Source organism: Xenopus laevis, chromosome 4L (assembly GCF_017654675.1).
Source record: "Xenopus laevis strain J_2021 chromosome 4L, Xenopus_laevis_v10.1, whole genome shotgun sequence".
NCBI lineage: Eukaryota > Metazoa > Chordata > Amphibia > Anura > Pipidae > Xenopus > Xenopus laevis.
Window position 1 is genome coordinate 140,899,928 of NC_054377.1, and position 144,179 is coordinate 141,044,106.

Sequence of the window (144,179 nt, forward strand, 5' to 3'; positions counted from 1 at the left end):
CACACTGGATTTTAAATATGGCGTCCAAATTCTCACGAGATAAATGACAAATATATACGTTTTTACAGCGTATTAGGCCAGTGATGTAATTACATTTCGCATTGACGATCATTCCTGCTCCATTTTGCACGTAATCTGCTCTTCTATTTCTAAATAGCTTTTCTGTTTTTTATTTCCAGCCAGCAGAATTATGGGGAACGAGAACAATGAGAGAAGTGCATGTTGGGAAAAGAAACCTACGTGCTGAAAAACGCATGTTAACAGTCGCGTGTTTTTTACACCCGACGGAACTTTTTTTTAAAAAATGCAACGTAAAAACTCCAAGGCTACACAATGTATGACAACCCTGTACAGACAACGGGAGGCCTATGGCACACACAGAGCAATTTTGGGCATTTCGAGGGCCCATAGTTTTCCCTCTATCCGAAACCATGATGTTATAAATAACATTGTTTCCAATTGGACTGGTCAATTTTCACGAGATTCTTACCTGAAACAAGCGCAAGCACCCGTACCGCTGTTCTCATACCAGTCACGTTATCGGCAATGGTAAGGCATTTTAAATGGTGGGAAATAAAATTAAAAAAGAAATTGGCAAGCAAAATGGCAGACATTCTAAATGTCCCACAGGCCCAAAACACATTGCACAGTCTCTTGTGATTAATAGCTTGTACAGTGTTGGGTATTCTAGAGAAACAGGTTTGTTATCGCTCAGGAAAGCACTTGCCTCATGTTTGCTGGAACAGCAGCCAAAACACATCAGGAAACAACTTTGCAACGTTCCTGCCCCTCCCCAACACTGAATTTTTATCAAAAAGCAATGGAAAAAGTGAATTATCTCCTAAAGCTATTCAGAGCTATGGATATTATGGATATTGTCTCTGTTCCAACCACAGGTTGTGGCCGCCCCATTTACTGTTTTGGGTCTCCCTACAGTGGAAAGCCCATATATAGGGAATGTGGGGGTAGGGGCACTCCAAACAAACATAACTTAAGCTTTTTGAAAAGTAAATATAATTTCAAGCAACTTTGCAATATACATCAATTAAAAAATATGGAGACTTTTCATGATTTTTAATGGTTTGGACCAGTTCCCTGAGCCCAGCCCCCTGCTCTCCTGCTGATCTGTCTGACTACTTTGCTGAGCTGGCTGACTACTGTTACTTTGTATCAACAGCATCTGTCCTCAGCCTGCATCCTCCAAAACCCAAAATTCCCTGCACATGTGATTTCAATAAGGAAAGGAACATCCTAGTGCAATGCATTGTGGGTTATATAGTTCCTGCATGCTGTCTGTAAGCTGTAGAGAAGTTGTTACAATTTGTAACATCAGTGTTTAGTCCCTCATTCCCTGCCAGGATATCAAATGATGCAGAAAGAGAAGAACTGTTAAACAGCTGGATTTCAGCATAGAAAATGGCATTTATTCATACTTTTTGAAGAAACAGGTAACTGTGATGGGTATATCAGGAGTTTCTGTGTTATGTGGGCCTCTTTATCAAATTTTGGTTTGGAAGGTGGAGTTTGCCTTTGATCTTGCAGTTGTCAGGGATGTGGAGAACTGCAGTCAAACAAGATGAAAAGGTTGCAAGATTATCACCCCTGGTCTGCAAAGGAACACTAAGGGGGCATATTTATTATGCTGTGTAAAAAACAGTGGGATAATACTCCACACATCGTCGTATAAAAAATGACGTAACGTTTTTATGTGTCTTTCTTCCTCCGGAAGCAATGTAAAATAATGGCGGCAAATCTGGCGTTCGCATGGTGTAAAATTACACACACATCTTGAATAATGCGCCATTTATTTTAGACATTTTATTGGCAAATTTCGTTTTACACAGCATAATAAATAAGCCCCTGGGTGTAGAAGCTTGTCCTGCACTTATGCAGATAGGGAGACTAACGGCACCTAGATATATGGAAGCTTCTCATTTTTTTGCTAACATAAAGGGGCACATTTACAAAGCTCGAGTGAAGGATTCGAATTAAAAAAACTTCGAATTTCGAAGTGTTTTTTTGGCTACTTCGACCATCGAATGGGCTACTTCGACCTTCGACTACGAATCGAAGGATTCGAACTAAAAATCGTTCGACTATTCGACCATTCGATAATCGAAGTACTGTCTCTTTAAGAAAAACTTCGACCCCCTAGTTCGGCAGCTAAAAGCTACCGAACTCAATGTTAGCCTATGGGGAAGGTCCCCATAGGCTTGCCTGTGTTTTTTTGATCGAAGGATATTCCTTCGATCGTTGGATTAAAATCCTTCGAATCGTTCGATTCGAAGGATTTAATCGTTCGATCGAACGAATAATCCTTCGATCGTAGGATTAGCGCTAAATTGTTCGACTTCGATATTCGAAGTCGAACGATTTTAGTTCCTAGTCGAATATCGAGGGTTAATTAACCCTCGATATTCGACCCTTAGTAAATCTGCCCCTAAATATTATAATATTCTGTATTTAACATGATTAGAATCAGTTGGAAAGTCAGAATGTGTTATACAGCTATGTACACAATGTCACAATGTATTTTACATTATAATGTTCGGTTTTGATGTCACAATGTACTATACAGCTGGGCCGCAGTTTTTTTTCCTGTTGCCATAATGCAGAAACAGCAACGGTTAAACTGTCCATTCAACTTGTCACTATGTTACTATGTGGATTATTTGATTAAAATTACTTCTGTTGGAGAAAGCCTTCCGGTAATTCAGAGCTTTCTGGATAATGGATCGTATTACCAGTACAGGTCTGGATCCGTTATCAGGAAACCCGTTATCCAGAAAATTCTGAATTACGGAAAGGCCATCTCTCATAGACTCCATTTTATCCAAAATTTAAAAAAAAAAATGATTTCCTTTTTCTCTATAATAATAAAACAGTAGCTTGGACTTGATCCCAACTAAGATATAATTAATCCTTATTGGAAGCAAAACCAGCCTAGATAACAGGTCCCATACCTGTATAGGATCTATAATCCAGAAACCCTGAACAAAATTACGTTTTCTCAATTTATCAATTTCTCAGATTTATCAAGGGTCGAAGTGAATTTGAGGGAATTTTCGAAGTAAAAAAATTCAAAATTCAAAGTCATTTTTTGGATACTTCGACCATCGAATAGGATACTACGACTTTGAATTTACTTTAACTTCGATTCGAAGTAAAAATCGTTTGAATATTCGACCATTCGATAATCGAAGCACTGTCTCTTTAAAAAAAACTTCGACTTCATTACTTCGCCAAATTAAACCTGCCGAAGTGCTATGCTAGCCTATGGGTACCTTCTACAACATTTTTCTAAGTCTTTATACATCGAATAAAAATCCTTCGATCGTACGCTAAAAACGTTCGATCCAAGAAGGATTTTTATTCGACCGCAGGATTGACAAATTTGCTGAAAAAAAACTTCGAATTCGATATTCCAATTCGAAGTTTTTTAATTTGATGGTTGAATTTCGAAATTTTTTGTACTTCGAAATCCGACCCTTGATAAATCGTTCGATCCAAGAACGATTTTTATTCGACCACAGGATTGGCAAATTTGCTGAAAAAACGTCGAATTCGATTTCGAAGTTTTTTAATTCGGTGGTTGAATTTCGAAGTTTTTTGTACTTCGAAATTCGACCCTTGATAAATCTGCCCCTAAATGGACTATTTAAAGGACTCCCCCAAACATTATGAGGGATTAGGATTCACTGAAACCCTTGACTTGTGCAATATATGTCATCTAGTGCCTGTAAAGTTAATGCAGGGTGCACACATCATTGGTGTAGATGGCGACTGGGAGTTATCAGCCTATAAACTACCGTATGATTAAGTGAAAATAATTTCAGCCCCCATAGAGGAGATGCCTTACCAATAGGATATTTTCCTGAGCAAACTGTTCACATTTGCTATGAAGTCCTGGTGCTCAGCACTCCACAAGCCTCTCAAAGCTAAAGTCCACTGTAGTACAAACTAGATTAACTCTTTGGTGAGCCAGAAAAGGCCACATAAATGTTTAGGGAAGGACTTCTTAAACCTGTGTGAGGCTTTGTGCGGCCCACAAAATAATCTGCTCTTGAGTCTTTGTATTACCTTGGCACAGTTGATGGCTTTGTATCTTTATGATCAATAAAATCCTGAGATTTGTTCACTTATACTGAGCAAAGCTCTGATTGGTTGCTATAGGTGGCTGCTTTGGTGCAGTTTACCACCCACGCAAGCAAGTTAGCTCCCCAGTGTGCCATGATTGCTATTACTCTGTCAAGGAGTATACACTGGTTATCAGCTCAAACCCAACACAAGTTACAGGTTCAAATACCCCACAAAATGACACCAGGGTTCTCCTGTGAAAATGCAAAAAGAGACGCTGCTTATGTTATTCCTTCTTGGGTGATTTGACTAAACACTTCTATTTTCTTCTTTATAGCTCATGATTTTTTGTTTTCCAGGTGAATCTTTGGATTCAGAAACTCCCATGTCTTATCCTGCTAGATAAAATGATAGCCTACTATAAGGATATCCTTTATCATGATTCAGCTTCATAGTCCAAACAACTCCGGTCTGGCTCTAAACCATCAACTCTTGTGGATCAAGTTATAGTCGTTGTGGCCAACGCCATTTTTCCGAGGCTCTTGTGAGTGCAAATAGGCTCATTGAGACACGTGGCGTATTTCTGATACTCCATTAGAAAATGTTTATAGTTGTGCCAATGAAGGCAAAGGAATGATGTCATACATGGGATCTTATGTGGACAACAACACGTCTCTCGTACATCATCTTCATGGTCTTTTCAATCTGCTTGAGAAACACCTGGGGGATCCGGCCACACAAAGTATGAACGCTCTCTAGGAACTTCGACTGAAGGGGGAAATACATTGACTGGAAGAGATTGTCGTCAAAAGGGTACTGCAATGGGAGAAAAGCAATGTGTTAGGATCAGTGTCGGACTCGCCCACAGGGATACCAGGAAAACTCCCGGTGGGCCCAGGTGTCAGTGGGCCCTCCTGCTTCTAAACATTTGGTCTATTTCATGGCCATTACTTATTTATATGAGAACAAAGAGGCTAAATAGATGGAATAATAGATTATAGTATGTAAAGAAACGAGACTAGAAGAATAGAGGTTGAGTGAGGAGAGGAAAAAAATAGTACTGAGAGTGGGCCCTTGGTGTCCCAGTCTGACACTGGTTAGGATTTCCAGCAATACACTAGTGAATGGTACTAATTGACTATGAGAAATTATTTGTCAACCCATTTCTGACCTTAACCCGCCCAGAGCCAATCCACATCTGATACGGCCCACCATATAAATCGTATATACCCATGCCAGCCTTCCATTGACTTCATCGAAGTGGGCAACACTAGAGGTGGTACTTATAGGCAACTGTGTTCATAAATAAGCCCTAATAACCCATTCATATAAGTCCCTGCCTTTGATTTATAGATCGCCGACACTTCTACAGAAAGGAAAAGCCACTTACATCACGTATGACTTCATAGAAAGCCTTGAAGGCAGGCTGCTTTTCATCACGGTATACTCCCCTATTGCCGTGAAGAATGGACACTCCCTCTTCCTCTGCTGCTTTACAGTTACTGCCGTACATACAGTGATCTGGTCTGTAATTCCAGTGGCAGGGAAAAACATACAGCATCTCTGAAATGACAATAATAAATACATGCTCAGGTTGTATGGTCTAATTGTATTAACTACAATATGGTGCAATGTAGCACTCAGAATATTAATTCATTCATGGTTTATGAAAATATAAGTACAGAGGCTGTCTTTAGTTGTGGGCCCTGGACCAACCAAAACACTGCATAATTCTCTGCATAAGGAGAATTGGGGTTAGCATCGGGGCCCAAAAGTAAAGTTGCTTTGCAAGTCCCCCTATACTCAGGGCTCTGGACAGTCTCCTCATTTTTAGCCCTGCACACAGCTCTGAATATGGACCTCATAGATAAAACTAGGAGCTTCTTCTTTATTTCAAACCACAATCAAACCTCTGACAGACCTATGCCAAAAGATATCACTTCACTCCAATACACCCACTCTTTTCACAGACCTAAGGTCAGCGTACACTAGGGTGGGTATCACTGGGGAAAAATCTCTGAAATGTAGATCAGTTTGAAATGATTACATTATTATTTGTATTTTGTTAACATTGTACATTTATATTCCCCAGGTTGAGGATAAAAGCAGTCAATAATGAAATATTTTGTCTTTCTAGATCCTCCCCCCAGCCCCTGCACAGCTAAAGGTTAGAACCCCCTATTCTACACCACTTGGTACACTCCATAAAATAACAGAAGACTGTATAAATATGAAAGAGTTTGGGAACCCTTCTTAATTCTTTGCAGTTTTGTTTGTCATTGGCTGAGCTTTCAAAGTAGCAACTTCCTTTTAATATATATAACATGCTTTATGGAAACAGTAGTATTTCAGCAGTGACATAAAGTTTATTGGATTAACAGAAAATATGCAATATGCATCATAACAAAATTAGACAGGTGCATAAATTTGGGCACCCCAACAGAGATATTACATCAATACTTAGTTGAACTCCTTTTGCAAATGTAACAGCCTCTAGACGCCTCCTATAGCCTTTGGTGAGTGTCTGGATTCTGGATGGTGGTATTTTTGACCATTCGTCCATACAGAATCTCTCCAGTTCAGTTAAATTTGATGGCTGCCGAGCATGGACAGTCTGCTTCACATCATCCCATAGATTTTCCATGATATTCAAGTCGGGGGACTGTGACGGCCATTCCTGAATATTGTACTTCTCCCTCTGTATAAATGTCTTTGTAGATTTCCAAGTGTGTTTAGGGTCATTGTCTTGTTGGAATATCCAACCCCTGCGTAACTTCAACTTTGTGACTGATGCTTGAACATTATCCTGAAGAATTTGATGATATTGGGTTCAATTCATCGGACTTTAACAAGGGCCCCAGTCCCTGAACTTGCCACACAGCCCCACAGCATGATGGAACCTCCAGCAAATTTGACAGTAGGTAGCAGGTGTTTTTCTTGGAATGCGGTGTTTTTCTTCTGCCATGCAAAACACTTTTTGTTATGACTGAATAACTCCATTTTTGCCTCCAAAATGACTGTGGCTTGTCTAAATGAGCTTTTGCATACAACAAGCGACTGTTAGTGGCGCGAGTGCAAAAAGGGCTTCTTTCTTATCACCCTGCCATAAAGATGTTCTTTGCAAATTGCACTGAATTGTAGAACGATGTACAGATACACCATCTGAATCAAGATGTTCTTGCAGGTCTTTGGAGGTGATCTTTGGGTTGTCTGTAACCATTCTCACAATCCTTTGCATATGCCGCTCCTGTATTTTTCTTGGCCTGCCAGACCTGGGTTTTACAGCAACTGTGCCTGTGGCCTTCCTTTCCTGATTACATTCCTTACAGTTTAAACCTCTGAGATAACTATTTGTAGCCTTCCCATAAACCATGATACTGAACAATCTTTGTTTTCAGATCTTTTGAGGATCCCATGCTGTCACTCTTCAGAGGAGAGTCAAACAGAAGCACAACTTGCAATTGGCCACCTTAAATACGGTTTCTCATGATTGGACACACCGGCTTAACAATCTAATACAACCAATTTGGTGTTGCCAGTAATCAGTATTGAGCAGTTGCATGCAGTCAATTTAGCAAAATTACAAGGGTACCCACATTTTTGCACAGCCGTTTTTCACATTTGATTTTGTTTCATACAACTGAATACTGCTTCACTAAAAATCTCTGTTCAGAAAACACCCAGTACTCAGAAGTTCCTGGGAAATGAAAGACATACCACTGTTATCTTTTTTGTCAAAGGTGGCGTTAAATTATTATGAAGGCTGGAAGGGGTTCCCAAACTTTTTCATACGACTGTATCTCCCCAATTGCCATAGCTCACCATCCATAGCCAAGCTTTCTGATGTTTCTCTTATTTTTTTTTTGTATTTTAAATAATGGTGTTTCTTACCTGGGTTAAAGTAAAAAATGATGTTCAATAAATCCTGATCGCCCCATGTGATATAGTTCTTATATTTCTGATATAAAGGATGAAGCATTTCTTCCCAAGTCAGTCCACCTGGGATCATGTTATTCTGGAACAAGAGCAAAATAAAAAAAAAATTGATGAATGGCAAAGTAAACAAAAAAATTCTCTTTTCTTTTTTTTAAAAAAAAGCCTTCAATTGTCATCCACATGCTGGGGTTAAGAACCAGGGAGCAGAAGGTATAACTGCATTGAGGCCTCATCCCTGGCTGGAACTGTTGGGAAGTCCACATCTCTGCAGCAGAAAGCCTGCCACAGCCCCAGGTGGAAAGTTTTTGGAAAAGCTGGCTCATATCCCTCCTTGTACACCCCTGGAAGCACACATTTTATTGGTTGCTATTGGTTACTAGAGCCGGTACTTTACAAACATTCACATGTATTACATGACCCCGTATGTTACTGCAGAAATGTCAAACTTTACTAGTAGGGATGAGTGAATTTGACCCGTTTCGTTAAAAATTCGCTGCGGGTGAAATGTCGCCGAAGCCCATTAAAGTCTATGGGCGCCAAAAGAGTTTTTTTGACGCGCATCTTTTTTTTTGTAGCGCAACGCTGTGGGCGTCATTCACCCGTCCCCATTTACTAGTATTTCTTTTGTAATTCTCATCCCCCTTACTTTTCTGGCAAGAAACAACATCTGAGGTAGTGATGTAACCCTGACCCGCACCCGCCCTGCTAATACCCGCGCCCGCCCGCACCCGCTTCCGGGGGTCCCTTTATAGACCCGCCCCACCGATGACATCACAAAAAAGGCGGGGCGAGCAGATTCGACACTATAAAACCGGAACGGGGAAGTCGGAAGCAGGCATTTGCGGGTATTTGATCATAACAAAAAGAGCTTTGCATGGCGGAAGAAGAACACCGCATTCCAAGAAAAACACCTGCTACCTACTGACAAATTTGCTGGAGGTTCCATCATGCTGTGGGGCTGAGTGGCTAGTTCAGGGACTGGGGCCCTTGTTACATGACCCCATATGTTACTGCAGAAATGTCAAACTTTACTAGTAGGGATGAGCGAATTTGACCCGTTGGCGAAATGTCGCCTACGCTCATTAAAGTCTATGGGCATCAAAAGAATTTTTTTTACATGCGTCTTTTTTTTTGTTGCGCAACGCGATACAAGACTATGGGCGTAATTTCTGCAGCGAAACAAGACGAAAAAATTCGCCCATCCCCATTTACTAGTATTACTTTTGTAATTCTCATCCCCTTACTTTTCTGGCAAGAAACAACATCTGAGGTAGTGATGTGCGGGTCAGTGTTTCCCTGACCCGCACCCAACTCGAACCCACCCTGCTAATACCTGCGCCCGAACGCACCCGCTTCCGGGAGTCCTTTTATAGACGCGACGCCCCACCGATGACATCACAAAAGGGGCGGGATGAGCAGATTCAACACTATAAAAGCCAAATGCGGAAGTCGGATGCCGGCATTTGAAGGTGGCCACCCGCGAGGAGCACTGCGAGGTCGACCCGAACCCACCCGACCCGCGGGTATCGGGTTGGCCCGCACATCACTAATCTGAGGGTCAAAGGCCCAGCCCTTTCTTTAACCCAAAATTACACAGAATAACCTTCATGTTTGTTGGACCCTGGGCAAATCTCTCTAAATCGACATCTGTTATTTCTTATCAAGGCTGTAGCTCTGCAGCTGGTACTAACTAACAACTTACTTTCTGAGGAGGCTGGGATTGGTAGAACTGTTACAAACGTATCTAAGTGCACCTGCCATTCTGGGCTCTCTGCCAAAAGTCTCAGTTTTAGAAACTTTGTATCTTTTTCTAGCTGTTCAGTGCAGGAGATCAAAAAGAAAGTCGGGACTTTTCACTAACAATCCGGGACTGCGGCTTGAGCTGTAAAAATCGGGGAAAAAGCTGCAAATAATAATAACAAGGTAACTAACAACCCCCCCCCCTCCTCCAGGGACTATTGTTTCAGGCGATATTTAAGGATAAAGGGCCAATCACGCACTCAGGGCAAAGCTAAGTAAAAACGTGCGCTCGTCGTTCAGTTATTCATTGCTTATGGCTAAAATGTACCCTGGTAAGAGCGTCCCAAGGAAAGATTTGTAGAATTGAGAGCGAGCAGCGTGAGATATGATTTGTTACACACGGGTGAGCCACGGAGCCAGGGGATATTACTGAACAAATAAGGTATTTCATTTTCATCAGCCTCAGTAATGCAGCACTGCAGTGAGGTTATGGCCAAACGCCGGCCCTGGATGCTGTTAATATTACATGTGCTTGTACAGATACCAGGTTATTGCACCTCACTTCATCTCAAATCCTCATCTTCATCCAATTTTATACTCCAGTTTGATCCCGTAAAGAGATACTGTCACCCCAATTTCTAACTCATTCATATTTTATTTGGTTCTCTCTTCTGATTTTCAAGCTGGTCACACACAGAGTGAGTTGGCTGAATAATTCAGTCAGCTTTGGGATCAGCTGGGAGATTGTTGTTCTGTGTGTTGGGGACTATTTTCAACAGCCATCAGGCAATACAGTGAAAAGGCAGCTCACTGGGGTAAACTCCTCTCATGGAAAACAGGAAGTGACATGGATCTCACCTCCTTCCTGTTTCCTGCAAAATCAATTACTTGTGGAACAGTTACTACAGAGAAATAGGCGTACAAATTTAAAGGAGAAGGAAAGGCTAAAAGTAAATAAGCCTTATCAGAAAGGTCTATATAAATACACCAGTAAACCCTCAAAGTAATGCTGCTCTGAGTCCTCTGTCAAAAGAAACACAGCATTTCTTTCCTTCTATTGTGTACTCATGGGCTTCTGTATCAGACTTCCTGTTTTCAGCATAAACCTCCAGGGCTAGGGCTTGAGCATGCTCAGTTTGCTCCTCTCCCTCTCCCATCCCTCCTCCCCTCCCTGCTGTAATCTGAGCCCAGAGCTATGAGTGAGCACGGAGAGACTCAGGCAGGAAGTAATGTCACAACAAGCTAATATGGCTGCTGCTATCCTAAACAAACAGAGAGCTTCTAGAGCTGTTTACTCAGGTATGGTAAAGCATTCTGCAGAATAAATATAATGTTATAGCTTGCATTATTCTGGCTAATCTTTCATCAATAAACTGATTCGGTTGCTTTCCTTCTCTATACATACTAAGAGAAGGGTTTTCTCAACTATTCAACTTTTCAATTGTCCTTCATTTTTTCTTTTTGAAACATTTGCCTTCCTCTTCTGACTGTTTTCAGCTTTCAAATGAAGGGAGGAGGAGGTCACTGACCCCATCTAAAAAATAAATGGCCCATAAGCCTACAAATGTAGTTATTGCTCCCCTCTATTCAAATTCCAATCTCTTATTCAAATAAATGTAAGGTTGCTAGGGTAATTTGGTCCCTAGCGACCAGATTGCTGAAATTGCAAACCGGAGAGCTGCTGAATAAAAAGCTAAATAACTCCTAAACCATAAATAATAAAAAAACAATGGCCAATTGCTTCAGAATATCACTCTCTACATCATACTAAAAGTTAATCTAAAAGTAAACAGCCCCTTTTAACTCTGCAATAGATCAAATCAGTTTGATCGTATAACAATTTTGTTTTCTCCCAAAATGCTTAAAAAGTCTTCCAATGACCAGGACCCTCTTTACCTTCTGTAGCAGTCAGGATTTGTATGTCTGATGCATGTACCCTTCTGCTGTACAGCACTGCTGAATATGTTGGTATGGAATGGAATGGAACCTGTTATCCAGAATGCTTAGGATCTGGGGTTTTTCCCGGAAAACGGATTGTTCAGTAATTTGCATCTTCATACCTTAAGTCTACTAGAAAATCATGTAAACATTAAATAAACCCAATAGGCTGGTTTTGCTTCCAATGAGGATTAATTATATCTTAGTTGGGATCAAAGCACAAGCTGCTGTTTTATTATTACAGAGAAAAAGGTAATCATTTTTAAAAATTTGGATTATTTGGATAAAATGGAGTTCATGGGAGACATCAGCCATTCCGTAATTTGGAGCTTTCTGGATAAAGGGTTTCCGGATAATGGGTGATGTCGGAAAACTAAGCGATCCCAGTGCCATCCCGCTGGTAATTTCGATTCTAGCTATCGGGCAGGCAGTTCGGGGACATTAGTCGCCCAAAGAAGAGGCGATTTCTCGTCGTGTGACTAATCTCCCCAAATCTTCTCATCTGTCTCTGCCCTAAAAGCTTTATTCTGGTATTTAACAAAAAAAAGCACTTAACCTATAATGGAACAAGGAGAGACACCATAAGAGATAACAGGCACGTGCCTCGGGTTTTAATCACAACTCACTGAAACGCTGCTTAAACGGCTGCTAAGATAATGGGCCAAACTTTAAAAGAAAAGCTTTTCCTATTACAGGAATAGGTAATAAAATAATAAGTATCACTCCAAGCAAACTGGCCCATCGCATTGATTTACAATTATTCACATCACAGTATTTTTACTTTCAAGGCAGAGTTCATTACTGAAGTGCGTTCTTTTATCGTTTAATACCATTATTCTGTGCAGAAAAGCTTTCAAGTTTTTCAACTTTCACCCAGAAAGGTGGCTATACACATGCAGATAAAAGCCAACGATATTGGCTGGTTCTAATATTGGGCAGAATTTGCAGATTGTGATATGGGCTGATCCAGGTGCATCTTAGCCCAGCCAGTCCCATCCTCGACTCTGCCCCAGCCCCATACCAATTGTGCCTTGTCCCCTGCTGAACTACCTGCTGCACTGCTTTAAGCAGATATTGGAGGATTTCAGGTGGAAATTCTATGCTTTTCAGATAATGCATATTTCTGACCGCTGATGATGTACCTTTTATTGATCAGGTGAGGGGGCAAACATCAGGGCAATTCCCAAAAAAATACAGGTGAGTTAACATGTCTGCAAATTAGGCCCTACTGTTGGTGCACCCATTTATGCCCTGACACACCCCTGATCCACCAATATCCACAAGGCCCCCTACCTTTTTTGCTGGGGATGCATTGAATCCACTATTTTAGATTCAGCCGAACCCCCGAATACTTCTCGAAAGATTCGGCCGAATACCGAACCAAATCCTAATTTGCATATGTAAATTAGGGGTGGGAAAGGGAAAACACTTTTTACTTCGTTTTGTGACAAAAAGTCACGCAATTTCCCTCCCGCCCCTAATTTGCATATGCAAAATAGGATTCGGTTCGGCCAGGCAGAAGGATTCGGCCGAATCCTGCTGAAAAAGGCAGAATCCTGGCTGAATCCCGAACCGAATCCTGGATTCGGTGCATCCGTACTTTTTGCATCCATGATTTGGGACTGCGCTGTTAATGGGGTGGTTCACATTCACGTTAACTTTTAGCACGTTATAGAATGGCCAGTTCTACGCAATTTTTCAATTGGTCTTCATTATTTATTTTCTACATCATTTTTTTAATTATTTCTTACAGCTTTCAAATGGAGGTCACTGACAAATGCTCTGTAAGGCTACACATGTATTGTAACTGCTACTTTTGATAATTCATCTTTCTATTCAGGCCTCTCCTATTCCAGTCTCTTATTCATATCAATGTTTGGTTGCTAGGGTAATCTGGACAAATAAAAGTTAACCCCCTTTACATCCCCTTTACCGTTTCCAACTCCGGCTGCAGGGACAAAGATCATGGAACCAGATTTAAACAGATAAACTGGGATTCTATTTGGAGGATTATTTTGCTGCAGCCACTGGTTCTACAGAGTTGGAGAAAGTTTGTATTAAACAATATAAAAACTATAAAAACTATAAAATCCACATTAGATTACATGACAACACAGGAGCCAGTGCAGTCTGTATATTCTGATTATTAATCAGTCTTGTTGTATCGGCTTCTGGCAGATATTATTTGACTTGTGCTGTTTTGATAATTTATGATGATCCCTAAGCAACCCAGACCTCACTGAGCATGTGCACAGTCTTGGTCTTGCAACGATATATAACAAAGTTACAAGATTGTGACCCCCTGTGTCCAACTTTGAAAGCATAAATCGTTTGTTTGATTAGGCTTGTGGTGCAGTAAGTTCATGTTTATTTTTAGTATACAAAATACAGCATTTCTAGCCTTATTCTATTATAGGCTTTACTTCCCCTTTAAAACTAAATGAAGTTTTATTACATGACAAACATAAAATACTCTTAAAAAAAATTACCTTGAACTGTTGGTTGCGAATACGAGTAAGGTTCATAAGCATCACTCCAGAGTTGACCCCAGCCGTCCCATAAAACGGGTGCCGGGCAAAACGACTGTACCAGCCGATCTTTGATATCTCGTGCTCTGGTGCCATGGCTGCCAGCTGGGTGTCATTAAAGCGTCTCAGAAAAGCCCAGATGTGGTCCAGGGGCCTCAGGAACAGAACATCCGTATCCACATACAGCAGGGAATCCACGTATCGCAAAAGCATCTGCACGTTGTAAAACATTAGGAAATGTAAATCAGAAGGCAAAAACGCCAGCAAGTTCTCTGTATCATTGGTTACTAAGGGATTACCCTCGGAACGGAACGTTTCCCATATTCACATTACACATGTCACCTCCAAATGTAACATAATATCTTAAGAGCCTAATAAATAAAATCTGCATCGTTATAAATATACTCCGAGGGATTTCGTAGGGAAACGCTCGCATCGCTGCCGTATTATTGCCTCCTTCCATACACTTTCATGAGCGGCACTGGTGAGAAATAAAACAGGAGCAATAACTAGTTATTAGAGAGTGATATCACTTCTTCCCCTTTCTGCTTTATAATGATGGGACCTATAGGCAACATCCATCTCAGAACTCCGCTCTCCTGCCTCGGGTAATGGCGTGCCCCTCGCTAGAGCGGCGGCAATTTACAGCATGTGCTTAACGACATGCGGATTATACGAGCTGCAGATGCGGTGACGGTTATTATTTATTGAAAGGAACTAGTACAACCGTAACAAGGAACGGCCCAGAAAATAGGGGTTTATTCTGCAAATGTGCCTCTGCTTAATTTGTTAATTAAATAACATACTGGCAGCTTTGTGTTATAGGTCAGTGAGGGTATCGGTGAGGAGCATCAGTTTGTAAATAAAATCAGTTTGTAAATAAAAAAAACCCTGTTTTCAGAAATACATGCACTTGAATACATACTAAGGGAGTTATTTACTAAAATCTGAATTTATTTCATAATATTGATAAAAAAAAAAACACAACCAAAATCCCATGCCCGATTTGACCTTATTTATTCATTTAAAAACTCAAATTAATTGGGGAAAAAAACCCGATAAAATTGACGACAACCCAAATCGTCCAGTTTTTTCTGACTTTTTTCAACAAATTGCTCAATTTTTTGGGGTTTTTGCCAGAAAACCCAGAATTTTTCAGAATTTCAGGATAAACCAAGCGCAAACCACGATAACAGGTCTGAGATGACGGATTTTCAGATTCAGGCGTTTTGCAGCATTGGGGTATAATAGATCTCAAAAGAACTCGCGTTTTTTTCCCACAAAAAAAAGCTTGATCAGAAAAATTTGAGATTTAGTAAATAACCCCCCAAATGACTAGTGAAACAGGGGACCAGGGAATGTGCATTGATCAAACCCACATGCAAGGAAACTTTGTGCTCACCACTAATTTTTAAAACCATTAGGCGGGGTTGCAATGAGACTGTGAACACAAAATACATATAGTCAAATACAAGAGTCCTCTGCACTCAACCCATTATCAATATATTTAAGACATTGAGACATTTTGTGCATACAGCTACTGAAAAATGCCTTACCCTTTAAACAAAACAGGGATTGTTTGTCCATATATTGCAATATATTTAAACTGGCCAACTACGTCAAAGTCATCCCATATCTGGCCAGTCCTATGCTCAATTTTCATCTGATTTATTAAGAATTCTATTGTTTCATTATACATTTTACAAAGGGACTAAGTTTTACCTGCAACTTACTTGCTGCTTTCAAAGTAAAACTCCCAAACTTGGCTGCCCTTTTATTGGCCACCAGTGGGATCACCTGACTATAGCTGGGAAGGGTGGGAGCTACAACATGGAGCTGGTCACTGCTCCTGTATAACTATAACAAACACGGAAAAGTTGTGCTCACCACTAATTTATATATATATATATATATATATATATATATATATATATATATATATATATATATATATATATATATATATATATATATATATATATATATATATATATAAATTTTCCTGGTAGACAGCACCACATGTCAGGTAAGCCTCTTAATGGCTGCCCCTGTGCACGGAATAAATTAGTATACAATTCGGACAAAGAAAACCAGCACCAAGGGACTTGAAGTGAGCAAAAACTGTATTAAAGCATATGCTTTAATACAGTTTTTGCTCACTTCAAGTCCCTTGGTGCTGGTTTTCTTTGTCCGAATTATATATATATATATATATATATATATATATATATATATATATATATATATATATATATACACAGCTACTGAAAAATGTCTTTGCCTTTAAACAAAACAGGGATTGTTTGTCCATATATTGCAATATTTGAGTCTTTATATAATGGAAATAATGCCAGAAGAGAAGCTTGGCCAAGCCTTAATAGGTATTTAATAGGGGTGCACCCAATCCAGGTTTCTGCCTTTTTCAGCAGTATTTGGATTTGGCCAAATCCTTGTCCCTGGCCGAACCAAATCTTAATTTGCATATGTAAATTTGGGATCAGAAGGGAAATCACATAACTTTAAATCACAGTTCCACTCAAAAATAGAGTGCTCTACCAGGTGCAAAAACAGTATAGTGACCCAGACCTGCCTAGGGTCAAAATTAAATCCAAGCACCGTAGTCACTGTAGCACACTCGAATCTGGTAATTTTGCTCAAAAAATTGATTTATTGGCTCAAAGTAGACATATCAAGCAGTGTAAAAGAAACACATACATATGTGTTAACATTTCTTCTCTTTTTTTTCCAAGGATACTGAATCAGTGGAGTCTCTGAGTGCGGGCACCAATTTCTGCAATTTTGGAAAATCAGAAAATGAAGGTACCCTCTAGCGTCTCAGATTTCACTGAAGGTATCATATTGTTTTCTCTTACACTGCTTGATAATATTTGTTTTGGGTTGGGACAGCAGTACACAATTTCTTATCAATGAACACGGGACTCAAATAATGAAACTATAAGGGCTCTTACTGACGAGCGATTGAAGCGGAGATCCCCTGCGTTCCGTTTTTCTGTGTTCAGCCGCAGGGGAGCGCAGGAATAGACGCATTTAACTTTTTTCAATGGGGCTGTACTCAGGCGCAGGCGCGTGTAGGCGCCGAACGCAGGAAAAATGCAGCATGTTGCGTCTCAACCTGCGTTTGGCTCTTACACGCGCCTGTGTGGGTACAGCCCCATTGGAAAAAATGTAATGCGTCTATTCCTGCGCTCCCCTGCGGCTGAACGCAGAAAAACGGAATGCAGGGGAGCGCAGCTTCAACCACTCGTCAGTAAGAGCCCTTAGGAAGGATTGAAACTCATGGAGACAATAAATTACTTTTTGAGCAAAATTACCAGATTCCAGTGTGCTACAATGACTACGGTGCTATGACTTTTCATCACAAACATCCCACTTTTTCCTTTCCCACCCAGCTATGCAAATTAGGATTTGGTATGCAGCCGAATCTTTCACGAAGGATTCAGAGATTCAACTGAATCCCAAATAGTGCATGTGGTGCATCCCTAGTATTAAATTTGATGTCAAGTTTTACACATTTTTGGGGCATACAATGAAATGCATAAAGCTATAAACATGCCCCTCTGTGCTAATGGGAAGTTCCAAGTAATAGGGAAAAAAAATTAGAACACTCAGCAAGGAAAGTTTTCAGTGAATTAAACCTACTTATCTAATTTAGTAAATGAACCAATCTGGTTCATTAGAAGACGTTAATCGGTCATTTTATGGATATGACCCAAATCCGTTCTAGATATTGCCTATACTTAGAGCGGCTATACCTTTGCACAGATGTTTCTGTATTGATATTCTCCTGTCTAAACCTGGGATAAATAATTAGCAAGGGATGCCATTAACATACAGTAATATTGTTACATCATTAACCCAGCTCATAAATTAAGTGTTTTCTAATTATGTTAATTTCAGGTACTTAACACCTTGAAAAGTGCAAATGTGCCATATACCGCTCTCTATTTCTCTCTCTCACGCTCACTTAATAATAAGAGTAAAATATCACTGCAAATTAGTCCTACAAAATCTGCAATTGGCCTGTGTGCCTTAAACCTCAGGGCTGCCATGTTTAGCAAAACAATTTAATGTAATACATAATTATGTGTAATCTGATTACCAAACAGCTCTGATATACCAACTAGCCCAGCACCAGCAATTCCACTTAGCGCTTCATTATTCCCAAAGGACGCAGATTTTCCACTTTCCTTGAATTTGTTCTTTTGCTCGTAAGCTGTTTTCGTTTTATTCCTAATGAGTAACCAGAGTACCAAGTGCTCTGTTTGTAATGGCCAAAGCAATTTGAAATTCAGCTAATTAACATTAAAAAGCTTAAAGGGGTAGTACACTTTTACATTAACTTTTAGTATGTTATAGAATGGCTAATTGTAAGCAACTTTTCAATTGGCTATTCTTTTTTATAGTTTTTTATTTATTTGCCTTCTTCTTCTGACCCCATCTCCAAAACAAATGCTCTGTAAGGCTACACATTCATTGTTGTTGCTACTTTTTATTTCTCATCTTTCTATTCAGGCCTCTCCTATTCATATCCCAGTCTCTTATTCAAATCAATGCATGGTTGCTAGGGTAATTTGGACCTTAGCAACCAGACTGCCGATATTGCAAACTGGAGAGCTGCTGAATAAGAAGCAAAATAACTCAACAACCACAATTAATGAAAAATTGCAAATTGTCTCAGAATATCACTACATCATACTAAAAGTTAATGCAAAGGTTATAAAGGGGTTGCTCGCCTTTAAGTTAACTTCTAGTATAATGTAGACAATGGTTCTAAGACAATTTGCAGTTGGTTTTCATTTTTTATTATTTGTGTTTTTTGAGTTATTTAGATTTTAATTCAGCAGCTCTACAATTGCAATGTCTGTAATCCGGTCTCTATGGTCCAAATTACCCTAGCAACCACATATTGAGTTGAATAAGAGACTGGAATATAAATAGAAGGCCAGATTAGAAAGATGAACAATAAAAAAATAGTAATAATTATGAAAGTGTAACCTTACAGAGCATTTAGCTTTTACATGGGGTCAGTGACCCCCATTTGAAAGCTACAGAGTCAAAAGAAAAAGGCAAATGCTTAAAAAAAGCTATAACAAGTAAAGAAGACCAATTGAAAATTTGCCTAGAATAGGCCATTCTGTAACTAAAAGTGAATTTAAGGTGAGCCACCTTTTTAATCCAATTGTTTGGGGAATGAGATGTTGGACAGCAGATGTCCCGATACTTTTGGCCATATAGTGTATGAGTAGCATTTACACTTTTACAGTCTACATATGGGAACAAAAAGTGAAAGGCTGTAGGTTGGGTAAGTCCAATGAGCAATTAGATCAGGCGGCAAACATAAGGAGAAGTTTATTGCAACAATAGGGTTAACAACATCGCCTTACGCGTTTCGGCAAACACTCCCTTAATCATATGCATTGGGTAGGTTGGGTATTAGTCTTCCTTAAACCTGTTACAGGTATAGGATCCCTTATCCGGAAACACGATATCCAGAAAGCTCCGAATTACGGAAAAGTCTCCCATAGACTCCATTTTTCCAAATAATCCAAATTTTTAAAAATTATTTCCTTTTTCTCTGTAGTAATAAAACAGTAGCTTGTACTTGATCCCAAATAAGATATAATTAATCCTTATTAGAAGCAAAACCAGCCTATTGGGTTTATTTAATGTTTAAATGAATTTCTAGTAGACTTACGGCATGAAGACCCAAAATTACGGAAAGATCCGTTATCTGGAAAACCCCAGGTCCCGAGCATTCTGGATAACAGGTCCCATACCTGTATATGTAATGGGAGGCCCCAGTTTGTGCAAATCCCAACGGGCATGCCCCTATCTGCACCCAATGAAAATACATGTAAGGCCATATTTCTCTCCAAAGTACAGAATAATGATTATTATAAATTCATATCTCTCAGTTGCAAAACCAAGGGGAAAAAAGAAGGAAAGAAAATCCAAATGTGGTCCTAAACAGATTGAAAGATACATTCCTAGCTGGGGGAACTCAAGCCTTGTGCAAAATGAGCAATTCCACAGATCAAAGCACCCGATTTCCACATATTTAATATGATCAGATCTTGGCAAAGACGTGAGAAACAAATGGGAACCACATGGAATCTTACCGGGAGGAAGAGACGCTGAGCTGCACACGGCTTGAACAGTTTCTTCCACTCCTGGGCGTTTCCTACTGGGAATGTAATGGGGTAAATCTTGTATTCGATCTTTCTGGAGATCTGCCGGGGCCATTTCTCAAGCTGCAGGTGATGAAAGAGGGAGTTTATATGATGAGCCACTGTAGTGTCATGTTATGTTTTAACTTGGCAAAGGGGCGACAATCCCCACAGCTACTAAATGTACAATCTCTCCCTACTATACCTGTATCCCACAGTCACACTCCCTTCCCAGAGACTATTATCCCACTGTTACTATAGGCACCATCTCTCCCTACTATACCTGTATCCCACAGTCACACTCCCTTCCCAGAGACTATTATCCACTGTTACTATAGGCACCATCTCTCCCTACTATACCAGTATCCCACAGTCACACTCCCTTCCCAGAGACTATTATCCACTGTTACTATAGGCACCATCTCTCCCTACTATACCTGCTATCCCACAGTCACACTCCCTTCCCAGAGACTATTATCCACTGTTACTATAGGCACCATCTCTCCCTACTATACCTGCTATCCCACAGCCACAATCCCTTCCCAGAGACTATTTTCCACTGTTACTATAGGCACCATCTCTCCCTACTATACCTGCTATCCCACAGTCACACTCCCTTCCCAGAGACTATAATCCCAGTTACTATAGGCACCATCTCTCCCTACTATACCTGCTATCCCACAGTCACACTCCCTTCCCAGAGACTATTATCCCACTGTTACTATAGACACCATCTCTCCCTACTATACCTGCTATCCCACAGTCACACTCCCTTCCCAGAGACTATTATCCACTGTTACTATAGGCACCATCTCTCCCTACTATACCTGCTATCCCACAGTCACACTCCCTTCCCAGAGACTATTATCCCACTGTTACTATAGGCACCATCTCTCCCTACTATACCTGCTATCCCACAGTCACACTCCCTTCCCAGAGACTATTATCCACTGTTACTATAGGCACCATCTCTCCCTACTATACCTGCTATCCCACAGCCGCAGTCAAAAAATACATTGACAAGCCCGTCACTTACCTTCTTTTGAAAATCTGATTTCAAAGAATCCTCTGCAAAGATGTGGAACTTTATTTTTTTAAAGCTAAAAAGCACCGCCGATTTCAACATGGTTACGGTTTCCTCCACGCGATCCCCACAGGCAACAACAGCGAGATGCATCCATTCCTCAGGCGTGGGGGTTTTTGGCTTTTGCTGGGGAGCTCTGCAGAGGGAATAATAAAATATATTATTGGTGTGTATGAACTCAGAATCTTCCAGGGCAAGAATTACAGTATAATCATGCAATTCAATGGTGTGTTAATGTTGTTTTCCATCTCATAAGAGCCTCAGATTGCATAATAATTGCAGGCCTTTGTGGTTTTATAAGTTTACTTTCATTCAGTGAATAATGGAAACTATCTGTACAAAACTTAAACAACAACCTATTAAACAACCACAAAGGCATTTGGATTTCATGTTAGCCAGAGCTGAGTGTCCACTGGCATTCCATGTAACGGCCCTGGCAATTGGCATGGTTTCCAAAGAGGCGAGCTGGAGAACAAGCTGCTCCTTTTCCCACCCCAATCCTTCATTTAAAGAGAAAAACAAAAACATATTTTCCCAGAGCTCCAGAGGACGAAAGAAAGGAAATGCACAATGCAAGAAATATCCAATAAGTCTGATTCAAGGGCAACTAAAATTGTCTGCTATTTTGTGATTCGCCCTAGAGCTACTGTATGTCATCCCTTAAACAGCAGCATTATACAAATAATCCTCTGCCCAACTGATTCAGCACATTTCTCCAGCTCCGTCTCCCACTGTTTTAATTGATTTGCAGACTGTATGCAACTGTCCTCATGAACTGCACCTACCATCCACCCGCCTGCTAGTACCACTGCATACGGTAACTTTTACTGATTTGCGGACCTGAAAGTGGGGTGTAGTTTACACAGAAGTAGGGGGTTGGCAGTGTGTCAGAACACTACAATTACTTTTTTCCTATGGCATATGTACAAATATGTTCTGAGGAATGAGCACTTTGTAATGGGGTATAGCGCTCACTAGTGATGTGCGGGCCGACCCGATACTGACGGGTTTCGTGTCGACCCCGCACTGCTGCTCGTGGTTGGCGGGTGGGTGCGGGTTGAGCACTTATCCTGGTCTCCCCACCCGCCACCTTCAAATGCCGGCTTCCAACTTCAGGTTTTATAGTCTCGCCTCTGCTCGCTCCAACCCTTTTGTGACATCATCGGCGGGGCGGGTTGGCGCGGGTCTATAAAAGGCCCCCGGAAGCATGGGTGCGGGCTGGAGCAGGGAGGGTTAGGGTCGGGTGCGGGTCAGGAAAACCCTGACCCGCACAACACTAGCGCTCACCAACAACATTGCTTCACTTATATAATCCCCAAATACGCTCATTTCACAAAATATTTTTTTTGCCAGTCAGTTTCCCATGGTTACACGTGCAGATTTAAAAAACGGAGGGGTCTGTTCTCGCACACATCCGGAAAACACTCTCCCCAACAAGTACTTCTTACCTTCTTACCCCAGCCTCAACACACAGGGTCTAAGCAAATTAAACCAAAGGTAGTGCATACTACATAACCTTATGCCGTTACACTGGCAGGGACCCGCCTGGGCTCTAACATCTCAACAGTCCTTGCTGGAACCAAAACTGCACTAGTTACCCTACCCCATATTCCCAGAGAGAGCTATAAAAAAGCTAACATGTTTTCCTTTATGTGGTCATTAAAATGCACCGAGCCAGTTCTATGAACCCTCAACGCTATTTATACCCAATGGTGACATGGGGTATGGTACTGAAATTCTGTGTATGCAGATTCCCCCCATGAGCCCTGATAAATTGGATGGATTCTGTTAAACTAGCCTTGGTCAATAACACCCTGGCCTTGAGGCAGAGCCACCTGTTTGTCTGTAAGAGCAGTTCTTTGTTTTTCTGCGCTTTGTACTTGAGAACTCCTTGCCTTGAATGCCTGCTTGACCTTGCACTGGTAGTAGGTTGCTGTTTACAGATATCCAACAAGCAAAAATCTGAAGTTGAACTTTAAGGGGAAGTAAGCTCGGAAAAATGTAAAGCAACAGAGAACATAAAAAACAGGAAACATTCTTTATCAAGGCTACAAGGGTTAAACCAATCCCCCTACCACTGTTTCGATAAAAGATTTAAAAGCTCAGATCTTAATTAAATTCCAGCTTCTGTGGCGTAGCCATAATGAATGTGCTCATTTATGCGAATTAGTATTTACATCCTGGCTTCTAAGTATAATACGCTGAATTATTGAATGGAGCTGTTCTCATGCTAAAATCCATATTCTTCCCTGCCGGCTTGTCTATTCTTTTTAGATAATAAGAAACAAAGTAAAAAGTGGAGAGTCCTCCATTATCCCGGATGTTTTATGGGCATAATAACCCCGCTCTTATGTTTAAAGGGTAAGTGTCCACCCAAAAGCAGGTTTTTTTTGCGGCTTTCCAATGTACATTCATGACACTTTGTTAAGGGTTATTTGCAAATATAATTGCTATTGAAAATAATATCTGTCTTGTACCATGTGAAGAAGACCATGTGGGGGGGGGTCTTCATTTTGGGGCCCCTATATGCAGGGCCGCTCCGGCCATGAGGCAAGGTGAGAATCTTGCCTCAGGCAGCACGGAGCGGCCAGTTACCAGGGGCGGCAAAAAGCCACCTCTGGTAACTTTAAGAGCTGAATTTCCGTTTTTTAAAACGGAAATTCGGCTCTTCTAGCGCAGCGAGCGCAATAGCGCTCACTGCACTAGCGATGTGGCCCCTCCTCCACCCGCTCCGACGCTGGTAGTTAGAAGAGCGGAGCAGGAGGAGGGGCGGCATTGGGGCTGCTGCCTCAGGCGGCAGCAGCCCCTGAAACGTGCCTGCCTATATGCCACGTGCTTAGGTAAACCTTTACATATTGGACATAAAACTGTTCAGCGGACCCCAGTAGTTGATATTTCGGGTGTTTTATTTTGGTACCTAATATGCTACAAGGTGGAAGCTTTGAGGTGATTTTCGGAAATGTCACCAAAATCACCAAATTTAGGAAAGGTTTGTGGCTTGGTGCTTTGGAGTAGAAAGACATACCCACTTTAAATTGGGAGCTGATGGTCACACAAAGGCAGGGAGTAGAACCCCACATGGCTCAGCAGTCTAATACATGCGACCGCATATAAGCCGCAGACTCCCCGCATCTCGGCGGGCGCAGAAGTGGCCGCTTATCCATTGCAAGTGAATGTGATTGATGAGGTCACGTCGGACGCTCTACCTGCAGAGGAAGAAGGAGTTCTCCCGGCAAAAAAAGATCTATAATCCCCTCCAATTTCGTGCGGCGTTCTTTTATCCTAACCATTACCAAGCGGGAATAAGAAAATCAAAAAGCACATTTGTATCCATTTTCCCTGTGGCAGTTCAATCAATTACTGTTATAGAAAGCGTTTTTTCTCTGGGCTCACGTCTGCTCAGACAGGCTGTTTATCAAGTGTCATCCACGGGAGAGAAGAGAATTCCGCTTCAGGAGCCGACTATTATTTTATATACGCTTTTATACACCTTATATTCATCTCAATTTATTGTATAGGGCTTAGGTGGAATCTCTCACCCCCACATCTTCCTTTTATTATAGTTATTCTTTCTTTTTTTTTAACAAAAGAGTAAAATAGAAAACTAAAAGCACACACTAGTGGAAACCGTTTTATTTCGACAATATATCAGAAGATTACTGTATAATTCCATATGAAGCACAGTGGGACCCACTAAAGCTTATGGGCCCTAATGTCACTGTATTGAAAAAGCTCTGCCCCCCGAGGTGCATGTTGGCCATGTAGTTGTCTTGTGAGATAGGTATGTGATCCATTATCCGGAAACCTGTTATCCAGAAAGCTCTGAATTACGGAAAAGCTATCTCCCATGGACTCCAAATAATCCTTTTTCATTGTAATATTGATGGGTGAATTTGTCCTGTTTTGCTTTGCCGAAAAATTTGTGAATTTCCCCTCGTGAAATTCGCAAAAGCGAATTTTGACACCCTTGACGATTCTCAATACTAGTGATGTGTAAAACCCGACCTGCACCCGAACCTGCACGCTCTCCACCCGCACGCCTTCCCCCTTGCTTTTATAGACCCGCGCCGACCTGCCCCACCGATGTCAGAAAAGAGGGAGGGCGAACAGGCGCGCGTCTGTAAAAGCGGAAGCCGGAAGTCTGAAGCCGGCAGTGTAAGGTCGCGACCCAAAAATGGGGGTGCGAGGTTGGCCCGAACCTGCCCGACCCATGGGTATCGGCGACACGCACATCACTACTCCATACATAGACACACAGATCCGATTTGTACGATTTTCGTATTGTGTGTGGCGTGTGCCAACATCTTTCGTCCGGCGGAGATCGGTCGTTTGGTCGATCGTTCCGGTTTGATTTTGACCCGACCGATCCCGCCGGAGCCCATGGCACATCGTAATCTGATCGTTCGGCCATACGGCCGAACAATCAGATTACCACCGATATAGCCATGCCTGTTAATATCATATTGGGGAAAGATCTGCTCGTTTGGCAACATCGCCAAACGAGCGGATCTTTGCATCTATGGCCACCTTTAGGGTTACCTGTAGTCCTACAGATGTTGAAAATATTAAAGAGGTGGTTCATCTTTAAGTTAATTTTAGTCAGATATAGACTGGCCAATTCTAAGTAACTTTTCAATTGCATGATCTTCATTATTAATTGTTTTTTTTAGAGTTTTTTTAATAATCTGTTGTCTTCTTCTTCCAGCTTTCAAATGGGGGTCACTGATCCCATCTAAAAGCTGTGTAAGGCTATAGATGTATTGTTATTGTTACTTGTATTACTCATCTTTCTATTCAGGCCTCTCCTATTCATATTCCAGTCTCTTATTCAAATCAATGCATGGTTGCTAGGGGAATTTGGACCCTAGCAACCAGATTGCTGAAATTGCAAACTGGAGAGCTGCTGAATAAGAAGCTAAAAAACTTAAAAAAAAACACAAATTATAAAAAATTAAAACCAATTGCAAATTGTATCGGAATATCACTCTCTACATCATACAAAACGTTAATTTAAAGGTAATCAACCCCTTAAATGGTGCAGTACAAAGTCTGCTTCTGGTTTAGTAATCCATAGCAACCAATCAGCATGTAGCATTTATGGTAAGGTCTTTGAGAACATTTCACAAATTGGTTAATAGAACTGGGCAAACTTTGCACCGTTTATTACATATATACGGCCACTTTGTACAACCAACTCATCTTCATACTAAAAGTTAACTCAAAGGTAAACAATTTCAGCAGGATTCGGCCGAATCCTTGTGCCTGGCCGAACCGAATCTGAATCCTAATTTGCATTTGTAAATTAGGGGTGGGTAGGGAAAACATGTGACTTTACATCACAAAAGAATTTTTTCCACTTTTTCTTTTCCTGCCCCTAATTTGCTTATGCAAATTAGGATTCAGATTCAGTTCGGTATTCGGCCGAATCTTTCACCAAGGATTCGGCCAAATCCCAAATAGCGGATTCGTTGCATCTCTAGTTTTTCCGCGGTGTCCCGTCAGGCCAGTCCGACCCTGGCTCCGAGTGTCATCCCACCGGCGATTTAGAATGTAGCCTGTGGGAGGCAGTTTGGGGAGATTAGTCGCCCTGAAAAAGATGTGCGTGTGTCTCTGTCCTAAAAGTTAAACTCAAAGTGAACAACCCCTTTAAATCCCACTTTTAAATCAGGGTTCCTTTCCCTTTAATACAAGTGTCAGTATTTCAGCTCTTTGCAGGAATCTCCTAGGGCAGATGTGACAGTTGTTAGAGGAGGCAGCGGCTGCTGCAGAACCCCTGGAGGGGGCGAGAGCTGTCACTTATTCAAGTTATACAGAGTTGATATAATGGTGATTTTTTTTTTTTGGAAGGTTGCTACAGCTTAAGGGGGATGCTGGGAGTTGTAGTTTCTGATAACATTCGTTTGGCAGCTGATGACAAACACTAGTGGAATTCCCTTACCTGACTTTTGTCCAGTTCTCCTCCTCCTTCTTCTTGTCCCTGCGGCGGGTCATGTGATCGTGCAGCGCCCTGAAGTAGCCGGCGGCGGGGGAGCCGCTAATATTTGGGGTGATAATAAGTGGGGGGCTTCCCTGGCTGGAGGTGGAGCCCGGGGGAGGCTGCGCGGTGCTGAGGAGCCGGTAGAGAAGAAGCAGCAGCCCCGAGAGACACAGGAGACTCCCGAGGAGCTTCCAGCGGAACCGCATTGTGTCGCCTCTTCCCGAGTCCCAGGCTCATCCCGGCCTCCCTCCTCCGGGCGCACTTTCAGCTCCAGCAGCGGCGGCTCCACGTATCCAATTGTCAGAGCTGGGGGGAGGGGCCGTAACGTGAGCTGTGAGACCCCTCAATAGTCAGTGATCTCAACAACCTGACACTCTCTCCAGCGGTTACACAACTACACCTCCCACAATCCTCCCCGGGACAAAGAGACTGCAGCCTGTAGTTGTACAACCGTGATGCCTCCTGCTGTGTGTCATTTATTTCCCACTCACTCTCACAAACAGGGTTGCCAAGTTTACATTTCAAAACCAGCCGAAGAACTATAAAAAAAAAAAAATCTAGCCAAAAGCTATTTTAAGACAAATCTACTTTTCTTTAGGGCGACTAATCTTCCCGAACTGCCTTCCCGCGGGCTTGTATTAAAATTGCCGGCAGGATGGCACTCAGAGCGATTCGTTTTCCGAAGTTGCCTCGTAGTGTTGCCACCCGGCCGGTATTTTACCGGCCTAGCCGGTAAAACACCGGCCGGGGCCGGTATTACAAATTTACCGGCAATGTAGCTGCCGGTAAATTTGTAATACACGTAAAAAAAGCCCGTGGCCTGCCCCCAGCCTGCTCCAAACTTACTTTTTTTCCTGTGCTTCTTCCCAAATTCGCGCGTTTGGCTCTGCCCCCTTTGACATCATGATCCAGTCAGCCAATGGCGCGTTCCGGCCCGCCCCCTTTGACGTCACGGCCCCACCCCTTTAAGACCTCCCCTCCACCTGCCGGTAAAGTTTATTTTAAAAGGTGGCAACCCTATTGCCTCGCGAGGAAACTTCGGGCGACTTCGGAAAACAAATTCCTCTGAGTGCCATCCTGCCAGCGATTTACATTTTAGCCAGTGGGGAGGCAGTTCGGGGAGATTAGTCGTCCCGAAGAAGAGGAGATTTGTCACCAGGGGACTAATCTGCCTGAATCTGCTTGTGTGCCCTGACCCCAGAGCAGCCATTCGAAATCATGGGGCCCTGTACAACAAAATTTTCGGGGCCCCCTGAGCCCCGCCCACTCAAGCCCCACCCCAGCCCCTGTTCACTTCACACCACATTTAAAAGACCACACAGACAGCAGCCCTTCAGGACTTAAATTTCAGCTGCTTTCGGGACTTTGGGTCTTTTCGCCACTTCAGGACTTCAATTTTGGCTGTTTTTGTGACTTTGGGTCCTTTCGCCACTTAAGGACTTCAACTCCGCCTCCTTTCGAGACTTCAGGTCTTTTCACCACTTCGGGACTTCAAGTTCGGCTCTTTTCGTGACTTCGGGTCATTTCGCGGCTTCGGGAATTCAAGTTCAGCTGTTTTAGTGACTTTGGGTCTTTTCGTTGCATCAGGAGTTCAATTTCAGCTTTTTGACGGTTCTGGACTTTGGAAGGGCTACACGCTGTCAAGGGGGGCCCAGCTCTTTCAAAAAGTGCAGCACAGCTGGGCGCCCCTTCAGGCCCGGGCCCAGTAAAATTGTACCCCCTGTGCCCCCTGATGGCAGCCCTGCCTGACCCTAAAAGTAGCCAAAAAATAGCCCAATCTGTACACTGAAAAATCTTAATAAAGTAAAACAATAAGGCTATCAAATCAACGAACTGTCAGAAATTTTCCAGTATCTTTTCTTACATTAAAGGGGGATATTATTAAATTTTCCTGGTTGGGACAGATTTTTCACCGGGGTGTGACCAGGCAAAAGCGACGGTGGGGTGTTACAATAGAAAGGAGTGAAATCTGGACCGAGAAACTGCTCAGCAGCTTCAGCTAGCAGGGTTGCCAGGTCTAATGTTCAAAATCAGCTACGAAACCAGCCAAGAGGCACTTCAAAAGTAGCCCAAAAATAGCACAATATGTGCAGGGGTAAAAAAAAGTCTAAAAAAAATTAATTAATATATGTGAAAATACGCCTTTTTCAAATTTTCACTCACTGTTTCGCAAATTATTCCATGAAGTAAAATGTGACGGATTCACCCATCACCAGGGGTGTAACTACAGAGAGGGGGCCCAAGAGGTATAGGGACCCCATAAGGCCATAATACATATACAATTTCAATAAATATTGGTAAAATAGCTCAAAATCTAGACATTTTTATGGCCAACAGATTTTCGCCACCCCAAAATTGTCTGAAATGGAGAAAACAGGTGAAATATGCGTTTGGCGCTTACATGCGTCTGTGTGAGTACAGCCCCCTTGACAATAATTAAGTGCATTTACTGCACTCCCCTGCGGCTGAACGGAAGAAAGCGGAATGCGGTGGAGCGCAACAATAAACACCAAGCCAAGCACATATGGGATCCACAGCCTGCATGGCTAATTAGCAATTCACTGCGTCTGCATCCGACAGTCATGTCGCGTCAGATCAATGCTGCGACACCATCCGACAATTGTATATCTTACTTTACTTCTATCGTATCCAACTTGATGCCTGCATTTCTACACAGCGCGTCGGATCGCACAGAAAACGCTCGTTTAGTCCTACCCTAATGGCTGCAGACAACTGATTTATGGGCAGCCATGCATCATAATGAATTGCTAAATAGCCACGCAGGCTGTGGATTCCATACGTGTTTGGTTTTAAAGGGGTCAGGTGGCAACCCTAGACAGGAGACTGGGGTACAGAGCCCAAAATCTGGTAACTCCCGACTTCTACGCAAGTCAGTCCCATTGCATGCTGGGTATAGTAGTCTTGCATTAAAGGACCAGTAACATCAAAACATTTTTTTACAAAATTCGTTAGTATACATTGAAAAAAAACCACCAACACAAATTAAACTTTAAAATAGCAAAGCCTTTATTAAGAAATAACTTACCGAAACTCCACTTCCGGTCCTCTTCAGAAAAGGCGACACGGCGACCATCCATCCTGCGGCGCTTGATTTCTTCTCCTGGCTATTGTAGTGACAGTATGTGAAGGAGTCCGATTTACAGCTTTGCTGGCCGAACTGGTGCTTTTTGACTCAATGGACGCGCTGCCCTCCTCTCCCTTGCTACACATCATGCGGACTCGGGCAGGCGAATCGCTTCTCCCCGGTGTGGGTTTGCAGGATCCTCTGCAGCTCGTCCCAGTGTGTGAATCTGTTGCCCGCAGAAAAGCCAGTTGCAGACATGGGCCGCTTCCCGGTGTAGCAGCGCAGGTGCACTTTTAGATGCGACTGAAGTGTCCCAATCCTGCAGCACTATAGTCCGTATCCCAAGGCTGCTGGGACAGCCACAAAGCGCTAAGAATGGGTTTATTTCTTAATAAAGGCTTTGCTATTTTAAAGTTTAATTTGTGTTGGTCTTTTTTTTTTGATGTATACTAACGAATTTTGTAAAAAAAAATTTTGATGTTACTGGTCCTTTAAACTTGACAGTGGGCAAATTGTTAAACAAAACGACATTACCCAACATGCATTGGGAGACAGACTTGGCACATTAGGGTAAGAAAAACATTGGCTGGTTTCCAAAGTACAAACCAGCCAAAGGCCCAAAAAGTAGCCCAAATCTGTACCTTGTCTTATGACTATTTTGTACTTTCAAAACCTGCCTAGGCTTTCAATTAGTATGGAAAACCGCCAACCTGGCAACCCTGGTGTGCTTGCCACCTGCTGCCAGGGAATCTGCAACAACCTAAGTAGCCCAAATTCGTACCTTGGCTATTTTGTACTTTTAAAACCCCCCTGGGCTTTAAATTAGTAGCCCAATTTGTCTGGAAAACAGCCAACCTAGCCATCATGGTGTGCTCGCCACCTGCTGCCAGGGAATCTGCAACAACCTAAGACTCTGCAGCTGTTACAGAACTACAGCTCCCACAATCCTCCCGGGGACAAGAGACTGCAGTTTGTATGAACCATGATGCCGCCTGTTGTATGTGTTCCATTTCCAACTCACGCTTCCAACTACAAGACAAAGCCCTTTGGTCAGACCCGGACTGGCAATCTGTGGGTTCTGGCAAATGCCAGAGGGGCTGCTATAAGGTGCCATAGAAAGTCACTATTTAGTGGCTGGTGGGGGCTGTTTGGGCCTTTGTGTAGGCTGATTGGGCCTCTATGTACCTGAAATGCCAGGGCTTATTTTACTTCTCAGTCCGGACCTGCCTTTGGTTGTATCGAATTCACGTTCCAAGGGAGTGTTTCCAAACCAGGGCAGATCGACTTCAACTGGCCATATACCATACGATCTACTGGCCTGGCAATCTCACCAAAAAGGGGTGCTTCACCTTTAAACAAACTTTTAGTATGTTATACAATGATACATTATAAGCAACTTTTCAGTTGGCACTCATTTTTTTTTATTTTGCATAGTTTTTGAATTATTTGTCTTTTTCTTCTGAATCTTTTCAGCTTTCAATTGGGGGTCTGCATGTAAAAAGCAAATCATACATTATACTAAAAGTTAATTTAAAGGTGAACAACCCCTGTAATAATATCTTAGAGCTTGCATTTGTGTTCCTCGCTGGATGACTGGAATAGACTATGGATTGTAAACTCTGTGGAACCTTTAAATTAACTTTTAGTATGATGTAGAGAGGGATATTCTGACATAATTTGCAATTGGTTTTCATTTTTTATTATTTGTGGTTTGTGAGTTATTTAGCTTTTTATTCAGCAGCTTTCCAGTTTGCAATTTTCAGCCATCTGGTTGTTAGGGTCCAAATTACCCTAGCAACCATGCATTGATTTGAAGAGACTGGGATATGAATAGGAGAGGCCTGAATAGAAAGATGAGTTGTGACCCACATTTGAAAGCTGGAAAAATTCAGAAGAAGAAGGCAAATAATTAAATATGGACACACATACTTTTTACCACAGCGGTTTTGCCGCAGTTCGCACAGCGGTTTTTAAAAAAGCCAATCGCTACGTAGCGGTTTCAAGTTTAGGCAATGGCACTTTTGCTAGAGTATTTACGCAGAGGTCAGTGGCGGTAAAACATGTGTGTGTCCATAACCTAAAAGTTAACTTAAAGGTGAACCACCCTTTTTAAGGTGAACCACCCCTTTAAGCTCTAATTGCAAAAGACAAATATAAAGAGCCCAAAACTAGGGCTGCCTTTAGGAAAGACAGGGCTCCATACTACTATTTAGGGCCCCAGGCACGGACTGGTAATCTGTGAGTTCTGGCAAATGCCAGAGGGGCTGCCCTAAGATGCCTTAGTCACTATTTATTGGGCTGGTGGGGGGCTGTTTTGGCGTCTGTGTATCTGAATGCCATGGCTTATTTTTAATGCCAGTCCAGACCTACCTGTGCATCTCAGCAGAAGGCCCTGCCAACTTGTGGGTTATTTGCCCCAACCCCGCCAAGCCTGACAACTAGGGTTGCCACCTGTCCGGTTTTGACAGCCCGGTATTTTGAGGGGCTGCCCGGGTCTATATTTCCTGCCCGGTTTTCCAAATAAGGAAAACCGGGCAGGGTTCCCTTGATTGACTTGGCCAATCGCTGATCGCCGCGTCATAGCCCCGTCCACTGATGTCACGGGTCTGCCCACTGACGTCATAGCCCACCCACTGACGTCACGGGGTCGCCCACTGATGTCACAGACACGACCACTGACGTCACGGACACACCCCCGCCCGGTCTCAGCCAGACATAAAGGTGGCAACCCTACTGACAACAATCACAATCCCCTTGTTCTTGAAGATCATGTGAGTAGTGGAAGGCTTGGGGTTGACATGGGGCACCTTCCATATGCGGGACTAGTGCTGGCAATAATTGTCATAGTGACACATGCCTTTAAAATTGGAATGTCGCTGTCCCTTTAAATCCAACCATTTTACCCTTGGAAAATTACACTTTAATTCAGATACAAACAAGATAGTATTCTACACTTCTGATGTTAATGTGGCCACCGGCGGGCACCTTTTATGCCATGATAGCCCTCATCCATACAAATGAGACCCTAGTATAGAATAATCTATGGCAGCACGTCTTCTTAAAATAAACTGAATGTAAATCCCATGCCTCCCCTTTAGGTGAAATGGAGAATAACGTAATGCAATAATATGTTGGAATCACAGAACTTCAGAAAACAATGGATTGGTCCCTAATAGGCAATAGGAATATAGTTTGGCCGGGCAGGTGTCCAAGCCAGCACACGGCAGTAAGTAAATAATTCAGAATTTCAACACTGTGCTGCAGCCAAACATTGTCAGCCCCATACATACCTTCATTAAGGGGAGAATACATGCTGAACTGGAAACCTTCAACTCGCTGCAGATAATATAACTTTGTTGTTTTTTACTGGTACAACATATGGCTGCAATTACAGGATTGTGTCATTGTGTTTCTCTTTATTAAGGAACAAGCAGCCGTGTGCTGTGACTTCCTGTGCTATGCCATTTCTTCAATCTGCTGCCAATGGAATTTTCCTTGCACGGAAATAAAAGGACAAAGAGTTATCTTTTTCTTTAAATGAAGGCCATATATATCCAAACTGGGTGCTGGGTGCAAAGCAGTGGATAGGATGGGGGGGGGGTCTCCATGTGGATTTATGGAAAAACAGAATGAGCAATTTCAGGTGTATTGGCGGATGTGCCTTTTAGCTTTACGGAGGTTCCACACTTTCTCTATGGGGCAGATTTACTAAAGAGCGAAGTGGCTAGCAACTTTTCGCCACTGTTGCCACCCGCAGAGACATCGGTAATTTACTAACAGGTGCAGGTGCCAATTCGCTAGCGGAACAGACCATCGCTAATGGTCATTCACACTCTATCGCCAGGCGACTTTTCGCTCTGGAGAACGGACGTTACTCTGCAAATTTTACTGAACTCTTTCGCCAGAGTTGCCTTCACCATCTCAGACCAGGCGAAGTGCATTAAAGCAGCCAGATCTTCCTCAATCTTCTGTCACTTACATCATATCCTATGAGCTGAAAATGCATCAAAGTTCAAAAAATGCTGGTGACTTTTCCTTTTTTCAGTGTGATTGCCTGCAAAAGTCCTAACAAACTTTTTTTGATGAACCAGTTTTTACCAGACATTTCCCAACATATGGAACATTCATTTTAGGGATGCACCGAATCCAGGATTTGTTTCGGGATTCGGCCAGAATTCGGCCGAATCCTTCTGCCCGGCTGAACCGAATCCAAACCCTAATTTGCATATGCAAATTAGGGGCGGGAGGAAAATCTCATGACTTTTTGTCACAAAACAAGGAAGTAAATTTTCCCCCCTTCCCACCCTTAATTTGCATATGCAAATTAGGGTTCGGTTCTGTCAAATCTTTCACAAAGGATTCGGGGGTTCGGGCGAATCCAAAATAGTGGATTCAATGCATCCCTAATTCATTTTACAGTGGGCTCAATGTGTTGGGCATTATAATAACTCTGTTGTCTTTATTAAGGTTCCCTGGACATGTTTTAAAAAGTGTAATTTGTAAGTATATGGACCAACATTTATAATAAAGACATCCATACAACTTTTCATTTCCCGTCAAATGCAAATTGACCTGAGCATAAGATCACTAGTGAATTTACGCTACGCAGAAATGAATGCTAGCGCATCTTCACTTTGAAATGCTCGCACTGCCGAAGTAATGTTAGGGAAAAGTCCCAAGCTTTCGGCACCCAGGATGAAACTCCTGATATTAGTGAATTGGCATAGTCTGAGTGCATTTGCACCTGGCAAGGTGTTGCGATGGGTGCGAAACGGACGTTGGCGAAAAGCCCCTATGTGCCAATGCCTTGAAAGTAGACATCCACTTTGGTTCCCAAACTGAGAAGTGTAGGGTAACTTTGCCTGAGGACCAGTTATCAGTGTTAAACTGGGCTGGCAGGATTCTCAGGAAGAAACTCAGTGGACCCTGGCCTTCGTGAGCCCTACTGACCCAGGCCTAGTGCCTCGCTGTGTGGTGTGGGGTTTCCATAGACCAACAAAACATTATGTATTTACTTTCTCAAGGTGAAAGCAATGTGTTTAGGGAGGTATGTTTAGGGGGTTGTGGATGCACACCTGAGGCCAATTTCAAAAAGTATAAAGCCCTGTCTAAGTAATTCAAGTAAATATGCCAGTGCATGTAATTTTGAAACAGGGTTTTTTTTTGTTACAAAGTTATGATCATAATATTGATAAGCCACCATACCACGTCAAGGTAAAACCCCACATGGTGGTCCCTAACTTATTTATCTTTATGTGCAACTGCACATATCACTCTACTTTGTTTTTAATTACAACACCTGACTTCTACTTTTCTAAAATGGGCGTTGGTTAAGGCAGTCTCTCCCTCTTAAAAGCCGCTCAGCAGTTGGCGGGGGAGGATTTAGTACAGAGTTTGAAACCAAAGCACAGGAGATGTTTATATAAAGAATTGTTACTACAGAGAGGTAATGTACCTTTTTTACTATGACTAAAGATAAATAAGTTAGGGACCACCATGTGGGGTTTTACCTTGACGTGGTATGGTGGCTTATCAATATTATGATCATAACTTTGTAACAAAAAAAACCCTGTTTCAAAATTACATGCACTGGCATATTTACTTGAATTACTTAGACAGGGCTTTATACTTTTTGAAATTGGCCTCAGGTGTGCATCCACAACCCCCCCATATTTGTGTTTAGGGAGGTACCATTTACTTCCTGTTCTACAGGAAGCTGCTGTCATCTCAAAACAAGAAGTTGTTCTGACTTCCTGTTCTTTTGACTTCCTGTTTTGTAAAGTTATTGTAAACTAGAGCTCAGCAGAACATGACTTGACTTAGGGAAGTCACCATATTGTATCTTACAGAGGCCCAAATCATGCAGTCATGGGATTCTGGGAGTTGCAGCTCAGAGACTAAAGTTTTTATTATAGTGTGTTCTCCACAGAGTGGGTACATCCATCCATCCCTCTAACTATAGATACAGACATATATAGAATATAGGCAACATTTTTATTGCTGCTATGAATTATGCAGGACATGTCCCTTACATGAACCATGAAATATGAAACAAGCTCATAAAATGGGAACGATAAAACCCTGGCGGAAAGGCCATGTTGGCTCTAGAGGAGAAATATGAATCTCCCAAACATCTGGTTTGCTTAAAGTTCCTTGGAAAGATCCCTAGTGCACCGACCATCTTGAGCGTGGAGTGAGGCAGGCAGCAAGCAGCAGCTGTCACAGAACACATCATGTTTTATGGGGTCTCGGGATGAGGGTGCTCAGGGCAATGCAGGGAAACCAGGGCCTCCAGCTTGAAATCTGTCAATTCTTTACTGATCTACTGCAATCACAGGTCTTTTGGCGACAAGTGGATAATGTTGATCTGCTCATCCTGCAGCTTCAGTCACTTCTGGGTCAGGGAATGACCTTCCATACTCTTGACAGATGGGATTTATTGTCCTGAAACACAAACTGCAAAATTATAGTTTAAAGCCACTTTTCACCCTTTCAATGGGACATAGCAGGTATAGTAAGGAGAGATGGTGCCTATAGTAGCAGTGGGATAATAGTCTCTGGGAAGGGAGTGTGTCTGTGGGATAGCAGGTATAGTAGGGAGAGATGGTGCCTATAGTAACAGTGGATAATAGTCTCTGGGAAGGGAGTGTGACTGTGGTATAGCAGGTATAGTAGGGAGGGATAGTGCCTATAGTAACAGTGGATAATAGTCGCTGGGAAGGGAGTGTGTCTGTGGGATAGCAGGTATAGTAGGGAGAGATGGTGTCTATAGTAACAGTGGCATAATAGTCTCTGGGAAGGGAGTGTGACTGTGGTATAGCAGGTATAGTAGGGAGGGATAGTGCCTATAGTAACAGTGGATAATAGTCGCTGGGAAGGGAGTGTGACTGTGGGATAGCAGGTATAGTAGGGAGAGATGGTGCCTATAGTAGCAGTGGCATAATAGTCTCTGGGAAGGGAGTGTGACTGTGGTATAGCAGGTATAGTAGGGAGGGATAGTGCCTATAGTAACAGTGGATAATAGTCGCTGGGAAGGGAGTGTGACTGTGGGATAGCAGGTATAGTAGGGAGAGATGATGCCTATAGTAACAGTGGGATAATAGTCTCTGGGAAGGGAGTGTGACTGTGGGATAGCAGGTATAGTAGGGAGGGATGATGCCTATAGTAACAGTGGATAATAGTCTCTGGGAAGGGAGTGTGACTGTGGGATAGCAGGTATAGTAGGGAGAGATGATGCCTATAGTAACAGTGGGATAATAGTCTCTGGGAAGGGAGTGTGACTGTGGGATAGCAGGTATAGTAGGGAGGGATGATGCCTATAGTAACAGTGGATAATAGTATCTGGGTAGGGAGTGTGACTGTGGGATAGCAGGTATAGTAGGGAGAGATGATGCCTATAGTAACAGTGGGATAATAGTCTCTGGGAAGGGAGTGTGACTGTGGGATAGCAGGTATAGTAGGGAGAGATGGTGTCTATAGTAACAGTGGGATAATAGTCTCTGGGAAGGGAGTGTGACTGTGGGATAGCAGGTATAGTAGGGAGAGATGGTGCCTATAGTAACAGTGGAAAATAGTCTCTGGGAAGGGATTGTGGCTGTGGGATAGCAGGTATAGTAGGAAGAGATGGTGCCTATAGTAACAGTGGATAATAGTCTCTGGGAAGGGAGTGTGACTGTGGGATAGCAGGTAGTAGGGAGAGATGGTGCCTATAGTGGAATAATAGTCTCTGGGAAGGGAGTGTGAACCGGTATAAAAGATGCCAATGATACGGCAGAAAGATATAAATACAGGAAGGCTGGTAATTTCCCAATATCTATAAGATGTTGCAAATACTGTTTTACCCAAGGCAGATCTTTTACTAAAGTTTACAATGTTGGACAATGGTGGGACCCTGTATTTTAATACTGACCTGGACACTAACAATCGTACATGAGGACTGTAGGCTTATTGTTGCTGTGTTTATTGTTGTCACTACAAGTTACAAATGTTTTCCTGGCTAGTTAAATACCGAGTATAAATTACACTGGGAACACAGGGCAGAGGATGAAATACAGTTGTGACATTTCCAGGTTTGTAAACGGACCTACCCTGGCGTGAACCAGAGCGCAGTTTCCCCATCTTCCTTTTAAACCGATTTATTGCTGCAGACACAGTCATTTTATTTTATAAATCCATTTGTTGGGTATGAAATAAATCTCCAGAGCTGGGAGGTTGAAACCAACAGAAAGGTTCCTCGGGATTAAATATCTCATTTTAATCTCATTGCTTCTTGGCATTTTCAGTGGGAAGCCTTCTGCCTGCACTTTTTTATACAAGGTTGTACAGCCTCTGGCCCTCGCCAAGAACTGCAGCACCCAGAATCCCCTGCCAGACAAGTTCTGAGAATTGTAGTTCAGCAACAGCAGCAGGAGGTTAGACATTTATGTTTTGATTTGGGATTCTAGAAGGGCATTTGGCTACTGGAATTACAGTGTAGCTGGAAGCACATTTGAAATATCCAAGGGCAGACAAATATTTTGTTCTCTCTAAACTATAACTCCCAGAATGCTTAACCAGCAATTTTCAAGTGCTACAGTTTAGGTATGTCCAGGGCATTTGCCTATTAAAATTAGTGTAGCTTTTGGAAGCACATTTGTATGAACACATTTATTTTACAGAGCAGCAAAATATGTTGGAGCACTAAAAATACATGTTAATAATAATAACTAAGGGCAGCATAATATTTGGTTCTTGCTAAACTACAACTCCCAAATAGCCAGCAATTTTCAAGTGCATTAATAGAATCTGCCATCACAAGATCCCCCAGCAGGGCATTCCCCAACCTCACTGTCCTCACCATGATGAACCCCATTGGCTGCCTCAAATGAAAGTTTCTCACGTCTAAAGGGGTGGCCCTTTGATTATTTCTAAGTACATTAGTACATTTCTAATGTACTAGTAAATTATTAAAGTAAACGATAATCAAGTCCTCTTGCAAGTGCCCTTTTTTCAGAGAAAACAAATCCAACCTTTAGGGCAGAGACGCACGCTCAGATTCGGGGAGATTTAGTTGCCCAGCGATAAATCGGCTCTTCTTTGAGGCGACTAATCTCCCCAAACTGCCTCCCGTTGGCTAGAATACAAATCCCAGGCGGGATTCATTTTCCAAAGTCGCCCAAAGTTTCCTTGTGAGGCAACTTCGGAGGGCGACTTCGGAAAACGAATTGCACAGATTGCCATCCCACCGACGATTTACGTTCTAGCCAGCAGGAGGCAGTTCGGGGGGATTAGCCCCGAAGAAGAGGAGATTTGTCACTTGGCGACTAATCTCCCCGAATCTGAGCGTGTCTCTGCCCTTACAGTCTTTGCTCATAGTTTAAATCCTTTATTAGCTACTGAATGACACTGCCTAGAGTTACATGGATTACTATAGAGTGTATAACTCACATTTATATTATTTCTACCAATGTTCACAACCTTGCACTTATCAACATTGAACCTCACCTGCCACTTAGCTGCCCGGCTTTCCAGTTTAGTCAAATCAAAGGCAACATTCTGAATGGAAATTATAGTTACAGAATGTATTATCATAAACAAAACAAAAATAACAGTATTTCCAATGCACAGCTCATTAATAAACAAATTAAAAAGCAAAGGGGAAAGGCAGACCCCTGCTGTACCCCATTAACAACGCTGCTCCAATTGGAAAATGTTCCATTTACCACCACTCTTTATCTGTCCTTGAGCCAGTTCTCTACCCAATTACAACTAAGTTCCAGGCCAAATTACTTCACTTACTTAGTAACCATTTGTGGTACTTTATCAAATACTCAAGTTAGGTGAAAGTAGATCACATCCACTGCCAACCCAGAGTCTAGGTTCCAGCTCACCTCCTCATAGAAGGCAATTAGATAGGACTAGCAAGATCCATTACAAAAAAAATGCTGGCACAATTTATAGTATTGTGATTTGCAATGTATTCAAGTATCTTATCCCTTACAACCCCTTCCATAAACTTTCCTACCACTGATATCAGACTAACAATTCTATAGCTCTCAGGCTGAGATCGACATCATGCCAGACGTCAAAGAATCCTGAAAAATAAAGAAAAGAATAAAGAGGTTTGGCAATCATACAGCTAAGCTCTTTTAGTACACTGCGCAGGAGGAGGGATCTGAGTCCTTACTGGATCACCTTCACTTGCAGTGCCCATAGTTACTAATGATACTTATAGATACTGATAGTTTTGTCACTGTGGCCATGTTGTTTGATAATCAGTTAGATAATCAGCTTGCTTGCAGATTGAAACCTTGAAACTATTGCACTCAGAGTAGGACTGTCACACTCATCGGTGGACGGATACGGTAAACTGTTGCCTACAGCCTCCTACTGCCAGTACCAGATATAACCATATTCTTTGTCTAGCAATCAGAAGCAATAGCTTCTTTGTCCCATCCTCTCCTGTCCTGAATTCTCCTTTGCAGACAGTCTCTGGTGCCCTTCAGATGGGTTTTTATATTAGCCGTATGATATGGGGAGTCAGAACACTACAAGACAATTTGTGGTTTTAGGAATAGTGTTATTTAAAGGGACACTAAAGATTCCCATTTCCCGTGGTGTGTAACATCAATGTATTATGATTATATGGAGTTGTACAAGGTAAGACATGACAGACTAGTGGCTGTTGTGGTTATGGGGTCCCACCTAACTCCCCCCCTAAACTATACATTTACACCCTCATTCGCAATGCTGAAATATGTATATTTCAGCTCAAAATCACTTACTATTCATTTCATTGGCCTGCAAGTGCACCACGGAAGATATTTGGTAATATTGGCTGGCTAGTTGGCCACGCCTGTAATTTATCATTGTCTCTCAAACCACTTTCTGAGCGCTAGGGTTGGACTAATTCCCTCATCTGCCACCGCTTGAGTGAGATTTCACTCTCTTCTTACCTGGCAACAGTCATGTGTGTGATTAGGTGGGATGGGGTGGCCCCTGACATCAGTTCTGTAGCAGACCCCAAGCACCCCAGTCCTACACTGCTAAGGAGACCCAAAATAAATCAGTGAAACTGCCTTTTAACCCCTAGAACATGTTTAAAACCAGTTCCACATATTTTCTTTTCCAAGAACATGTAACGGTTTTTGGAGATCAGATCCTCTCTATTGAGAATGGGACCCATTTTTAAAGGTCTGGCCACACGGGCAGATTCGGGGGGATTAGTCGCCAGGCGACAAATCTCCTCTTCTTCTCGGCGACTAATCTCCCCGATCTGCCTCCCGGCGGCTAAAATGAAAATCGTCTGGGGGCATGCACGCGGAGCACTTCATTTTACAAAGTTGCCCGGAATTGCATCACGAGGAAACTTCGGGCGGGACTTTGGAAAACGAAGCATTCCGTGTGCCTGCCCCCAGGCAACTTTCATTTTAGCCGGCAGAAGGCAGGGGGAGGCAGATCGGGGAGATAAATCGCCACGAAGAAGAGATTTGTAGATTAACTAATCTCCCTTGAATCTGCCCGTGTGGTCAGATCCTTAGTCCCACTTTATTAAACAGGTGGTTCACCTTTAAGTTAACTTTTAGCACTTTATAGAATTCAAAGCAACTTTTCATTTCGTCTTTATTTATTTTTTTTTTTCAATCTTTGAATTATTTGCCTTTTTCTTCGGACTCTTTCCAGTTTTCAAATGGGGGTCACTGACCCCCATCTAAAAAGCACTACACATTTATAGTTATTGCTACTTTTTATTACTCATCTTTCTGTACAGCAGGCATCCCCAACCTTTTGAACACGTGAGCAACATTCAGAAGTAAAAGGAGTTGGGGAGCAACACTAGCATGAAAAATGTTCTTGGGGTGCCAAATAAGGACTGTGATTGGCTATTTGGTAGCCCCTATGTGGATTGTCAACCTAGATTAAGACTTTTGTTTGACAGTACAACTGGTTTATATGCAATTAAAACTTGCCTCCAAGTCAGGAATTCAAAAATAAGCACCTGCTTTGAGGTCATTGGGAGCAACATCCAATGGGTTGGAGAGCAACATGTTGCTCACGAGCTACTGGTTGGGGATCACTGCTGTACAGGTTTCTCCTATTCACATTCCAGACTCATTCACATCAATGTGCTGCGCTATATGTTAATAATAATAATCAATGCATGGTTGCTAGGGTAATTTGGACCATAGCAACCAGATGGCTGAAATTGCAACTGGGGAGCTGCTAAATAAAAAGCTAAATAACTCAAAAAACACAAATAATAAAACATTAAAACTAAGTGCAAATTGTCTCAGAATATCACTCTCTACATCATACTACAAATTAATTTAAAGGTGAACAACCCCACTGACATACAATCATTGGAGAAGTGATATACAGCCTTTATAATAACCTACGAAACAACAGCTGCAACTCCCAAAGGATTATGATTCTAGGGTCCAGGCTGCACATAGTTATACGAGCGCCGCCGCAGCCTCTCACAATACTGCAGATCTGCGCTCACCAGCATGGCAACACTATCTCCCCGCCTCCTTCGGTTTCCTGACCAATCACAAATAAAGTGACGTAATCCCCACATTCCTTTCACGACGCCGCTTCCGCGCCAAGAACGAGTTAGCCGAAAAGCAGATTTTGATTGGTCAAAGGGAGGTCCCGCTTGAATCTCAGCGCCAATTAGAAAGCTCGTATTTTACTGTTTGGAACACGTGCAGACCCGGAAGTAGGAAGAAACCAGCGTGCTGAAAAAGAAGCGCTGATCGCAGGTGAGAAGGGCTAGCTTTGAATTGGTAGTCGGTAGAGGTGTTACTCCTGTGTTTTTTGTGAATAGAACTCACATAGGTCCAGTGCGTGAATTGGGGAGGAGAGGAGGGAGAAGAAGGCAGACATGTTCGTCACTGAGGAGTTATTTTTGAGGGAGGTGGAGGAATAGTATGAGACAGCTCAGAGCTTGCTTTTGTGGCAGAGTAAGGGGGTGGGTGCATCGTAGAACTGACTTTACACATAAATATCCTAATATTGACACTGTACACACTACTAATCTGCATTGCCCAGCCCTGTCTTCAGCAATAATCTTACTGACATGTCTGTGGTTAATGCTGATTATCCATTTACTACAGTGACGTCTGGCATGTCTGGGGTAAATGCTAATTATCCGTTTTCTAAAGTGATTATTGGTATTTCTGGGGTTAATGCCAATTATTGATTTTCTACAGTTACTACAGCTATGGGACATATAGGACCTGGGGTTTTCCGGATAAGGGATCTTTTGTAATTTGAATCTTCATACCTTAAAGGGATACCTCTCATGGGAAATTTTTTTTTTTCAAAATGAATCAGTTAATAGTGCTGCTCCAACAGAATTATGCACTGAAATCCATTTCTCAAAAGAGCAAACAGATTTTTTATATTCAATTTTGAAATCTGACATGGGGCTAGACATATTGTCAATTCCCAGCTGCCTCAAGTCATGTGACTTGTGCTCTGATAAACTTCAATCACTCTTTACTGCTGTACTGCAAGTAAAGCTGGCCATAGACGCAAAGATCCGATCGTACGAATCAACGTACGATCGGACTTTCCCATCTCCCGACCCTCCACTAACCATTCAGATTAAAGTCCTTACCATTCTGATCAAATAAGAACAGATCACCCAATGTTCTGCCCCTGACAGCAATCGTACGATACTTATGTCTGACAACACTAGTGACAGTCTCCCTCTGAAAATCGTACGATTGGCAATACACACAGAGATATTATCGGCAGGCGACAGAAATTTTCTAACCTGTCCGATCGACCAAACGACCGATCTCCGACGGACGAAAAATGTCGGGACTCTCCACACACGGTCCGAAAATCGTACGAATCCACGATTCGTACGATCGGATCTTTGCGTCTATGGCCAGCTTTAGAGTGATATCACCCCCTCCCTTTTCCCCCCCAGCAGCCAAACAAAAGAACAATGGGAAGGTAACCAGATAACAGCTCCCTAACACAAGATAACAGCTGCCTGGTAGATCTAAGAACAGCATTCAATTGTAAAAATCCATGTCCCACTAAGACACATTCAGTTACATTGAGAAGGAAAAAGAGCAGCCTCCCAGAAAGCATTTCTCTCCTAAAGTGCAGGCACAAGTCACATGACCAGGGGCAGCTGGGAAATTGACAAAATGTCTAGCCCCATGTCAGATTTCAAAATTAAATATAAAATCTGTTTGCTCTTTTGAGAAATGGATTTCAGTGCAGAATTCTGCTGGAGTAGCACTATTACCGTATATACTCGAGTATAAGCCGAGTTTTTCAGCATCCAAAATGTGCTGAAAAAGTCTACCTCGGCTTATACTCGGGTCAGCGGGCAGTAGCCGAGATTGCAGTCACTTTTAATCATTCCTATACCAACAGTACACTTGGGGAGAGACTGCAATATCCCACAATGCCCTCTGTTGGTTTTATGAAAGAATAACAGTGCGCCCTCTGTTGGTTATATCAAAGAATAACAGTGACTGCAATATCACACAGCGCCATCTGTTGGTTGTATCAAAGAATAACAGTGACTGCAATATCACACAGCGCCATCTGTTGGTTGTATCAAAGAATAACAGTGACTGCAATATCACACAGCGCCATCTGTTGGTTGTATCAAAGAATAACAGTGACTGCAATATCACACAGCACCATCTGTTGGTTGTATGAAAGAATAACAGTGACTGCAATATCACACAGCGCCATCTGTTGGTTATATCAAAGAATAACAGTGACTGCAATATCACACAGCGCCATCTGTTGGTTGTATCAAAGAATAACAGTGACTGCAATATCACACAGCACCATCTGTTGGTTGTATGAAAGAATAACAGTGACTGCAATATCACACAGCGCCATCTGTTGGTTATATCAAAGAATAACAGTAACTGCAATATCACACAGCGCCATCTGTTGGTTGAATAAAGGATTAACAGTGATGGCAATATCACACAACGCCATCGGTTGGTTATACGAAAGATCAGTGATGGTTTTATGACACACAGCACTCTCTGCACAATTCTCTTTCACCATCAACTTTGCAAAGAAGTCCGGTCGATCGCTGGGGGAGTCTCTTTGGCGGAAGGTGCGCTGCTGGGAGACAGGGCTGTAGTTGTGTCTAGGCTTATACTAGAGTCAATAAGTTTTCCCAGTTTTCGTAGGTAAAATTAGGTACCTCGGCTTATACTCGGATCGGCTTATACTCGAGTATATACGGTAACTGATGCGTTTTGAAAAAAACATGTTTTCCGATGAAAGGATCCCTTTAAGTCTAGAAAATCATGTGAACATTTTAATAACCCCAATAGGTTGTTCTTGGCTTCAAATAAAGATTAATTATGTCTTATTCTGGATCAAGTACAAGCTACTGTTTTATTATTACAGAGATTTTTTTAAAAAAAAATAAAATAAAAATGGAGTCTATGGCCTTCCCATAATTTGAAGCTTTTTGGGTAGCGGTTCCCATACCCATAGTAGCATAGTGAAATAAAAATTGTGAGGAGGTAAGTGTGATATGTCCACCTCCGAGCAGGACAAACAAAAACTGAGGTTACAGAGAGACACAGGAAGAGGAGGAGTCTAAAATTCATTCATTGTTTGTCCTGCCTCCAGAGAGGAGAACTTAACCCCATACGTCCTGCACTGGCAGGTAGGGCCGTATGCATAATAAAAAAAGATTAATTATGTCTTATTCTGGATCAAGTACAAGCTACTGTTTTATTATAACAGAAAAAGGAAATTTTTTTTTTTTTTTTTTTTTAAATAAAAAAAAATGGAGTCAATGGGAGACCGCCTTCCCATAATTTGGAGCTTTTTGGGTAGCGGATCCCATACCAGTACTTGCATAGTGAATCCGTATTTGAGGTTTAAGTGGTTGCTGAACTAGCAAATGAAACACATCCCTGGTTAGTACAAATGAGACACTTTGATTTGTGGTGGAATGTAAGTAAAAAATACACCGCTGGTTATCATGAAACAATTTTTAGGTTGGTACTAATGTGACCTGTTGATCGCTGTTGGACTGATAGGAGCGTTGCTGCCTGAGTTGAGTATTTCAACTCGCCTCATTGGTGCAAGTCCAACAGCAATCCACAGATCACATTAGTACCAACCTGGAAAATGTTTTGTGATACATACAAATTTCAAGGGGCAGCCAAATCTCACTCCTGGTGACTTTAAGGGGGTTGTTCACCTTTGAGTTTTAGTATGATGTAGAGGGTGATATTCTGAGACAATTTGCCATTGGCTTTCATTTTTTATTTATTTGTGGTTGCTGAGTTATTTAGCTTTTTATTCAGCAGCTCTCCATTTGTGAGTTTCAGCAATCTGGTTGCTAGAGTTCACGTTACCCTAGCAACCATGCACTGATTTGATGTAGAGACTGGAATATGAATAGAAGAGGGCCTGAATAGAAAGCTGAGTAATAAAAAGCAATATAGCAATAACAATAAATGTGTAGCCTTACAGAGTATTTGTAAATGGGAAATTTGTTTTTCCTAGTGCTGGGACTGTAGTTGCTGAACCTGTAGAGCTGTACATTAAAGTTCCCGAAAGTATTTTCAGCATTTTGCATTAAAAATGTACCATCCCAAAATATCTGTAAATCAGTATTGACTTTATAATACATCTATTGCCATTAGTGTAACTATTCACACCTTTTTATTCAGCATAGAGTTCCTGTAGGCCCTGTGCACTTGGATGTTACTGATATGCTTCCAGCGATGCTCTATTATTTAAGATGAATATATGCTGAAGATTCATTGTTGTGGCTCCCAGGATTCACAGCTTCTATCAGGTGATCATCGCGGTATTTACAAAAAGGACAACTGATTGGAAGTTTAACTTTGGCAGAACAAGTTGCAGGTAAAACTTTTTCCCTGAAATAATCCTCAATAATATAGTGGACCTGAGATAAAAGTGAGTGTAGGACTGTACAGAATAAAATCAAGTGCTACCCTAGGCATGCCGACCCCTTTCCTACCCGCTTGCACAATACAATTAGTGCATATATGTCAGGTAGAAGAGGGGTACCCCTATGTTAAGCCCCAAGTAACAAACTCCAATGTGATAATTATCCGATTGATTTTGATTTGGCAGACCTTATTTTTAGTTACATAAATTACAGATAATGCTCTGCAGAACCGTTATTTAGAAAATCTTTCGGATCAAAGATCATTCATCAGGTGCTTGTATAAACCAGCACCCGAGGAAGGATCTTTCATCCAAAACATGTTGTTCATTTTCTAAATAAAAGGATGACTGACTGATGAAATAACGGTTCTCCAGAGTGACATTATCTGTAATTTGTGAAAGCTTGGAAGGTCTGGTGGTGCCTTGCTCTGATGGTTGAACCTCTTTTATAACCGATAACCAAGGTGTGCATACATATTCTCTCTACATATACAGTTCCACAACATGCTGAGTTGGCCAGCTTTCCGCAGTCCCTCCAGGTGGAGTCGGCAGCATATGGCCTGTGTATAGAGGCCCACTGTTAGGCCACTCCAGGGTTAACAATCAGATCAGCCTGATTAAGCCATGCTCTGGGTAGCCAAAGTAGGCCCTGATCTGATTGTTTGGTGAGCAAGTGTATGGCCACCTTAAGACCAAATTGGTGCAGCAGATGCACCAAGGCCCACTCACCTGTAGTTGGTTGTTTCCTTTTAAATATAAAACTATTTCCATTAGGGATGCACCGAATCCAATTTTTTGGATTCGGGCGAACCCCCCAATCCTTCACAAAAGATTTGGCCGAATACCGAACCAAATCCGAATCCTAATTTGCATATGCAAATTAAGGGTGGGAAGTGGAAAACATTTTTTACTTCCTTGTTTTGTGACAAAAGGTCACACGATTTCCCTACCCGCCCCTAATTTGCATATGCAAAATAGGACTCGGATTCGGTTCAACCGAGCAGAAGGATTCAGCTGAATCCTGCTGAAAAAGCCCGAATCCTGGATTCGGTGCATCCCTAATTGCCATATTTAAAAGTCATTTATCATGGAATAGAGATTAAAATATTCTTGTTCTGGGGTTCAACATTATCTTGTTCCACTGATGAGCCTTTGGTTAATAAAAAGTCACAAACAAGACATTCACAATGAACATTAATAGCATGCAAGCCTAGCAATCCATAGATATCCTTCTTACACCCTCTGGGCATACTGATAATTGGCGGTTTTCTTTCCTGTGTTATCCTGCCATAGGGGTAGGTACTATATTTCCTGGTCAAAATGAAGCAACTTTGATCATTTATGTTCTAGTGAAAATCATTATGATAACCCCTGCGTTCGACATCCGCCAGGATTCAGATTTTCTTACAATAACAATCAAGGTTCCGTATGCCAGAGCTTCGGAAATCGATATTTACATTGAAGGCGACGACTTCAAATTCTACGCCAAGCCGTACTTCCTGAGGTAAGGGTGTTTTCTTATGCAGTGCATGTATGGCAAGTATTTATCCATATTCAAAACAATGGGCTCTAGACCAGTTTCATGTCAGAAAAACAAGACAAAAAAAAAAAAAATTTATATATATAGTAGCTTCTTTGGCTAGAAGTTTCCCCCAAGTGTTCTAAATGTAAAATTTGAAAAAATGCCAATAAAACGTGCTCACAACACCAGGGACTTAGTTTTACATGTCCACATTCATCAATATTAATCTATTAGAACATTTTCTAATATTGATGAATGGGGCATAGTAAACTAAGTCCCTGGTGTTGTGAGCACGTTTTATTGGCATTTTTTCTAATTTTACATTTAGAAGACTTTGGGGAAACTTCTAGCCAAAGGGGGGGGGGTGTGTGTGTGTGTGTGTGTGTGTGTGTGTGTGTGTTTTTGTCTTGTTTTTCCGACATGGTTCCATATTTGGAGCTGGTCAAGAGCACATTGTTTTGAGTTTGGTTGAGGAGAGCCGAAAGTGCAGGTTTCGGTGTGGGACTAACGGATATGGGACTCACATTTTTTCTATATATTTATGAAGGATCTTTCAATTTTCCAACTAGTGGATCTGGAAATCCCTGCTCTTGGGGGGGTTGGCTTATACCATGTATGGCTGCTATTGGTTGGATACTTTTGCTACCTAATGTGGATGGGCTTTATTGGCATGGTTCTCAACCTCCGTTAATTTTCAGGGGCAATATCCTTTATACATGTCTTTCAAAAGTAGGGATGCACCGAATCCACTTTTTTTGGATTTGGCCGAATCCTTCGTGAAAGATTGGCCGAATCCGAACACTGCTGAAAAAGGCCGAATCCTGGATTCGGTGCATCCCTATTCAAAAGTAACTTACTCCCACTTGCGTGGTGTAGGGATGCACCAAATCCAGGATTTAGTTCGGGATTCGGCCTTTTTCATCAGGATTCGGATTTGGCCGAATCCTTCTGCCCGGCCTAATCCGTATCCTAATTTGCATATGCAAATTAGGGGCGGGGAGTGGAAGCACATGAATATTTATTTACAAAACAAGGAATTAAATGTATTCCCCTTCCCATCCAGCGGAAGGATTTGGGGGTTTGACTGAATCAAAAATAATGGATTCGGTGCATCCCTAGTCCGGTGGTCCATATGTTTTCAACAGGCTCCTTCCTCTTCAAAACTTTCTTGACAATGTTACATGAGCAGTAGCCGCAGAAATGAGGAGTGATACATAATAGACAACAGAGATAAATATCACTATCCCTGACAATTAGAAGTCACCTCACGGTACCATGACCTGTATATAAAACCATCCAGCAGACCTTTCTACTGTCATGGAACTTCTTGGTGTCCTACTTATATTATACTATAGACCATACATTATTTCCTGTATAACCTAATTCTCATAGGCCCGTAACTGTTTTAAATTATTTTTCGATACCTCCCTTCTATTCTATTCTCCTCCTTCAACCTGTGCCTGGAAGTCGTTAAAGGAGTAGAAAAGCTACGGAGGCATTTTATTGCCGATAGATTAGCTGCAATAGTGTAAGCTAGAATGCTATTTATTAAGTAGAATGCTTTACCATACCTGAGTAAAAAGCTTTACAAGCTCTCTGTTTGTTTAGGATAGCAGCTGCCATATTAGCTTGTTGTGACATCACTTCCTGCCCGAGTCTCTCCCTGCTCACTCATAGCTCTGGGCTCAGATCATATCAGGGAGGGGAGGAGGGAGGGTCAGGGGGGAGAGGAGCAAACTGAGCATGCTCAAGCCCTAGCCCTGGAGGGTTAAGCTGAAAACAGGAAGTCTGATACAGAAGCCCATGAGTACACAATAGAAGGAAAGAAATGCTGTGTTTCTTTTGACAGAGGACTCCGAGAAGCATTACTTTCAGGGTTTACTGGTGTATTTATATAGACCTTTCTGATAAGGCTTACTTAATTTTAGCCTTTCCTTCTCCATTAACCCTATTAGATTATCAGCTCAGCAGGGCAGATGCTGCCTTTTCTTGGACCTCTTAAAAGCATTGTATCCGTACAAAAATGCTGCAGTAAATATATTTTTCCTGCCCCGTAGAAAGTTCCAGTCCAATTAAGTAGCCTTGCTACAGATGAAAGTAGGGTTGCCACCCGGTCGGTATTTTACTGGCCTAGCCGGTAAAACACCTGCCGGTGCCGGAATTACAAATTTAATACTCTTAAGAAAAAGCCCATGGCCCACCCCCAATTCGCTCAGTACTTAACTTTTTTCAGGTTTTGCGTGCTGCTCGGCCCCCTTTTGCGTCACTGTGCGTGACTCTGTCCCCTTTTACGTCACGGCCCGACCCTTTTTGTTCCCGCCCCCCACCAGCCGGTACAAAATTTTAGTAAAAGTGGCAACCCTAGATGAAAGTAAAGTTGCAGATCTTCTTTTTTTTCTGTACAGACTGGCATTCTAGATCTGTGGCCTGTGCACATGTGTACCATCTAAATAAAACACTCTACAATACAGCCAGTATATGAGATTATGGTTAGTATACACACATCTAGTTCCCATAATGAGCAAGAGTGATGTCTCCTCTGTAGAATTACCCAAGCAGCCCTCCTCACCTCGTTTATTATGTGCTTGATGTTGTGGTCCTCTGGAATCTGCCATTAAGCTGTTCCAACTCAGCAAGCTGCATCAGACAAGGCAATGACCGAGACCTTTTGTATATGGACTGCTGGATATTTGCTCACAAGACCTCTAGAGTGGATCTGTATTTAAAGCGCTGCAGGCATAATCACTTTATTATTACTGTTCAGTGTGCAACCATTGTTACTTCAATACCTGCCTGTCTTTCAGTATCTAATTCTCCTCCTCTTACCCTGTGCTCAGGCTGGCACTGCCAGGAAGGATCGTAGAAGATGGAAGACAAAAGGCAACTTACAATGCTGATGACGGTGAGGAAATACAAGAATTTCTGCTGCTGTTTGTACCATGCAGTTTCCTGGCAGTTGACTCGATTTATTAAAATATATGTACTTGTGTTCCATTAGTATTTATGTAGTGGACCTGTTAAAGGGGTGGTTCACCTTTAAAGGGGAACTGTCGCAAAAATAAAAGTTTAATATATGCTTAATCATACTGGAAAAAGAAGTTTTCTAAATATAATCAATTAAAAATTCTAAACCATTTATGAAATATTCTAGTTACTTTTCACTATCCTCCTACTGAGCACTTGTATATCTTCAGTCTCTCTTCATGCAGGAGTTGGGAGTCTGATTTTGAATGATCGTTAGATCCAATATATAGGCGGGCTCCTTTTGCCTAGAAGACATATTAGAGCTCACTCTATTAAACTCACCAGACATCATGTCTCTCTACATGCAGGATTTGTGCAAAAGGCAGTTATTTTGTTAGATTTTGTTTGTACTGGAATCAGTTATTTGAGTGAGCTCTAATACATCTGCTAGGACAGGAAGCCCCGCCTATAAGATATATTGGATCATTCATCCGACACCCAACTGCTGCATGAAGAGAGAATGAAGAGAAACAGATGCTAAGAGAGGAATAGTGAAGATAAATTATTTCAGAAAAAAAATGCAGAATATTTAATTGATTGTATTTAGAAAGTTTCATATTTCAGTATGATGAAGCTTATAATTACATTACATGTTTACTATAGTTGCCATTCAAGGTAATGTTTGGTATAGAGTGGCCAAATCAAAGCATCTTTGCAATTGGTCTTTAGTAATTGTTTTCTTTTTTTTTTTTTTTTTTAGTTATTTGCCTTCTGTCTCTTTCAAGCTTTCAAATGGGGGTCACTGACTCCATCTTAAAAACATTTGCAAATTTTCTTAGAATATCACTCTCTCTATATCATACTAAAAGTTAACTCCTAGATGACTGCCCCTTTAAGAGTTAACGGTGTAGCTATTACTCGCTTGCTGCACTTGAAATTTGGAACTGGCAGTAGTCAGAGGGCAGTATTGACTGCTGACCCAGCCATGCCTGACTGTTGGTTTTTTTACAACTTGCAGCATTAAGTGGTTTTAGGAGGCATATGCCCACACAAACTGCGGGGAGACTTATTTATCAAAGGTCAAATTTTGAATTCATGTGAGTTTTAATAACTTCCCTAAACTCCTATAAATTCGAAATTGCAACCATTCGAAATTCATTAAAATAAAAAAATCAGATTTTTTAAACTCTGATGAATGGAATCGACAGCAATTCAGCAGGTTTTAGGTGGCAAATAGTCGAATTTGACAGTTTTGCCCATAAAAAAAAATTAGAAATTTAGAATTTTCAATTAGACCCTCGATAAATCTGCCCCTTAATGTGTAAAATTGCTCAGAATTATCTTCTGGGCATTTTTTTTTTTTTTTTTTTTACATTCTTTTGTTTAGCTTTCATGATATTCGCATTTTTACATTGCTATTATCATAAATTTGTAACAGGAGAGCCTTCTGTTTGATGACTGGCAGGAGAGAAAGCCATATATATATATATTTATACATATAAAAAGATTTCCCTGTTTGCTAACAGAACTATTTTTACAGGTATCATAACAGTTTGTGTACCTAAAGAGACGCCTGGACAGCATTTTGAGGGACTGGATTTGTTGACTTCTCTTTTGGCGCCTCGAGGATCCAAGTCAGCTAAACCCCTGATAGAAGAGATTGGTGAGTATTTGTCCATACGCTTTCTGCTTCAGAGACTATAGCAACTGTCAGTCACAGGCCTGTGCTGTTATCTACTCAGTATGGGGAAGCCAAGGAAAATGTATGCCATAGGGCCATATCACTCCAGGCATTTTCTGTACAAAAATTTGTATAAATTTAAAAGTTATTGGCCCCCATATTTAAACAAACTTTTACTGTTTTACTGTGTCAAGCAGCGTGGCTGCACCTGTTTATACATCAAAATGCAAATATTCATATATATCTGTTGCTTGACACCTTACAGAGCAGAAGTGGCAGCCTACACCGTTCTAAAGAAATGATTCTGACTTTCAGCTTGTATATGGCGATAGCTGGAGCAGGAAAAATATATGGTTATAAACAATTAGGGATGCACCAAATCCAGGATTCGGCTTTTTTCAGCAGGATTCCAAATAATTTTTTGTGTGGCCGAATCAGAATCCTAATTCGCATATGTAAATTAGGTGTGGGAAAGGATTGCACGTGACTTCATCTCAAAACAAGGAAGTAAAACATTACTTTTTCCTTTCCCAAGACGGGAAATTTGCATATGCTAATTATGATTTGGTTCGGTATTCGGCCGAATCTTTCACGAAGTGGATTCTGTGCATCCCTATAAACAACTGAGACCCACTTGCTTATTGGCTGTATCATAGTGAAAACTCTGGGACTTGAAGTCCCTCTGCTTTCCATGGTAGGTGATACATAGATTCCTTGAATAGAGGAGGGAACAAAGTGAGGGAGGGGTTAACTGCCAGCCAGAGAGGGGCGGGGAAAGCTGACTCTGCTAGCCTGAGGGGGTGGTAAAAGCTGACTCTGCCAGCGTATGGGGGGCAGGGAAATGGTTCCTGTTAGTCACAGGCAGGCTATCATGGATTCCTCTTGAATCTAAATAATCATGTATGTCTGTGTATGTTCATATAGTGCATATTTTACATAAGGCCAGCCTAATGAGCTCAGGTCAGAAAGAAGAGAAAAGCACCTTGAATAAGTCTCTGAAGCTGCACTTCGCCTCTGCAGTTTGTGTGTGTTACAGAGCAGTGGATGCAGCTAAAGGTTGAATATTTATCTGTCTCTGCGGTCCTGTAATGACGACATAGAGAATTGCCTTAAATTAATTTCAGCCTTGGGCAAATCTTTTTCTCTCTTGTATTGATCCCTGCAAACATATTCCCGTGCTTACGTCTGTCTGCTATGCACTATATAGTGCCTGTATACGTGAGCGTTGCCTCCAGTGCTTCTCTGTCTTTATCTCAGACACACACACATCCCATCTGCATGGCCCGTGGCACCCACACCATATTTGGGTGTTTTTGGCAGCTGCTAAAATAAATGAAATTGCCCCATTGCTGTCTATAGGAATATACAGTCATATGAAAAAGTTTGGGAACCCCTCTTAATTCTTTAGAGTTTTCTTTATCATTGGCTGAGCTTTCAGAGTCGCAACTTTCTTTCAATTTATAACATGCTTTATGGAAACAATAGTATTTCAGCAGTGACATAACGTTTATTGAATTAGACGAAAATATGCAATATGCATCATAACAAAAATAGACAGGTGCATAAGTTTGGGCACCCCAACAGAGATATTACATCAATACTTAGTTGAACTCCTTTTGCAAATGTAACAGCCTCTAGACGCCTCCTATAGCCTTTGATGAGTGTCTGGATTCTGGATGGTGGTATTTTTGACCATTCGTCCATACAAAATCTCTCCAGTTCAGTTAAATTTGATGGCTGCCGAGCATGGACAGTCTACTTCAAATCATCTCATAGATTTTCCATGATATTCAAGTCGGGGGACTGTGGAGGCCATTCCAGAATATTGTACTTCGCCCTCTGTATAAATGTCTTTGTAGATTTCCAAGTGCGTTTAAGGTCTTTGTCTGGTTGGAATATCCAACCCCTGAATAACTTCAACTTTGTGACTGATGCTTGAACATTATCCTGAAGAATTTGTTGCTATTGGGTTGATTCATCCGACCCTCGACTTTAACAAGGGCCCCAGTCACTGAACTAGCCACACAGCCCCACAGCATGATGGAACCTCCACCAAATCTGACAGTAGGTAGCAGATGTTTTTCTTGGAATGCGGTGTTCTTCTTCCGCCATGCAAATCGCTTTTTGTTATGGCCAAATAACTCCATTTGTGTCTCATCAGTCCAAAGCACTTTGTTCCAAAACGACTGTGGCTTGTCTAAATGAGCTTTTGCATACAACAAGCGACTCTGTTTGTGGCGTGAGTGCAGAAAGAGCTTCTTTCTCATCCCCCTGCCATACAGATGTTCTTTGTGCAAACTCGCTGAATTGTAGAACGATGTACAGATACACCATCTGCAGCAAGATGTTCTTGCAGGTCTTTGGAGGTGATCTTTGGGTTGTCTGTAACCATTCTCACAATCCTCCACATATGCCGCTCCTGTATTTTTCTTGGCCTGCCAGACCTGGGTTTTACAGCAACTGTGCCTGTGGCCTTCCTTACAGTTGAAACTGTCAGTTTAAACCTCTGAGATAGTGGGTTTTTTTTGTAGCCTTCTCCTAAACCATGATACTGAACAATCTTTGTTTTCAGATCTTTTGAGAGTTGCTTTGATTGCAGTCACTCTTCAGAGGAGAGTCAAACAAAAGAACAACTTGAAATTGGCCACCTTACTGTAAATTCCGTACCTTTTCTCATGATTGGACACACCTGCCTATGAAGTTCAAGGCTTAATAAGCTAATACAACCAATTTGATGTTGCCAGTAATCAGTATTGAGCAGTTACATGCATTCAAATTAGCAAAATCACAAGGGTACCCACATTTTTGCCCAGCCAATTTTTCACATTTGATTTGATTTCATACAACTGAATACTGCTTCACTAAAAACCTTTGTTCAGGAAACACTTTAGTACTCGGATGTTCCTGGGAAATGAAAGATATGCCACTGTTATCTTTTTGTTGAAAGTGGAGTAAATTATTAGCAGGCTGAGAGGGGTTCCCAAACTTTTTCATATGACTGTAAATAAAGGAAGACCTTTATCTAATGTTAAGTTTAAAAATCAAGTTGCGCAAGGACCATACATCCCCATGTGATGCTTTCCCAATGCATAGACACATAGGATCAGACCAGCCTGTTTTGGGAATTCGTTTGGTGATGCTTCTTATAATGCTTGCGTGGTCAATGGCAAATTTTATACACACCTAGGGGCAGATTTACTAAGGGTCGAATATCGAGGGTTAATTAACCCTCGATATTCGACTAGGAACTAAAATCGTTCGACTTCGAATATCGAAGTCGAACGATTTAGCGCTAATCCTACGATCGAAGGATTATTCGTTCGATCGAACGATTAAATCCTTCGAATCGAACGATTCGAAGGATTTTAATACAACGATCGAAGGAATATCCTTCGATCAAAAAAACGCAGGCAAGCCTATGGGGACCTTCCCCATAGGCTAACATTGACTTCGGTAGCTTTTAGCTGCCGAAGTAGGGGGTCGAAGTTTTTCTTAAAGAGACAGTACTTCGATTATCGAATGGTCGAATAGTCGAACGATTTTTAGTTCGAATCATTCGATTCAAAGTCGAAGTAGTAGTCGATGGTCGAAGTAGCCAAAAAAACACTTCGAAATTCGAAGTTTTTTTAATTCGAATCCTTCACTCGAGCTTTGTAAATGTGCCCCCTAGAGTTGCAATTAACCATTATCATTAAACTTGTAGGGTCTTCACAGGATGTTCTTGAGGAGGAAGATGAATTTGATTGGCAGATAGAGCAGACTCCTTTCGTGGAACCTACAGAAGAGGCTCTCCAGTCACAGTGCACTTACGGCTTTGGGAATTTACGGTCAGGCGTCTTCGGGCGACTGCAGGTAAGTTGGCTTTGTAGGCCCAGAATCAAAGTAGCCTATTTAATGCTGTGGAGAAGTAGCACCTCATTGGCCTTGGCACAGAAATGTGGGTGGGCACCGAAATCTGTGTGCGAATTCTATCCCCTGCACTGCATCAAGCACCAAAGAATATTGCTGGTGAGTTGTAGTCTGCCACCAGGGGCGTAACTACAGAGGAAGCAGACCCTGCGGCTGCAGGGGGGCCCAGGAGGTACAGGGGGCCCCATGAGGCTCTCATTGATGAGCAATTTCAACATATATTGTTAAAACAGGACAAACACTGGATATGTTGGGGGCCCTAGAATTAATTTGCTGTGGGGCCCAGCAACATCTAGTTATGCCATTGTCTGCCACATTTGAGGTTTTACAGTGGTGACAGACAGATCAATTCATATCAAACATAGGAGACCCTGGGAAGGGCAGGTATTGGCCGTTTCTGAAATACCCTGGCAGGGAGAAACTCGGCTCATTTACTCAAAAATGGACACATTCATTGCATGTATTGATGCCAATCATTAGAGGTAAGTGCCTGCACACACGTGCCCATAGCATCAAGCAACATTGTGGCCACATAGTCTGATTGGAAGAATCATGTAAAGGTGCTCCTTTTGCTATCAGGGTGGTACTGGTGTTAGTTCCCTTGTGGGCTTCGCCAATACTCGAGGTACACTTGCTCTTATTATTTAAACATGAAGCAGCAGAAATTACTCCATCCTGACTTATTTTTTTGTTGTGCATCGGGCACTATTGTGTGAGACGCAACTGTCCCCCCCCCCTACCGCCGCCCTTGATGGTAAATATTGTGATGATGTGTGTGGGGGGGAAATGCCATTTGTTCCAGAAATTGCATTATGCACAATGCACTGGCATTCACTAATGAGCTCTTATGTATGCAAATAGCCTAACTTTGCCTACACCCCTTAATATCTACTCTTTGGAGATCATTGCATATGGTTAGCTACCATCAGGGGGGGCAGGGGGAGAGTTGTAGGGAGCCCCGAGGGTAAGGGGGACCCTAGCCACGCCACACTTTCTTGATTAGCCGGGCCCCCCTGCTTTCTGAGAGCTGCCGACTTCGGTAAGGCAGGATGGGAGCACAATGGGAGGTATCTTGTGTCCATTACTTCCCCTTATTGGTCACTGAGTTTTAAGTCCCGGTTGAGCTGCTCAGGGATTGGATAGTTGAGGTTTGAACTTCTCCAGCTCATCCAATCACCATGCAGCTTTACAAGGACAGGAAATTCTGTGACCAATAAGGGAAGAAAATGCTGTCACTGGAAGAAGATGCAGCCACCTGTGCTCCCCTCCTCCCTTCTGTAGTAAGTGTAACATGGCAGGGCCCCCCTAAAGGTAACCCTTTGTGGTCCCTGTTGTGTGGTGGGGCCCTGGGCACCAAATTTTTTTTAAACTTCTGGGGGGCAAGTTTTTTACATGGACTTTAAGGGGGGCCCTGGCCACCAATTTTTCTTATAACGTGTGGGCCACCAATATTTTTTAATGGGGGGTCCTGACCACAAATGTTTTTTTTAATGGGGGGCCCTGACCACAAATGTTTTTTTCAATGGGGGGGCCCTGACCACCAAATTTTTCTTATTTTTTTTATTAACATGTGTGAACCAAAGCCACCAATGTTTTTTTTAGTGTGTGGTGGGGAGGGCAGACCTGTAGGTGGGGCTTGTGGTGGGCGAAGCCCAGGGGGCCCAGGAATATTTTTCGTATGGGGCCCTGCGGTTTCTGATGGCGGCCCTGGTTAGCTAAATCGGGCCTTTGTAGACCTATTCAACATACAATTATAGATCAGCGTCACAGGCTATGGAAAATAATAATTACAGAACCTAGTGCAATATTGTTAATATTCAGTGCAGTCACCAAAGTGTTACAACCGTTATCTGTGTGTGTCTTTAACCATAGAAAGTCTATGCACAGATTATTGTATGGAAGTGCAATCCAAAGGCAATCTTTTCTCTGGCAGCCAGAAAAATGCCCAATATCTCCCTGTGCCTCTTATCATTGATGAATGTTAGGATTTGCATTCATATCATTGACAGTAGACACAGGGGAAGGAATATCCTTTTGTTTAAAAATGTAGAACATGGGGGGCACAGTCGGTGCACTGGGTGGGGCTTCATTATTGCATCTTCTTAGTACCATAACATTTAATGATCTCTTTCTGTTAATGCACAGGATATGAAATTAGTGTTTAGCTGTAGATTCTTTAAAAAAAAAAAAAAAAAGACTATTTTCTAGGGATGCATTAAAGCCACTATTTTGGATTCGGCCGAACCCCCAAATCCTTCGCAAAAGATTTGGCCAAATAATGAACCAAATCCTAATTTGTATATGCAAATTAGGGGTGGGAGGGGGAAAACTTTCTTGTTGTGTGACAAAAAGTCATGTGATTTCCCTCCCCGCCTCTAATTTGCATATGCAAATTAGGATTCAGATTCGGTTCAGCCAGGCAGAAGGATTCGGCCGAATCCTGCTGAAAAAGTCCGAATCCCGAACCGAATCTTGGATTCGGTGCATCCCTAATAGTTTCGCATAAAGGGGTGAAATTATTTACATTTTATTAAATTAATTCGATTTTTTTAAATTGTGGTTTTTAAGCCTCGATTTTGCTGGTGCAGGTTTTCAGCAGCCTTTTAAATCTGTGTGTTCACCCGCATAATACATTGCACTCTGTCCCACTTTTAGGAGGAATTGAATGATGTTATTGACTTAAGGGATCCAGACGTCACTCCGGCATCAGAGCGCACACGGAGGCGTCTGGCAGCTGAAAAGATGAAGTTTGACCCTGATCATTACCTGTAAGTGCCTTTTAATGTCTGCTCAAGAACATATTTCCCTGTAGGATTGGGCACGGCTGTGCGGCTGTCTCTGGACTCTCTCCATACGGCCGGCCGTGAATGTCTGGGCTTTGATTTCTTGCAGCTCATTAACTGTTTGTGGGTGAAACTGCTGCACGGCTTTATCCAGGATAAAATTAACATTTCTAAGCTAAAGTCACGTCCTTTTAAAATTAAAGGGACAGTATACCCACTTTTTCAGCATTGGTTCAGCGATGGGGCTTGTGCTGAACATACTTTTTACCTATTGTTTTAAACACAAAGAAAATCTACGTTTGTACGACCCTTGCAAGGTAGATAATTAGATTACTATTTATATATAACCCTATCCTTTCACCCTTTGTTGTGTCCTATTTTGTAAGCATTGTGCAGGGGGAGGGATTATCTGTATACTGGTAATTTAATTATCCATCTACCTCACAGGGACCAAACATATTGGCCCTTGCCCTATAAGAGCAGAGCCAGACGAGAAGATTCTGGGAGATTTAGTCAAATCTTCTCTTCTTCGGGCGACTAATCTCCTCGAACTGCCTCCCGGCAGAATCTAAATCGCTGTCTAATCTAAAACTGTCTCCCGGCTAGAATCTAAATCGCCGGGCGGGATGGCACTCCGCGCGATTCGTTTTCTGAAGTCCTCAAGTTTCCTCATGAGACAACTTCGGAAAACTAAGCACTCTGAGGAGATTAGTCGCCCGAAGAAGAGAAGATTTGTCACGGGCGACTAAATCTTGCTGAATCTTCTCATCTGTCTCTGCCCTAAGGCTTACAATCTAGATATGTATAGTATTCGATATTTCATGAACTAAGAGAAAAAATGGAAAATAAAAGTCATTCCAATTTCCCCATTCTTATAAGGGGGTTAAAAAAACTACTGAGAAGCTCTCTGTATAGGTTTTGAGACCAGGAGCAGCTTATTATATAAAGAGCTCAGTAGACTCGTCATTTTTTTTTTTTGCCACATTGTAAGAACCAGGAAGTTGGAATGATTCCTTTCATTTTAAGTCTCTGTCCAGTTTATATCAAGAAATGTGTAATTCTCATTTAAAGGACAAGGAATCCAGTCACTTAATTTTTTTTCGGGGGAAAAAAAAAAGAACGCATTGGCTGGGGAAAAGAACGAATGCAGCTCTGCACTTCCCGAAAGCTATTGATGGAGATTCTTTCCCTTTCACCTTAAAGTTGGTCCTCTGCAAAGATTGAAGTCCATGAGGGTTTGCTTGATTGTCCCCACTAAAGACAGGATTAGGGTACAATGTAGACTTAATGAATTGTACTGTAACCTCTAGGGTTATTTCATAGGCATATCTGTGCAGAATAGTACCGACTTCCACAGGCCTCTCTCTCTTATCTTTCAGCGCTGATCTGTTTGAAGATGAACCTGTTCAGCATTTACTGAAATATCAGCCCTGGTGGGCGGCTGAAATAGACGCAGGATGCAGTCAGTCAGCAGAGAATCAGGAGAGAAGAGGTAAGGGAGTGAATGGTGTCTGTAATGAAGCAGATTTATGTTATGCTTGAGGGATACTGTCATGGGAAAAAAAATGTTTTCAAAATGAATCAGTTAATAGGGCTGCTCCATCAGACTTCTGCACTGAAATCCATTTCTCAAAAGAGCAAACAGATTTTTTAATATTCAATTTTAAAATCTGACATGGGGCTAGACATTTTGTCAATTTCCCAGCTGCCCCTGGTCATGTGACTTGTGCCTGCACTTTAGGAGAGAATTGCTTTCTGGCAGGCTGCTGTTTTTCCTTCTCAATGTAACTGAATGTGTCTCAGTGGGACATGGGTTTTTACTATTGAGTGTTGTTCTTAGATCTACCAGGCAGCTGTTATCTTGTGTTAGGGAGCTGTTATCTGGTTACCTTCCCATTGTTCTTTTGTTTGGCTGCTGGGGGGGAAAAGGGAGGGGGTGATATCACTAAAGCTGGCCATAGACGCAAAGATCCGATCGTACGAATCAACGTACGATCGGACTTTCCCATCTCCCGACCCTCCACTAACCATTCTGATCAAAGTCTTTACTATTCCGATCAAATAAGAACAGATCACCCAATGTTCTGCCCCTGAAAGCAATCGTACGATACTTATGTCTGACAACACTAGTGACAGTCTCCCTCTGAAAATCGTACGATCGGCAATACACGCAGAGATATTATCGGCAGACGACAGAAATTTTCTAACCTGTCCGATCGACCAAACGACCGATCTCCGCCGGACGAAAAATGTCGGGACTCTCCACACACGGTCCGAAAATCGTACGAATCCACGATTCGTACGATCGGATCTTTGCGTCTATGGCCAGCTTTACTTGCAGTAAAGAGTGATTGAAGTTTATTAGCGCACAAGTCACATAACTTGGGGCAGCTGGGAAATTGACAAAATGTCTAGCCCCATGTCAGATTTCAAAATTGAATATAAAAAAATCTGTTTGCTGTTTTGAGAAATGGATTTCAGTGCAGAATTCTGCTGGAGCAGCACTATTAACTGATTCATTTTGAATTTTTTTTTTTTCCCATGACAGTATTCCTTTGGGAACTGCAGAGTCAGCCCATCTGTATCTCAGTGAGACGTCCTCTATCTGTATCTTACCTCAAGTCATTATTATAAACCTGGCCCTCAGGACTGTCTTTAGTATGAGGGGGGGGGGGTGGCTTACAGAGGTGCATTATCCTTTAATACATGTGTGATATTCAGAGTTCCCTGTATAACTCTCCCCCCAGCCTTGTGCCTTTATATGGTCACAGAACAACCACTCAGTGACTTCTAATATCCTTATCATTTACAGTAGGGGGTACATTATCCCTTATAATACATGAGTGATGCTCAGAGTTCCCTGTATAACTCAGTCTGCAGCCATGTGCCTTTATATGGTCACAGAACAACCCCTCAGTGACTTCTAATATCCTTATCATTTACAGTAGGGGGTACATTATCCCTTATAATACATGATTGATACTCAGAGTTCCCTGTATAACTCAGCCTGCAGCCTTGTGCCTTTATACACAGGGGTTCACACGCATGATTAGCCTTTGGTGCTTTTCTTCAGGTTAAGGGAACTTGTACCCAATCAGAATGTCGTCAGGACAATAGCTAACAATGAACTGATGTATAAACAACAAATAAATGTATGTAGGAGACGCACGTCCTTATGGAATGAGGTTCAGAACTTCAAAAAGCTTCTCATCCTCATCCATTGCAGTCGTATTGTACGTAAGCATGTCGACTGCTGAAAGGCACTCGGAACTGATAAGGAGGGGAGGACAGAAGGCAATTGCCTACGTTCAGCTAGATAAAATGATTGCAATTAAACAGAATAAAAAGACAAAGGGGAAAAAAGCCTCATGTCTGCTTCTATGGAAACAGACCTAGTGATTAGCAAGGAACTGTGATATTCAGCCCGGGGAGCTGATATGGGGGGGGGTGTTGGTAAATGAACTCTGTGGCCGTGATTACTGCTGTGCAACTGGGGGCATTTGCTTATACTGGGGGGACAAAAGTGCTGTTGAATATGACTCAGGGTTCTGCTGGAGCATATTTGCATCTTTGGGCCATATCCAGAAACTGTCAGATTTGGGTCTGTGTGACGTCGCTTCTCACCGACACTAGAAATTAATGTGGCACCTAAACGGAACATGCGCGGGCTCTTGTCATAAGCAGAGACCTTTAATTACTGTAGCACAGTCAGTAGTGACAGAATTTGTCTGATTCTCTGCCTCGGCATTAACCTTAAAGCGGTTGTTCACCTTTAAATGAATTTTTTAGTATGATGTAGAGAGTGATTTTCTGAGACAGTCTGCAATTGGTTTTCAATTTTTATTATCTGTGGTTTTTGAGTTGTTTAACTTTTTATTCGGTTTGCAATTTCAGCAATCTGGTTGCTAGGGTCCACATAATCCTAGAAACGATGCATTGATTTGAATAAGAGACTGGAATATGGTTAGGAGAGGCCTGGATAGAAAGATAAGTGATAAAAAGTAGCCGTAGCGATGGGCAAATAAATTCGCCAGACACAAATTAGCGGCAAATTTCCATGTTTCGCCGCCAGCAAATACATTTCAGAATAGTTGCGCACATAAAATTCTCGCACGTCAAAACTATTCAGATGCCCATTGACTGTAATGCGTCTGGACGAAATAGTCATGTAAAATTGTCGCTTGTGTCAAAATTGTTGCACGTCAAAAATTATTTTGACGCCCATTGACTTCAATGCATTTTGCGAATTTTTCGGCGAAGTGAAACGTCACAGATTCGCCCATCACAAGTAACAGTACATTTGTAGCCTTACAGAGCATTTGTTTTTAAGATGGGGTCAGTGACCCCCTCCTATTTGAAAGCTGGAAAGAGTCAGAAGAAGAAGGCAGATAACTATAAAAAAAGAAAAAATGAAGGACATTTGAAAAGTTGCTTGGAATTAGCCATTCTATAACTTAATCTAAAGGAGAACCACCCCTTTAATGTTATGCAGATTAGTATAATATAAAAATATAGTTTGAGCCGCATCTCTGATTTGTCTACTCTGTACATTGATCCCAATGTTATTAATAGGGAAAAAAGATAAAAAATATATAGGAAGGCCGGTATTTTTTTCCAGAAAAGGTGGCAACCCTAACCTCATGTGGTATTTAAAGCATTTTGTGGCAAAGCCACAGGTAGGGTTGCCACACGGGCGATATTTCACTGGCCTAGCCAGGGCTGGTATTACATATTTACGAACTATGTTCTTGCCGTTTATATTTGTTTTGTTTTTGTTTTTTTTGATTTTTTCACTTGACTTTTTATTATTTTTTGGATTACAAATAGAAAAGAACAAAGATCACTATACACAGTGGTTAAAAGAAAATAGGAACCCCCCCCCCCCAAAAAAAAAACGAAACCAGGTAAATAAGGGGGGTGATAGTATATAGGAGGGATAAAGGGGATGGGGAAATAGGAGGAGGCCAATCTCTCCAGACAGTAGGTTGGTTGATTCTTCTGGCTGCTTTTGTGTTTGTCTTTATTTATATTACCTTCTCTTGCTACTAGTCCAAGTGTTTAAAATTCCATTTCTTCCTGAGTTGCTGGAGAATTTGAATTTTGATGGAAGATATTTTGCTCTTGGCTATTTGATATTTCAAAATGTAAGGTTTGTGTCAATTAGCTATACAACAAGTTCTTCTTTTCCTAGTGTAGTGTTGTTAAAAGAGACACGTGCCTATGTTATTATAGGGAGCAGGTGCCAATAATATTATAAGGAGCAACTGCCAGTGATATTATAGGGGACAGATGCCAGTGTTATTATAGGGGGCAAGTGTCAGTGTTATTATAAGGGGCAGGTGCCAGTGTTCTTATAAGGGACAAGTGTCAGTGTTATTATGGGGAACAAGTGCCAGTGCTATTGTGGGGAGCAGGTGCCAGTGTTATTATAGGGGACAAATGTCAGTATTATTATGGGGAACAAGTGCCAGTGCTATTGTGGGGAGCAGGTGCCAGTGTTATTATAGGGGACAAATGTCAGTATTATTATGGGGAACAAGTGCCAGTGCTATTGTGGGGAGCAGGTGCCAGTGTTGTTATAGTGGACGGGTGTCAGTGATATTATGGGAAACAGGTGACAGTATTATTTTAGGGGGCAGGTGCCAGTGATATTATAAGGGACAGGTGACCGTGTTATTTTAGGGGACAAGTGTCAGTGTTATTTTAGGGGACAAGTGTCAGTGTTATTATAGGGGGCAGGTGTCAGTGTTATTATAGGGGGCAGGTGCCAGTGTTATTATAGGGGGAAGATGCCAGTGTTGTTAGAGGGGGCAGGTGCCTTTTATATTTGTTAACCCTGTTTGTTCTGCCTCTGGCCCCGTCTGATCCACCCCAGTTTTGCTCTCTACTCCGCCTCCTGTTACCTCTTTCAACAAGGGTTGCCACCTTTTGCACAAATTTTTACCTGCCTGCGGGGGGCAAAACGGGGCGGGCCATGGAGGCACAAGGGACAGATATGGTTGGAGGGGGGTCTACACCATGACAGGGACCTTGAAGATAAATTCTAGGCGAGCCAAGGGCTACAGTAAAGTGCATTACAGATTTACCAGCACCTACTGGCTAGGTCTTTAAAATACTGGCCGGGTGGCAACCCTACTTTCGACCCCTTTTTTCCTGATTCTGCCTCCCTTTTGGCCTCCAGAGCCCCAGCTCAGCCCTATAGTCCCACCCTGTGACATCATAGACCAACCCCTTCTCGATCCCGCTCACCCTCCAAGGCATGGGCCGGTAAGGGCAAACATAAGGTGGCAACTCTAGCCACAGTAACTGGTCACTCATCGAACCCTCTGCATTGTGTCCCTTTTCACTTATGTGCTGCAGGTTGTAAAATCTTTAGAGTAGCCTCTGGTTTCATCTGTGCTGCATGACATATACACTGGCAACCTGCACAACAACACAGTCAAAATGTGCCAGCACACTTGGGGTTAAAGGAGAAGTAAAGAGTTTTTTCCCAAAAGAGCTGCACTGCTCAACACAACAGGGCGCACTGTTTGGAGCTCCCAGCGGAGCCTTTTTATTTTGTTTCTTGCCTGTTCTCTGTGAAATGGCAGAAATTTGCACAGTGGGCACCAAATGAACTGCGTTTCAATTATTTCAGTTTCCTTCAGTGACAAACAGAAAGAGCAGCTGAGAAAATTCACAAACAAGTCACATTTGCTTGATAAGAAAACGCAACAACAAGCCTACCTGGGGCTGATCGACCTCCTCCTGGCCTACTGCTATGAAGTGCGCGTTACGGAGGGCGAGCGAAACGTAAGTGAAATTCTCTGCTCTGTCCGCTGAGCCTGTCGTACTGTGAGGGCTGTCATTGTCTGATAGTCTGTGTGTCACTCGCAAGCTGCATCCAACGGACAATGATGAAGATACATTGGATTATCAAGAGACTGACCTCTATATGTATAAATATACAGGTACCGGAACTATTATCTGGAATGCTTAGTACTTGGGTTTTGCAAATAAGGCTACTAAAAAGCATTCATGGGTGGCAAGTCCTATAAAACTAGGGATGCACTGAATCTAGTTTTGGGTTTGGGATTCAGGCTTTTTTAGTAGGATTCGGATTTGGCAAATCCTTATGCCTGTCTGAATCCAAATCCTAATTTGCATATGTAAATTAGGGTCTTAAAGGGATATCACAGGACTTTTTGGCACAAAAGAAGCAAGTAAAAAAAATTTCCATATGCAAATTAGGATTCAGTTCGGTATTCAGCCGAATCTTTCATGAAGGATTTGGGCATTCGGCCTAATCCCAAATAGTGGATTCGGTGTGACATCACTTCCTGCCTGAGTCTCCCTGCTCACTCTTAGCTCTGGAGTCCGATTACAGCAGGGAGGGGAGGAGGAAGGGGAGAGGAGCAAACTGAGCATGCCCAAGCCCAGGAGGTTTATAGTGTATTCGGTGCATCCCTAAATAAAACATGCTACCTTGGTGTTCCTGTTTAGGTGCCAAGCCTTAAAGTGCCATGGCATGCCAGTTTCTAATCTGGGTCCAGCCTGTTTAGATCAGCCTTGTGGGCCTAAAATGACCCAATTTTTAAAAGAGTTAGAAAACGTCAAGGTTTATATGGTGGGCCTATCCGCATCAAGCACTACTGTGGTATTAAAGGGATTCATGACACCTGGAGGCACCTAAACTGCTCCATAGCTAGATAAACTGTATGAACCAGCCGTCAAAGCAGTCTGCCTTCAGCACAATGATTTAACGTGACTATAAGGTTACCCTGGTTATTCTGCTGACCACATTCTGCTATGTGTCAGAGTTAACTTATTCTGCCTGTCTTGCTTTTTTACTCTGCAACAGACTGGAAGGCATCTTGGCCAGTGATGGTCTGAACTGCAACTACCGGCATCTCTTGACTTTCCATTTTCTACATTTACATTAACTTTTTAGTATGTAGAGTGATATTGTGAGACAATTTGCAATTGGTTTTCATTTTTTATTATTTGTGTTTTTTGAGTTATTTGCTTAAATAGCATTCTGGAGAGCTGCTGAATAAAAAGCCAGTCTTGTTGCGAGGGTCCTAATTACCCTAGCAACCATGCCTTGATTTGAATAAGAGAGAGGCCTGAATAGAAAGAGGAGTAATAGAAAGTAGTATTAACAATGCATTTGTAACCTTACAGAGCATTTGTTTTTTAAGATAGGTGTCGGTGAAATCTGGAAAGAGAATGAAAAGGCAAATAATTAAACTATATAAAAAAAAATAATGAAGACCAATTGAAAAGTTGCTTAGAATTGCCCATTCTATATTATACTAAAAGTTATCTGAAAGGTAAACCACCCCTTTAATACTGGCGCTGGTCTCTATTTGAGGATATAAATGATATAGTGTAGAAATCGGTACACTCTCATAGTAACTCACCCTCTGTGCCACAGGTGGAATCTGCGTGGAACATAAGGAAGTTAAGTTCAACTCTCAGCTGGTTTGAGGTAAGAATTTAAATTTCTCTTAAACCTTTCCTATGCCACAGGGACTCTACCAAAGCTGAGTGTGACTCTTTCTGCATAGAATGTCCCGTATAGTTGAGTTAAAAGAGAGAGAAAGCTACCAAAGTCGTCTATTGCCAATGGATTAGCCACAATAGTACAAGCTATAACACTATATTTATTCTGCAAAATGCTTTACCATACCTAAACTGCTAACAGCTCTAGAAGCTCTCTGTTTAGCTTGGTGTGACATTACTTCCTGCCTCCCTGCTCACTTATAGCTCTGGGGACAGATTACAGCAGGGAGGGGAGGAGGGAGGGAGAGAGAAGCAAACTGAGCATGCTCAAGCCCTAGCCCTGGAGGTTTAAGATGAAAACAGGAAGTCTGATACAGAAGTCCATGTATACACAGTAGAAGGAAAGAAATATTGTGTTTCTTTAGACAGAAACAGAAAGCATCATTACTTTGATGGTTTACTAGTTTATTTATATAGACCTTTCTGATAAAGCTTACTTAATTTTAGTCTTTCCTTCTCCTTTAAGCTAGCCATATATGCTCAGATCTGTTAGGCAGGTTGGCTGATTTCAGACATACTGCTGACCAATATGTATGTATGGTATGTTGGGGGAGTTTAAATCCCAAGCCTGAAACCAGCAGAAAAAAAGCATAACAGTTAAAAAATAGACCAGTAGCAAGCTGTGCCGTTATATCCTTATCACCATTCACTAAAGGTTAATGTTATCCCCTTTAAAACATTGACATCATACATGGTAATCGGTAATGTCTTTTGGAAGGAAGGGGAACATAAAAATCTCTTGGAGGGGACATGTCTGGTCTACAGGCCTCTAATTGACCCTAAATAATAAAATACTCTTAGCATCGGCATCTGAATGTACCTTTGGCTGTTGTGGGTTTCTAATAGCTGCTCCCAGACACTTGTATTTCTTTTAGAACATTGTACTATGGTCCTTTCTCATTTTAAATGTTGACTTTAGTGGTGCACTGGTAGGCCTGAAACTTATGAGCTTGTGTCAATGGGCAGGTTGCAGGCCAAAATACTAACATGATGCCCCTTGTTAGCAACCTCCTTAACCCTATGCAATGATTACTGAAGAGACCACTCATCTGTGACATATCTAACTTATCAAAGGAGTTGGGTTCTTAACCTCTATGATTTGTCAAAAAAAAGACATCTAAATTTTTTTTAAAATCTACCGTTCTCAACAGAGGGGTTAACTGTGCACGTGTGAGGCAGGGATGAAGGAAATTGGCTTCTGCTGCTCTCAGGCCTCCAGGCGCTTGAACCGGAGCCAGAAATAATAGAGGGTTGTGCCAGTAATGAGGATAGAGCTCCAGCCTTCGCTGTAGATGCAGCTCGCGCTGGCCAGGCGTCTTACCAGACCCTCTGAAAAGTGTCCACCTTGGAGAAACATTGGCAGGACTGCACTCAGCTGGGGAATTACTATTTCCATTTTGTGAATGGAGGATTCAGAGGGTAAATCCAGCTCTTTGGAAGAAAAGCCCAGTTGCAAAAAGATTGTTTGTCTTCTACCCCGTGCCAAGAAGCAACGGGCAGCCTGCAAGCTAGGAGGTGCTTTTTTTTCCTCTGAATTAGGCTTTCTGCCTTTTCAGGATATTTCATACCCATTGAGGAACTGCTCTGTAGCCATTCATCTTAAAGGGAAAATACACCTTTTATATATTGCTTGGAATTATATATTCATTGGTTTATAATTTTGGGTTAAAGAGTTTAAATGTGTGGGCAGCCGTAGTGTACAACCATGTAGAATAGAAAGGTCATCCGGGTCCCCATACGTAGTCCAGCTGGGATGCTCATTTGATCTTATTGTCCAGAATCGTTCTTTTCTAATGGATCAGTTTGAGTGCTATATAAAGACATTTATTGCTTTTGGTTTAGAGCGACTAGACTGCCAGTCTAGATATCCCCAATGTGTGGTGTATATAATCTTCAGAGAGTCAGTCCACCATGATTGACTATGTCCCTGCATCCGCTTGAATCGTTGCTCTGGATTCAGCCAAAGACATCTGTTTTTTCTTCTATGAAATGTTTCTTTATAGCAATTGCAACTGACCAACTGCATGAGGGAGTTTTCTGATGCTTGAGAAAGGGGCGTGTCCCCGAAACGTTGCACTTCCGCACTTTTGAATTAAAGCAAGGGTTTCCCTGCAAGCAAGCCTTGTGTGCCGGTATCTTTTGCTTCTTGACTCAATTTGGAGGTTGCCGTATCCTCTATTACTGAGCACCAGGCGTTATCTTCAGGAGGTTGTTGTGGGTGTGCGCTTGCTCTACCTTGTTCCAGTTTACTGTAAGGCCAGGGCCATAAAGCTAAAGTAAGTTTCACATTATGGCCTCGGATGAGGTTGATCTGGAGAAGAGCCTCGCTAGCTGGATTGGTGTTCATGTGGGAAGGTATGGAGTGTGCTGATGGGTAAGCCTCTTGTGAGATCACTGCTGATGTTGTAGGAAGACTCGCCATCAGGTATCATAATCCATCACTAGTCTAGTCTAGAAGCAGCCATGAACATCTGCACCTTGCATCCCTAAGACTTTTACTGACTTCCATCTCTCATGTGGCCTCAGCGACCTGGAACCTAAGAGCAGTGGTATACAGGAAGATAGTGAACATTTTGGACCCTGCACAATTTCTAGGTTGGAGGTCAAAAGAGAAAACAGGGTGCTTTTGAAGACTGCCATCAAGTCACCCATCCAAAACCTTTAAAAGTGTAAATAATCCTAAAAACCCTCTTCTCTGTGTTGCAGGCTTTTCCAGGGCCGACATTTTTTATCTTGTAACTGCTCCAATCTCCAAATCTGTTCCAATTCAGGGGTTGCAACGTGCAGCAGGCAGAGGGCAGGGGGGACTCCTGAGAGCCGCAGAGGTTTCTGCTAAAGCACACGCTCCCCATTGAGGTTAATAGAAGACTTGCAGAGGGGTTAATTGCTTGGCAGGCCCCGGCCACCGCAGCAGAGCCGAATGCAGCTTTAATTTCTGCTGTGCACAATGCCATAAAAAAAGAGCAGAGCAGGGCCGTAAAATATTCATGTAACGAGAAACTGCTCTGAGCCTCCGTGCAGCACTGATTTAATTTTTAATCTGTGGTAAATGTTGATGTCTAATCAAGACAACATAATTCATAAACAGAATGTGTCCCAGAGAATAAGTAATTGCCTGCTGTAACGGCTCGGGTATCTCGCTAGCGCCTGTGGCTCTCTCTTCCGACACAGCACAATGAGCTTCATCCCCGGCTGCAGGGACATTCATAATGAATCCACCCTTGTACCGGAGCAGACCCGCTGCCTCGCATCATCATAAATCATTCGAAAAAACACGTGTATGCCATAAATACCACGTGGTGTTTTCCTGCACAGGCATCTTTGTATTTTAAATAGTGGAATAAAACCCAAACCTTTATCTCCATCCTTCTTTCATGTTCAGATGAGCACACTACCTCTCACTCGCTCATTACAGGGGTGGTTCACCTTTAAGTTAACTTTTAGTATGTTATAGAATGGCTAATTCTAAGCACCTTTTCAGTTGTCCTTCATTTTTAATTTGTGTTGTTTTTTAACTATTTGCGCCTTCTTCTGACCTTTTCCAGCTTTCAAATGGGGGTCATTGACCCCATCTAAAAAACAAGTACTCTGTAAGGCTTCAAATGTATTGTTATTGCTACTTTTTATTACTCATCTTTCTATTTAGGCCTCTCCTGTTTATATTCCTTCCTCTTATTCAAATCAATGCATGGTTGCTAGGGTAATTTGGGCCCTAGCCACAAACTGGAGAGCTGCTGAATAAAAAAACGAAATAACTAAAAAAACGAAATAACTAAAAAAAGGAAATAACTAAAAAAAGGAAATAACTAAAAAAACGAAATAACTAAAAAACCTTAAATAAAAATGAATACCAATTTCAAAAAGGTAATTTAAAGGTGAACAACCCCTATAACGCTCGCTTGTCTTGGTACTGCAGGTTCGGGACCTGTTATCCAGAATGCTCGGGGCCTGGTGTTTTCTGGATAATGGATCTATCCATAATTTGGATCTTCATACCTTAAGTCTACTAGAAAATCATATAAACATTAAATAAAGCCAATAGGCTGGTTTTGCTTCCAATAAGGATTAATTATATCATAGTTGGGATCAAGAACATGGTATTGTTTTATTATTACAGAGAAAAATGCAAATTTTTCGAAATATGGATTATTCGGTTAAAATAGTCAGTGGGAGTCGGCTTTTACGTTATTTGATGCTTTCTGGATAACCGGTTTCCAGATAAGGGATCCCATACCTGTATAATAGCTACCATCACCTTTAGCCCAAGTTAGTAGCTTACTGGTCTGTGAATGGGCCCAAACGACCACCTCCCCAAATGATATTGTTGCTGGGATTCAAAGCAGGGTAGCTTGATCTTGAGACTACTTAGCAATTCAGTCCTGTCACTGCATCTCAATTGGGCAAAATAAATCGGTAAAAATGAAGCATGAATCTGTAAATCTGGGCTGAGGTCACCAAATAGTTACCCAATTCAGCCACCAGCACGCTTAGCCAGTGCAGAATAGTCTGGACAGTAGTGAATGTGCCAGCGCAGTCCTCGTTCCATTGGCATTCTCAAACATGCCCAATATTATTACCTGACCTGGTCCTGGCTTCCATTTGCATTCAGCAGCACTAGTGGTTAAGGCAGAGGGCACACAGATCTCCCTCACACACCTCTGTAAAACTAAGGTGACAAGTACAGCTCGGGGGGGGGGATCAGCTTGAAAATGCCAGTTTCGCCCGATCCTCAGCTCAAGTTTGTGTAGCCGAGCAGAGGCAGAAGATGTACTTGTCAATTCAGTTCTACTGCAGTTCATAGGGGAGTAGATCCGCTTCTCTCAACCTGCGCCAATGCTCCGTGTCTCTCAGCCTAAAATCAGATTTGGGTTAGAGTGCATGCTGTTACCCATAGCAACTGGGGGTAGGCAGAAGAGGCGCATGCCTAAGGCACAATGTTGCGGGCACCAGGCATTCACCTCACTTGTAGCCTAACCCTTAGTCCGATCTCGTCTCCGTCAACAAATCAAGAGTGTGTGCGCTTTCTCTCATACATACGCACGTGGGGGAGTCGTGGAGGAGATGTAGCTGGCCTTGTTGACTAGATTTCCAGTGATCTATAGTTACTGCTTTTAATGGCAACATTATGTCCCACGATTGTATAAATTAATTATATGTTTCACCCCCTTCTCACAGAATTTCACGTGTATAAAGGACGCTTTGGTGTCATTTGGAAGACGAGTTTTATGTTATCCACTTTATAGGCACTTCCAGCTTGTGGAAAAAGCGATTTCGGACACAGTCTCGCTGCTCAAACTGGGTAAGATACTCCCCTTTGCTTAGAACTCTCATGTCTCGGAGCAATTACACATAATCCTTCGGTTTAAATCAGTATCCATGATATCATTGTACACTTCATTGTAACAGGCACATATTGGTGATGGGCATTTGCCTTCTACATCTTTTTTATTTGTTTTCTGCTTTGTGATGATCATCTTCATAATGATTAAATGTAGGCAGGACAAACATACTGACTATGATAAAACAAAGGATTAGCTACCCCCTACTGTAAATGATAAGGATATTAGAAGTCACTGAGGGGGGGGGGGTGTTCTGTAACCATATAAAGGCACAAGGCTGCAGGCTGAGTTATACAGGGAACTCTGAGTATCAATCATGTATTATAAGGGATAATGTACCCCCTACTGTAAATGATAAGGATATTAGAAGTCACTGAGGGGCTCTGTGACCATATAAAGGCACAAGGCTGCAGGCTGAGTTATACAGGGAACTCTGAGTATCACTCATGTATTATAAGGGATAATGTACCCCCTACTGTAAATGATAAGGTTATTAGAAGTCACTGAGGGGGGGGGTTCTGTGACCATATAAAGGCACAAGGCTGCAGGCTGAGTTATACAGGGAACTCTGAGTATCACTCATGTATTATAAGGGATAATGTACCCCCTACTGTAAATGATAAGGTTATTAGAAGTCACTGAGGGGGGGGGATTCTGTGACCATATAAAGGCACAAGGCTGCAGGCTGAGTTATACAGGGAAACCGGAGTATGTCCCTTTTGCCCAAAATATGTATATTTTCATATTTGATTGAACTTGCCCCATCCTTCCCAGTGATGTCAGACGGAGTCCTTTGACTCCTAGCACTTCTTTTCTTGATAAGGTCTGCGAGACCTCAATTAACCCAATGTCAGTAGTATGATAATGATACACTTTTGGCATTTTTGGGGCCTTATTAATGTTATTGACTATAGTAAAAAGAAAGATAAGGAAGTCCGTGCCCAGCCTGTCTGAGGCTTCTGAGCAAAAAGCTAAACCCGGAAGCTGAGCCATTATCCCCTCCGCAGAATTAAACATTCAGCTCTTAATATTTCGAATCAGACAAACACAAAGAGAACATTAGAAAATGTAGCATCCACTTCATTGCAGTTGAATCTGAAGGAGTTACTGCCACTGCCTCCCTATGTGAGTTCCAAATAAATATTCCTCCCTGTGAGGGGGCCGGTACAGTGGATATGAAAGTAGATCGCAGCATGGGAGCCCAGTGCAGACACAAACCACATCAATCTCTGCGCGGGATTATCTGACGTATCATACGGTGTAAATTCTCTGTGGGGAAGCCGTGGGCTTTGTTTTAGCACAAGAAATGTGTGTTTTATTTAACACAATCTGGAAATGATTTCAGGCTGGTGATTACCCTGCCAAGAGAAGGGTGTGAAAATGTTCGAGTCAGGACAGATGCCAAGTAGACTCTGAAGTTATGGCGGAGATATCTGTTATTTTTATCTGCTGCGCTGTGACGGGCGCCAGGAGCACGCGGCTGAGAGTGCGGCTTTATAAACCCCCGAGATGCTTAGCAATAAATTCCTTGCGGCAGGGATAGCTAGTCGCTTTCATGCAGCTGCTATGGACTTTTTCTTCCAGCATCCACTAGCCTTTCTCTACTCTCTCTCTCTCCATTATACATGTTAAATTATTTGATTAGTTGAGCAATCACATCACTCAGCCTGCAGCCATGTGCCTTTATATAGTCACAGGACCCCTCAGTGACTTCTAATATCCTTATCATTTACAGTAGGGGGTACATTATCCCTTATAATACATGAGTGATACTCAAGAGTTCCCTGTATAACTCAGCCTGCAGCCTTGTGCCTTTATATGGTCACAGAACAACCCCTCAGTGACTTCTAATATCCTTATCATTTACAGTAGGGGGTACATTATCCCTTATAATACATGAGTGATGCTCAGAGTTCCCCGTATAACTCAGCCTGCAGCCTTGTGCCTTTATATGGTCACAGAACAACCCCTCAGTGACTTCTAATATCCTTATCATTTACAGTAGGGGGTACATTATCCCTTATAATACATGAGTGATACTCAGAGTTCCCTGTATAACTCAGCCTGCAGCCTTGTGCCTTTATATGGTCACAGAACCCCTCAGTGACTTCTAATATCCTTATCATTTACAGTAGGGGGTACATTATCCCTTATAATACATGAGTGATACTCAGAGCTCCCTGTATAACTCAGCCTGCAGCCTTGTGGCTTTATATGGTCACAGAACCCCTCAGTGACTTCTAATATCCTTATCATTTACAGTAGGGGGTACATTATCCCTTATAATACATACATGATACTCAGAGTTCCTTGCATAACTCCGCCTGCAGCCTTGTGCCTTTATATTAGGGATGCACCAAATCCAGGATTTAGCCTTTTTCAGCAGGATTCGGTTTCGGCCGAATCCTTCTGCTCGGCGGAACTGAATCCTAATTTGCATATGCAAATTAGGGTCAGGGAGGGAAATTGCGTGACTTTTTGTCAGAAAACAAGGAAGTAAAAAATGTTTTCACCTTGCCACCCCTAATTTGCATATGCAAATTCAGATTCGGTTCTGTATTCGGCCGAATCTATAGCGAAGGATTCGTGGGTTCGGCCGAATCCAAAATAGTGAATTCGGTGCATCCCTACTTTATATACAGGGGTTCACACGCATGATTAGCCTTTGGTGCTTTTCTTCAGGTTAAGGGAACTTGTACCCAATCAGAATGTTCTCAGCACAATAGCTAACAATGAACTGATGTATAAACAACAAATAAATGTATGTAGGAGACGCGCGTCCTTATGGAATGAGGTTCAGAACTTCAAAAAGCTTCTCCTCCTCATCCATTGCAGTCGTATTGTACATAAGCATGTCGACTGCTGAAAGGCACTCGGAACTGATAAGGAGGGGAGGACAGAAGGCAATTGCCTGAGTTCAGCTAGATAAAATGATTGCAATTAAACAGAATAAAAAGACAAAAGGAAATAGTCTCCTTTCAGAGTTCCTTGTATAACCCAGCCTGCAGCCCTGTGTAATACAATTCCCAAGCCACGCTGGCTCTATGTTTTCTGATGTAAATTCTATTTTCCTTCCTATCTGCATAAAATACTCTTGAGAGTAAAACAAGATCTAGACTTACTATTGCCAATGCATTTTCTCTTTTCAGGTAAAGCTGCTGTGCTGAAATGCTTGTTGGAAATCCACGCTATATTCCAAGAGAATGACCCCGCATACATCCTAAACGACCTCTACATTACAGACTATTGCATATGGATTCAGAAAGTCAAGTGAGTTTTAGTATACCCGTTAAATGTGATACTGACACCTCCCAATAACTTTTAGTGAGCAGAGATTTACCCCTCTCCCGCCCCTTGCTGTTTGCCATGTATGTTAATAGGAACAGTCCTTCCCTGGTGGAATGGGTTTTGGCTTAGCCTCCTCCTGTAAATTTCAGCAGGCAGAAAAATGCTTGATTACCCCACCTTCTATGCCTCCTCTCCATCAGTATTGGTTTTCCCCCAAAAAATACTCCTCTGATGCATATAGTCTGACCTCTTTATTTTGCAATTTCACCAAACCTGCAGATATCCACCCCATTTGGCTACCTGTGTGCTGGGCTATTCCTATCTGAGACAGTAATTTCACTTCTGGGCCCCAGTCTGATTATAACAGGAGTCTATGCTGGGCCGCAGGGAAAGGACCACATGAGCCATTTCTACAATCCTCTCTTAACGGGTTTGCATCTCGATCTGCCCCATAGATGTAGAAGTTGGGCAGGCTTTCACTTTGGTCCTGTAACCTGCCAAGTTATCACCCAAATATGGCCAGATTTAGGCTGATGGATTTTGCTTTTTTTGAACGTAGGTTTAGGTATGTATCTATGGCACCAGAAAGTCCCTACATCCTCTTGTTTTACAAGAAGAAATACATGAGAGCTGTTTGTAAAATCACCAGTTCATGACAATTTTAGTTTTTTTTTATTTGAAATGGGTAGAATTGACCAATGACCATACTGTATATCTATAAAGCCCATAAAATTCAGAATTTTCCACCTTTTTGGGCTTGGCAAAGTTGTAAGCTGTTGGGATGGGCACAGGTGGCTTGTGTAAAATTTAGGAAAATCGGGTGCAAGCTTTTGTTCCTCTTTAATATGCCTCTTTGGATTAAATTTTGCATTTTGCAATGTTATGGAATAGCTGGTTGGGTCGAAAAAAAAAAATATGGTTTCAGTGCTTCCTTGCTATATTGTTTCTCTGTTTTTAGAGCATTTAGATCAGTGATCCCTAACCAGTGTCTTGGGAGCAACATGTTACACACCAACCCCTTGGATGTTGCTCCCAGTGACCTCAAAGCAGGTGCTTATTTTTGAATTCCAGGCTTGGAGGCAAGTTTTAGTTGTATAAAAAAACAGGTGCACTGCCAAACAGAGTCTCCTGCAGGCTAACAGTCCACAAAGGGGCTATCAAATAGCCGATCACAGCACTTATCTTGCACCACCCAGGAACATTTTTCATGCTTGCTTTGCTCCCCAACTTTTTTTTCCATGTGAATGTTGCTCACGGGTAAAAATGGTTGGGGACCCCCGATTTAGATAAACAATTGTATTCCAGATGTAATGTATGTTTACTTATAGGATCTCGCCCTTTCTCAAGCTAAATAGAATGACAAGATAGGACAGTTGGCTTCTTTTGGAAATTTTAACTGCCTTTCTGGATGTAAATTCGTGTCCAGATGTTCCTTTAAAAAGATTTCTCCTTGGCTCAAATTACTACTTTAAAGGAGAAGGAAAGGCTTGCAGCACTTGGGGGTGCCAAATGTTAGGCGTCCCCAAGTGATTGTATCGACGTACCTGAAACCCTGGGCTGGTGCTCCTATCGGCAGAAAACTGCACCGGCCCGGGGTTATACCAGTGAGCACCACGGAGCGATCCACTTCCAGCTTCTTCTTTCATCTAAGTTTCTTGGGGCAGACGCATGCGCAGTTGAAAGAAATAGCCGACTTGTTCAAGTTTTTTAGTTAAAGTTCAGCTTTTCGTTCTACTGCGCATGTGCAGCCGCGCAAAGAAGGAGGAAGACAGAAGAAGATCTCTCGGTGCTTAGACCTCACTAGCTTGTAACTGTGCCCCTACAAACCAACAAAAATGGATAGATGTATGTTGTGAAGAAGTTTCCAAGACCCAATATTCAATATATAACAAGATATATAGATATATTATTATATTAGATTTGCCCATCTTCATAGAGTTCCATGGTGCAGTGCTGAATGGCAGACCAATAAGAGAGATTTGCATGAAGTGAGTGGGGGTAAGGTTGTATGAGGGTGTTGGTTGGCATAAACAACATGTGGCTTGAGGTAGAGCTATGGGACCTGTTATCCAGAACGCTCAGGACCTGGGGTTTTCTGGATAACAGATCTTTCTGTAATTTGATCTTTTCATACTTTATTCAGTTAGCCCTAGGACCCACGATCGGATCAGCCCGATATTGCCCCCCTCAAGGTGGGCATATCGGGGAGAGATCCGCTCGTTTGGTGAAAGCGGATCTCTGTATATGGCCACATTAGTTGGGATCAAGTACAAGGTACTGTTATTATTACAGAGAAAGGGGAAACCATTTGTACAAATATGGATTATTTGGATAAAATGGATTCTATGGCAGACGGCCATCCCATAACTGGGCTTTCTGCATAACAGGTTTCCGGATAATGGATCCCATACATGTATTAAATAAAAGCCCCAGTTTATAACATGTTAGGTGTCACTGCGCATTGATCTTACCACCCTGTGTGTTGGCAGTAAACACATTATGTATAGGGATGGGCGAATTTTTTCGCTGCAGAAATGACGGCCATAGACTTGTATGGCGTCGTGCGACAAAAGACGTGCGTAAAAAAAAATCTCAGCGCGCATCAACATTTTTTGACGCTCATAGACTTTAATGAGCGTCGCTGACATTTTGCCCGCGGCGAATTTTTGGCAAAACGAAACGGGTCAAATTTGCCCATCCCTGATTCTGTATCTCAGAACAGTAAAATTTTGGCGCTGGCACCTTTTATTCCTGCGATTTATGGGGTTAAACCCGGAATGATGGGCGTTATATGGGGAGTTGTTGTGGTAGGTATTCGCTATAGAATCTTGCACTCACATCACAGACTCTTAGTATCTCGGTCAGTGTCATGAATGTCCCGTGGGCTCAGCTCCTGCACGACAAGCGTTAACCCAGTCTGTTTGCCACAGGCCACGTTCCTTTCTGCAGAACAAATGTGCTCTGGAGTCGCTAATAGTGGCGTTCAGAGCCCAGAGCTCCGCACATAATTTATGCCCCTTGAGAGGAACCGGCGAGATTGCCTCATATTTTCGCTTAGCCTCAGTGACATCTGCAGAATCATTTCCAAATATTCCAGGGTGAGACTTCTTTATCTTTTTTTTTTTTTTTTTTAAACAGTTTATAATGTGTTTCAACATATTGTATGTATGAGCGGGATATCCTCTTGCTGAAGGTCAGAAGTCAGAAAGACAAGCTGAGAGATGATTGGTAGGCAGATTGACTCTGGGATAATTTACTCCCATTCAGTCTCCCAGTTGACCCCATTTTCCTGATGAACTTTACTTGATTCATTTTACGAGAGCGCAGGCAGCACAGTGTGAAGAAGGAACTTGCTATATAGAGATTGTTCTTGTTCCATACATTTAACCAGAAATTTGGTTTTGACATTTCTTCCAACTTATCAGTCAGAAAAACTTTCTTCCTATTGCTTAACCAACAAGTATACATTTATTAGTTGTAATATCGGTGTGTAGGTGCATCTCCGGTCATGTGCTTTCAGAATGAGCCAGCACTTTAGGATGGAACTGCTTTCTGACAGGCTATTGTTTCTTGTACTCAGTGTAACTGGAGCAGTCGCAGTGGGACCTGGATTTTACTATTGAGTGCTATGCTTATATCTACAAGGGAGCTGTTAACTTGTTGCATTCTCATTGTTCTGATGATAGGCTGCTGGGGGGAAGGGATGGAGTGATATCACTCCAACTTGCAGTAAAGAGTCACTGAAGTTTATCAGAGCACAAGTCACATGACTGGGGGCACCTGGAAAACTGACCTAGCCTCATGTCAGATTTCAACATTTAAATAGAAAAAAAAAACAATTTGCTCTTTTGAAAAACAGATTTCAGTTCAGAATTCAGCTGGAGCAGCTCTATTAACTGATGCATTTTGAAAACAAAAACATCTTTTCCCATGACAGAATGCCTTTAATTATAAACCAGATCAGTTTGGCTTTTTTACCTCTTCGTGCCTATAAAATGCAGCACTATTCCATGGTTCTATCTGGGAATCCCACGGCAATCCTTTCCATTTAAATGATCAGTCTGTCATTTTGATACAGGCCAATAACTTTTTGCATCCAGGGCATTGTTATTTGGCCCATTTCACCCCACCCCTCCACTGCTATCACAACTCCCCTAATAAATGCTCGCCTGCTCGATAGTTTACTCCTCCCCCCCTCCCCAACTCGCTCATTTTCTCTTAGGGTAGAGACACACACTCATATTCGGGGAGATTAGTCGCCCGGTGACTTTCCTTGTGATGCGACTTCGGAAAACGAAGTGCTCCGAGTGCCATACCATCTGTGATTTTCATTCAAGCCGATGGGAAGGCAGTCGCTCCGAAGAGGAGGAGATTTGTCGACGGGTGACTAATCTCCCCAAATCTGAGCGTGTGTCTCTGCCCTTAGATTTACTACCCATTTAATGTTGTAGAGAATTCCCCGCAGAACAGTGCTGGTATCTGGGATGGACAAAGCTTTTCCCATTTATTTAGGTGGCAGTTGAAGGTGCGAGAGGGAGTTTTGATCACCATGGACCTGACATCACCACAGCAGTAAAGAAACATTGAATGGAAAGGCTTATTTATAACGAAGGGGCATTTTGATCACTGCCTTTCCAAGGTGGAAAACAGAAGCAGTCAAAATGTCCAAAATCACCCTCTCCTGTTTCCCATAGTAGAGCATGGCAAATCCTTTATGTCAAATTCAACCTCGCCATGAGGATTGTGGAGACAACCTCCAGCATTTTCCATAAGCAGCGCATTGGTCGTTTTCTGCTCTGGTGATGCCAAGCCAGCAAGTCTCAAACTCCTGTTAACGTGCGTGGAGATCAGTAACTTTTGCCACCCAGATTTTTATCCCTGGCAAATTCAGCAACAGGCCCAGAGCCAGCGGCAGCTATTTTAAATTCCTTCTGAAAGCCTTTGCAGAAATGCATCCATGTAAAACTATCTGCATGCATCTCTGTGCAGTCTGCTGGCATTTCAATTAATCACCAACGCGTAGCCTAAGATACACTGTATGAAGGATGAATGAAGGTGACTCAAGCACAAGAATGTATTTCCTAATCTCAATGTACGTTTGCAGAGTGGGGCTTGTTCTGTAGGCTACAATGGCTGGTGGATTATAGTATATATTCCATTTTGTTCCATTTTATATTCCATTAAGCTTTGCAGAGAAAGTTTAGTCATTAAAGGGGTTGTTCACCTTTAAATTACCTTTTAGTATGATATAGAGAGTGATCTTCTGAGACTATTTGCAATTCGTTATCATTTTTTATTTGTAGTTTTTGCGTTATTTACGGTAGCTTTTTATTCAGCAACTCTCCAGTTTGCAATAAGAGACTGGAATATGAATAGGAGAGGCCTGAATAGAAAGTCGAGTAATAAAATCTCTCTGATCCACCCCTTTCAAGCTGGCCATACATGATAAGATCCGCTTGTTTAGATCTTTTCCCCCGATATGCCCACCAACAATATTAGGTTAATCTGAACGTTCGGCCCTAGGGCTGAACAATCAGATTACAACTAAGAGATTGGGCATCGACAGGATGAGCACGGCATCAATTGGCCAATGTGGTCCTCGATCACTAGAAAAATCTCCCTGATCCCCCCTAACCTCCCCAATCGATATCTAGGCCAGATATTGATCAGAGAGGCCCATCGGAAGCCCCAATACACTGGCAGATAAAATTCTGAATCGGTCTAAAGAACCAATATCGGCATCTTTAATCTGCCCGTGTATGGCCACTTAAACTTAAGTAGAGGATGCAAGGGACAAGTTAGGAGTAGAACTTGCACCCCTGGTTTCACCATTTTGAGCCAGAGCAAAAAATACTGCCTGGTGGATAATCCCACCCCCCCTGTATCACGTCAATGTATTAATTATTCCACCTATTCAGTAGGGCTGAAAGATTGCTCAGACCCTTGACTTGCTTTGATACTGTATATGTTTTTGGAGAATCGACCCTGTGTGCATTTGGGTGACAGCTGGAGCCAATGGCTAATTCAGGGATTGATCAGTTGTTCTAATTTGACTCATGGCAGCCGTTGAGATTGACAGTCTTTATGCCGTCCAACCTTAACCCCCCCCCCCACACCAACCTCCAAATATCTCTGAAGATCTAGGCAGGATCAGTACAGGGCTTAGGAAGCAATGATGGAATTTGTTTTGCATAATCTCAGAGCTAATATAAATGTGCAATATTTTTATTTTTCAGTGTATAATGTCAATCACCAGTGCACCCCCTACGGTGCGTGTTTAGGAGATTTTCCAGGCTAAGCGCAGGTGGATCAATCTGTCTGACAGATGCACTGGTGCTAATGATAGAGGCAGCTGTACTCAGGGAGGGAAAGAGTTAACTCCTGCTCTGTTGAGGGTTCGGAGAACTGATCTTATAGACCCCATCACTCAAGGAATGCTCTCAGGGTTGTGTGTCTTAATGATTTAATTAATGACCTTGAAGTTGCCATTGAGCTTGTAGACAGATGAAGCAGAATTAGCCAGTGTAATAAATCCACTCTACAGAGTGAAGCAGATGAATATGACATTTATAGTAATAGTACATGGATATTGGTCAGGATTTTGTACAGTTAAAGGGGTTGTTCACCTTTAAATTAACTTTTAATATGTAGCGTGATATTCTGAGACAGTTCGCTATTGGTTTTCATTTTTTATTATTTGTGGTTTTTGAGTTATTTCGATTTTTATTCAGCAGCTCTCCAGTTTGCAATTTCAGCAATCTGGTTACTATGGTCCAAATTAGCTTAGCTGCCATGCATTGATATGAATAAGCGACTGGAATATGAATAGAGGCCTGAATAGAAAGATGAGTAATAAAAAGTTGCAATTAAAATAACATAGCCTTTAGATGGGGTCAGTGACCCCCATTTGAAAGCTGGAAAGAGTCAGAAGAAGAATAAGGCAAATAAAGCAATGAATGCTAACTGAAAAATTGCATTCTATTATATACTGTTAACTTACAAGCAGGGTCGGACTGGGCCAGCGTCCACCCCACATCACCGTTAAAAGACAACACAAACATCAGCGCTAAAAACGGTAACCCCCCACACACCTTATAAAAAGCCATTGATGGTCAGGGCCCCTTATAAGTTAAAAAATGTTGACTCCAGGGCCCCCCATAAAAGTTTTATTAAAAAACATTGGCACCAGCCCCCCCCATTAGGGCCCTAGAGAATATTTTTTTTAAAAAAAAACATTGGAGGCAGGGGCCTATAAAGTATTTAAATGATACACTGAAGGCCAGGGGTTTAATAAAAAAACAAACAAAAAAAAAACACACATTGGTGTTCAGTAGAACTGAACTCGTGGCTTCGGCTCCTTTCGTGACTTTGGTTTTTTCGCGGCTTCAGGAATTCAATTTCGGCTCCTTTTGTGACTTTTGGTCTTTTTGCGGCTTTGGCTCTCCGGTACTTCGACTCTTCAGAACTGCGACTGTTCGGGACTTTGACTCTTCTGGACTACGGCAGATGCGGCTCGGCATTCAAGGGGGTCTCGGCTGTTTTGAAAGATGCAGCACAACCGGGCCCTGTATAGTTGCGCCTGTGCCCCCCTGATGGCAGCCCTGCATGTGATTGTAAATTACATCACTAAGCAACAATTATAACAGATGATATAACAAAGTACCGTTTCTAAGGATATAATTTACAGCATATTAAGGATTTTTGTGTAATCTATAAGAATAAACAAGTTGATAAAGTTTCTTCTCTTCTTCTTGAGCTTGGATGTTTTCCCACTTGGCTCGGGACCCTCTTAGTGATCCGACAAGATTAAAGATGTAGCTCAACCCTGTTGTGTTAATCATTCTGCTTTAGGTCAATGAACATTCAGGGCATTGAGTTAGCACGGAAGAGACTTGGGCTTCTGTTAATATCCCCAAATCCTGTGGTTTTTGTTTCATGAAGAAGACTTTGTTATAACATTGCAGTAATAAACACACAGATACAAATCTTATTAAGCAAAACAGAAAACAGCCTTGCACGCCCCTTTTATATTTCCATATGCCCAATAATCGACTCAACAAACTGCAAGTCCTTATGTCTGGATTACAGTATTAACCTGCCGCAGTATCCGCTTACAATTATATTACATGTTATTAGCTAATGACAGGTGCAGTCTCCCCTCCTTCATCCTTCCCTTCTTCATGAGAACACAGTCTGTAATCATCCTTGCATAATTTAAAGGCGTAGTAAAGGTTAACCCACTGGGTGGGTGCAGATATGTTGGCCATGCCAACTTCCCACCACAGGCTGGTGCTCGACTTCCATAAAAATTGTCTCCGGGTATTTTCATCATGCCCATTTTGTTGCCAGTTACCCAGGGATCTTCTGCACCCAATCTGGAAAGATGCACTCGTAGTATAGTAAACTCTGTAAAAAAAACTCTGTACCTCCCATGTTCCTGCTACCCATGAATCATTGCCTACTTCCATGTAAATCCCTTGGCTTGGGTTCTGGGAAAAAGAGGCCAATAATGTAATAACTGATCTTTCTGGATCTTCACTGGGCCCCCTTTGCAGCACCTGTCCCCCACACCAGCACTTAGCCAAGTTCTCTGCAACTTGAAATATGGGCACAGATGTCTATGCCAAGGGGTAGTCCACCTATAAATGTCAATTGCTTTGACTTTGGAAACCTCTGCCCTATGACACTAGGCTAAGGTACAAGAGAAATCAGGCAAGACGGGATTACTGGCAAGGCTTTCTCTTGCTTGTAGCTCTGTATAATCCCTCGTTCTGGTGGCGGCATGTTATTAACACATTGTTACAGCATCTCAGTGTGTTCTCGGGGCAGTTTCGTGTTTAACCATCCCCGGGGACAAATTATGGATTTCAATCTTTTTCAGACCGGAACCTCTTGTTTTGATCCCGTTGTAACATTCGATTCTGCATCCCCCGTAGCGAAGGGAAAATTGGCAGCAAGAGTCGTGCTCCGGCGTTACATTTATAACTAGTGTTTTTGGCAGCCAGGCTGCATAGTTAATGTGTCTGAGTGCTTCTGCGAGATTCTCCGGTGTCGCTCCTTTCGCTTTGCTCACAGTAGGAGCTCGCCATAAACGATCCACATTACCAGCGTGCAGAACAAGTGCAAATGAGCTGGCTGCACAAGATATTCCCCTCTGAGCCGGCAGCATCTCTATTGTTCTACCTTTTTACATTGACTGATGCACTGAATAGAGGCCTGGACGGGGCAGGAGTGTGAGAAGAGACGCCAAGTGTGAATTGTCCAAATGAACTGACTGGTGCGATGGTTTAACGCATGAAAAGAAATATAAATCCTTGTGTTTGTGCGTTTGTCTGCAGGTTTCTATACAAATGTCTAAATGCAGTCTTTTGACATGGTTTTGGTTACTGCCTAAGAGAGTTTGCTGTATCTATAATACATGGGGATTGCATGAGATAAGCAGTAGGTGCGTATTTTGGCCCAAGATGCTGCTAATGGTAGATCCATTTAATAGACTTACAATGTATAATGGCGACCAGAAAGGCAACATTTTCCTTTAACACAAATGTGGATACTTTGTGATGATTGATGGGAGCAGGGTCTGGAAAGGAAAGGAACTGCTATTTCCCCCTTTGTACTAAAAATATACTGCAGTGTTGCCCTGCACTGGTAAAACTGCTGTGTTTGCTAATATTTATATAAATAAGCTGCTGTGTAGCCAGAGGGCAGCCATTCAAAGTAGAAAAGGCTCAGGTTACACAGCAGATCAGCTCTGTAGAACATAATGGTGTTATCTGTTATCCACTAACTTCTCTTCCGGCTGTTCCAATTGTTTAACTGTGACTGTGCATGGTGAGTGGGTTATACAATATAATGACTTGCCATGGGCGTTGATTGCCAAAGAAAAAGCCATTGGTGGCCAGGGCCCTCTTCAAGTTGAAAAATATTATATTGGAGACCAGGCCCCTCCCCTATAAGTTAAAAAAAAAAATATTGGTGACCAGAGCCCCCCTATAAGGCTTTTAGCTCCATTTGGTGTCTTTCGGCTCTTTTCATCGCTGCTTCGGCAACTCAAGGGGGGCCCGACTAATCCGGAAAATGCAGCACGGCCAGGCCCCCCTTAAAACTTAAAAAACACAGGGCCCGGAACATCTGTCCCCTCTGTGCCAGCTGGTGACAGGTATCCGTGGGGCAGACCATTGGTTGGCCAGGTCAAATATATTTGGATTAGTTGCATTCCCTGTTTGAAATGAAGCCTTTCTAATTTAATGTTTAATGTGTGGTGGTACTTCAGGAGTTAACTGATATTATCCAAATGAAACTAAATTAAAGGTGGCCATACACGGAGAGATCCGCTCGTTTGGCAATGTGTGAGGTGGGCAATATCGGGCTGATCCGACCGTGGGCCCTAGGGCCCAACGATCGGATCCTACGGTGGCTTTACAGGCGGTCGGGTCGCGGAACCGCATCAACGAACAGATGCAACCGCGATCCGACGCCCATATGATGGCCAGATCTCCCCCCTGACGGCAAGCCCGTCAGGGGGGACCCATACACGGGCCAATAAGCTGCCGACTCAGTCTGTCGGCAGCTTTTATCGGCCCGTGTATGGCCACCTTAAAAAGGGAATTGTGTCTGGGAAAGAGTGAAAGAATTTAATCACATCACTTATGTTATTGTGCGAGTGTGAGTTCTCCTTTAAAATGGTTAAGGGGATGAGCAATTAGCCTTTGTACGTGTAATTGTCACTATTTGGGAGCTTGTTGTACAGGGAATGAGCTGAATAGATAATCACAGTGATAAGGCATTCCGGGGCCTTTTCTTACATGTGGGTGGTTGTGACAGCACTGCCCTTTGGGGAGCACCCTATCGCCCTCCATCTCTTGAACAAAGTGTGGAACGCATCCGATAAAGACTTGTTTTCTCTCTGTGCCTTTCATTAGACCGAGCGAGGAAATTACTGCAGATAAACCCCCGGCTCTAATAAAAGCCACGCAACAGAGATTATGGGGCTGTTATTATTTAAAATAGTGTGTGTGGGGGGGGGTGCCTCATTTTCTTACCGAGCCTGGATTGTGTCCAACATTTCACATTGTTTGGCTGCAGCCAGTGAAATAATTCTTCTTTATTTCCCTCTAAGGTTTTGTCTATAGTTCCATGAATAAGCGCTCCCAAGGGGCATCATAACAGATATTACACAAGCAGCACCGCAGTAGAGTCCATGAACTGAATGTTTGGAGACGTGTCTGGGGCAGGCGTGGGCGACCTCTGTATAATTGGGTCAGTTTTAGAGCCTTTCATTAGAAGGCATTTCATTTGCTATTCCGAGTTACATTCCTTCTATAATACACTTCTTCGCCATGCTTATGCTAAAGGCAGGCATTTTGTATCTTTTTTTTCTATTGGATTTCTCGAATTTATTTATTTTATAAAGACGGCGTAGCATTATCCTCTGCTTTTTCTACGCATTCAGATTCAAACCTCTCGGGAGATTCAGATATCTGCAAAGGAAGGGGTTCTTTAAAGGGATACTGTCATGGGAAAAAAAACTTTTTTTTCAAAATGAATCAGTTAATAGTGCTGCTCCAGCAGAATTCTGCACTGAAATCCATTTCTTAAAAGAGCAAACAGATTTTTTTTATATTCAATTTTGAAATCTGACATGGGGCTAGACATTTTGTCAATTTCCCAGCTGCCCCTGGTCATGTGACTTGTGCCTGCACTTTAGGAGAGAAATGCTTTCTGGCAGGCTGCTGTTTTTCCTTCTCAATGTAACTGAATGTGTCTCAGTGAGACATGGGTTTTTACTATTGAGTGTTGTTCTTAGATCTACCAGGCAGCTGTTATCTTGTGTTAGGGAGCTGCTATCTGGTTACCTTCCCATTGTTCTTTTGTTTGGCTGCTGGGGGGAAAAGGGAGGGGGTGATATCACTCTAACTTGCAGTAAAGAGTGATTAAAGTTTATCAGAGCACAAGTCACATGACCAGGGGCAGCTGGGAAATTGACAATATGTCTAGCCCCATGTCAGATTTCAAAATTGAATATAAAAAAATCTGTTTGCTCTTTTGAGAAATGGATTTCAGTGCAGAATTCTGCTGGAGCAGCACTATTAACTGATTCATTTTGAAAAAATTTTTTTTTCCCATGACAGTATCCCTTATTCATTGTTGACGTGGAGCAGTGGCTGATTCCGTGCATCATATATGTTATCCTCTGTTATTTGTTATACATCGGCAACTCACTGTGTTAGCTTCAAAGTATGTGTCCAACATAACCATTACAGATTTGGAACCTGTTATCCAGAATGATCAGGACCTGGGGTTTTCTGGGTAATGGATATTTCCATAATTTGGATCTTCAGTCTACTAGAAAATCAAGTAAACATTAAATAAACCTTAGACTGATTTTGCTTCCTATAAGGATTAATTATCTTAGTTGGGATCAAGTATAAGGTGTTGTTTTATTATTACAGAGAAAAAAGAAATAATTTTTAAACATTTGGATTATTTGGATAAAATTTGGTCTATGGGAGATGGGCATTCTGTAATTTGGAGCTTTCTGGATGATGTGTTTTCAGATAATACCATCCCTACATTTGACTGGAGATAGCCAAATATCTGTTTGGCAAAATAGCATCGGGCCATGCATGGGGTCCTTTTTGACGGGTCTGCATAGGCCCATATTGTGAACTTGTCTTTGTCCAGGGGACCAATGATCAGATCAGTTTGGTTTTTGCCCACAATGGATAGCTTTATGAAGTTAATGAAGATGGCTCATTGCTTAACAGGGCAGCCATCAGGGGGGAGAGTTGTAGGGGGCCCCGAGGGTAAGGGGGGCCCGGCCGCGCTGCACTTTCTTGATTAGCCGGGCCCCCCTGCTTTCTGAGAGCTGCTGACCTCGGTAAGGCAGGGCAGGAGCACAAGGGGAGGTATCTTCTGTCCATTACTTCCCCTTATTGGTCACTGAGTTTAAGTCCCGGTTGAGCTGCTCAAGGATTGGATAGCTGAGGTTTGAACTTCTCCTCCAGCTCATCCAATCACCATGCAGCTTTACAAGGACTTGAAATTCTGTGATCAATAAGGGAAGAAAATGCTGTCACTGGAAGAAGATGCAGCCACCTGTGCTCCCCTCCTACCTTCTGTAGTTGGCAGCTCACTGACCGCAGGTGGGCCACACTAATGAAGTAAGTGTGACATGGCAGGGCCCCCCATAAAGTTAACCCTTTGTGGTCCCTCTTGTGTGGTGGGGCCCTGGGCACCAAATTTTTTTAAAAATTCCTTATAATGTGTGTGTGTGGGGGGGGGGGACTGGCCACCAATTTTTTTCCCCATGTGGGGTCCTAGCCACCAATATTTTTTAATGGGGGGCCCTGACCACAAATGTTTTTTTCAATGGGGGGCCCTGACCACCAATATATTTTTATTAACATGTGGGAACTATAGCCACCAAGGTTTTTTGTTTTTTTTCTAGTGTGTGGTGGGGGGTGGACCTGTGCAGTGGGGAGGGCAGACCTGTTGGTGGGGCTTGTGGTGGGCGCAGCTCAGGGGGCCCAGGAAATTTTTTCGTATGGGGCCCTGCGATTTCTGATGGCGGCCCTGGTTAACAATAATCCTTTATCTCCACTGTTTGCTTCTGACCAGGGAACAGTGTATATGGTGTCTATTTTCCTCATGTCTGTGTGTACTTTGGTTTCCTCCCACATTCCAAAAACATACAGGCAGGTTATTCCAAAAACATACAGGCAGGTTATTCCAAAAACATACAGGCAGGTTATTCCAAAAACATACAGGCAGGTTATTCCAAAAACATACAGGCAGGTTATACCAAAAACATACAGGCAGGTTATTCCAAAAACATACAGGCAGGTTATTCCAAAAACATACAGGCAGGTTATTCCAAAAACATACAGGCAGGTTAACTGGCTCCTGATAAAATTGACCCGTGCGTGCGTGAATGTGATAGGGACCTTAGATTGTAAGTTTTACTGGGACAGGGACTGATGTATATTATCTATAAAGGGCTGCAATATATAAATAAAGGATAATCATAATTTTAAAAGAAGTATTTACTAATACAGGTATCGAAGGACACTGATCCATGGAGACATCATATTTCAGCATTCTGATCAGGAAGGAATTTATTTTTCTCCTTGAAATACCATAGCTTCTATGAGCAGAGCTGCCATATTGCTTGCTGTGTTTCTCCATTAGCAGCAGTTAGTTTCAGTGTCTCTGATATGAGTGTGAGTTGCTCTAGTGGGTTTGATGTACTCGACTGCTACTGATTTGCCCCCTTGCCCCCAGGTTATGAAAACTGTGCCTGGAATAGGTGTAGCTTTGCAAGTGGGACAGGTTAGCTGTTAATGAGCCCTGAGCCCCGCTGTGCGCTCGGCTTTGCTGGTAAAACGTGCCATCCTTGCCTCTGCCTTTTGTGTGTGTGAGATTGCTATACATGATTGATGGCAGCAATATTTTTTTTTTTCGATCAGACCGTTTTTATTGGCGTTTGCTAATCTCCAGTCAGCCTATTCGCTTACGTGCCCCATTACAGTCGTGCCGCTGCAAGAGGAGCCGCTGTGTTCCGAGCGCTCCCCATATATTGAATAATTCACGTAATTAAGATTTAATTAGCCACTTTAGCTGCTGCCGCCTAAACGCCGTGAGATGGGGGAAACATGCTTTTCAAATAAATCACGGCTAATATCCCCGGGTTTGTTGCTGGAGAGCCACGGTGAATGGAGAAACAACTCTTTATAGTAGGGAGAGGACCAATCCTGTGTCAAAAATGGGATTATAGAGTTTTTGGTTGTTTTTTGGTACAGTTAACTCCGTACTGCACACTTGCTCAATGCTACATGATACAATTCTGACAGAAAAAACACCAATGCCACTCTGTGTGTACTAACAGGCATGAATGGGATCCCCCTGGCACTGGCTAAACTCACAGGGTGGTATTCGCTTTTCTCAAGTGCTTTTACATGGAGGTCTCCGTGTGAGTCCCTCTGACTGTAGCACTGTGCTCACATACAAACCAAAGGCACACGTACATGCTAGGTTATATCAGCCAATGAATGGACACAAAATTAGTTACCAGATTTTGGGCTCTGTACCCCAGTCTCCTGTCCCATTCTCGCATTTTGCGGTGACTTTCTTCAATCATAGACAATTTTAGGGCAAAAATCTGTTGGACACCATAAAGTCTAGAGGTTAACCCGTTTACCTTTATTTATTAAAATCGTTTATGTATTAGGCTCTTATGGGGCCTCTATACCTCCTGGGCCCCCCCTCTGTAGTTACCCCCTGATGACGGACGAATGTCATATTTCGCTTCATGGAAAAAATTTGCATATTTTCACACACATTCATTTCTTTTTTTAGACTTTTTTCACTGCAAATATGGTGCTACTTTTGAAGTGCCTCTGGGCTAATTTTGGGCTGGTATTGAAAATTAGACCTGGCAGCCCTGCTGCATTATTTCCTGTCAGGTGATCAGAGAGTGAGACACAGAACTTCACAAAATGGTGGCTCAAGCAGGGCCATATTTATATAGAGGCAGCTAGGGCTGCAGCTTTTTGAGGGGCAGGCCCCTGGGTGCCTATATATTTGAAAATTGTTTTAAAAATAAAACTGAAAAAAAGGACCGTGTCTGGACTCCAGCTACCAGCCAACAATGTGTAACCTTCATCATAGTCCCCAGTAGTGATGTGCGGGTCAGGGTTTCCCTGACTTGCACCCAACCCTAACCTGCCCTGCTAATGCCCGCCCGCATCCGCTTCTGGGGGTCCTTTTATAGACCCGCGCCGACCTGCCCCGCCAATGACTATCACAATGACGTCACAAAAGGGGGCGGGCGAACAGACGTGACACTATAAAACGGGAACCCGGAAGTCGGATGTCGGCATTTGAAGGTGGCGAGGAGCACTGCGAGGTTGACCCGAAACCCACCCGACCCGCCAGTATCGGGTTGGCCCGCACATCACTAGTCCCCAGCAGGCCCGGACTGACAATCTGTCAGTTCGGGCAATTTCCCGAAGGGCCGCTCCATTTATCTTTGAAATGGGCCGCTTCTTATTTGCGGCGTCTGGGCAGCGGGGAGAGAGACTTACAGCATGCACGCTGTGCTTCTCCTTCACACTCACCAAGCAGCTGCGTGTTCCTCCTCCCTCCTCCTAAGATCAGTCAGGGAAAGGCAAAGGTGATTGGCCAGCAGAGGGTTGGGAGTTGTCAGAGTTCCCGTGCTGTTTCACGAAGCTCCTAAGAGAGGTAGGGGGGAGGTAGGGGTGTCTCTGTGTGTGTGTTTGTGTCTGTGTGTCTCTGTGTTTGTTTGTCTCTGTGTGTTTGTGTCTCTCTGTGTCTGTGTTTGTGTATCTCTGTGTTTGAGTCTTTTTGTGTGTGTGTGTCTCTGTGTCTCTCTGTGTTTGTGTGTCTCTCTATGTTTGTGTGTCTCTCTCTGTGTGTCTGTGTGTCTCTGTCTCTCTGTCTCTCTGTCTCTGTTTGTCTGTGTGTGTCTGTGTGTCTGTGTGTCTCTCTGTTTGTGTGTCTTTTTGTGTGTCTGTGTGTGTGTGTCTCTCTGTGTTTGTGTGTCTCTGTGTGTGTCTCTCTGTGTTTGTGTGTCTCTCTGTGTCTGTGTCTCTGTGTGTGTGTTTGTGTCTCTCTGTCTCTGTTTGTCTGTGTGTGTTTGTGTGTCTCTCTGTGTTTGTGTGTCTGTGTGTCTCTCTGTGTTTGTGTCTTTTTGTGTGTCTCTGTGTTTGTCTGTGTGTGTGTTTGTGTCTCTGTGTGTGTGTTTGTGTATCTGTGTTTGTGTGTGTCTCTCTCTCTGTGTGTCTGTGTGTCTCTGTGTGTGTGTTTGTGTCTCTCTGTCTCTGTTTGTCTGTGTGTCTCTCTGTTTGTGTGTCTTTTTGTGTGTCTGTGTGTGTGTGTCTCTGTGTGTTTGTGTGTGTCTCTGTGTGTTTGTGTATCTCTCTGTGTCTGTGTGTCTCTGTGTGTGTGTTTGTGTCTCTCTGTCTCTGTTTGTCTGTGTGTGTGTGTGTCTCTCTGTGTTTGTGTCTTTTTGTGTGTCTCTTTGTTTGTGTGTCTGTGTGTGTGTTTGTGTCTCTGTGTGTATGTGCGTGTGTGTCTCTCTGTGTTTGTGTGTCTCTTTGTGTGTGTGTTTGTGTGTGTGTGTTTTCATGTGGGCTGCTTTGTTTGTTTTTTGCCCGGGCTGCTTTTTGCTCCCAGTCTGGCTCTGGTCCCCAGCCAAACAAACATTAAGACAGCTCCTTGGACAAAACATGCCTGGGCATTGTGGGGAGCCATGCTAGCACCCACACATCTCTTGGTGATTGGCACAGCGTAGCCCCAATCATTTTGTGACATGACAGGTCTAGTGTGACCCCCAGCATTTCATCATGTGTAATGTGGCCCCAGCTTTAGAGCGATACCGACAAGTTCCTATAAAAATCATAGGAACGTGTCAGTATCTAGTAGGTGCTGCACCCAGAATAATTCCCCTCAAAGCCGCCTCCTACTCCGCAAACCTTTGTGCAGCCGACCCTCTGACACTACTAACAGATCTTCTGCCCTCAGCCTTGCGTCCCTGAAACAGCACACAAGATCATTTAGCTGCGTCGGAGGGTCGGCTTAATGCAGGTTCGCGGAGATGGGGTTGGCTTTGAGGGGAATTATTACGGGTGCACCTACTTGATACTGATACATTCCTATGATTTTCATAGGAACTTGTCGGTATCGCTTTAAATGTGTTCTAAACAGCCTCATGCCTTATAGCTTTCCTCTTTATTGTACTTTATTACTACACAATATCTGTATTGCCGCCGTATCTATTGCACTTTACCAATGTGCAAATTCAGCTCTTCCCCCTGTCTACTGTGCAGTGATGTAGACGCCTGCGGAACATTCAGAGAATTGTACTATTTTAGGTAAATTATGTATGAGCTGGAAATCAATGTACCACACATGTGCAGCTACATCATTGCATGTGCAGTTCACCCAAAATAGTACAATTTTCTGAACCCTTCCTAGGCTGTGCATATGCAGAGTCTCGATATTAATATATACAGGTATAGAACCAGAATCTGGGGTTTTCCGGAAAAGGTATCTTTCTATAATTTGTATCTCCATACTGTGTCTAATAAAAGAATCATCTAAACATTAAATAAACCCAATAGGCTAGTTTTGCTTCCAATAAGGATTAATTATATCTTAGTTGGGATCAAGTACAAGCTACTGTTTTATTATTACAGAGAAAAAGGAAATAATTTTAAAAAATTAGAATTATTTGATTATAATGGAGTCTAAGGGCTATTCCACACGGGGAGATAGCCACGCGTTTGTGGTCGCGGCGACAAAGCGCCGCGCCAGTCGCCGCGACCGGCGCAGGCGACAGTTTTGTATGGGCGCCTATGTAAAAACGCCTGTGCTAACCACACGAGGCGATGCGCTTTTCAACAGTCGCCTGAAAATGCCTGGCGTGGCTATCTCCCCGTGTGGACTAGCCCTAAAGAGATGTCCTTCTGGTAATTTGGAGCTTTCCAGAATCAATACATGGAGAATGGATGAAAAAAAGACCAGGAAGCGCAGTGGTTATGCTGCAAAAATGGTTTATCATTACAGAAAATAAAAAGAAATCATTTTTAGACATTTGGATAAAATTGAGTCTATGGGAGATGGCTACAATTCTGAGCTTTCTGGATAGTGGGTTTCCGGATAAAGGATCCCATACCATAGGGATATCGGTGCCAATTGGATGATATTCTTTAAAACTCACATGTTGGTAACATTTATATCTGTTGGTTAAGTTTTTGTTCAAAATGTTTAGTTCTCCTTTAACAAACATTGACAGGGGGAACATGGCATTGTGTTTTGAGGCCAAATACACCCTTTGTGCCATTAGCCTCAAAAATGTTCTCCAAACCTAATTAATGTGGTCTAGTAACAAACCTTCCAGTTTTGGCAGGAAAAATAATATATCCAACAAAATACCAACTTGTATTTGGCTTTACTTCTCCTTTAAAGACTTGGGAATAATATATGCAGCAGCTTCTGTTTGTAATAAGGCAGCCGGTGTAGATAGCAGCCAGGAATAAAATCCTATTAGGAGCTAGAGCACTACGTTTTGTGACACTCTGAATGATTATTCTCCGAGGAGGAAGGATATGAAGCTCTTTAAAGCCACTGAGCCGGGAGAAAATGCACCTCAGCTCTGGCCTTGTGGGAGTTATGTATTACATTATCCTCCGACTGCTCCTCTGTCAGCGAGCCTCCGAGGTTAGTGAGGGTTACACAGAGGAAAGGAAACTGCAGGATTTATACGAGACACATTAGCGCAGGAAGTTGCGGTCGCCTTGTGAGACCGTCGCACGCACGATTGTGTCCAGGCAGCTGCCGTCACCCCAGCACTACATTTGTGTTGTACTTAGGGTTGCCACCTTTTCTGGAAAAAAATACCGGCCTTCCTATATTCTTGCCATTTTCTCCTATTAATAACATTGGCATCAAGCATAATTTTTACCGGCCAGGCGGGTAAAATCGTGGCCAGGTGGCAACCCTAGCTGTGTTTCACACAAACCGCTTTTTGTTTTGATACAACCTCAAAATAAATAATGGTGAGGTGTGATCTACGTTCATGCACAAATCTCATTGTTTTTCTGTTTTAAAGAGCCCTTGTTCCTTCATTTTTATATTCCCATTGTAATTAGAAATATTAAAGGAATACTGTTTTTTCCGAACCCATCAGTTATTTGTGCTGCTCCAGCCGAATTCTGCACTGAAATCAGTTTCTCAAAAGAGCAAACTGATTTTTCCTATTTAATTTTGAAATCTGACATGGGGCTAGACATATTGTCAGTTTCCCAGCTACCCCCAGTCATGTGACTTGTGCTCTGATAAACTTCAGTCACTCTTTACTGCTGTACTGCAAGTTGGAGTGATATCACCCCTCCCTTCCCCCCCCCCCCCCAACAGCCTAAAGGTTGCCAAACGAGCGGGTCTCTCCCCAATATGCCCACATTGAGGTGGGCGATATCGGGCTGATCCGATTGTGGGCCCAACGATCGGATTAGAATGGAGGCCATACGGGTGGGCGGATCCCGGGACCACATCAACGAAAAGATGCGGCCTCGATCCGACTGGATTTTTTACCCTGCCCGATCATCATCTGCCCGACTTTCGGCCAGATATCGATCGGGGACGCCCGTCAGATGGCCCCACACATGGGCCAATAAGCTGCAGATTTTATCGGCCGTGTATGGGGACCTGAACACCAGAATAGGAAGGTAACCAGATAGCAGCTCCCTGACACAAGCACACAGCTGCCTGGTAGATCTAAGCACTCAATAGTAAAATCCAGGTCCCATTGCGACACATTCAGTTACATCAAGTAGAAGGAACAACAGTCTGCCAGAAAGCAGTTCCATCCTAAAGTATAATGTATTTGCAGTGTAAACAGTGTAATTTAGAAATAAAAACATCATAAAAATCATGATGGTATCCCTTTATAAAGGGAATGTAAAATATATCACCCAAAATGCAGTGATTTCCTATGACTAGAGACTGTCTAGCGTATCTGGAGCTCACTGAAATCGGAAGTAGGGGGCACGTTGAAAGTACTGGTAAGAGCCAACAGATGTTAATAGGATTTATATCAAAGTACATGGAAAGTCAGTTAAAAGTCTCGACAATATTTAGGGCCTAGACATGGATAATCTCAGTCACCACTGATTCCCCTCTGTAGTTCACTGTATGGTTGACTTACAGGTTCAGTTTACTTGCACAAAATGTAAAAAATATTTTTTATGTAAATTTTGTTTTATTACCCCTACCCTTGTGTTTCCCAGGAACATTTCCGTAAATCAGGTTGCCAGCATTCTAACCTGTTAAAATTATCACCATTGTTGCAGCATCAGCCCCTACTGTCCATGCACCATTTGTTATAGTCTATTACAGAACACATGGTACCAACTGATGCTTTAGTTGCTATCTCTCAGTGAAAAATAAATAATATTAATTTGAAATTTGTATTGGAAAACATTTTCTGTAGGTAAACTACTCCTTTAATCTTGGTTCCTTCTTCGAGCCAGTCTCCATGGTTTTGGTCAACTGGATCTGTATATGACCTGTGAAGCAACCAGCAGAGGGCAGTTGAGATCTTCATTGTGAGGGGACTGCTGACTGAGCATATTGATTCAAACTTAATTGTTAAGGATTTAATTGCACCTTAATGTGCTTTACAGAAGCAACTATATTGCAAGCTGTGAGTAGCCGTGTAAATAGACAGGGAAGGGAGTGTGACTGTGTTAGCAGGTATAGTAGGGAGAGATGGTGCCTATAGTAACAGTGGATAATAGTCTCTGGGAAGGGAGTGTGACTGTGGGATAGCAGGTATAGTAGGGAGAGATGGTGCCTATAGTAACAGTGGATAATAGTCTCTGGGAAGGGAGTGTGACTGTGGGATAGCAGGTATAGTAGGGAGAGATGGTGTCTATAGTAACAGTGGATAATAGTCTCTGGGAAGGGAGTGTGACTGTGGGATAGCAGGTATAGTAGGGAGAGATGGTGCCTATAGTAACAGTGGAAAATAGTCTCTGGGAAGGGAGTGTGACTGTGGGATAGCAGGTATAGTAGGGAGAGATGGTGCCTATAGTAACAGTGGGATAATAGTCTCTGGGAAGGGAGTGTGACTGTGGGATAGCAGGTATAGTAGGGAGAGATGGTGCCTATAGTAACCTTACACTTGTGAAGGCAAAGCGAGTGTGGGAGCTGCTTAGCGAGTGTTGCATGTGATCGAAGTGTTGCATGTGAATTAAGTGTTAAGCAGCGTTAAAAACCTTAAGGCGTTTAAAACTGAAAAGGTGTTGGTGAGGAATTACATTTGGGAGACTGTAAGTACCCAGTGTAAATATGAGTGGGTTTGCTGGTATTACTCAGTGTGTGTCTTGTCACATGTATGTGGTGTTGGAGCAGCAGTTCCATGCAGTATTTACATGTGAGAGATGTCGGTGGGTTTTCATCTTGGAATCTGAGCTGCAGACTCTAAGGGGTGAACTTGCAGCACTGAGAGCATCGGCAAACGAGGGGGAGGAAAGGAGGCTCGCAGAGCAACCACTGGCAGGGGCTAGTGGAGTGGGGGGAGGAGAAGGGGCAGTGGAGGCTAATGAGGGAGGAAGGTTTGTGACAGTCAAGAGGGGAAGTAGGGGACAGAAGAGTAGGGGGGCTGGTCCACAGTTTGTCCAAAACAGCAAATTCGCCGTTTTGGCTGAAGATGCTGGGGAGGAAAACTCCGAACTGGCGTGTATGGAGCAGGCTGACTCTCGGAGCACCCCGGGAGGCAGTGGCTCTAATACGGGTGGTGGGGGGAGTGCAAGGAAGGAAAGGCAGGTTCTAGTTATAGGGGATTCAATTATTAGAAAGGTGGATAGGGTAATCTGTCGCAAGGCCCCTACATGCCGAACAGTCTGCTGCTTGCCTGGTGCTAGGGTTCGGCATGTGGTGGAACGAGTTGACAGATTATTGGGAGGGGCTGGGGAAGACCCAGCAGTCTTGGTACACATAGGTACCAATGACAAAGTTAGAGGAGGTGGTGAAGTCCTCAAAAATGATTTTAAAAAACTAGGTTCAAAGCTGAGGGCGAGGACTTCCAAGGTAATTTTCTCAGAGATATTACCTGAGCCACGAGCAACGCTAAGGAGACAGCGGGAGCGTAGGGAGATTAATGCGTGGCTAAAAGATTGGTGTAGGGAGGAGGGTTTTGGGTTTTTGGAGAACTGGGCTGATTTTTCAGTCGGCTACAGGCTCTTTGCTAGGGATGGGCTGCACCTCAATGATGATGGGGCAGCTGTTTTGGGAGAGAAGATGGCTAGAGGGTTGGAGGAGATTTTAAACTAGGTGTGGGGGGGGAGGGTTCAGTAAAAGATTCAGTGGTAGACAGGTTAGATGAGATAGTGAGCAAAGAAAGGGAAAATGGGGGAGGAGATTTGGCTAGGGATACTGTTAAGGATAGGGAGGACCACATGTCATATGTTCAATATGGTGCCAGTATTAAATGTATGTTTACAAATGCAAGAAGTCTGACTGGTAAAATGGGAGAGCTGGTGATGGAAAGAAAATATGATGTGATTGGTGTGGCCGAAACATGGCTGAATGAGTCGCATGACTGGGCAGTAAATATCAGTGGCTATACTTTGTTTCGGAGGGACAGAGGCAATAGAAAGGGAGGAGGGGTATGTCTGTATGTTAGGCAGGATTTAAAAGCTCATATAAAGGAGGAGGTTGTTTTAGAAAATGAGGGGCCAGAAGTCGTATGGGTGGAGTTCTTCACCAATTGTAAAGAATCCAGCAAATTAATTGTAGGAGTATGCTATAGACCCCCTAATGTAAGTGAGGAGGAAGAGACAAAGCTCCTAATGCAAATAGAAAAGGCTGCTAGTTTAGGTAAAGTAATGATAATGGGGGATTTTAATTACCCAGATATTGACTGGAGCAACGGTACTGCTAGATCAGTTAATGGGAACAAGTTTATAAACTTATTGCACGACAATTTTTTAGCACAGGTTGTTGAGGAGCCTACCAGAAAAAATGCTATTCTTGATTTAGTGATCTCAAATGACCCATAACTTATAGCAAATGTGCAAGTCATTGAACCCCTGGGTAATAGTGACCATAATGTTATATCTTTTAATGTCTGGTGCAAAAAACAAAAATATACTGGGGCAACAAAAACCATGAATTTTGCCAAAGCTAATTTTAGTGCCTTGAGGGCTGCCCTACAGAGCATTGATTGGGGCATTAGGTTTTCAGCTAAAAACACAGAACAGAAATGGTTGTCCTTTAAAATGATATTAAATCATTACTGTTCTCAATTTATTCCCTTAAGGACTAAACGTAGAAGCTCTAAGAATCATCCTGTGTGGCTTAATACAGAGGTAAAGATGTTAATGGGAAAGAAGAGAAAGGCATTTAAAAACTACAAATCTGTAGGGACAGAAGCTGCATTTAATGAATATAAACACTGTAATAAATGTTGTAAATCAGCAATCCGGAAGGCTAAGAAAAGAAATGAAGAGTTAATTGCGGTGGAGGTGAAAACTAACCCTAAAAAGTTTTTTAAATATATTAATAGTAAAAAGATGCAGGTTGAGAGTGTTGCTCCATTAAATAATGGTACCAGTATGGTTGTAACAGATACACAGATAAGGCAAATGTGTTAAATCAGTTCTTTTCTTCAGTGTATACAATAGAGGAGTCTGGGTTCACAGGCTCACTTAATAACTGCACGAATGGTTCAGCTCAATCTAGTCAGTGGCTGACTCAGGATATGATTCAAAAAGCTTTAATACAAATTAATGTAAACAAGGCTCCAGGGCCTGATGGCATACACCCCCGGGTTCTAAGAGAGCTTAGTTCAGTTTTAGACCAGCCCTTATTTCTGATTTTCTCAGATTCACTGTCATCTGGTATGGTGCCTATGGATTGGAGAAAAGCTGATGTTATTCCAATATTTAAAAAGGGATTACGATCTCAGCCTGGCAATTATAGGCCAGTAAGCTTGACATCTGTGGTGGGCAAATTATTTGAAGGCTTGTTAAGGGATCACATTCAAAATTTTGTCCTAATGAATGGCATTATGAGCAACAATCAGCATGGCTTTATGAAGGATAGGTCATGTCAGACGAATTTGATTGCATTTTATGATGTGGTAAGTAAGATTCTGGGATAGTGGGGGGGCAGTAGATGTGATCTATTTGGATTTTGCCAAAGCGTTTGATACTGTGCCCCACAAACGACTGCTTTCTAAACTAAGGTCTGTTGGGCTTAATGAAGTCGTTTGCAAGTGGATAGGAAACTGGCTACAGGATCGGGTACAGAGGGTGGTTGTTAATGGGACATTCTCTACTTGGAGTAAGGTTCTTAGTGGGGTCCCCCAGGGCTCAGTATTGGGTCCACTTTTATTTAACTTGTTCATTAATGACTTAGGGGAGGGTGTTGTAAGTAATGTATCAGTGTTTGCAGATGACACAAAATTATCCAGCCCAATTAATTCCATCCAGGATGTGGCATCCTTGCAACAGGATCTTGACAAACTGGCAATCTGGGCAGCTAAGTGGCAAATGATATCAATGTTGATAAATGTAAAGTCATGCACCTGGGATGTAAAAATATCCAAGCCACTTATACCCTTAATGGGACTGCACTAGGCAAATCCATTATGGAAAAGGACCTTGGAGTCCTTGTAGATGATAAACTTGGCTGTAGCAAGCAATGCCAGTCAGCAGCATCAAGGGCAAATAAGGTCTTAAACTGTATTAAAAGGGGCATAGAGTCACGGGAGGAGGGGGTCATTCTTCCACTGTATAGAGCACTTGTAAGGCCCCATGTAGAGTATGCCGTACAGTTTTGGTCTCCATCACTCAAACAGGACATTATTGTATTAGAGAGGGTACAGAGAAGGGCAACTAAGCTGGTAAAAGGTATTGAAAATCTTAGCTATGAGGAAAGACTGGCCAAATTGGGGATGTTCACGCTGGAGAAGAGGCGCTTAAGGGGTGATATGATGACTATGTATAAATATATAAGGGGATCATATAACAATCTCTCTAATGCTTTATTTACCAGTAGGTCTTTCCAGCTGACACAAGGTCACCCATTCCGATTAGAAGAAAAGAGGTTCCGCCTAAATATTCGGAAGGGGTTTTTTACAGTGAGAGCTGTGAAGATGTGGAATTCTCTCCCTGAATCAGTTGTACAGGCTGATACATTAGATAGATTTAAGAAGGGGTTGGATGGCTTTTTAGCAAGTGAGGGAATACAGGGTTATGGGAAAGAGCTCATAGTCCAAGTTGATCCAGGGACTAGTCCGATTGCCATTTTGGAGTCAGGAAGGAATTTTTCCCCCTCTAAGGCAAATTGGAGAGGCTTCAGATGGGTTTTTTTGCCTTCCTCTGGATCAACTGGCAGATAGGTAGTTAATAAAAAAAAAAAAAAGGTTGAACTCGATGGACATGTGTCTTTTTTCAACCTTACTTACTATGTATAGTAACAGTGGATAATAGTCTCTGGGAAGGGAGTGTGACTGTGGGATAGCAGGTATAGTAGGGAGAGATGGTGTCTATAGTAACAGTGGGATAATAGTCTCTGGGAAGGGAGTGTGACTGTGGGATAGCAGGTATAGTAGGGAGAGATGGTGCCTATAGTAACAGTGGGATAATAGTCTCTGGGAAGGGAGTGTGACTGTGGGATAGCAGGTATAGTAGGGAGAGATGGTGCCTATAGTAACAGTGGATAATAGTCTCTGGGAAGGGAGTGTGACTGTGGGATAGCAGGTATAGTAGGGAGAGATGGTGCCTATAGTAACAGTGGGATAATAGTCTCTGGGAAGGGAGTGTGACTGTGGGATAGCAGGTATAGTAGGGAGAGATGGTGCCTATAGTAACAGTGGGATAATAGTCTCTGGGAAGGGAGTGTGACTGTGGGATAGCAGGTATAGTAGGGAGAGAGTTGTGTGTTTGTATTTTTGTGCAGTAGCCCAGGCCCCTGGAGTTACTGTTATGCGAGGCACCTCTATGACTAGCACTTGGGAATCATCAATAACAACATATCAATAACGCAAGGTGCCAAAGGAACAATAAAGCCATTGTATCACCCCCTAAAGAGGAATCCTGAATCCTCACTGATCTGAGGCTGAGATGCATCGTTATAGGGCAAGGCTGGAAAAGCTCAGTGGAGAAGTAAATTGTTACAACAAGAATCATTAGTTGTACTATAGTGGGGGCTGCTTTATTGCTTCCCATTTATTCACACCTGTTATATTCACTATGCGGTGGGGGATTTCTATAAATGTAAATACTGTTTATATTGTGTTTATTATTTCTCTGACAGAACAGCATGGGATTAGAGTGCATTTTGTATATTTGAATACATAAGGGCCATTGATATCCTGTTAATTATATAGTCAATAATGTATCCTCTGTTGTAAAATATAGGGATTTTATAAGTCACTGAGGAGCACTACGACCGTATAAAAGCCTGACTTTTAATATCCTTATATTTTACAATATTTTACAACAGAGGTACATTATTGATTCTGTCACATGACAGAAAGGACATTACCGAGCACCGTATAAGAGGATATAATACGCAAGAGCCATGAATATTCTGTAAATGATATCCTTATAAATGGTGCTTAGTGATGTCATTTGTTATAATCAGAGCTTAGTGATGTAATTTCTGTCACATGACTCTCTGAAACTTGTGTATTATAATCAAGTATCCCTATTGCAAAAGGCCTTTGGCCTCGTGTTTTTATTTGGTCATGGAACTCCTCGGTAACTTATAATATAGTAAATGATATCCTTATAATACATACAATACATACAAGCCATGAATATCCTGTAAATTATATCCTTATAAATGGTGAGTTCTGATGTCATCAGTTATAAACAGTGAGTTCTGATGTCATTTCTGTCACACGACTCCCTAAAACTTGTGCATTATAATAAATAAAGTACCCCCAGTTGCAAAATTAAATATTAGAAGTTACCTCGGAGTTCCATGATGGTCATGAAATAATAATAATAATATCCTTATATTTTACAAGAGAGGGTACTTTATTCACTATATAATACAAAATAGTAAATGATATCCTTATAATACATACAATACATACAAGCCATGAATATCCTGTAAATTATATCCTTATAAATGGTGAGTTCTGATGTCATCAGTTATAAACAGTGAGTTCTGATGTCATTTCTGTCACACGACTCCCTAAAACTTGTGCATTATAATAAATAAAGTACCCCCAGTTGCAAAATTAAATATTAGAAGTTACCTCGGAGTTCCATGATGGTCATGAAATAATAATAATAATATCCTTATATTTTACAAGAGGGGGTACTTTATTCACTATATGTACAGTAGATGGTGCTTTGTGATGTCATCAGTTATAATCGGTGCTCAGTGATGTAATTTGTCACATGACTCACTGAAACTTGTGTATTATAATAAAGTACCTCCTGTTGTAAAATATGAGGATATTTGAAGTCACCTTGGAGTTCCATGAGCTGTGTAAAAGCAGGTCCTTTGGCGTTGTCTTTTTTATAGTCATGAAACTACTCTGTGACTTACAATATCCTTTAATTTACAATAAATGGTACGTTATTTATAGAAAGGTTTATTTCACCTTCAAATTTGCCAGTACTTATAATCCAGAAGCCCAAAGAGTTTTGCATTTTGCTACTTTCTCTTCTTTAATCCAAAAGGGATGTCCCCCAAAATAAAAAACTCCCCGCATGTTAAAAAAAAAAGTCCTGTTCAAAGTTTTGACATCCATCAAGTGGTAGGGTAGCGGAAGGGGTGTATTGTTCAGAGCAAGATATTAAACATCATTATTTATGGTATTTGCTACGCTCTCTGCTAGACGGCAATGCAAACATGTGCTGGAAAGTGATCTGCTGGATGAAACAAACCCAGAAACAATGGATTTCATGGCCAGTCCTTATTGTCTGAGCTCAGAGTCTGCTCACTTTAGGTTGACCTGCCTCGTATATCCCTGACGTACATGAAAAATAGTCCTTGAAATGACAATTGCTTGTTTCATGTCTCCAAAAGAAGCAGCCAGAATAATTGAAAAGTAATATTTTGGCACTTACAACAGGCAAGGAGTCCATGTGAGTCTCACCAGCTTAAAAGTGAGCCTATTTCTAATTTTTTAATGTTTTCTAACCTGCCCAATACATATCTAACTGTGTCTTGTCTGAATATCAGCCAAGCATGCCATTGGAACAGCCTCATACATGGGCCAATAAGCTGCCAACTCCTTCTTGAGGCGCTGAATCGACCGTTTTTATCGACCCATTCGCACCTGATTGTAGGATAGTACATGGGATGGGCACCTGATTGTAGGATAGTACATGGGATGGGCACCTGATTGTAGGATAGTACATGGGATGGGCACCAAAATTTTCCAAATATTAGAGTGGTGAGATAATTACAGTACAACGTTCTTATAACTTGTTGGCAATTGGGCTACTGTCAAACAGCAGATTAATAAATGCCACCTGCTGACATATATGATTGGTTGCTATGGGTTACAAGACCCGGGCTCCTGTTTATTTCCTTGGTCTGACCATTGTGTATGGAAGCCCAGAAACAAATCCATGCAGCCAAGCCTATTGAGAATAAACAGATGGCAGCGTTTGATGGGAAACAACACTTGGCCACCCAACATGTTTTTATTTCTGCTTTAATTGAAGACATACGGCCTTATTTGATCCTGTGCCATTGTTATGATTCCTTTTGATCCAGTGTATTTGCCATTTATCTCGTGAGTTTCCTCTCTGCTCACACCAGCCTGCGATGGATCACGATCCACGACTGTGAAAACAAACACTGGCACACTTAAACACTAACACGCGCCAAGGGTCTGTGTATACACACGAGCGTGCGACTCCAGTCTCTTCTACAAAGAGGTATGGTATGGGCCATGGGAACTAGATATCCATTGCACTGATAATGTCTTAAAGGAACAGTTCAGTGTAAAAATAAAAACTGGGTAAATAAATAGGCTGTGCAAAATAAAAAATGTTTCTAATATAGTTAGTTGGCCAAAAAATGTAATGTATAAAGGCTGGAGTAACTGGATGTGTAACATAATAGCCTAGGGTTGCCACCTTTCCCCGCTGGGAACCCTGGGCTGGGAGTGGACCAATGACGTCGTGGGGCGGTGACATTGTGGGCGGGTGGTTATTTCAAGCGGGTGGGTCCGTGGGTGGAGCTATGATGTGGCCGATCTCCACTCCCGAAAAACGAGCTGTTCGGGTCAAAAAAGGGATGGTTCATCTTTGATTTTACTTTTAGTATATTATAGAATGGCTAATTCTAAGCAACTTTTCAGTTGGCCTTCATTATTTCTTTTTTATATTTCTTTTTTATAGTTTTTGAATTATTTGCTTTTTTTTCTTTTTCTGACTCTTTCCAGCTTTCTACAAAAAAGAAGGGTTGTGGGTGCACACCTACCCATCTAAAAAACACTCTGTAAGGCTACAAAAGTATTGTTATTGCTCCTCTTTCTATTCAGGCCTCTCCTATTCATATCACAGTCTCTTATTCAAATCAATACATGGTTGCTATAGTAAGTTGGACCCTAGCAACCAGACTAGACCCTAGAAAACTGGAGAGTTGCTGCATAAAAAGCTAAATAACTCAAAAACCACAAATAATAAAAAATGAAAACCAGTTGCAAATTGTCTCAGAATATCACTCTCTACATCATACTCAAAGTTAATTTAAAGGTGAACACTCCCTTTATCAAAAATATACTGATATTAACAATTATTCAAGAACCACTAGGACCCCTGAGTCCTGGTTTTTCACATTGTTGATTAAATGGTACATTGTCAGGACTGAAACGGTTAAACACCGACACTGATAAACATGGTGTTAAAGGGGTTGTTTACCTTCCAAACACTTTTTCAGTTTAGTTGTTTTCATATCATCGCCTCTTCTTCAGGTGACTAATCACCCCAAACTGCCTCCCCGCTGGCTAGAATCTAATAGGGATGGCACTCAGAGTGCTTAGTTTTCCGAAGTCGTCCGAAGTTTCCTTTTGAGGCTATTTCGGAGGACTTTAGGAAATCGAAGCGCTCAGACTGTCATCCCGGCAGCGATTTGGTTTCTAGCCGGCAGGGAGGCAGTTTGGGGAGATTATTTGCCCGAAGAAGAGGTGATTTGTTGCCGGGCGACTAACTCTCCCCGAATCTTCTCGTCTGTCTCTGCCCTAAATGTACCAATTTAGATCATTCACAGAGTCGGTGACCCCCCCCCCCAAACTGCTTTTGAAAGACATAAGAAGGAGAAAAATGAAGCTTCAGTATTAGAAGAACGGTCACAAACAGAGTAATTACAAAAAGTAATTACAAAAAGTCTTTATTGCTGGGGAAATATCGGAAAACAACGGAACTGAAAAAAGTGTTTGAAGGTGAACAACCTCTTTAAGGAATCAGTGCTGGGTGCTTCCGTGGGAAGCTGTGTCCCTGTGAACAGACCTGAGGCGGGAGGGTGGCTTGCTGCGCGTGACTCACGGAATAATTTGCCGGCTACAAATTGCTGCTGCAGAGACAAGCGCTGATAGTGGCGCGGCCCTGTCACAGTGACTAATTGATGTAGGGCTGGATGGCTCTGTGCCCACTGGGACACTGCTGCTGCCTCGTTCCATGTGCTCGGCTGACTGTTACTCACTGCAACACGAATGGCACAGTGTCTCACGGCTGTCTCTCCCAGCAAGTGCCACCTGAGCCTGACAGCTGGCAACATGGGCCTTTGGGGGATCACAGCCAAATATTTGCTTATTCCTTTGCACAGAAGTCAGGGGCCCCATCAGGCCATTTTTGTTTAGAAACACTCCATCTGACCCATGAGTGCACCGGCTCTGTGTGATTACCATTCAGCACAATGGAGGGGCAACCAGGAGTGTTTTGTGCCCGTGTGTCAAGCTGGAAATCACCCAGATGGCATAACACAATCTCTTTATACTTTGCAATGCCCTTTAAGTAAGTCTATGAAGATTCTCATTCATCCAGGTCATGATATACAGTATCTAGTACAGGGGTCCCCAACCTTTTTTTACCCGTAAGCCACATTCAACTGTAAAGAGTTGGGGAGCAGCACAAGCATGAAAAAATTCCTGGGGGCAAATAAAGGCTGTTATTGGCCATATGTGGACTGGCAGCCTACAGGAGTCTCCGTTTGACATTACAGCTAGTTTTCATGCAACTAAATCATGCCTCCATGCCTGGAATCAAAAATAAGCTCCTGCTTTAAGGCCACTGGGAGCAACATCCAAGGGGTTGGTGAACAACATGTTGCTCAAAAGCTACTGGTTGTGGATTCCTGATCATAGGCAACTGGACTTTTACAGTTTTTCTTGAAAACATTTCACCACTCATCAGAGTAGCGAAATGTCTTAAAGAAAACTCTAAAAGTCCAGTTGCCTAAGACTTTATTCTACTAGATAGCCTTTAAGTGAGTCTATGAAGATTCTCATTCATCCAGTAAAAGTCTTTATTCTACTAGATACTGTATATCATGACCTGGATGAATGAGAATCTTCATAGACTTAAGGTGGCCATACACGGGCCGATAAAAGCTGCCGACAGACCGAGTCGGCAGCTTATTGGCCCGTGTATGGGGCCCCCCGACGGGCTTTCCCGAAAGTCGGCCAGATCTCGATCGGATGGGACTAAAAATCCCGTCGGATCATGGCCGCATCTGTTCATTGTTGCGGTCCCGCGATCCAACCGCCCGTTACCATTTGTTAGGAGGCCCAACGATCGGATCAGCCCGATATTGCCCACCTCAAGGTGGGCATATCGGGGAGAGATCAGCTCGTTTGGCAACATCGCCAAACAAGCGGATCTCTCAGTGTATGGCCACCTTTACTTAAAGGGTATCTAGTAGAATAAAGTCTTAGGTAACTGGTCTATAACAGTTTTTCTTAAAAATGTTTCACCGCTCATCAAGAAAACGTCCAGTTGCCTATGACTTTATTCAACTAGATACCCTTTAAGTAAGTCTATGAAGATTCTCATTCATCCAGGTCATGATATACAGTATCCGGTAGAATAAAGTCAAAAGCAGCTGGACTTTTACAGTTGCCTATGACTTAATTCTACTAGATACCCTTTAAGTAAGCTTCTCTCACACCACCCAGGATCATTGTTTATGCACCTAGTCCTATACAACTTCAGTTGTTGATAGGAAACCTAGTTATCTGATATAAGATCACTTATAAGGATTTCTGTTTTGGAGCCGTTTCATGGGAACGACGCAATTAACCACTTGCCCTCTGAAGGGCTAAATTCCTTCTGGTAGCTCAAGTGCACAGAACCCTTTTTTTTTTTCTTTTGCTTCCTCCCAGCTCCGTTCTGGCACAAACATATTAATTACACTTGCCCTTTGATTTGTGCTTTTCTCACAGAAAAAAGAAATGGCGTCTGTTTGCACTTAGACCCAGCTGGTTGTGACAGCAAAACCACAACTGGCTTTTCCCAAAGGGCGTTAAAAATATCCACTTTGTTTTCTTATTTTTCCTGCTTTACTCGTCGTTCTGTTCCACTGATTCTTCACATCTGGAACCCCCTCAGCAGCTCCCTGCCATGCAAGAACTCCCGTTCCTCCGACTCAAACGGATTTGTTTATCCCTTTCTGTTCTCTAGTTCTGACTCTTGAAACAAAGTAGTCTGTCCATCAATTGGCGGCACAGAATAGAAAAAAACAGAATGACCGTCCTTTCAATAGAAGTGATATTAACACATAACTTTAAAATCATAAGGAATGTCTTTTTGGACAGTTGCTTGGAATGAAATATTTTCATTTGGCCAAAAAAATTATTTTGGGGCGGGGTTCTCCTTTAAAGGAGAACTGAAGCCTAACTAAAGAAGTAGCTATATAATGTTGTACATTATGTTTTGGGCTTCTGTACCAGCCCAAGGCAACCACAGCCCTTTAACAGTAAAGATCTGTGTCTCCAAAGATGCCCCAATAGCTCCCCATCTTCTTTTCTGCTGATTGACTGCACATGCTCTGTGCTGCTGTCACTTACTGAGCTTAGGGACCCACTCACAATATACAGTACACATAGAATAGAAATGTCACAATATAAGGCTGATTAGTAATTAAAGGAGAAGGAAAGGCTACAAATAAATAAGCTTTATCAGAAAGGTCTATATAAATACACCAGTAAATCCTCAGATTAATGCTGCTTTGAATCCTCTGTCAAAAGAAACACCACATTTCTTTCCTTCTATTGTGTACACATGGGCTTCTGCATCAGACTTCCTATTTTCAGCTGAAACCTCCAGGGCAGGGCTTGAGCATGCTCAGTTTGCTCCTCCCATCCCTGCGGTAATCTAAGCTCAGAGCTGTAAGTGAGCAAGGAGAGACTCAGGCAGGAAGTGATGTCATACCAAGGTTATATGGCAGCTTCTATCCTAAACAAACAGAGACAGTGTCTAGAGCTGTTTACTCGGGTATGGTAAAGCATTCTGCAGAATAAATATAGCATTCTAGCTTGCACTATTGTGGCTAATATGTTGGCAATAAACGGTCTTGGAGCTTTCCTTCTCCTTTAATACACATAATTACTACATGGCAGCACAGAAACCAGTGCAATTAGCTTCAGAATTTAATAATCAGCCCTGTAGCATCAGCTTATATTACAGACCAACCTAATTTTCTGCTGGATAATTAGTAACGAGCCCTAAGCTTAGCTTCTCAACAGCCAATCAGAGCCCACTGAGCATGTGAGTGTCACAGACACTTTCCAAGATGGTGACCCCCTGTGACAAGTTTGAAGTCCTGGATCATTGCTGCTACTGACAAGCTGAAACTTTAGCTTCGTGCAATAAGTTCAGTATATAAAATATGGCAGTTTTAGCCATATTAATTTTTATGGTTTAGTTCTTTTTTTAAACTTTTATTACATTGCCCTATCCATATCTGATGTCATCAGAAGGGCAGGGCAGTAGTGTTTGGCTTGTCGATAGTGATGTGCAGGCCGGACCACAACCCACAGGACACGTGGGCCAGGCAGGTTTTGGCCAACTTCCCAAATAATTACTGGGTTGCTGGTGGGTTCAAGTTGAGCTTTTCATCCCGCTCTCCCCACCCGCAACCTTACTGTGCCAGCTTCCTCTACCAGTGAGCACTTTTTATAGACTCGCTCCTGTGTGGCCATCTTGGACGGTTCCCATGGTTGGTTACCTAAACAGTAAGTCAATTTGGACTTTTTATTTTTAATTATTTTAACTTATCTACCACATTTAGCTCTTTATAGGTATAGGACAGTCCAGGGCAAATGATCGCATGCTACAGTTGTTAGATAGTCTCAGCACATACATTATTAGTGTTGCAGCCCTCCAGCTGCTGAACTAAAACTCTCAGCCGCCTTCAACTTCTGATCACCCACCCCGAGTCCCACTTAGCGCTGCTTAGATTGTCATAACTGCCATAAACGTTTATGGTTGGGTAATTTCCTTATCGCTGCCTCCCAGCTAATTAAAGAGATCTGGAATCTTTAATATGAGCGACACAGGGTTTTGAAGACATTTTTCGGAATTGTAAAACGCCTAATTAAAAACTGATTACAAGCTCATCTGTATTTGTCGGAGATGGTGAGAGAAGTGTTATTTCATCTTCCCTGAGGCAGGAGCAGCAAAACAAATCATATGAAGCCGGGAGTACAGCAATGTTTCAGAATATATCCTATTGCTATGCAGGGATTGTATGCCTTTACAGAGGCAGAACTTTTAGTGAGGAGTATTCTGATTCCGATTGCCTTTGAAATGGAAAACACGATTAAGCGAGAAGCACCCTCTGTCCACAACCAGAAGGGGGTGCTGCTGCTCACAGTGTTTATAGTAGATCCATGTTCAAAAGATAAACGGTGTATTTAAGGACAATATACAACTGGTTGTTACAATCTCTATTATACTGTATTATCTCTTTCTTATCTATAAGCTGGCCTGAGAGCAGCAATATGGTTAGGGGATATGAGTACCCCTTAGGGAGAGGTCTCCAACCTTTTTTACCCGTGAGCAATATTCAGATGTAAAAAGAGTTGGGGGAGCAACGCAAGTATGAACATGAATATTCCTGGGGGGTTCCAAATAAGGGCTAAGTGGTAGCTTCTATACTGGCAGCCTACAGGAGACAATGTTTTTTGTCAGTACATCTCAAGCCAGGAATTGAAAAATAAGCATCTGCTTTGAGGCCACTGGGAGCAACATCCAAGGGATTGGTGAGTAACATGTTACTGGTTGGGGACCACTGCCTTAAGGTGGCCTTACACGGGCACATTTAAACTGCCAATTTGGGTCCTTTAGACCGATTTGTAAGCTTATCTGCCGTGTATGGGGCATTCCGGCAGGCCTCCCTGATCGATATCTGGCCAAAAGTATCGGGCAGGTTTGATTTTCCCTGCGATCGAGGACCGCATGGGCTAGTTGATGTGGTCCTCGTCCAGGTAGCACCTATTCTCATCATTGTAATCCGATCGTTCGGACCTAGAGATTAGCCCAATATCGCCCTGCCTTTGGTGGGCATATCGGGGAAAGAACCGCTCCCAAACTAGCCTTGCCAAACTAGCGGATCTTATATTGTATGGCCACCTTTAGGATAATACATACTACCCCACATACCCCACCTTACGCGTTCGCACCCTCCGCTTAGTCATAGGTGTACACCTATGACTAAGCGCCGGAGGGTGCGAAACGCGTAAGGTGGGTAGTATGTACTAGTTACTGTTTAATGTGAATAACAATAAATTAATATTTTTTACTTGAAGAGGCCTTGGGACTTATATCGTTTTTGATATAAACTTTTCTACAGTTGATTGCCTTTTTGAACTGGGGCGAGTCCCTTGGGCCTGGCTGAATAACTATATGGACTCTCGATTTTGAATTGAAACACCTTTAGGATAAGGCACATGGGGTTTCTTTTAAGGGCAGAAAACACAGCCCCCCACAGACTTGAATGAAAAAGCCTGGTGGTGTTACAAAAAGACTTGAAATTGCCCCTTGTGCTATTAACCTTAGGTAATTGTTTGTTCATTCTGCCCTTATAAAAAAATCATGGTTCCTTATGAGGGCAGTGGCCGTCTGGGGGACACTAGTACTTAAAAACCCGGCGTCCAATCCAAGCCGCTCCATCCACGCACCACTTACCTCCTCAATTTGTCGCTAGCACGTCTGTGAGGGGAGCGGGCTGGATCCAATGGCCCATCCACAAACCAACTGTAGGCTGGTAGTGACACCATTACTGCTCCTCGTATTTAATGATAAGGAGCCCTGGCTGAGACAACTCTGTGCCAAATGTTTGCCTGAGTGTTTTTTTTTTTCATGGATGTCCCGTTGTTAGTGATATTATTGTTAATTTAAGACCGTAACCTACCTTTTCTCAATCCGGGTCCAGCCCAAGGTTGACAAAGAACCATCCCACTAACATTGGTGGCCCAGACATAGTATACAAATAGCAGATACTATAAGCCAAGTCGAGTGAATGCTTATACGGACTTTAGTTTCAAACCCAACCTGACCCGTGTCACTGCTCCATGCATGAACCATAAATCAGATCAGTGTGCCAATGCTCTAAGTGCCGGCTGAACTATTCCCTTGCTACATAGGCTTCAGGTATTCGAGGGCAGGAGCAATGAGGAAACCCCTCTGTTCTCTTATTACATCATTTGCCTAAAGACTCCCTAATTACTTCCTGGCCGGGGTAAGGAACAGAGGCAGCACAGGGGCCCCTAGAGACTCACTAAACCCTGATGGAGGAGATTGTGCCACAGTCCTGAGGTTCAAAGGGAGGTGGGTGGGAAAATAAACATTGCTACTAAATGAAGCAGCGACACAGGGAGACAGTGGGGATGGGAGAGGAAGCCGGTAGCAGCCGTGTCCGTACTTTCACAGAAGCTTCGGCAATTGAAGGAAAAGAAAAAACCATTGAACTGGTATTAGAGAAAGTAACAGTATTTATAGTGGCTCTATTGAAGAGGCTGAATATAGCTCAGTATTCCTTTCCTGACATGCTTATACTGTACCTATCTGTATCCTACAACATGCCATCACCTCCGTCATTTGCCAATACCTGATTCTTCTTCTTAGAAAGAAAAACTTAGTTATTTGTATTTGTGGATGTGGCTGGATGAGGGGGATGCTGCTTTTTGTAACTACAAGTTTGAGATCTGTGGAACTGAAGAACTAACTGCATTGGGAATTTAAACCGCAGTATATAAATGTGTATCACTTGTGTAAACCTAAATCCTCTTATTTCATCGAGTTAATAATGGAAGTGTAGATGGATGGCATGGTGGCTCGGCCATTATCATTCCTGGCTGTCATGCAGTGCTGAGGGGGTCCTAGGTTCTATTCAAGCCAGGGTTGGTTTATATGTTCTCTCTGTGGATTTCCTCTGGGTGCTCCCGTTTACTGTTCACCTGACAAAGGAGCAACGGCCCGAAACATTGTGTTTTTTGAGTGACGTAATAAACACACAAGGGGCTTGAATCGCATTGAGTACCTATTTATTTTGTACTCCCATTTCCTCCCACACTTAAATAACAAAGGCAGAGCCAACACCAGGAATCCTGGAACCCCATACTACTTGGTTAGCAGGTTCCTCACCACAGCCATAGAGCCCCAGTTAGTCCACCATCTGCCTGCTCTCCCTGTGTGGTGGGCCCTGCCAACTTCCACTCTGGGGCCATGCTTAATTATATCAAGGTGTACTCCAGTCCATTCAAAAATGTGCCATGTTTGGGGTCTGTTTTGCAAAAATAGGGACACTGCCCATCAGTTACGTGTGTGGGTCTACAACTTGCTGTGGGGCCAGCCTATGGGCTATGGCTCTTAGAGCATTGATGTTTTTTGCTTGAGGAACTGCTGTACATGGACCCTCTACCCCTGCCCAATACTGCCGTCACTGTGCGGTCAGACTTGGCTCACATGTAACATCCGCAAGGGACCCGATTGCCTAAAACCAGCAAAAACACAGGAGCCACTTCAGGTCAATGAGGGTTTCTAGGAACTCTTTTGGAAATGGCTTGGCAGCCTGAGTACAGTGCAGAGTCGGATGCCAGGCTGCCAGGGTTTCTGTTTTTATTTATCATCTTTTCATATCTGGGAACTGATTTCATTAGCTGAAAACAGGAGAAGGTTTCTCCCACTCTCGCATTCTGCGGTTAGCTTGCACTCTGCACAGAACAAAGTGTTTTCCCCTTGAGCACAGATTAGGGTGAGAGCCGAGATACAAGTTAGTGTGTAGCCAACAATCCAAGGTGTGCCTTGGCAATAACATCGGGGACCCAGCCGCAGTTCAATCCCACAGCTCCACTCTTAAAGCCCTGAAGCCCTGATTAGCTCATAGGATCATGAAAAGACTCAGATGCTTGGACCCTGCTCATTTAATATGCAGTGTTGGTAAAGAGAGAGAGCGAGAAGAATTTAAGGAGGAACTCCACCCAAAGAAAATGTACTTCCAGGCAACTTTCCAATATATGTTCATTAATGAATTTGTGTGTCTCAGGAAGATGCTCTGAAATCAACCTGCAGCTGCAACTTGTAGTTGCAAATATTGCTGGTTTATCTAAACACTCCCCTTAATCTTTGGCCCAGGCCTTTAACCCCACTTTTCCATCTCTTGCCCTATGGATATCTTTCTTTAAATTTCCTTATTGTTTCTGTAATGCAAATGTCTTGTCTTTCAGATCTAAAAAAGTTGCGGCTCTGTCAGACTGCGTGCAAGCTCTGAGCATTTCCAAATCTGATCTGGGGTTGGAGCTGGAGGAGCTTGAAGATGCCGCACGTCTTGTGCAAGAGGAAGAGAAGCAGGAACAGTTGGCACCAAGCACCTGTCTTGCCCAGCCACTGGCGACTGTTGTATCTGAATCATCAGACACCGACAGCTCTACGTCTGACACAGACGACTCCTCGACAGACACTGAAGACTCTACATCAGATGAAGAATCTACATCAGAAGAAGAGCCTACAGACCACGCAGAGTCAGAGAAGATTTTTGTGGCTGGTCAGGATAGCAAGGCTGAGAGTTCTCTAGAGAAGGCAGGCGCTGAGAAATATAAACTGCCCGCAGCTGAAAAAGCAGAGACGGCAGTTACGGAAGAGATGAAACGTCTAACCGAGAAGATGAATAGTGCAGTCATTCTCTCAGAACCCCTCATGGGACCACCCGGCGTTACAGACAAGTCCCTAGACAAGAAAGCAGAAGAATACACAATGCAGCCGGCACAAAGCACATCAGGGACACCAACAGCCAGGGAATTTCTAGAGGTGACACCGCGGCTGAATCCACTGCTCATTGTTCCTCTCTCGGATGAGGATGATGAGTTAGCGGAACACTGATGGGCTTCCTCTCCCCATCTCTTCTCTGCCCAGTCTGCTTTAGGATCCTCTCTGACAGACGTTGCTTGGAGACAATTAATAGGGACTGTGCGTTGGAACTGGAATGGGGGCAGTGGGGCTGATAGGCTGGCAGAAGTATTCCAGCCTATCAGGGTATTACAGCTCCTCTCAAGGGTGGGTGTGCTGGTCCAGCAACAGGGCACTAAGGGCAATAATACATGGTGGGATTTCTCATGTGTTTTTCCCACCACATGTTTCTATGTGATAAACACAGGGCCAAAATACCTGAATTCACCCAGCATTGATTCCTATGGGAATTGCAACTCCAGCATGGGAGAATTTGACACCATTTGCAAAAATTAAAGCAGAGTGCAAAAAAGACCAAAAAATCGGTAAGCTCTGTTCAAACGTCTGCAGGTCTCTGCACTCAGAGCGGAGACACAGGGTTCAGCTGAGGGCAGCTTACCCTGGGGTGCAGGTAAGTGAGCGCTAAGGGGTACACGCTTGCTCCCCATATCACTCTAGACTTTGTATCCCAGGGTAATGTAAATGGCCCCTACCGTGTTCTTCACACATATGAAACACTATGGGCTAAACATTAAAACTGCACCATTTTAAGGGCTATGGCACATGGGGCAGTTTTGAGCATTTTGCTGCCCAAACGGCTGATTGGAGGCAAAATATTCAAAACATTCTGAGCCTGTTGGTGCACCCAAAGAAATTGGACCGTAAACGTTTCTGAGCAGTGACCTCCTGATCCCCGGGTGCAGATGGGTCAGACCAATTACCATAAAAGTCTCTGAAGAGGAAAATTTGAGAGGTTGGCCATCAGCTACTAAACTGGAAGTTGTGTGAGTGGCAAAATACTATCATTTTCCCTGTGTGCCAAAACCTTTATGAATGCCAAGAGTCGGATCTATACGTTGTTTGTGAGTGGGGTGGATGGTGAGCAAATTATCATATAAACGAAAGAAAAACAGCCTGGCATTTTTTCAAATGGTACCGACACCGTTTCTGTCTTTGTTTGGACAAATGTGTTTCTTCTGTCTGCACCAGACTAATCAAAACAAAACTGCTTTTTTTTTTTTTTGGTTGCTATGGGCGACTGTATAATGTATTGTTGTTTTTTTTTATTTGTTGTTTCTAAAGTTCCTTCACTTGGTAACGTGTGCTATTTTTTTCCTGGAATCTGTGCATATTTTTTCCCTTTTGTGTTGCTGGATGTACTGTAACTGCATGAATTGGAGGAACACGCTGATCCGAACTGTATGTATTCATAGGTGCAAAGGGTTCATGGTAAAAAATGATTTTCCACCCTCTGATTTAAAGGAGGACAAAAGCTTAACAAAGAAATAGGCTAGAAATTCTGAATATTCTGTAGCAGCCCAAGGCAACCACAGTCCTTTAGCAGTAAAGATCTGTGTCTCCAAAGATGCCCCAGTAGCTCCCCATCTTCTTTTCTGCTGATTCACTGCACATGCTCTGTGCTGCTGTCACTTACTGAGCTTAGGGACCCACTCACAATATACATAAACAGATTCAGCATTAATGCATCATTCCCATCAGTCCCTGCCCCAGTGGAGATAACATGCTATAGATCACATTCACACACACTACAGGCAATTATATCTGGAGCTTCTACATTAGTGGGACCTTAGGGTGATTAGATAATAATTTTGCAATTTGTCCCTTTCTTCACTGCTGTTTCTGACTGTTGAAACAATCCGCAGCGGTCAGGTCCCAATTCCCACAATGCCTTTGTTGCTTCTTCCCAGGTCCATTAATCAGCTGCTTCCATTGTTTCAGTAATCAGAACCAGCAGTGCAGAAAATAGCAAGAGACGGGCACTATTTTCCGTAGTAAATTACATTTGCAAAAGCCATTGAAAAGTTGTAAGTGGAAAGTTGCTTAGAATTATATTTTCTATCATTAAAAATTGGGGGAGGGGAGGTTATAGCCAATTTAGATGTATGTTCTCCGATGCAAGACGAAATATGTTAGATTGAGTTATTGGCATACGGTGTGCAATGTGATGACTTTAGTATTGCTGAAACATGGTTGAATGAGTCACGTGACTAGGGATTAAATAGTAAAAGCTATAGAAAGGGTTAATAGAAAGGGTAGGGGGGTCCTCACATGAAAGCTGAGACTGAGCTCCTGTTGAAAACACAAAAGGCACTTTTAACGGTAAATAGTTATTTCTTTTTTTTGTTTAGAAATGACGAAGGACCAACCTGTGCTGCTTAACTTAGACACAAGAACAAAACATTTTAAAGGGATTGTTCACCTCTGAGTTAACGTTTAGTATGATGTAGAGAGTGATATTCTGAGACCATTTGCAATTGGTTTTTATTTTATTTGTGGTTTTTGACTTATTTAGCCTTTTATTCAGCAGCTCTCCAGTTTGTAATTCCCCTAGCAACCATGCATTGATTTGAATAAGAAGCAGGAATATGAACAGGAGAGGCCTGCATAGAAAGATGAGTAATAAAATGTAACAATAACAATACATCTGTAGCCTTACAGAGAATTTGCATTTTAGATGGGGTCGGTGACCCCCATTTGAAAGCTGGAAAGAGCCAGAAGAAGAAGGCAAATAATTCAAAAGCTTTAAAAAAAAAAAAGGTAAATCGCAAAGTTGCTAAAAATTAGCCATTCTGTAACATAATAAACATTGGTGATCCACCACTTTAAGTCTACAAGTCAGAGGGGAAAGGCATATCACGTAGGACCTACAAATATTGCAACATGTGCTGCAACAGTCGAGAAGTCAGAAAATAGAAAATGAAGAACAGAGTGCTTGGCTTGCAAACACCAATTCTAAAATGTGTTTTAATTAGTCAGTGATGTCCCTTGAGTGTGTGCAGGTTGCAGGCGGTGTGTGTGCTTAATGATTTATATTCTTCAGTATATACAGTATAAAGGAGCCACTGGTACAGAATTCACATTGTAGTAGTACAGATGGCGTTATCCAAACATTTAACACTGCTTTAATAAAAATACACTAAAAAGCAGGAAAGTTTAATGAATCTTAAAGGAACAGTAACATCAATTTTTTTTTTACAAAAAATTCGTTAGTATAAATCGAAAAAAAAACACCAAGCCAAATGAAACTTTAAAATTGCAAAGTCTTTATTAAAAAATAACTTACAGAAACTCCACTTCCGCTCCTCTTCAGAAAAGGCGAAAGGGCAACGATCCATCGTGCGGCGCTGGATTTCTCCTCCCTGGCTATCTCAGATATTCTTCAGCATGTGAAGGAGCCGTGGTCCTTGGAACGTCGGATGCGCTGGTGGACTCGCAGGCAGTTCTTCTCCTGGCAGTCCAGTCCCATTGCCTTCAAAGAAGAAATTTTCGTACAGCACCAATCAATTTAAAATGCCTTTATTGGTACATTGATTTTTTTAATAAAAGTACTAGGGATGCACCGAATCCACTATTTTGGATTCAGCCGGACCCCCGAATCCTTCGTGAAAGATTCGGCCGAATACCGAACCGAATCCAACCCCTAATTTGCATATGCAAATTAGGGATGGGAAGGGGAAAAATGTTTTACTTCCTTGTTTTCTGACAAAGTCATGTTATTCCCCCGCCCCTAATTTGCATATGCAAATTAGGGGTGGGATATTTGCATATGCAAATTAGGGTTTGGATTCAGTTCGGCCTGGCAGAAGAATTCGGCCGAATCCTGGATTCGGTGCATCCCTAATAAGTACAGGTATGGTACATCATCCGGAAACCCATTATCCAGAAAGCTCCAAATTACAGAAAGGCCGTCTCCAATAGACTCCATTTTATCCAAATTATTAAAAATTATTTCCTTAATAATTAATCCTTATTGGAGGCAAAACCAGCCTGTTGGGTTTGTTTAATGTTTAAATGATTTTCTAGTAGCCTTAATGAACAAAGATCCAAATTACAGAAAGATCCGTTATCCGGAAAACCCCAGATCCCGAGGATCCAGTGACTGTCCAATTGCCCTGTTGGTATCGGGACATATTTTTCCCCCTTAAGTGGCAAATTGAAGACAGGTTCAGTATAGGTGTATTTGCCTTCCTCCCGATCAGTTAGGCGACTGCTTTGGCAAATTACTTCTCCCAATGAATATAATTCCGGCCGAGCGTTAGCACTCTCATGTTAATGAGCAGGTTTACAGGACATTCCCCCTTGTGAGTGATTCCCACGTTCATGTCTTTTCCGGCTCACTTTCGAAGCTCTCAGTGGAGCTAGGCATTGATTAGTGTGGATTTACAGCTCTCCGAGATAAACGGAATTGATTAATACCCCAGGAGTGAGAGGAGCATTGCTGTCCGAAACGTTCTCCTCTTAAATAATGCCTTAAGACCGCAGAGACATGTGAATGCTGGAGAGCACCGAGAGGGGAAGGCAGGGAGATGGATCGTTCGAATGTTTGAGTTCCCTGAGCTGCCCATTTCTCTGCAAGATAAGGAAGAGCGGCTGCTGGAAAGATAAACCGTACAGGGACAAATGGGGAATTCCTAAGGAAATTAGTACAGGTACAAGATCTGTTACCCAGAAACCTGTTATCCAGAAAGCTCGGTATTACAGGAAGGCTCCATTTTATCCAAATACTCCAAGTTTTAATAATTATTTCCTTTTCCCAGTAAAGTACCTTGTACTTGATCCCAACTAAGATATAATTAATCCTTATTGGAAGCAAAACCAGCCTCTTGTGTTTGTTTAATGTTTACATGATTTTCTAGTAGACTTAAGGTATGAAGATCCAAATTATGTTAAGATTCGTTATCTGGAAAGCCCCAGGTCCCGAGCATTCTGGATAACACTGGAAGAAAGCATGTTATGGTGCATTCTAATTCCCAGTGTGTGAATAAGTTGTTTCATTTAGCCCTAATTGTTGCCCTGTTCTGTCTATAAGTTTAAATAGTATAACGGTTTACAAGTTCAGCTCCGTGCATTTCCTGATTGGGCTATAGACTGTGTGCATAGCTATTCCCTTGCAACCGATCACAGTGATCCATCCTATGACATCATCAGTAGCATCATGAAACAGATTTGCGGTCTGAAGGGACCAACTAAAGAGATAGCGATGTCGCCAAGTGAGCGGATCTCTCTCCGATATGCCCAACGATCGGATCCTAACGAACGGGAACGGGTGGTCGGATCACGGGACCGCATCAACGAACAGATGCAGCCGCGATCCGACGGGATTTATAGTCCCATCCGATCGAGATCTGGCCGACTTTCGGCCAGATCTCGATTGGGGAAGCCCGTCAGGGGCCCCATACATGTGCCAATAAGCTGCCGACTCGGTCTGTCGGCAGCTTTTATCGGCCCCTGTATGGCCACCTTAATTTTGTGGTCCCAAAAAACAACTTAATCTTCCTAGCCACAACCTTTGACACCCAGATACTTTCTCACCCAATCTAATTTTTGGCAAGCCTTACCCATTTTGGGATCTGCAATTCAAAACCACTGGAAAGAACACTTGTGCTAGGGTCTTTGGTTCCATTGACTGCAGTCTAGAGGGTACAATGACATTCTTGACAAAGCTTCCTACTTAATGACAGCAGTTTGAGAAATGCCCTTTCCTGTTTCAGCACAATAATGCCCCTATGTACAAAACCAGGTCTGTACAGAACGAGTTTGCTAAGATGGAAGGGGAAGAACTTAACTGACCTTTACAGAGCCCTGACCTCAACCCAACTGAACCTCTCTGGCAAAAATTAGAACTCCAACTGTGAGCCAAGTCTGATCCCCAACATCAGTGCCAACCTCACTAATGCTCTTGTGGCTGAATGGAAACTCCCACAAACAATGTTCCAACTTCTAGTGTGGGAGTCCACAACCTGTGAGCCAAATTCAGAAGTAAAAAGAGTTGGGGAGTTACACAAGCATGAAAACGTTCCTGGGGGTGCCAAATAAGGGCTGTGATTGGCTGTTTGATAGCCCTATATAGACTGGCAGCCTACAGGAAGCTCTGTTTGGCAGTACATCTGTTTTATTTGCATCAAAAATTTGCCTCCAAAGCCTGGAATTCAAAAATAAGTACCTGCTTTGAGGCCACTGGGAGCAACATCTTGCTCCCAAGCCACTGGTTGGGGACCAATGATCTAGTGGAACCTTTTTAGAATAGTAGTTTGTTACCAAGGATGCTATCATGCTGCAAAGAAGGGGGGGCTTAAAGTAGGGGGCCCCCATACACCTGAATGGGCACACCCCTATCTTCTCAAACCTGTCTACGTCAACCAAACTCTTTGACCCACCCAATCCACACCCCTTGCGTCCAGGGGCGGGGCTATGACTCGGCGATTTTCCGTTTGCCATGTCAATGAAAGGATATCCTGCCAGATTTTCCTAATTTGGCCCTTAGGCCTTTCAAATAACTGGGCTGTCTGGGTCAAAACCAGGCAGATGGCAACCCCTAGCAGTTAGGGTTCTTCTACTTGAAATGCCAGGGAGGAAAAGAATCCCCTTAGAGCAGTCAGAGGGTCTGATAAAGTGTCTGCAAATGTAGAGTTAATGCACAAATTGCCCTGCGTTTAGCTGCGTGCGGGAGTCGGCCGTGCAGGAAGCAGCTGAGAGCATTTAAATGAGAAATCCATCTCCAGATGTAAATAAGCCATATAAATGAGTGACAGCTCCAGTGCCGAGTGCCCCGTCTCTCTCATGATCCTGCTTGGTTTCTATGGCAGCATTTACATATATTTGTGTGCGGAGTAAATTATACGGCTCGGGGCTTCCATTAAAAGCCACAGCGCTGCAATGTGGGAAGCGACTACTGATCGTATCACAGGGGAGCTGTCGAAAGTCTCTTCTATTATGAAAGAGTTGCCGGCATGCGGTGTAACCAGGCGGTGTGACAATCAGTCTGGGTGTGTTTGATAACAGGGGATGTGGGAGTGACACCGTCATTCAGCTCAACAGACGTACCAAATTCTGCATTTTTTTTTCATTTCTGGGAACAGCTGGCATCAACAGAATAATGTGGCGGTGGGTGGGAGGCTCTTATAGGGAGATAATAATGTAAGCACGTGGTTAGACTTTTAAAGCAACAGCCAGGGCCGGATATACACAGCTGGCACCCCTAGGCCCACTGTCGTTTGTGACCCACGTCCCCTCCCGTTTATCGCTCAAATTTTCATCATCGGGACCGGAGCAATGTACTGTAGATTGTTGCACGGGAGGTTTAAAATGATCATATCTCCTGCGCATCCCCAGTGTTTCTGAACCAATGTGGGTGTGTTTGGGCAGCATGACGTCCCCTAAAATCCTGCTCTCTAGGCCCGGGCCTTTGGTGGCTTCTCCCCAAATCCGGGCCTGGCAACAGCTGCTATTATGTCATATTGTAAAGGGTTCAAAACTTAAAGGTTGCACCTTTGGATCCCTTCTCCCGACCACAATTGAGTATTCCACCAAACTTCATAAAAATTTTAATTTATTAATCCGTTTAAAATGACAATTAGTTGAAGCAGGCAGAAGTGAGCAAAGCCTAGTGCTTTTCGTGACTTACCAGTCACTTCATCAGAAGGGACCTCTCTGTAAAGGAACCTCTGAGCAACTTGAGGACAATAATAATATATATGTTCTGCCAAATACTTTAATAACAGGCAGGGGTGCCCAAAAGGAAGATCTGGATCTACCAGTACATCTTTAGCTGGTGATCAGTAGATCTCAAGACACTCAACAAACAGCTTGTCTAAATCACCCTCCTGTTTCATTCTTTTCATTCAGATATTTATTATGTTAAGGTTACATAAGAAATAGTTGTTTGTTAAATATAGCAATATATTTTTTTTTCCATTAATCAGTATTTAAGTAATATTTTCTATTGAACAGAATGCCAATGATACTTTTATGGATGTAGATCATAATGGGAACACCACTAAAAGTAGACCTTGCATTAGTAAAGTATGGGCACTCCTGATCTAAGGGTTGTCACCCTTGATCAATAGTACTCGTTTTTGGACCCTGAAAGCCTCCTGGTGTAGTATTGGTGTTTATCATCAAATGGACAAAATGTGACATAGGCTGTTAGGACAATGGCACTCGAGGGTCCAGGGCCCACAGGGCCCAAACCTTAAGGGCCCACACCTCCAACCCCCATGGCAAACACTCCTGTGCATGTCCAACCTCTTAGCCAATCCACCACCTGCCAGTCCCTCTGTACCTTGTACTTCTTCCTTTTCCTCCTAAAAACATGTTGCAGGTGGTCCTGGTGGGGGGCAGGTCTGGATCGGTGGGGCCCATGAGGGCTGGGGCCTGCCAGGTTTTCTCCCAGTACCATTCTAGCCCAGTCTAATTCTGCCTACCTGATTTATTTACTCACCCAAACCCCTCACTGCTCCTTGTGGCAGAACTGATACTCATAGGGTCAGTGGAAGGCAGTTGTGGGTGATTTAGTTCCCTGGATATTCAGAGCACGTGTGGGAGGAGAAGGTATGAAGTCGGATTCTCTCTCCCAGTGAAAACCTCTCTGTAATATTCTCTTTATTTTTCTTGCACCCAGGGTACCACCAAAAACAAGGGAGAAGCAAACCATATGCAGTATAGTATATGACAATGTCTATTTTCGGACTCCAAAGTTTGGATGATAAAATGGGACCCCTAATAAGACGACCCCCAAATGATGTCTGTTAGGACTACAGTGTTAATGCAGGTTAATCTTTAGAGAACTCTTATTATTTATACATAAACAGCCCCACAATTTGCACATAGGCTTTTACTATACCATTGATACCAGCACAAGCCATTGCCAGCTTTACTTACAGTTCAGAAATAAAAAGTAAGTGTTGCTTTAAGGAATGCAGTGCTGTGTATAAGCCAATCATGGGTTAACGTGTAGCGCATGTGGGACTGAGCGCTTGGACACCTGCTGTGCTTATCACACGAGCATTCGGGGGACTTCAGTTTCCAGATAGGGAGCCAGATGTTGCCGGAGCGGCTGAATGTTGTGCGTCCCCGGTATTGCCCTCGTATAGCTGATTCTCCATGGCTAAATACCCAAAAATGATACTAATTCATTTCTATGGACTTGCCAGCTGTTCCCTTCCAGCACTCAGATCTGAATGGTTTTCTTTGAAATGAAAATTCTCTTTTTATTGTGTAGTGCTATGGACACGGGGAGGGGTTGTTAACTCCTTCTGATCTCCAGGTAGAACACTGTTATATGCGACTCTCTCCGCTGGGAACTCAAAAGATAGAGGTGATATGATGATAAAGGCTCATCAGGAGGGGCTGATACAGAAGTTGGGGTGCCTCGATGCAAAGCCTACTCCCGGACCCCTACGTCTCTAATGATGCCACTGGTACCAGATATTCAGAGGTTTCTCCTAAATAGAATTACTTTGACCTTGAGCACCTTTCTTCGGAAGTCTCTGCTTTGGCAGGTGTCATCTGGGGAACGTACCCCACACTGTCCCTCAATTGAGTCACCCTGATTATCTCTGTAACTGGAGACACCGCAGTTCTAAAATGGTACATTTCACAGTAGGTGCTGTTGGGTTCTTCTCTTGTACGCTCACTTTCCCATGAATTCGATATTTATATAAAGAAATGCAGAGCATGTCGGCTGTTTAATGTTGTTGGCCTCATCATCATTTTGACTTTGCCTCTATTGTTTAACCAGCTCTGAGCCTTGGCGTTCCTCCAGCTCACGTTGGCTATGAGAGAAGATATGAGGAAGAATTACAGTGTGCAAGTATATTTGCTAGAGCTGTGGGTTCCTTCAGATGAAGTATCTGGTTCCTGGGGGTGTCTGTAGTTCCTGTCCCACTAGGATGTCATTTCCCCTCATGTGCTGGTAGGTGGCATCTTTGTGAGCATTTGTCTGATACCCAGGGGCCTCTTTTGCAGCATCTGAAAATAAAACCCCATTATTTTAATGAAATTTTCACCACCAATGAACCGTCAATGTTCTTCCCCATCCCAGGAGACAGAACATCTGCTTCACATACTCTTATGCTCATGAAGAGTGTTCCAGGGTCTTAGATGGCGTCGCCATTTCAGGTGGCATCTGTCACATCATTTTTTGGGCCGAGGCTGCACTTAAGCACTTTGCTTAATGTCACCTGTGATGTCATAGATGGCTAGAAATGGAGCCTGCACCGCTTGTTAGATAGACTTCATAGCATAATAGTTTGCTTTTGGATATCCTGTGTTTGTGGGCTCACTGACTGTTCTGATGGCATTATATATGGAACTGGTGTTGTATTTATTCTGCCATGTGTTCTGGTGGCATTATATATAGAAATGACACTGTATTTATTCTGCCATGTGTTCTGGTGGCATTATATATAGAAATGACACTGTATTTATTCTGCCATGTGTTCTGGTGGCATTATATATAGAAATGACACTGTATTTATTCTGCCATGTGTTCTGTGGGCATTATATATAGAAATGACACTGTTATTATTCTGCCATGTGTTCTGGTGGCATTATATATAGAAATGACACTGTATTTATTCTGCCAGTGTTCTGGTGGCATTATATATAGAAATGACACTGTATTTATTCTGCCATGTGTTCTGGTGGCATTATATATAGAAATGACACTGTATTTATTCTGCCATGTGTTCTGGTGGCATTATATATAGAAATGACACTGTATTTATTCTGCCATGTGTTCTGGTGGCATTATATATAGAAATGACACTGTATTTATCCTGCCATGTGTTCTGGTGGCATTATATATAGAAATTACACTGTATTTATTCTGCCATGTGTTCAGAGGGGGATTTGTATATGTAATTGGCACTGTATTTATTCTAAATACAAAAAAGGGGGGGTTGTGGTTGCACTCCAAGGCTCAGTTAAAATGTGTTTAAATACAATGGAAGTGCTACTGATTTGGCCAATTAATCAATGCACATTCCCTGGTCCCCTGTCTCATAAGTAATTCAGTATCTATGCAAGTGCATGTGTTTACAAAAATAAGGGTTTTTAGTTACAAAGTTATGATCATAAAGCTGATAAGCCACCATACCCCGTATGGTGGTCCCTAAATATTAAACTCCAGTCGTAGTATAAAAATGATTCACAGGTTTTGTATTTAAGCCACAGAGGCCCAGCAGACGATCATGACATGACTACAAGATGTCCCTCAGAGACAGCACAGTGGAACTCCCTGAGGTGATAGCGTCACACCAGGATAGATACACCCTCAGGATCTCAGCACTGTGACCTGGATCCCACACATTAGATCAGGGAACTGACTAGCCCTAATTCCCTATTAGGCTGTGTCCCTATGCTACAGTCTTGCCTGAGGGGAGAGCTACCTCCTTGCTATCCCTCCTAGTTGGCGCCAAACTATTCTTGCTACTTAACCTGAGGTTCCACTGTATTTAATTAGCTTCCCCAAACGCATAAATCCCCCTGTGCCCATGTCTGTGATGCAGTTATAGGGGCAGTGAGGGACTGGGAATATTATAAGGCACCTTTTCATGTACAACTCCTATCAGCAATGTCTCTTCTGTGTGTGTGTTTGGTCACAGTCTATCAATAACATAATAAAACACCAGATATGTGGCAGTATAACACGAGCACTGAGTAGCAAAATGGTTCAGTTTTTATGGCGCCTCCTGCCAGGACGGGGTTTCAGGCCTCCCCGTGTACAACTGGGCCAGGATCCTTCTTTTTCCATTGATTTCCTTAATGATGTGTATTACAAGTGCTGCGCCGCTCCAGTAGCAGCGGGGGGTTCCTTGCGGGGAATGACTAAGGGGATTGTTCCATGGGCTGTGGGTGAAGCAGAGGAAGAGGCCCGGCATTTGGCCTCCTGCAGGTGTCACCGTGTGGGAAAATAATTCCATCTCCAGGTGCAACGGGGAGCAGTCGCCCCACTCAGCCAAGAACAACTTTTGCCTTCGGTAGGAGTCATTAGCCACATAATAAAGGCACAGTGCAACAGCAGATCAGTTACCAAATCATAAATGGTCTGGAGGGGCGAGAGATTTCACAGAGAATGTATTTTTGCTCGGTGTACTCACCATACTCTTTCTCTAAATAAATCTTCAGGGCTCGTTCATTATATTACACAGTTACCAGACTGGAAGGGTCAGAACTAGGGGCAGGCAGAAGAGTCATGTGACTAGGGTGCAATGGTGGTGGGCAGTGGAATCTTGTGCCTACCCCTGATTTCTGGGGTTTAGGGCATTAAAGGATAGGAAAGTCTTCGTGCACTTGGGGGTGCCAAATGTTAGGCACCCCCAAGTGATTGTATTTACTTACCAGAAACCCTAGGCTGGTGCTCCTATCAGTATAAAACTGCACCGGCCCGGGGTTATACCAGTGAGCACCACGGAGAGATCTTCTTCTGTCTTCCTTTTTCTTCGCGCAGCTGCACATGCGCAGTAGAACGGAAAGCTGAAAGAAGAAGCCGTAAGAGCAGTGATCCCCAACCAGTAGCTCATGAGCAACATGTTGCTCCCAGTGGCCTCAAAGCTGGTGCGCTTATTTTTGAAATTCAGGCTTGGAGGAAAGTTTTAGTTGTATCAAACCAGGTGTTCTGCCAAACAGAGCCTCAACGTAGGTTGACAATCCACATAGGGGCTACCAAATGGCTAATCACAGCACTTATTTGGCACCCCAATAACATTTTTCATGCTAGTGTTGCTCCCCAACTCCATTAACTTCTGAATGTTGATCACGGGTTCAAAAGGTTGGGGATCTCTGCGTAAGAGGATCGCTCCATGGTGCTCACTGGTATAACCCCGGGCCAGTGCAGTTTTATACTGATAGGAGCACTGGCCCAGGGTGTCAGGTAAGTAAATACAATCACTTGGGGGTGCTTAACATTTGGCATCCCCAAGTGCAACACGACTTTCCTTCTCCTTTAAAATTTTGAGCATTTTGCTGACCTCCCATTGAGGTGGAAATTGATTGGCTGACAGAACACTCCAAATCGACCCCGTTTGTGGTATTGCCCCAAGATTATTGAAATAAGCCACATCTAGTAATGAATCTTTTTTGGCACAATGTTTATTATGTCTGGTTCTGCCATATCGGTAGTTAAATGTACAGTATATCCTGTTTAATTAAAACTAGGGATGCACCGAATTCAGGATTCGGTTTGGGATTCAGCCAGGATTCTGCCTTTTTCAGCAGGATTCTGATTTGGTCGAATCCTTCTGCCCGGCCGAACCAAATCCTAATTTGCATATGCAAATTAGGGACGAGGAGGGAAATCACGTGACTTTTTGTCACAAAACAAGGAAAAAATCTTTTCCCTTTCCCACCCCTAATTTGCATATGCAAATTAGGAATTGGATTTGGTTCGGTATTCCTCTGAATCTTTTGCGAAGGATTCGGGGGTTCGGCCGAATCCAAAATAGTGGATTCGGTGCATCCCTAATTAAAACTATATATATATATAGAGAGAGAGCAGCTAAAAGCCAATCAATCTGTGTTTATTCCTTATAACCAGAGACTCGTCCCTGTTGCTGGGGGGGATGATTGAAATACAATCTCACTGGGTAGTGTGGCTGTCAGATATTTACCCCGCTAGCCCACCCTGGCTCTGTCACATGGCTAATAAAGATAAGCTGGGGGATGTCAGTGCTGCTGGTGAATGATTCCCCCACAGCTGCGTGGGCTCCTTGGCGGTTGTCCCTGAGGTCCAATTGTGAGGCTGCTCTTAGCAGTGTCCCTGAGCAGCACTCCCTTCTTCCCTCATTAGAGGCTCGTAGAACTCATTAGAACTCATGCTGCACATGGCCCACCCTCACTGCCCTCCTTAATTAACCCTATGGCTGCTTGAAGCTCATAACCTAAGTAGCTATTAATTATGGGATTTCCCTGTGAATTATTGAAAGGCTTTAGAAGATATAGGCCTGGCATTTTATTGTAGCAAATCACTGAATCACCCTATTAGCTCTTGGCAGCACAGAAAGACTAATGCCTCTATCTGGAGAGGAAACCAATTTACATTAATCAGTTAAATCATTAATGTCCACTTTGCAATCATGCTGCTCTTGTTGAACTAAAACTCACAACATACGCTCTTGCGGGCCTGCTCGGTCTCGTGGGGGAGGCAGATCATCTTTTTGGGCAGCCAGGAGATGGAAGTGCCAAGTGGTGGCATCAAGACAAGGTACACAATAGGGCTTCAGGGGGTTTTTAGGGGTAAACCTCCAAAGCTGGAGTTGAAAGTTGAAGCTGCGTCTGCATACGACAGTTGTGTTGTGTCGGATCAACGCTGCGACACCATCCGACAATGCATTCAATTACCTTATTTCCGTCGCATGCGATTTGATCGCACAGAAAACGCCCGTGTAGTCCTACCCTTACTGCCAGTATCCAATCATTATGTTCAACTGCCACCAGTGAGCACTGAATATGCCACCATTACACCCTAGGCTTGTGCTGCTTCTGCCTACCCCTACTTCTGGCCCTGGTTTCAAGAGTCAGAACCAGCAGTGCAGAGGATAACAAAGGCTAGAGAGATAATGCTTTCAAAAGCAATGACATTTACAAGTCACTGTTTCCTCTACATTCACTAAAAAAGGCAACTCTTTGCCTCCTGCCCATGACTGAAATGCACAGATGAAGCATCTGGTTCCCATGATGGTGTCATTTTAATGGGTTTTACTGGTCTCTCCCCAGACAGACGCTAAGTGCTTTTAGGCTATGAAAGCTGCATGTTTAATCCTTTCCTGTGTGAACATGGGATAGACACACACTGCAGCAGCGCAGCTCATGGAATGTCACATATCTTAAAGGGCAACTTCTAGTAGCCTGGAGATGATTATATTCTAAAGGTGGGGCATAGACATAGAGATCCGCTTGTTTGTCGCCAAACGAGCGGATCTCTCCCCGATATGCCCACATTGAAGGGCCCAACGATCGGATCAGAATGGAGGCCAAACAGGCGGTTAGATCGCGGGGCCTCATCTTTTCAACGGGATTTTCTAACCTGCCCGATCGGCATCTGGCCAACTTTCGCACTGGTTAAAATATTGAAACAAGAACTTGAGTAGGAAATATTAAATTGTCATTTAAAGATGTCAGATTCACAAAAGGCTTAATCCATTTGACCTTATTTATGTCTGATCTTGCCCATTCCCTTGTCTCTCAACCCCTTCTCCTTTTAGATTGTAAGCTTTTTTTTTTGGCCAAGGCCCTCTTTGCTTTTTGTATTGGTTACTGGTCGTATTAGGGATACACCGAATCCACTTTTTTGGATTATACCGAACCCCTGAATCCTTAGCGAAAGATTTGGGTGAATACAGAACCAAATCTGAATTTGCATATGCAAAAAGTCACGCAATTTCCCTCCCCATCCTAATTTGCATATGCAAATTCAGATTCGGTTCTGCCAGGCAAGAGGCCGAATTCTAATCCTGCTGAAAAAGGATGAACCCTGGCCGAATCCCGAACCGAATCCTGGATTCGACGCATCCCTACTATGTATGTAATTATGTATGTTCTTTATATAAACCCATTTATTGTACAATGCTGCGGAATATGTTGGTGCTCTAAAAAATAACTATTGCATGAATGGGTGAGGGAAAGGGATCACAAATATTGCATTTGAAATTGGAGTAAAATGTTCTTTTATGGCAAAAAAACATTGAACAACAAATTCACAATTAGATACTGTCTATAGATAGAAAGTCAGGATGAGTTTATATGTAACCTGCCTAACTGCTAGTTGATCGCGGGGCCACATCAACGATATCGGCCAGATATCGATCGGGAAAGACAATGGGGCCTTTAGATCATCTGCAATTGGTCTTTTTATATATTGTTTATGGTTTTCCATTTAACTTTCTGCCCTGCGGCTCTCTAGTGTGGAATGGCTGGCATCTAGTTGCTAGGACCCAATTTACCCTAGCAACAGGGCAGAGGTTGAAGTAACAAACAGACTGAAAGATAAATAGAAAAGAACTTAAATGGAAAGATAAGTGACAGTAAATGATCCAGGCTCAGGACCAATCAGCCAGGCCCAGCAACAAAGTTTTATGTCATTTTTAGGCCAAGAGGCAAATAAGAAAGTCAAAAATGTGATTAGTTTGGCTGAAAATTCCATCACATGAGGATCACATTTGGCTGAGTATGTCATCCTCTAGCCACAGTTCTGTATGGCCCCCTATTTGCTGTTGTCATTGGCAATCAGGTCAAAAAGAAGCATGTCCAAGGCTGCCATTGGGGGTCAGGGGTCCTACCAGGGCCCCAGTTTAAAAAAGGAGGCGGGACTTCCTTGGGCATGACCTGGCAGGTGTATGGGGCCCCATTTTACTGGCGTGTCTGCCAATGTGTGCCCGGCTTTCTAAAACACGTTAATGATTTTGAAGTTATTTAAAAAATGTGATTTCTACTGAAAGCTGAACTGGTGAGGAGAGCTGGATTCTGCTACAGTTGTTCAAGAGTCAGAGAAGCAGTACAGACAATAGAATGCGCTAAACACAGCTTTTAACATCAATTAAAGTTACATATAACTTTATAGACACTGACATTTTTATGTTTTAACCCACATTTAACCGGAAAGGTGGGTTAAAATGAGATTTATTTTATTATGTAGAATTTACATTTTTTATTGTATGGGTGACGTTCCCCTTTAAGTAATTTCTTTTTTTAATAAATCAGTATAAGGGTAGGACTACATGGACGTTTTTGGCGCGATCCGACGCGCTGCAACATGCAGTTGGATCAATGCTGCGACACCATGCAACAATGCATTCACTTACCTTATTTTTGACGCATGCGTTTTGTTGCAACGCGTCGGATTGCGCCGAAAACGTCCATGTAGTCCTACCCTAAAAAGTAACGTTGCATTTTAATTTCTAGTAGCTGGCATAAGGCTCCAGGAGAGGGTTAATCCAACGGTATTTCTACCCGGAATAAGTTCTAATAGCTCCATAAGCACAATAAAAGCAAGATGCCTTGTTGGTAATTAGGTTAATGGTTTAATTACATGATTCATCAGAGCAGCTCCGAAGTTATTGTTGAATCTGACAGCTAAGCTTTTGCACTAAACATTTTCTAGGGTATCACTATGTTCCATGCTCTAATTAGTATAGGAGTATTTGAGGGTAAGCTCTTGCGACCAGGTGCTGCCAAACCTTTAGTTAGAAGAAGGTTTATGAGTATCACAAGTCTGTTTCCTGTATTGGGATACAATGGGGACTTTATAAATAAAAGATATACTAATGTCTTCCATCAGTTCCTATATTCTCCCAGCCTTTTGACCCTTTATTCTGCGGGTTAGGAGCGATTACCCCAAGGACTTCCTATTGTTAATAGATTTCCCGTGGAGTTCACAGCCCAACACCAGCGGCTTATGTTAAGCGATTCGTCTGACGCTTACAACGTGATGTGCTTCGCTGACACTTTAATTGAAGTGTCAAGTGTCGCTCCTTGAAATTTCACTCTCAGCGATTCACTAAAGGCGACGATGCAAAATAGAAGCCACTTGTTCCCACTATTCGGCTGTAATTGTGCAATTACTATAGGATTGTGTTTGCCCAAGCCACACAGGAGGGGGTGGGAAGTCACCAAAAATGGAATTACTGAGAAATTAGAGAAAAATTTTGGTTTTGCTAAAAAATGTCAATGTTTTACAAATTTATAGCAAAATATTTTTTTTAACCATAAATTGGATTGAGATCTGTTTTTCTGCAGGTAATGTCAGTAGTAGATAAATAGTAGGGGGGGGGGTTAAAATATTGCGACAGATTCGGCTGAATCCCAAACCGAATCCGAATCCTAATTTGCATATGCATATGGAAAGGGGAAAACCCTTGTTTTGTGACAAAAAGTCACGCGATTCAGAATTCAGATTCGGTTCGGCCGGGCAGAAGGATATGGCCGAATCCTGCTGAAAAAGGACGAATCCTGGCCGAATCGCGAAACGAATCCTGGATTTGTGCATCCCTACTATGTATGTAATTCTGTATATTCTTCCCATTTATTGTACAGTGTTGCGGAATATGTTGGTGCTCTAGAAACAGATGTTAATAACAATTGCATGAATGGGGGGGGTGAGAGTTCACAAAAATTGTATTTGAAATTGGAGTAAAATGTTCTTTTATGGCAAAAAAAACATTAAACAACAAATTCAGATACAGTAGGAATTAGATACATTATATAGATAGTAAGTCAGGATGAAAAAAGACACATCCATCAAGTTCAACCTTTTAAGTTTATATCTAACCTGCCTAACTGCCAGTTGATCCAGAGGAAGGCAAAAAACACCATTTGAAGCCTCTCCAATTTGGGGGAAAAAATTCCTTCCTGACTCCAAAATGGCAATGGGACCAGTCCCTGGATCAACTTGTACTATGAGCTATCTCCCATAACCCTGTATTCCCTTACTTGCTAAACACCACCCAACCCCTTCTTAAATCTATCTAATGTATCAGCCTGTACCACTGATTCAGGGAGAGAATTCCACATCTTCACAGCTCTCACTGTAAAAAACCCCTTCCCAATATTTAGGCGGAACCTCTTTTCTTCTAATCGGAATGGGTGACCTTGTGTCAGCTGGAAAGACCTACTGGTAAATAAAGTATTAGAGAGATTATTATATGATCCCCTTATATATTTATACATAGTTATCATATCACCCCTTAAAGGAGAAGGAAACCTCCTCGGCGCTAACCCCCCACCCCCCCTCACGTGTATTGCCCCCCTCCCTCCTCCCCCCTGGCCTACCCCTCCCGCTGGGCAAATGCCCCTAACTTGTTACTTACCCTTCTGCGCAGGTCCAGTCCAGGGAGTTCACAGGCGACATCTTTGACCGGCGTTTTGGCGCATGCGCAGTAGGATCATTTCGCCGGTACGGATCTACTGCGCATGCGCCAAAAGTCACGCGCATGCGCAGTAGATCGTACCGGCGAAATGATCCTACTGCGCATGCGCCAAAACGCCGGTCAAAGGAGGAAGAAGATCGCGTGGAAGAAGATGTCGTCTGTGAACTCCCTGGACTGGACCTGCGCAGAAGGGTAAGTAACAAGTTAGGGGCATTTACCCAGCGGGAGGGGTAGGCCAGGGGGGAGGAGGGAGGGGGGGCAATACACGGGAGGGGGAGGGGGTTAGCGCCGACGAGGTTTCCTTCCCCTTTAAGCGCCTCTTCTCCAGCGTGAACATCTCCAATTTGGCCAGTCTTTCCTCATAGCTAAGATTTTCCCTTTACCAGCTTAGTTGCCCTTCTCTGTACCCTCTCTAATACAATAATGTCCTGTTTGAGTGATGGAGACCAAAACTGTACGGCATATTCTATTATCTGAACGTAATCAAGTCAAAAAATTTCTCTTCTCCCAACTTTTTCACATTAAAAAATAATTTTGATATAAAGTGAACTAAAAAATTTAGTTATGGTGATTGTGAATTAGGCATTTCATGATTTTCTGGTGTGAATGAACATTCCACCAGCAAGGGCCCTGCACCCATTGCATGAAGACACAATGTAGAGAGACAGGTTGCTCAGAGGGGGAGAGTGAAGATTAACTTGATTATTTCATGAACGGTACAGAATTTTTAGTTGATTATATTTAGAAAGTTACATATTTCAGCAAGATGAAGCTTATATTAAATTTCTTTTTCCCGATACATCCCCTTTAAAGGGCAACTACACATTAATTTTTTCAAAAGGAAATATCAAGGGCTGGAAAATATTTTTATTTTGATTTATTTCTGCAAGTGTCACTGGCTCAGCTTATAGAGTGCCCCTTGCCATCTTCTCACTGGTCCTCCTCCATATCACCACCTACAGGGCTCCTGTTGTGCCAACCAAAGAGGGAGTGGTCTATCAGTTCAGTGGGCGTGGCATTCTATTAGTGGGGAGTGGCTAGACAACCAGGGTGTACATTGCACTTTCATTGACTGGGACAAAGGGGAATAAGGATACAGTGGCCTAGAGTGGGACACGCTACAATAAAAGCTGCAGACAGACCGATTCGGCAGTTTATTGGCTCGTGTGTGTGGCCCTCCGACGAACTTCCCCCATCGATATCTGCCCGAGAGTCGGCCAGATGTCGATCGTGCAGGAGTAAAAATCCCGTCAGATCATGGACTGCATCTGTTCTTTGATGCGGTCTCGCAATTATGGTTGCCACCTGGCCGGCATTTTACCAGCCTGGCTGGTAAATATGAGGGTTGATCCCAATGTCATTAATAGGGAAAAAAGATAAATATATAGGAAGGCCGGTATTTTTTTTCCAGAAAAGGTGACAACCCTACCCGAGATCCAACCGCCTGTTATGAACCAATCGTTGGGCCCTAGAGCCCAACAGATCCAAGGCCCACGAAATCACCAAACTAGCGGATCTCTATGTCTATGGCCACCTTTACAGTGGGGTTTCCATAGGGATGCACCGAATCCAGGATTTGGCCAGGATTCGGCCTTTTTCAGCAGGATTCGGCCGAATCCTTCTGCCCGGCTGAATCCTAATTTGCATATGCAAATTAGGGGCGGGAGGGAAATTGCGGGACTTTGTGTCAGAAAACAAGGCAGTAAAAAATGTTTTCCCCTTCCCACCCCTAATTTGCATATGCATATGCAAATTAGGGTTCATAATCGGTTCGGTATTCGGTCGAATCTTTCGTGAAGGATTCGGGGGTTCGGCCGAATCCAAAAAAGTTGATTCAGTGCATCCCTGGTTTTCCATCGTATTTCTATCCCCAGCGGAGCGATAGATGGAAGTTTATGTGCAGTTCCATAGTGTGCTTCTATCATCTGTACCTCATTGTACCGTGCATGTGTGTATCCATGTGGCTGGAGTGATTATAATGTATTATACTTGGCTGAAGGCCCACACCCCAAGGCCTTTAGAAACCTACATTAAACAGAATGTAAATCAGCGCCTCGTACAACGGCACAACTTTGCTTATGGAATCCACAATGAAAGGCCCTAGTGCAGCAATCAGACAATGCAATGCCTTCGGGGGGGCAGTTTGTTTATCATGGATGGATGGACCCTGTCAGTGAACTAATAATGCAATAAAATTAACGTTCTTATGGGGCCAGCTGGACCACGAGTCCACCAGCGGTTCCTTGGCAGATCAAACAGGACTATTTGGCGTTCGCGCTGGGGTTGAAGTTGCCAAATATCCCTTAATCTATTCCTTGGGATTTCGTTCGACACGTGATGCCTGATCCACTCCACCATAAATATTTAATTCATGGGGAAATCGTTTGCAAAAGTGTATATATACGGTGTTAATCACATTCCAGGAGACGACGCAGACTAAACAGTAATAGATTTGCCTCCCCGGAGGTTCTGCTGGTGCCTGATCCGAGCTCAGTGAACATCGTCCCATGGTTCAGTAAAGGGCCACCTTCTGCCTTTTTCCCTTATTCTGTTTATCTAATTGGAATTGTAAAGGGCAATTATACCCTTAAAGGAGTGTTTCACCTTTCAAGTAACTTTAAGTATGTTATAGAATGGCTAATTCTAAACAACTTTTTCATTGGCCTTCATTTTTTTCATAATTTTTTAATTATTTGCCTACTTCTTCTGACTCTTTCCAGCTTTCAAATGGGGGTCGCTGACCCCATCTAAAAAACAAATGCTCTATCAGGCTACACATTTATTGTTACTGCTACTCTTTATTACTCATCTTTCTATTCAGTCCTCTCCTATTCATATTTCTGTTTCTTATTCCAATCAATGCATGGTTGCTAGGGTAATCTGGACTTTAGCAACCGGATTGGTAAACTTACAAACTAGAAAAAAAGCAAAATAACTCAAAAACCCCCAAATAATAAAAAATGGAAACCATATGCAAATTGTCTCAGAATATCACTCTTTACATCATACTAAAAGTTAATTTAAAGGTGAACGACCCATTTAAACCTTTATACAGAATTGTATGAAGTACAGGCAGATATCTTTGCTGACATCTCTCTGTACAGGTATGGGACCTGTTATCCAGAATGCTCGGGACCTGGGGTTTTACGGATAACGGATCTTTCCGTAATTTGGGTCTTCATGCCTTAAGTCTACTAGAAATTCATTAAAACATTAAATAAACCCAATAGGCTGGTTTTGCTTCCAATAAGGATTAATTATATCTTAGTTGGGATCAAGTACAAGCTACTGTTTTATTATTACAGAGAAAAAGGAAATCATTTTTAAAAATTTGGATTATTTGGATAAAACGGATATCGGGTTTCCGGATAAGGGATCCTGTACAGTAAATATAGCAGGTTTCATCTGTTATAGACAATGGAAATGCCCTAATAATGCCAGACAAGACCCCCTGGCAGTTTATCATAAAGGTGTTATAAAACAATAGGAAGTTTATGGGAAGTGCTATGGAAGCCTGAGAAACAATGGCATCTCAGACATGGTCGAAGCTCCAAGTAGTCGGTAAAATCTTCACTGGGGTAACCGATTTTACATTCAGTTTTTAATGTTTCCATTGGAAAAATACAAGAAAAATACAATCATAAAGACACAATATAAGAGCTGTTTTTTGTCCCTTAGCTTTTGGAAAGAAAGTCTTCAGTCTTGCCCACATTTCCATGCAGTGAGTTGTAGTTAATCGACAGCTGGAGGGTTGCAGGGTGGACGTCCCTAATACAGAAAATATATTTTTATTTCCCTTGGACGTTGTGGGGTGCAGGGGCAAATGCCCAACTTGCCTTAAAACCCAGCTTTGATTTCGAGGCTTCTCCAAGAAGCCGGAACCTTCCCCAGACGGCATTAATCTTCTGATTTCTAGATAGCTGTGCATGATTATTTTTTCATCCTGTATACTTTGGCAAACTTTGAATTTCACCACTCAAGAGACACGTCGGAGAGAAGCTGAGAGGAGCGAGGAATGTCCAGACGCGATTCAGCGCCGCTGAAATCCAGTGACTTTCTCTGTGTGCAATGTTAAAGGAGGGGAAGATTTCCCTTTCAGCCTCTTGGCTTTGGGTACCCCACACCACAGGGTTTCCCTGCAGGATTAGCCTGACTCTCTATTCAGATACAGGCTCAGTTACTGCCTTTATAATTAACCACCCTGAGATTTTTATTTTGTGTGATTTCCACTTGACTATGACGGTGCTGCTTTTTAGTTTAAGAATTGCTGCAGGGCCAGCAACACACGGGTCAATTACCTATGCAAGATAATTCTCCAATCAGAAGCCTCCCTGAGCACATGCTGGGTGCAAGTTCCCTAGGCCAGCACAGAGGGGTCATATTGCTAATCTGATATAGACTTGAGACTTTTAAGAGAGTAGGTTGCCACCCAACTAGTATTGCACCAGGCTAGATAGTATATGCCCCTTAAGATCGAGGCTGGTATCACACAACATCATATTCCCACCCACAACACCACCCTACCAGGGTCAGACTGAGCTGGTGGGATACCGGGAAAAAACACGGTGGGCCCCGGACCTCATGGGCCCCACTGACCCAAGTGATCACAGCGACGAAGAAGGTAAAACAAACACATCACGGGGGTGGCCAGGGGATGCTTCATGCCTGGTGGGGGGGGGTCTGTGGGACGTTGGGAAGGGGCCCTTCAGATGACAGCCTGGCGGGCCCACAAAACCCCAGTCCGACGCTATAGTGATGTGCACAGGCCCGGATTTGCGGCAAGGACGCAAAGGCCCGGGCCTAGGGCGGCATCAATTAAGGGGCGGCATGCTGCCCAGCAACACAAGCAGTTTTTTTGGCGAAGCACTAGCGCTGAATGGCTAGTGCTCCAAAACCACACAGAGGGAGGGGGCGACGGAGGACGCCGGCCTCGGGGCGCCCTCAGGGCAAATCCGGCCCTGGATGTGCGGGTTGAGTTTTCCTTGACTCACCCCACACCCTCCCAACTTGAACCCAGCCCGCGCTGTCCCCTCTATTTACAGACCCGTGCCCGTCCCGTGGTGATGTCATGAAAGAGGCGGGTCAGGCATGTCTATGAATTTGAAAGCTGTAAAGATTCATAAAAAGAAGGCAAATAATTCAAAAACTATAAAAAAGAAAAAATGAAGGCCAACTGAAAAGTTGCTTACAATTAGCCATTCTATAAAATACTAAAAGATAACCACCCCTTAAAGGGGACCCGTCACCCAAACAAATTATTGAAAATCCTATTTTATCATGTTAGTCAAGCAAAATGAACTTTAATTACACTATATAAATTATTTGAATCTTGTTTCCTTCAGTCTGGGAATTCATAATTATAACAAGCAGGCAGCAGCCATTTTGTGGAGATCTCAGAATCTCAGAGGAGGGGCAGACAATATTTGATTGACAGCTGAGATTTTTAAAGAGCTTACAACAGCTTTGAATGATTTAATAAAAATTTGAAACTGGATTTCATGTTTAATTTGAAAAGGACTTTTATTATACAGCTTTTCGTGTCTGGGTGACAGGTCCACTGTAAGGGATCATGTAGAATAGAATGTTCCAGAGAACAACATTATATGAAATAAGCAGCATGGCTTGTTGAAGGAAAGATCATACCAAATACATGTAGTTCTGATGCAGTAAGTAGAAGTTGGACAGTGGGGTTGCAGTAGTTGGATGTGATATTTGATCCAGTGCCGCATTAACACCTGATTCCTAAACTAAGGTCTGTTGGTTCACAAAATGATGTATAATCTCTTTATTGAGCTATTTAGATAATGAGTGATAATAGGAGCAAGTCCAGAAAAGAGAAAAAAAGAGGCGCTTAAAGAGATACCGACACCAGAAATCAAACCTTTTTTCCTTTCCATTGTCTTTGCATACTATTTATAATTTTGAGTCTTTGGCCAGTGCTTTTACATCAGCTTTCTGATCCCCTGTGTTCATCTATGAGGGGGCTGCCATATTTGTGGAGCAGGAGTCTGTTAGCATTAGGGCAGAGACACGCGGTCAGCAACAAATCTCCTCTTCTTCGGGACGACTAATCTCCCAGAACTGCCTTCCCACCAGCTAGAATCGACATCACCTGCGGGATGGCAGTCGGAGGACTTCGTTCTCCGAAGTCGCCTCACAAGGAAACTTTGGGCGACTTCAGAAAACATAACAATCCGAGTGCCATCCCGCTGGTGATTTACATTCTAGCCGGCAGGAGGCAGTTTGGGGAGATTAGTCGACTAAATCGCCCTGAATCTGAGTGTGTGTCTCTGCCCTGAGGGTAGAGGCACATGATGCTATTTGGGGAAGATTAGTCTCTTCTTCGGGAGATTAATCTCCCCGCAATGCCTTCCCGCCGGTTAGAATCAAAATCGCCAGCAGAATGGCATTCAGAGCGCTTCGTTTTCCGAAGTCGCCCAAAGTTTGCGACTTCGGAAGTGCCATCCTACTGGCGATTTATATTCTAGCTGGCGGGAAGGCATTGCGGGGAGATTAGTCACCTGAAGAAGAAGCGATTTGTCGCTGAGCAACTAATCTCCCCAAATAATATTGTGTGTTGCAGCAATTTTACCTTCATTAGCAAAACTATAGAAGCACATGAAACAAGACCCTAAAACACTCAGAAATGTGTTCAAACTTTCCATAACCTGCCAAATTTTGTAAAATGGACACTGTATTTAGGGGGCTGTAGTTATAAAATGGGTGCTGTTAAAAAAAAAAACCTTTTTGTCCCTCTTTCGATTTTTCAAATGTTGGGAGGTATGCCTTTGTAATTCAGAAGCACATGTTGTTCCACCCCAATGAGTAGCAGGAACCCCAGGAATGCAGGGAAAAAAGCAAAATTATTATATTAGCATTTTGATTAAGACCGAGTGCCTGTACAAAGCACAAGGGTTTGGACATGAGCCGAGAGAAATCCAGGGTTGCCTCCTCATCCCTTAAATTCAGACACCTATGAACCTCACATCCCGCATGGCTAAATAATTAGCATTAAATTGCATATGTGTGTAAGAGGGGAGCCAAGAGCAATTCAGTTACTATACGTCTCATTTCATTGTTAGCCAAGGGGATGTGGATTCCTTATATCTGGCAGGGTCTAAAATATAGACTGGACAACAGATCTCGAGGCTCCTACATAATTTCACTTTATGTGTGAAACAGCCTTCAGTGTAGGGTTTATGGGGCCCCTTAAAGAAACGGTGCCTTTATGTTGCTTTGTACTTGAGTTACGTCTGCTCTTTCTGTTTTGTGCCAATTATATTCACTTTCCGGCTGGCAAACAGCATGAGCCTCACGCTTTCATAGCAACCGAGCAGTTACTGGTAAGGGAAACTGTCACTGTATAAGTGGATTAACCCCTTTTGTTGCATTATCCTTGAAGCAACACAGGCTGCAAAAACCTTGAATACCTAGCAGCAGATTTGCACATTAATACCGTACCAGTCACTATTTTTATACTATACATATCATTGCACAGTTGGCATATTGACTGGCACAACAGTAAAGCTTTTCCCTTCTTTAACTGTAGGCATTGCTGTGGATGTGCAAAATAAGAAATTTTAAACATGAGCCTTATTTCTGTATGCTTAGCATTTATTTATACAGGTATGGAATACAGTATCTGGAAACCCATTACCCAGAAAGCTCTGATTTACGGAAAGGCCATCTCCCATAGACTCCATTTTATCCAAACAATCCAGATTATTAAAAATGATTTCCTTTTTCTCTGTATTAATAAAACAGTCGCTTGTACTGGATCCAAACTAAGATATAATTAATCCTTATTGGAGGCAATACCAGCCTATTGGGTTTATTTAATATTTAATTTATCTAGTAGACTTAAGGTTTGAAGATCCAAATTATGGAAAGATCCCTTATCTGGCAAACCCCAAGTCTTTCTGGATAACAGGTCCCATAACTCTGCTTCACTGGCAATTTACTAATCATCACAAACAGGAGTAAAGACATCATAGAAATCCACCTATATAAGTAATAAATATGTCTCCAGTATTGGGGGCTGTCTGCATAATTGTTCCACCTGAGGTGATTGAGTGC

General features: G+C 42.6%; 2 protein-coding genes and 1 long non-coding RNA gene across 5 annotated transcripts; 1 reads left to right on the forward strand and 2 right to left on the reverse strand.

Moving 5' to 3' along the window:
* Window positions 1–4,696: 4,696 nt before the first annotated feature.
* On the reverse strand, window positions 4,697–27,984 carry gxylt2.L (glucoside xylosyltransferase 2 L homeolog). The gene is made up of 7 exons (XM_018259170.2): window positions 27,430–27,984; window positions 21,444–21,627; window positions 20,360–20,491; window positions 14,181–14,432; window positions 7,969–8,092; window positions 5,468–5,640; window positions 4,697–4,893 (listed from the first exon to the last, which is right to left on the reverse strand). The coding sequence occupies exons 1-7, from the start codon at window positions 27,672–27,674 to the stop codon at window positions 4,717–4,719; spliced, it is 1,287 nt and encodes a 428-aa protein (XP_018114659.1). The 5' UTR covers window positions 27,675–27,984; the 3' UTR covers window positions 4,697–4,716.
* Window positions 27,985–35,945: 7,961 nt separating this feature from the next.
* Window positions 35,946–117,751, forward strand: shq1.L (SHQ1, H/ACA ribonucleoprotein assembly factor L homeolog; the record flags this gene model as incomplete). The annotated part of the gene is given in 13 exon segments (NM_001130947.1): window positions 35,946–35,999; window positions 47,218–47,413; window positions 48,812–48,965; window positions 51,821–51,885; window positions 53,488–53,610; window positions 57,332–57,480; window positions 60,193–60,305; window positions 61,700–61,812; window positions 66,958–67,112; window positions 68,737–68,790; window positions 74,040–74,163; window positions 77,353–77,473; window positions 116,721–117,751. Coding segments are annotated over 11 exon segments (1,812 nt in total). The 3' UTR covers window positions 117,373–117,751.
* LOC108714714 lies at window positions 36,529–51,640 on the reverse strand. 3 transcript variants are annotated; one of them, XR_005967074.1, is made up of 2 exons: window positions 51,553–51,640; window positions 36,529–37,009 (listed from the first exon to the last, which is right to left on the reverse strand). It is a non-coding gene; the product is annotated as an uncharacterized LOC108714714 (long non-coding RNA). The 3 variants fall into 3 exon arrangements; XR_005967075.1 differs by having other exon boundaries at window positions 36,529–36,997; window positions 51,553–51,636; XR_001935408.2 differs by lacking the exon at window positions 51,553–51,640 and adding an exon at window positions 42,928–43,059.
* Window positions 117,752–144,179: the final 26,428 nt, after the last annotated feature.

What these genes read in the sequence shown, in the direction of transcription:
- gxylt2.L (XM_018259170.2), bottom strand. Translation starts at nt 27,674, where the DNA reads ATGCGGTTCCGCTGGAAGCTCCTCGGGAGTCTCCTGTGTCTCTCGGGG. An exon ending in GAGAACTGGACAAAAGTCAG is followed by an intron (nt 21,628 to 27,429) that starts GTAAGGGAATTC and finishes TTCCCTCTGCAG; the next exon opens with AGCTCCCCAGCAAAAGCCAA. An exon ending in CTCAGCGTCTCTTCCTCCCG is followed by an intron (nt 14,433 to 20,359) that starts GTAAGATTCCAT and finishes TACAACGTGCAG; the next exon opens with ATGCTTTTGCGATACGTGGA.